This window comes from Physella acuta, unplaced genomic scaffold (assembly GCF_028476545.2).
Source record: "Physella acuta isolate Inbredline_101_S28 unplaced genomic scaffold, ASM2847654v3 ptg001565l, whole genome shotgun sequence".
NCBI classification, from domain to species: Eukaryota; Metazoa; Mollusca; class Gastropoda; family Physidae; genus Physella; species Physella acuta.
In genome coordinates, this window is record NW_026733079.1 from 100,033 (window position 1) to 208,467 (window position 108,435).

The following is a 108,435-nucleotide window of genomic DNA, read 5'->3' on the forward strand; positions in this document are numbered from 1 at the left end:
AGTTGAGACTTAAATTATACTTAATGTTACTTTTTCACAGGGCTAAAGATAAAAAAAAAATAACGTGTCCTGTGGGCAGAGGTAGCCGGGACGTAAATATTGCCCCGACGCGCGCGTGTGTGCTCACACGTGACTTTGAGTTACCCGAGATAATGATTAACGACTCACCACCGCGCCTAGTTGATGCTCTGAGACAGAAGATAAAAAAAACGGCTTCTGGAAATTAGTTTACTTACAAGAAGAGAGGGAGGGGGGAGGGGGACGACCAAATGTGTCGTATGATGTTTGGCTTAGAACTTTTTCGTGCATTCACCGCGGGTCAGAGCAGGTTCGGGCTGAATAAAAAAAAAAGAAGGGGAGAGCATCGAGCGAGCAGCGAGGTGAACACAGGACATTGAGAGTTGCGGTATGTCAAGACACACCAAGGGCCGATAACTGATGAGGCCAAGTGACTACACTGATAACAGAATAGATCGGCCGAAGGGAGACAATGTTGAAAGTAGCGAAGAGGGGGAAGGGGAGGGAATCAACTGATAGGCATGAGCACGAGCAAAGCCATTGAAGAGCAGACGTTAGGTGACGGCTAAGAATAACATACGCCATTTTTTTTGTGTTTCACTTTGTGGTTTTCTTATATAAAATGGCGAACATCTGTTTTGGTTTGTCGAATGCCATTACCTTCATTTACCCCTCCCCTTCCCACACCCACCCTTTCTCACTCACACACACACACACCACCCCCACGCACTTGTGACAATACCAGCCCTAAGGTGTTATCGTAGGAGTAGTCAGGGAGGATTAGGTGGGGGAGGGGGGTGAAGGAAGGGTCAGAACCAAATTTACTTTAATAAACAGCTATGGACATACTATGCTTGTGTCTTCAAATGCTCACAGTTTCAAAATTGTAAGTTAAATTTAAGGGCAATTATTAGTTTTCAAATCATTATAGAATTTGTATAAACCTGTATGAATATCAGCACAAACAGATATTCAAAAGCATCACATACAGATGTAAAAAATATATCACACACAATCTGATATATAATTATTGCACAAATCAGGTATATAACTATCACATAAATATGTATACAAATATCACACACAAATTAGGTATACAATTATCACAAACAGGTATACAAATATCACACACAAATTAGGTATATAATTATCACAAAAAGGTATACAAATATCACAAACAGGTATACAAATATCACACACAAATTAGGTATACAATTATCACACACAAATTAGGTATACAAATATCACACACAAATTAGGTATACAATTATCACAAACAGGTATAAACATATCACATATACAAACATCCAACAAAAAAGAATACAAATTATCCTAAACAGGTACGTATTTATCTTACACACAAACTAGAATCCAAACATCTCCCAAACAGGTATACAAATGTCCCACACAGAACTATACAATGTCATTCTTCAAACACAAAGTAATGACGACTTGAGACCCAACTACTGCAATAGTTAACAATACTTTAATTCATCAATCATAAGTATAAACAAGAAGATCAATACAAGCCAGATTTCAGCCACACACGATTCCAAACTGATACAAACTGAAACATCCTTCTTGGCATGCTGCGCCAACTCAAAGAATAAACAACATCATTTTTTAGCTTTTTACACAGTAAATAACAACATAATAGCATTTTAGTTAGCAAATTGTAGTGCATACAAAACAGTTTAGCATTAAAAATTAAATTTATATAGAAAATAAGCATTTCTTAATGTTAATTTATGATAATTAATGACAAACCTGTACAGACTTTATATTTCTGCTAAATTAAAATGTGAATAATTTTAATTCAAAGTTGGACTAAATTTTAATTTTTTATCAACAACAAAAAGAATAGTATTACATTTTTTCTTTAATACAAGTTATTGTAACATACAAAAGTCTATTTAGCAGAAAATAAAATGTTGGCCAGCAAAGAACAAGAAATCCTGTGTAACCAAGGTGAAGGGAAGTAATACAAATTCAAGGGAGGTAAATAAATATACCACAAGTAAAATGGCTTAGCATCCAGGAAATTATTTTTAAACAGCTATAGACTGTTCAATATGTATTTTATCTAAAAAAGAATTTATAAATAGCTGATACTTTAGCTAGTTTTAACAATTAATATTTACAGAGAAACTCAAAACTAGGCCAGGCACATTGACAAAAAAAAAAATTGTTAAATTTAAAAATGTTATAAAAACTGAACAATAAAATTGATGAAACAAAACTAAATGAATACCATTGTTAACCTTTGAACTTTGTACACTATAATACAGTCTAGAACAAGATTTGGTCACTATGACTCTGTTTACTTCTCACTGATTGGATGTGACCACTAGCCATAGAAAATAAATAACCAATCAATAAGCTGAGGCCCTGTAGTGAAACATAGAAGCAGGTTTTAACAATAACTGACTCAAGTTAATAAATATTTTTTTTAAGTAGCTCGTTAATATAATTACACATTTTAAAATAATAAGGGCATACATTTTTTTTACACCTTGTTTTCATAATCCTTAATCTCAAAAAACAACTTTCTGAAAGTTCAAACATAAAAAATGTAAACATAATAGTTACAAACGGATGAAAAAAAAAAAAGAACGGTGTAGCTATTAATAGTAAAACACTGTAAGCCAAAAACTATAAACATGACCATTTTATGAATTACAATAATATAGAAATGCAAACTATATTAATGACCATTTTATGAATTACAATAATATAGAAATGCAAACTATATTAATGACCATTTTATGAATTACAATAATATAGAAATGCAAACTATATTAATGACCATTTTATGAATTACAATAATATAGAAATGCAAACTATATTAATGACCATTTTATGAATTACAATAATATAGAAATGCAAACTATATTAATGACCATTTTATGAATTACAATAATATAGAAATGCAAACTATATTAATGACCATTTTATGAATTACAATAATATAGAAATGCAAACTAAATAAATGACCATTTAATTAATTAAAAAAACATAACATTGCAAATTATAAATAGGATGAAAGGAAGCTGACACCAGACACAAACTGGCCAGATTTTAATGCCACTAAAAATAATCAGAACATATTGGTATTTATTGGATGACTAGTAAACAATATTCTTTAATTAAGCAGAAAATAATCAGACACTGCCGTATAAATTTCATTTCTTAAGCAAATAATAATCAGATACTGAAAGTTTAAAAGAATATCATTTTTTAAGCAGAAAATAATTAGACCCTATACATATTTCCAAAGCTCGATATCCAACAATTCTTTCAACATGAAAAAGTTGTATTCACAGATACCATCAACAATGTGATTAGTATCACCATTTAAAGGGTGATGAGTCACCATCAAAAGGGTGACAAGTCACCAATGTAACCAGCAATCAAAAGGGTGACCAGTCACCGCCAACGGTGTGACCCATGTCACCATCAAAAGGGTGACAAGTCACCAATGTGACCAGCCATCAAAAAGGTGACCATCACCATCAACAGTGTGACTGGCTCAGCAGGGTACACTAAAACTGCCCACTGACTAATTAATTAATTGTAATTAATTGTAATGTGTATTGCTTTTGTTGCATAATATCTCAATAAATTATGATCAGATAACCACCATAACACTTCTAACAAGGGAGGCCACTAGCAGCTGTCAACATTTGCTTGAAACAACAACAAAAATACACCACTGCTAAGTCAGGGAACAGGTGGGGATAGAAGAAATAATAATAAATTAAAAGGAATTTTTCAATGTGGCATAAATAAGTTATTGTTATGAAAAAAGACTTCGAGTGTTAAAGCAGTTTCCTTTACATAAGAGTTTGGAATTTAATTCCTATTCACACATTTAAACATCACAAGAACGCATTTAAAAATAAATATGAAAAGAGCAGTATTGATCCTAAACAATTTAACAGAGTTAAATAAAAACATGAATTAAACAAATAGAAAATATTGGTTACATAAAATTGACATCAAAACTTAAAGCCTGAAAACAAAAATTGACATTGAACGCACAAATTACAAAAAAAAATTTTATGCCGCACTTGACAACTTCAAATGCTGCATGAACTATGTTAATTTTCTATTTCAGAAACGCACAATGTCTTGTCCTGCTGGGGAAAAAAAACTAATACTGAAGTGGTATGGGGCTTGCCTCCTCACCCCTAAGTTTGTAAGAGCTTATCCAGCTAGTATCCACACACATCCAGTCCCACCGTACTAAACTAAACATCCACAGTCATTCACTAAATTCCTGCAACTACAATACAGCAATAAATTAGAAGCCACAAGCTGAACATCCCACGTAAAATAAATGTCAACACATGATTTAGAGAGCCGATGACATCACAGACCTAAAATTTAGCAAACAACATTCAGTTTTTTCTGTAAATTAGATCAACATAAACCTCAAAAATTAGCAAACGACATTCCGTTTTTTTCTGTAAATTAAATCAACAGAGACCTAAAAATTTAGCAAACGACATTCCATTTTTTCTGTAAATTGAATCAACAACTTGGCTAATGACACCAAAATAGATCACAGACACTGTAAATAGTTTTCTCCATTTAAACAGTTCATGCCATATATTTTATACCTCAAGCGTATGTCAATGTATTTTTTTTTTAAACTTTCAAAAATTCTACAAGAATTGTTAAAAACTTGATGTCCTTGAGGGCAGATGCAGCAGTGTTTACTTGATTCAGTAGCCTAGGTTGTAGTTAGTTAGTTAGACTGACATCAGCACACTAGGAGAGCTGATACAATACACAACACTTCATCCCAATCTTGTTTTCAGGTTAGCAAGAACATATTTAGCAGTGGTACAAAGAGAGGAATAGGCATTTCATTCATCTGTGTGTTGAGGGGATGGGATAATCATTTTAATATGAGTTTAATGGTAATAATTTTATAAATGCGTTGTATGAACACTATTTAGCATTTTTTTACTGAACATCAAGCAGGTTAATCTATCAGTCTAAAGTACTATAACTTCCATTTAATTCTATGTCTATCAAAGATGTGGATACTTTCTTTTTTCATTGATTAACTTGTATCTACTGTTTACATTTTAAATTGAACTAAAACAGTACAATAAGGCAGTGTAATCTTAAAATCCAAGAAGTATAAATGATCACTTAACAAAAACAACAGCACTTCACAATGTCAACAACTAAAATGTTCTAAAGTGAAGTCATCATGTAATACAAATACATGAAAAAGGCTATTTTAAAGATAGCCCAAAGAAAAATGGCAAGAAATGCCATTTTGGCTTGAAGATATCTGTCAGAAGTTTGATTGAAAACACACTATAAATTGTCAGAAATGTATAGGGAGTTTTGGGAGAGAAAGTTTAATTTAATGTCGTGATTTGTTTTATTTTGAACCAGCTTAATTTTTTTTTGAGATTGCATTTGGATGTGTTTTATTTGAAGCACTTTTAAACTAAAGTTATCATGTATTTTGATAAACTTTCTTTTTAAGGATCTGTAGTTTTTTTGTTGTTTTTTTTTAAAACTACCTTCCAAACAGTAACACGAGTTTTTTAGTTGAAACATTAAATCCATTATAACAATAACAAAAAGGTCTCAACTTTAGTATAGATTGCAGTCAATACAGGATACATTCGAGGGCTGGTGTTAACAGCTCGATTTATTTCATCTGCAACTAAGCTGGAAAGGTAGAAAACTATACTTTGAAAGGGGAGAAAACTATTAACTTTAAGGGGAGAAAACTACAGGCTAAGTAGGTGTAAAAACACTAAACTTTAAAAGGAGAGAATAATATGAGTTGTGGCTGTAAAAAAAAAAAAACTAATTTGAAACAGGGGAGAAAACTATGAGTAGTAACAAGGGAGAAAACTTCAAGTCACCAGGCTGATCAACACTGAAGGTGGTTAGACCAAAGTATCACAGAAAAAAAGTTATATAAGAAACCCCCTCAGCTTGTACCACAGTCAATAAGAACATCAACATGAAATACATAACACACAGAAGAGCATACAACTTTGGAATGGTTTACTTCCCAGTCTCATGGACTCATGAGCTCCAGGGAGATAAGCAAGAATAAAATATTCTCTCCCTTGAAGGAGATGAACTGACTGAATATACAACTGAATACATGACTATTTTGACATGGCTTTGAATTGGTGCTTTGAAAATAATGAACAAAACCCTTTACAGTAGTATATTTGATCTGTCAAGTAAGTTAAATCTTTTCAAACAAATACAATAGTTGTAATAGGGGATCTGTTTATATTTGTAATGAAAAAAAAAATTAATGAAATTTTAACCCCACGTTAAAATCTAGCTATGATTGGCATTTAATGAGATGGTTAAGCTGTAAGGTGAAAAAGCTACAGCAACACTTTCTAATACTGTGGGTCATGGTACACAAATCAGTGAAGAACCCGTTACATCAATTACATTTACTGCTAGAAAATTACAACAGCTGAGTCAGCTTACTTCAAGCCTTGTTCAATTAAACTATTTTTTTTTAACTGTTGTTGAAGGTATTCAGTTCAATACTTATGTGACCATCAGCAGTGGTAAATTAAGAGTCGGGCTGACTGGGATACAGAGAGCAGACCCCAGTTTTTTACGATCCTCAAATTTTCTGCATATTAAATTATTTAACTTATATTTAATCTTAAAAAAACCAGTATGTATCAGTCCAAGGGCCCCATAGAGAAAAAAAATTCAGCAATGGGCACCTTGATTTCGGCAGAATCTACCTCTGATTGTCTAAATTTTTCCACAGCTCACTACAATATTATAACATCCTGTACTGTTGTAATACGCCTTGTTATTTACCCCGGCAAAACAAAAATATATTTACACTTGTAATCTCATTCAGTTGGACGATGCAGTAACAGTACACTGCGGTAAAGTGTGCAGCTGTAAACAGACTGAGATGACCAGGACAGGATATGAAGAAATTTGTTAACGACGCAGCCTAAGCGAGGGCCTAAGGTCATACCATAATCTCATCATCGTCTGTGCTGTTCAAGCCTGGGACCGTGACGTAGCTTGATTCAACAGTCATTGTGTTTGAATACGGGGAGGATTTGATTCCACCCGTTGGAGGTTTTATACTGATGGTGGGGATGGGTTCGGGCAGGCAGGCCTCGCTGGTGTCCTCAAATATGTCCGAGTGGGACTTGTGGAAGGCCAGCACTTTCTTGGCGTAACGTTTGGGCAGCTTTCTACTATGAGGAACAGGCGTACGATGTTTCGTTATATGAGGAAGCGATGGTCGAACAACTGTAAAAAAAAAAAGAAAAATGGGAATAAAATTTCTTGATAATTAGGATCTCGTATTACAATAAAACAAAGGCAATTAATTAATTCCAAGTCATTGCTTAGTAAGAATAAAGCGATTTAGAACTGATATTTGCAAAAGTATTATTTTTCTGCAAGATATTTTTACATTATATTTAATAAAACAGATGGGTTTTTTTTTTAAGTAAACGGAGATAAAACTATCAAAAAGTACATAAAACACAGAGATAAAGAATTTAAATGATGACTTTTTAAATTAAAAAAAAATTTCTATCGACTTCTGCTTTTAACTTAACGGTAGTCGCTAGCATTTATAATGTACAGCCCAGCATTTATAATGTACAGCCCAGCATTTATAATGTACAGCCCAGCATTTATAATGTACAGCCCAGCATTTATAATGTACAGCCCAGTATTTATAATGTACAGCCCAGCATTTATAATGTACAGCCCAGCATTTATAATGTACAGCCCAGCATTTATAATGTACAGCCCAGCATTTATAATGTACAGCCCAGCATTTATAATGTACAGCCCAGCATTTATAATGTACAGCCCAGCATTTATAATGTACAGCCCAGCATTTATAATGTACAGCCCAGCATTTATAATGTACAGCCCAGCATTTATAATGTACAGCCCAGCATTTATAATTTACAGCCCAGCATTTATAATGTACAGCCCAGCATGTATAATTTACAGCCCAGCATTTATAATTTACAGCCCAGCATTTATAATGTACAGCCCAGCATTTATAATTTACAGCCCAGCATTTATAATTTACAGCCCAGCATTTATAATTTACAGCCCAGCATTTATAATTTACAGCCCAGTATTTATAATTTACAGTCCAGCATTTATAATTTACAGTCCAGCATTTATAATTTACAGCCCAGCATTTATAATGTACAGCCCAGCATTTATAATTTACAGTCCAGCATTTATAATGTACAGCCCAGCATTTATAATGTACAGCCCAGCATTTATAATTTACAGCCCAGCATTTATAATTTACAGCCCAGCATTTATAATTTACAGCCCAGCATTTATAATGTACAGCCCAGCATTTATAATGTACAGCCCAGCATTTATAATGTACAGCCCAGCATTTATAATGTACAGCCCAGCATTTATAATGTACAGCCCAGCATTTATAATTTACAGCCCAGCATTTATAATGTACAGCCCAGCATTTATAATGTACAGCCCAGCATTTATAATGTACAGCCCAGCATTTATAATGTACAGCCCAGCATTTATAATGTACAGCCCAGCATTTATAATGTACAGCCCAGCATTTATAATGTACAGCCCAGCATTTATAATGTACAGCCCAGCATTTATAATGTACAGCCCAGCATTTATAATGTACAGCCCAGCATTTATAATGTACAGCCCAGCATTTATAATGTACAGCCCAGCATTTATAATGTACAGCCCAGCATTTATAATGTACAGCCCAGCATTTATAATGTACAGCCCAGCATTTATAATGTACAGCCCAGCATTTATAATTTACAGCCCAGCATTTATAATTTACAGCCCAGCATTTATAATTTACAGCCCAGCATTTATAATGTACAGCCCAGCATTTATAATTTACAGCCCAGCATTTATAATTTACATTTAGCATTTAGCTTCATACAACTGTTTTAGTACAGCAGACTGCACAAAGCGCATTGAAGTGAAAAAAAAGGAGGAAAACATAATTTCCTGCATCTCCCCTACATCTGGATAAAATAAGGACATGGCTAATGCAGGTGTTGGGGGGGGGGGGAGAGGGGAGAATCAAGGCCTGCAGACCCACTAATTACCCACGTTTTGACATTCATTAGCCCATGTTTTCTTCACACCAACCTTGCATGGGCCAACAAGCCTTCCTCTCCTTTAAACAACTCTATCTACCCTATTGAGAACCAGCTATCCTCCCTTCTCTACAACCTGCCCTCTCTTAAGCCAGTTGTGTTTTAAGTAAATAGAACAAATCAGTTAAAAGATTTTAAAACAGTAGGGGGAAAAAAAAGCTATTTTTCTTTGGAAAATAAAAACTACCAGATGCCCTCAATTTATCCCTTATTTCAAAAAGCCTAGAACACAAAATTTCAGACCCTAAAGGATGGTTAAGGTGTAACAAAAACCAATAAGACACCTGTAAGTTTCTAGATATTCACACAAAAATTATTCAATATCTACTTAAGTCAAACTTGTTTCTAAAATGTATTCTCTTATAAAAATATCGACACTGTATGAATAGAAAAAATCAACTGCAAAATGTAGAATTATAAGTCCTCTGCTATGACTTTTAAGATATGGATGGAATACAATTCTATATACAATTCTATATATAGTTTAAAGGACCACAGGCTAAAGCTATTATTACAGATGTAAATTTAAGTTTATTGATCTTCTGATTAATAACCTTTGAGTGTTAAAAAGGGGAAGCAATTTAGATGTTAGTATAGTAATTTAAAAAACGAGCTCAAAAAATAAAAAATAAACTTAGTGTATTTTTTTTTTAATTTGTAATTCTTTAGCCTAGATCTATTCGGTTTTCAAAACCATCAAATTAAAGTTTAATTAAGAAGTAAATGAACAAAATAATATTTCTAGAATATTTTATTACATGCCAACATGTAGAGGGGGTGTAAATGATAATAAATTAAAAAACATTTCAATTCAGTGTTTAAAAAACGCAACAAACATTCTTAAATAGAACTTTGTAATCGTGTAAAACAAAAACTATACAGAAACAGACCATTGGAAACCATCACTATACAAGACGACATAAAGGATGATTAGATGATAAATACATTAAAACTACACAAATATAACTCGTAACCTGACTGGCCATACTCTTGTACAACTGGTATAACAAATAATAATGTCTCCACCCTGGGGAGTTAGGACTAGGATTAGGGCTAGTGTGAATATGAGGGTTAGGCTGGGGGCTACAGATAAGGGTGAAATTTGGGTTAAGGACTAGGGTTAGATTTAGGATCATGGGTTGGGACTAGGGTTGGGTTTTGTGGGTTGAGGTATTGCTACCTTGCTATACCAGCTGTACAAATGTATAGGTATAGCTATTAAATAAGTACCACTGGCTGTCAGTTGATCAACTTCAAGTTATCAACATACATGTTACAACTCTACTAACTGGATAGGTTGGATGGGAAAAAAATAAGAGGCTGAAATAGGTTATTGATCTACGATACCTAGTATACGATATAGTGTACGGATTATTAGACTTCTAATAAAGCATGGTACACATAATAGGTGTTATTGTGTAACTATGAAACATCAGTTCATCACTTCTTACACGACCCTGTTTTAATAGTAACGATCTATCCATATAGCCATATACTGAGCATTAAGTTACAATTAACCTAACGATTCACCAAATTAGCCAAAAAAAATGTGTTACATACACTGTTAAGTTAAGCAGCTACTGATAATGAAACATGTTAAGCTGACTAGAATGGTGGAGGGTAGGGCGGTGGAAGAACTAGATGTTTACCCTAAGCACTACACATCAGACCAGATCCATAATAGTAGATGCCATACCAATAACCACTATCTTCTCCAAATATTCATAACATCTATAAAAAAAATCTTTTCTAAAAAAAAAAAAATTTACTTCCCAAAAAAAAATACAAGTTAGATTTTGAGTTAGTTCTAGGGCTAGGATTAAGCCTGGCTGATGTAAGAGTTAAGGCTACAGTTACTTGCAATGCTAATTCAACATATTGATTTAAATTTAAGCCATTTGATAGGAGTGAAGTATTAAGTGTTAATGTATGTGGTCAGCATCATTACACTTTTCACATGTACTGGCAACAATCTCCACTGACCACCTACGAATTAAAATTACATAAAAACCACTAGCTCTAAAGTTACGTCCCTTTTTCTGAAGCCTTCACTACTCTTGAATGACATGGGAGATAATTTGAATATCGGTGATCTAACCTTCCATCTCTCCACAGCCCTCTCACCATATCTATTACAAGCACCAGCCCATTGGAACATATTAATTAAATATTAATTAGTACACATTCAGTACATCATCTATATGGATAGTCCTTTCCTTGTTACAAATTAATAACTCGAAATTTTAAAAATATTTATAGTCATCTAAAAGGAGTTTATAAATGGAGCTTGAACTTTGTGTTTAGAATTCTAAATTTTGCTTGTTACAAATCACAAATAAAAACTAGTTTACTTAAATATAAACTTTGTTAAGTAGCATTTAGTTAATTAAGAAGAACATGATAGTTCAATATCTAAAATAAACAGCTTCTATTTAAAAAGAAGGGTAAAAAAAAAACATTGGTATCCAGTTAAATTTCAGCATTAAGTAGATAAAAATGTGTCAGTAATTTTTGACCATATGCAACAAACACAAAGCCCTTTCATATAAACATGTATTGAACTTGTAAAAAAAAAAAAAAATAAGCCTTGAGTGTAAATGAGAAACATTTGAGGTTTCAATTACCTTTCCTGTAGATAAGCTAAAGAAAAGGAAAATGATCATTAATGATGAGACCTTCTAGAATAGATCAATGGGATGTCTGGTGATTCAATGCTTTCACATCTTCATGGTGATTTCAGTGAGAGATATCTTAAGTCTTATCATGAGGACACAGATATTCATCATAACTATCAATGGCTTAATATTTAATATCATGGGGGGAAAAATTGATTTTTCTATATATATAGTTTATATAAAAAAATTTAGGTTAATTATAAATAATTTTTTAAAAACAGAAAACTTTATGTAAAAATGAGTTGTTTTTTTTAAATGAGTCAATAAAAAAAGAAGTGACAGTTTGAATGATTATAGTAATATCAACACAAGAAGTCAACAATAAATTAAAAGGAGCGGAGATAATGCAACCATAAAACAAAAACAAAAAATTACAAAAAATTGTTTTATAACCATCAAGCACACACATATGGTTAGCTAATTTTCAAATTTAGGCTTCTAAATAATAATAATAAATTTTAAAAAAAAATAACTGAAATAAAAAGGTTAGCAATAATGTGTGTCAAATTGTAAAGATACAACAAGGCAGTAGCCATAGACACAAGTTACAACCACCCCTGAGATGTAATGGTATTTCATACGTGCCAGTTTGCTTAAACAGCCCTCTCCTAACCCCATACGTACAGGCATAGCAGGCCTAAATGACGTACAATCAGCGACCACCTGTCACAGCTACAAGAACTGGCATAGGAGTTAGCGTCACGCAACAACACAGATGAGGAAAGCGATCGAGCCTTACCAGGGAGGTCAAAGTTGACAGCGTACTCCTCGTTCATCTTGTCGCTGTCGGCGTCCACCTCGTCACCTGACAGGACATCCTCGTCACTGCTGGCCTGTCTGGTCTCCAGCATTGGCAGCTTGTATGTCAGCTTGTCCCTGGGGATGGACATACATCACAATATAGTCAGTCACTTCACAATACAAGCCTTATATTATAGTCTACCTAACTCAACACTGTAGACTTTATTGTAAAGTACATGGTGATGGACATACATCACAATATAGTCGGTTACTTCACAATACAAGCCTTATATTATAGTCTACAATAAAGTCTACAGTGTTGAGTAAGGTTAGTACCTGGTGATGGACATACTTCACAATATAGTCGGTCAATTCACAATACAAGCCTTATATTATAGTCTACCTTACTCAACACTGTAGACTTTATTGTAAAGTACATGGTGATGGACTTACTTCACAATATAGTCAGTTACTTCACAATACAAGCCTTATATTATAGTCTACCTTACTCAATACTGTAGACTTTATTGTTAAGTAGTTCACTTTTTAATTTTTAACATAGAAGAACAGCCCATAGAAGAAAATGGTAAGAGGCTAATCCTCATTGGTAAAATAATAAAAAATAAACTACTTGTGTTTGGATCTGAAAATGAATAGGGCAGATGAAATACAGCTAATCTGTTTAATGGGCTTGATAAATATAAAGGACTGTATTGCTATTCCCAGCTGCCTTTTCTTTGCCTCAACTTAGGTCGGGTACCCAAAATAGCTGGGTGAGCACAGGGAAATCTTATTTTCTAAAGCCAAGAACAGAACTTCAGACTATGGATTAGCTTTCACATTCTACCCCTTGACCACAATATTCCATATCTTGTAGGCAATATTCAAACAATTGTTGACTTTCCTCCCAACGCAAACACTACTAAAGAAGACACACATGTGTACAAACTCACTTCTCCTTGTGAATGGAGGCTAAGTGACGGGATAAAACTCTTTCCTCCTCCTTCAGCTCTAGCTCCTCTTCCTCCTCTTCTTTTTCCTCAATGACTTGATCTATTTCTTCATCCTGGAGTTTGACTGATGGCTGTTTGACTGGGCTGCTCATGGGGGATTTCTGGTCATACACATCATAAAATATCTTTAACTATTCACATGATGTGTAACTATTTAAATAATGTGTAACTATTTACATGATGTGTAACTATTGACATGAGGTGTAACTATTTACATGATGTGTAACTATTTACATGAGGTGTTTTACATGATGTGTAATTATTTATATTTGAATAATGTCCATTTACATGATATTGACTACATGTTGTTAAACTATTTTCATGTTGTTTATCTATTTACATGTTTTACTATTTACAAATGTTTAACTATTTACAAGATGTGTAATGATTTACATGATGCTTAACTATTAACAGATGTTTGACTATTTACATGTTTAACTATTTTGTAATTTATCTGAGGTTTATCTATTTGAATGATTTTGACCATTTAGAAAACAATTTTTCCAAAAAATTCTACTTTTTATTTTCATCAAGTTTTATAACTTGTTTAGCATTTTAAACAACCATTTATTGAGTGGATGTTTAGCATTGCATTTCAATACACTATAATTTTTAATGATAGCATACATTTTTCAAACTATAAACTAAAACAACATTTTTGTTTAATTTAAAAGTGACTTGTCAACAGTCTGACCCCAGCCAAAACACTGATCAGGTAAATTTTAACAATACCTTGGTTGTGCGAAGACTTGCACGAATTGCATTCAACCTCTCTCCAGCTGTTTTCTCTGCACTTTCTAGAGTATCAATATCATCAAGCTTCAGTTGTATGGTTCGCAGTTGTTCTTTCAATACATATTCAATGCACCTGAACAACAAACAAATCATCACCATAACAATTATTTATTTTTATAGACAATAAAATAAGTCAAATTCTAAAGCTAGGTAGCCAATTGACAAGTTAGATAACTTGAATTAAGAGTTAACCCATTTTAAAATTAGGTAACTCAAAATTGAATAAAGAGTTAAATAACCCACTTTAAAGTAAGGTAACTCAAAATCGTAACCTAACAAAAGATTAGGTAGCACATATTGAATAAAATCATGAATGTGCCACCTTAAAATTGAAAGAAAAACATGAAATGCCCTTTAGAAACCCTAATAATTTTCATTATGAACGTCAAATGTTGGGTAACTTACATCATTTGTTGAGGCACTAAGGCTATAGCATCTTGGGCCTGTATTTTTTTGTTGGTTCCCAGCAAGACTGGGGCAAACACAACAGATAAGGCATTGGGAGACATCTTGTTGCTGTCTGAGTGCATGGCCACCCTGTTCACAGGAGACAATAAGATTTAGTTACACTGAATGCTAAAATTTTGGTTTTACACAGGAGACAAACTAATTACGTCACACAGAAGGCTAAAAATGGTTTTACACAGGAGACAAACAAAGTAACTTACATAGAATAAAAAATGTTTGTTTTACACCAGAGACTACTTCTGCTCTATCAACAACCAGGTCTTGTAAGTAAAGTAGTGAATTTCCCCTTCCAAACCTGATGGTCTATGGGGCAAGTGAAGTAGAGTTCACATGTTTTTGTGAACTCCACATATGAAGGTATAGTGTGGTCAGCACTATGCCCAGCTGCCTTTACTTTCTCTAACGTGAGTTAGGTACCTATCAGAGCTGGTTGGACTCAGGGAAAGTCTACTGACTTGAACCTGGATTCGAACTCAAAACTTTCGGGTTAGCAGTCTAGCTCTCTACAGCTATGCCACTCCGTCCTTAAAATAAAACAACGTAATGACAGTGTGTCCTACCGTGCTAAATGAAAGACTAGACGTTCAAACAAATCATAGTTGGCTTTAGGAAGTTTTCTGATGATGTCAAACAGTGACTTGATGAGTTCCCTCTCATCCTTGATCACTGCAATTATAAATTCACCTTTTTACTCTGGGCAATTACTTGTAAATAAAGTTCTAGAGCTGAGCTGAACACAGCTCTAGCCTTCAAAGTAAAGGAGTTTAAGAGAAAACTATCTTTTGAGAAAAATATTTTAACGTGCAGTTTTTTAAAATAAGATTATAATATTAAAATAGTGTTATCCATTAAAAAAATTTTTTAGATAAATTTTGTATTTTTAAGAATACAGTTTGACGAGTTCAAATTTTTTTTTAAAACTAAATTTTAACTGTAAACAAAACAAAGTAGCAGTACTGACCCATGCTGCGAAGGAGCTCATCATACAGATCAAATGTAAGCAGTGGTTCAGGAAGAAGTCTGAGGAAAAGTTTCAGTGTGGCTGCCAGTACATGCACAGCGTAGTCATCCAAGTTGACACTTTCTATATCTGAAATAACAAGAAGCGGGTACATCACAATCATATCAAACTGTTGCACTTTTTTAATGCCAGAACAAGCCATTCCAGATGACACTACCAAACAGAACACCAAATCTGGCTTTTCCTTAAAATCTGCCCATAAATTTTGAAGCACATCAAAAAATTTTCCAGTTCCCATATCTAAACACAAACAGACACTAGATCTTTTTCCTTATGATCTGCCCAAATAATTCATGCATATATTTTTATACCAGTACTACACTGAAGTGGCTTCTTCTAGTTCTTAATTGTAATGATGGAAGAGATTCCCTCCAACTCAAATAAGTCTTACATGTCAACTTGTTATGCGCTATATAGGCAGCTGACTCCAATTTCGTGTCAGCTTTTCTTTTCAATTTTGCTTTCATAGTCTTTGTCCAACAAAGAATAAACTATAAGGCAGCAGTTGTTTGATTATAGAGTTGTCTCTCCTAGATAAGTTGCTGTCCCCAGCTAACTAAAGTAACTTACATTTAAAATTAAGTAAAGAGACATCATTTAATAAAAAATATTTTTTTACCTGATTCTAAAGCAGCCTGTAGTTCTTTGACTTTGGGTGCGGCGCCAGACTTGCGGTATATGCCCTCTGTGTAGAGTCCTGTTTTCTCAATGGTTGACATGAGGCGCTCACAGACCAGTGGGATCTTCTGCTTCTCACTCACTAAAGCTTCCAGCCTCGCACCAAACAGCTGACTGGACTGCTGGTTCTAACAGTACACAGAAATGGTTACATTTTTTAAACATTCAGAAATAAAAACTTTTTAAAATTCCTTCATAATAAAATAACAGTTTAAATTCTTCTTTTTCTTTTTTCTTCTTCGTTCTTAATTTTTAGTGTTGGAAAGGATCGAGCCTTATCTGCCAGAGGGTTCGAACTTGAGCCTTTTTTTAATTTAACAACCATGAGTTTTGCCGACTCGATCACGCCTCCAACACAATTAAGTATACATGTCAACTGGTTATGTGCCATTGAAGCCATTGACTCTGATTTCAGCCTGCTTTTCCTTTTAGATTAAATTTTGTATTTTCATGCAAAATTGTATTAAGCTATTTGCATTGTCAAAAATAGTTCTGTATTTTTGTTAAGTATTTTATACAAATTCCTATGTGTACCTAATTTCCTATTAGGTTCGGTATATTTGTTAAGTAAATATTTCATGAAAATTCCTATTTGTACCTTATTTCCTATTAGGTTCGTATATTTGTTAAGTAAATATTTCATGAAAATTCATATTTGTACCTTATTTCCAGATCCACCTTTACAAGGTGTGTTTTGTTTACTGTGGCACTTCTTGTGGCAGGCAAATTTACATTCTGTAGAACAAATCATGCATTCAAATTTAATATTTGTTAAATATAAAATAAACAACTACAAAAATTAAATATATCCAAACAATAGAACAATAGATTTATTATGACTGGCATTCCTGTTTTAATATCAATTTCATGAAAAGTGTAAATGGTTCTCTGGGTTATTTTGTTTAAGCCTACACAGAAAAGTGAGTAAAATGCTATGATCATAAGAGAGAATATGCATTTATTAATGAAGTCGTCTAGAGTTAGGAAAAGCCAGTACATGTGGAACAACGGGGAAGGTAATCTATCCAGGTGACAACTTGAGAACTTTGTCACTGAATTTTTTTTTTTAACTTTATGTGTTAAAAATAAAACACTGGACAATTATAATGGTTCTAAAATAATTTAAAACAGAATTTCTCTGTAAAAAAAAGGGGTATTAGGCGGTCAGAATGGTTCTAAACAAAACTTAAAGTAAATTTTCCAGAGTAAAAAATGACAATTTAAAAGGAGTTGGAATGCAGTAGTAGAGTGTCTTACCTTGACATACATAACCTTTATCCATAATCCAGATGAGAGAGCTGCACACCTCACAGAAGGTGACAATATTAAACTGCACCTGTTGGTACCTGTGGCCGTTGAATTCCTGCAGGTAAAAAACATCATGCTGTATTACAATCTGTTATCTACTTATCCCGGTGTAAATAACAGCCAAGTTAATGAGTGACCTATCAAAATTGTCATTGTATTGCATCTAAAAATATTTCTACTAGTCAAGTCTCTTCTGTTTGTATAGTTCCACACCTATAAATATGCATTAGTTCATACAACTTACCATTTAAGGGGAAAGAAAACAATTATAAAAGTGAATAGGAGCAAATACTCTGATCTTTAAGCTACATTTGTAGCATAATTTTAACAAGTTTTCACTTACCAGCAACTCCTCATTCTTCTTATGTTTTTCTCTTTTCAACATTTTTTTCTGGTTGCGACTCCCATCTTTTTTACTGTCCTTCTGCCTGGACTCTTCCAACTTTCTAAACTCATCCAGGAAACCTCGGAATGCATTAACAGACATAACCAGGGGCGCGTCCGTCATCTCTTGCTTCATTTCAGCTGTCAGGAGATTCCTGAACTGCTCAAACAGGTCTCTGTACCTCACTTGAACTTTGGCTTTCTAAAAAGCAGGTTAAATAATACAAAAATATTACAAAAAAAAAATAACTGTAAATCCGCTAAAAGGAAAGCAGAGTCACTTAAATAAGTACAATCTTTAACTTATCTAGAAGAAAAATTAAAACAGAAAAGTATAAATGTCTTGATTCTGACTTACCCCAGCTTCAACAGCAATCTGTGATTTCAATTCTTTGCGGAACTTTTCTAAAGCGCCTTTGAATATTTTATCAAAGATAGTGTACCTGCGATTGGCTGAGTCTCCATACAGTTCTGTGTGCTGTTTAACAAGCCAAAGTTTAAACTTTTTAAGATACAAGTTAATTCATTTATAAAAATTAATTTATAAACAACTTTAAGCATTATTTTTAGGAATACATTTTATTATTATTGAAAGAGTTGATTTTTAAATACGTATTAATTAATTTTAAACATAAATTATTTGTTAGCATATTAGTGTATTATTTTTGACTGCAAATCAACTCTTTTTAAGTATACGTTGTTTTTGTCTACTTTAAAAAAGACTAATTTATTAGTTGGAAGAATAATCCTCTTTAAAAGTTATCAATTTATATGAATTTAAAAAATTTTAATTTGGTATATGATAATGCAACTAGGAGAGGATTTAGAAAGTCAATTAACAACTGTAGGGGCTACTTTCATTACATGCAAGTAGATCAATATGTCTATCAACATAAACAGAATTTATCTGAGAACGTATGATGTTACCTTTTGACCTATGAAAACATCCAGATGGCGCAGCTCCTCTAACTCTGTAATGACCATGGTATCTGCGTACTGCCATTCCGTGGCCCTGGCCACATTCATGTTGCTGCGGGTCTGCGGCCTGGCCGGGGAGGAGCTGGAGGGTTTGTTGTTGGGCCTCTTCTTGACCTTCTTCACCCTGGCGCGGGTGGCTGGGGTCTTGGTCACATCCTCCTCCTCTTTGCTGTGGGATGATGGGGAGGACGGCACCATAGCACCTCCGTAATGAGCGGGTAGGACACTTATGCCTTCTGTAATGTAAATTAATGTAACCTTTAAAACTATAGAGGGCTAGAGGCTTCTGTTTGTATAGTCAAGGTAATTTTATTTTAACAGGAACTGATTAATCTACTGAGTGTAAATCAAGTAATTTAAATCACTGGTTGATTTCTGCACATAAATATAGTCTAAGATTGTCTTACTTGGCTTACTTTTTTCTATTGAAGACCGAGACACTGAAGAAACACTACTTTCTTCAGACTCTTCTTCACTGTCATCTTTTTTTGGCTTTTTGGTACCTGAAAAAAAATTAGTTAGTTAATAAAACTGAATTGATTTTTCCATTCAGTATATGCATACAAATGATAATGAACTGATTTGCACCTAATATTCTCAGAAAAGACAAAATAACAATTTCAATTTTTAACCCCCTTTCTATGCTAGAAACAAAATTACAATCATTAATGTAATTTTAAAAATTGTTTTGAAATTCTTTAAAAGCTTGGTCATTAGAAATTTAAATATCTGAAAAAAAACAACTTCTATGTAAGTGAAATGAATTACAGACTGCGTATACTAAAAGAAACCAATGCACTAAATCAATCATCCGATGGTTCGAGGCAACATGGACATGCTCTGCTCTAACACTTGACCACTCAACCACTGACAGTGTGCTGCCGCTAACTAATCAACAGTCAAGAGACATATCAGCTAAAAATTATTGGCTATGTTGTTTCTTCTTCATAAACTGAAAAACTAAAAAGCTAGGTGAAAACATTTACTACAGCTATAGGTACAAAGCGTTATTTAAAAGAAAATGGAATGGCCATTTTACATTGGCTCTGAATCTCAACTATATTTAGTATTCTGTGTGTTTTCCTGTGAAAGAATCGCAGCCAATCAAATGTTTCAATATAACTGAAGATGGGTTACTTCCCCAGAACCATCTGTTTTAACTCCGTTTTTAATTTTTTTTTTTTTAAATACACCGTTGTGTTCTAAATCCACCATGACAAAAAAATTCATGGCCATTCTTCTAAACTGTACAGGTAATGTCCTATCGCTTGGGTCCATTGGCTGTGTGAAGAGAGAGGGCCTGATGCATGGGCAACATCTTGCTCTTCTCAACTTAGGAACCATTCTTTATGCTTGGATTTCCAATGTGCAATCATCCAATTAACTATGGAGCTATATTTTTATAACATAATAATTGTATTTCACCAAGTGCCTCATATAAGAATGTTCCTATCAATAAATCTTTACAGACGTGAACATTTTTTTTAAAATTTGGAGTTAAAACACTCTAGTTCTATGGAAGTTGAGTATTTAAATTTGTGTTGTGCATGATGCAAGCATGCAGTATCAAGCAATGTTTGGTAGCTGGCTGTTGAAAAAAACGAGCACAAATGCACAAGTCAGCATACAGAGCAATACATAGATCAAAGTGCACAGAAGAAAAGAAATGCACATGTTGGCTTGTGCTTTGGCCGTCTGCTGCTCTCTGCCCCATGCAATGAATAGCTGGTGGTGTACTCACTTTTGTTCATAAAGAACTTAAAAGATTTCGCTGGACTTGATGAAATGCATGAGTGAGGTAGTGTGGGATGGCCTGGTGTGAAAACAATTGAAACAAATCTCTTTATACATTCATTTATTGTTTATGCCCCCTTCTCCACTCATCACTTCAGTTTAAGCCAACTACTAGCTAATGAATGCGTGGCTCAAAATTGTAAAGTCCTCCGTGTTATTTCAAACAAAAAATCAACTACCTTCTCAAAAGTTTAGGCCTAACAACTAACTAAATACGAGACTGAACATAGCAATGTCAGCTGTTTTGTCAAACAAATATCCTACTACCTACTAAAAAACTCAACTATGCTTGACATTTAAAAAATAATTCCTAAATGCAAACTGGCAACTATGAAAAAAAATGTTTGCAAATATTTTGAAATAGTCTACACATCAGTTTCAAAACACAACTAGGGCTTAAATCATATTTGGGTTTTCTAAGATTGTATTCATAATTAAAAAAAAAAATTCAATATCAAGAAGCCTTATGATTTAATTATTTTTATGTGAAAAATAATAAAGTATCAACACAAACAAAATTGAATAGAAGTGATCAAATACAAGGTGTGAAACACATACATCAACACAATACTGAAATAGAATGCAGTTAGTTTCTCTATGCAGTTTTTTTCATTTTTAAAAATTAAATAACATTAAGTATCATTGACTTGTTTAAGTAAACTTTACATAGAGAACCTATTCCTGTGTATTTAGCCTACATCTAGATAAAGCTAATTGTTTCTATGGTGTTTTTTTTAAATGTACAATTAAGATAGAATTATACCACTCACCCACCCACATTTCTATGGCTAAAAATAAGAAGATTTTTTTTTTATCACAAACAGCGCCAGTGAAAAACCTGTTAAACAAAGCCAAATATCAAAGCAAACAAAGAAAGAAAACAAAGGGAGAAAAAAAAACCACAAAGTATACACTGAAGTAAGGTTGACAACTAACAATGTAGGTGGCTCCAGAGTTCCCAGGGGTTACTGCCATCTGAAACCAGGACAGCAACATGTGAAGACTTGAGGGGGTGGCAACATTGTGAACATTTACAACTGGGGGAGGGAGTAGGGAGGGTGGGTCTTATACATTATATTGCTATTGTCTTATTCATTATATTGCAGGGGCTTTATACATTATATAGTGGGGGGTGGGTGGGAGTGGGGGTCTTATACTTAATATTGGGGGGGGGGGGAGGTTATACATTATGTTGCCAGGGGGGGGGGTCTTATATTGTGGTGAGTGTTGAATTGCATCTCTTTAATGAATTAATGTGGCTCTTTATTATAATATATCATACCTTAATGCAAGTACTTTTTTTTAAAATGTAAAACAATAGACGTACTAGTCATGATGTAATCTACAATATAATGTATGAGAAGTGGCATATAGCTTTAAAGAGCACTTCTAATGTTTTTAACACACATAAAAAGTCTCTGTATGAAAAAAATGTTGCTAATCCTAATCTGTATCTACATAACTGCCAGTTTCACTTAATATGAATGACTGCTTCAATATCAATCAAATTCAAATCTCAGATATTATTAATTACATTTGGGGAAATACTGAAAGGGGAGCTGCACTTAAAAAGTTATATTTTAGTTCTAGTTCTTTAAAAAATATTTTTAATATTAAATTTTTAAAATTAGTCATTTTTTTCCAACTATTTTCTAATGAAAAGAGCAGCACATATTCATACAAAGAGCAGAATATACCTAAGCGTATGCAAGTTGCCAAATGCACTGATCAATAGCAACACCAGTGCCATATTTTTTATGCCAAAGTATTTTTAAAAAAAAACAGGAATGAACAGAATAGAAATGAATCAAATGATGGACTGAAGCAGTAGTTGTTGCTGATATGTCTATGCATACAATGTGATGAACAACTGGCAACTTTCTAACTCAGGTCCTTCTACCTGTGGCTGAGGCACAACGTTAATGCCAGAACAAAATCTCTGCAAGGACTTGCACATAAGGCAAACTTGCTATTTTTTTAATTTTCTGGCATATTTTTAAAAATTTAATTAGACTTTTTTTATTTTAAATTTTTATATGACTTGCTATTGTTGTTGTTTTTTCCCACTTAACTACACTTTTGTGTTAGAATGAACTTTGAATGTACAAGTAAATGAACAAGAACATGGAAAGGGAGATAACTAGAGAAATTTTGAAATTTAATGTAAATAAATCTGATTAGTTTCCCTACATTCATAAAAATAGGTTTCTAAAACATTGTAAATGCTGCCAAAGTTGATGTTAATTGTTTAATGTGTTCATAGCTAAGAAAATGTTACTATAGAAATGCAGGACTTTTACACAGCCAAAAAAATAAATAGAAAAGACAACATATTTTTCATACAATGCAATGTGAAGGACAAAAAAATGGAGCACATGAGATCAATTAAAGGTGTTCAATGTTCAACCCTAAACCATAACCCACCTGTGAATATTTTCCAGTGTTTCTTTGCCTTGTTGATAGGACTGAGATGCCCGCTGAATTGATCATGGTCTGTCTCATTTTGTTCCTTCTTTTGCAGCTCGTCCTTGTAATGGCCAACCACGTTGTCCAGCTTCTTGAGCTCATTCTCAGACAGTTGCGTCCTCTCAGGGATCTGGATGGGCTTTGGTCTGTGATGCTCGTGGGACTCAGAAAATGAGAACTCCTAAAGACGAGTCAACAAGGAAAAGGTTTTATTGATCTGAAACTAAGTAACAAACACCAGTCAGCCAGCCAGCACTGTAACTATTGCTCACTCCGAAGTAGCTATAACGTTAGTTATGAATTTTAAAATGTGAAGAAGGGTAATTTAATTATTTCATTTGAACTCAAGAACAGTATTAAATAGAATTGTATTATGTAAGTACTTTATAACAATACACATCACTAAAATCATTTTTAACTTTAGAAATGTAGTTATTTTTTTTTCATTAATTTCATTGGCTTCATATGGTAAATAAATAAGTTATGAAAACTCTAATAATTCTAATAAGTATTTTCTACTTTAAGTGAGTAACATAGCACTCTACAATGGTTTTAATGTTATGAAAATACAAACTAATGATTCATGCACAGCACAACAGTAGAAATGTATCAATCATCATTTGAAATAAGGATAGAGTAACGCCCACCCTCCCCAAATCTACAGTAGAACTGTTCAGTTTACATTATTTGTAACTAAATATTTGGACTTCAAATAACCAGTTCTATAAAGTGATGTCCAGACACTTATTTTCAAATGGTTGATGCCAAGTCTTCATCAGCTGTTTCAGTGACCCCTATCATGTAGATAGGTGTAAAATCATTTTGTCAAACCCCATTTAAAACTTAGCGCAGCACATGAATACATCATTTTTAAACAGTTAAAAATAAATGCCTACACAAAAATGTACATGTGAAATAATTCAATGGCAAGGATGTAAGTACAAAGAAAAACATAGAAAGTATTAGAAGAAATCTGGCCAATGAAGCAAATAAGATAGTAGCAGGTTATAGATTTCTAACAGGCTAAATATAGTCTTGTTCTCATATTCAAGGCAATGATGCATGCTTGTCTGTCACAGTATATTCTGTATGCTTATAGTACACTGCTAAATTATTGTACACAAATAACTATTTAGCCTGCAATCATCTATAAGAAAAAGTTATTATTCTAGCAGTATAAAACACTCATAGAAAAAAAAATGTTAAGAAAAAAAAATGCAATGTTTGTTATGTTAAATTTCAATGGATTAAAAATTAAAAATAAAACAAGAGAAATCTCATCAAAGACAAAAAGATCAGGGTTTTCAATAATTATAGTGGAGATAAAATGTGTTACAAGCATCAATCAAGAGCAACTAAAAAGTTATAAAGTTAATTACTAAGTGCACAATGACAGTAAACCACAACCTCCAAAACCTACATGCCAACCTGTAAAACATCCATTACACCCATCAGTAGAATTGTTTTTAAATTTTTTAAACATTTACTTAATGATTTTTCATCTAATTAATGTTTTTGTTCCATTACAATATTAGTAATATTTTTTGCTTTTCCACACATTTTTATGCCAGTAAAAATACTTTGAACTTTGATTGAGAAAGTAGAGTAAAATTAAATATTATGTATATCATTCAACAGTTTGATAAGTAAATGTTCAACAATATATAATACATTTCATAAATTGAGTCAATACATTACTACTTCCTACATATATTATGTTACAGCAATTCTTATTACAAATTAGCAGTGCATGAGAACTTTTGAAAGACCCTAAAAAAGCTACTAAAAAATGTGTAGTTTAGAACTGGTTAGCATTTATTTTAACAGTGATATTTAGAATTGGTTAGCACTCATTTGAACAGTGATATAGAGAAAGTAACGGGGTGAAAGGTCAACTACAGCAGTTACTTTAGCAGTGGAGCAAAGAAAAGTTGTAGGGTGAGAGATGTAAGGAACCATGTTCTAGAACAACGGAGAACACCAAGTCTAAGGTGGTTATTGTCAAGCTGTACAGCTAAGAGAAAAGCACTTCAAAACCAAGGATAAATAGGTGTGCTATGTGATCAACAGTCTTCAAAACTTATCAGAATTTCAGTCCAGATTTATAATTTTATATTAGCATTTCACTATTATGTGATTTATATTAAAATGCTTTTTTTTTTAGAATTAAATGGTAAGATTTCAGTTAAACTAATTATAAAAATCATTTTAATTGCTTTAAACTAACATTCTTCAAACACCACTTTGTTAGTAAGATGCAATGAATGAACTGATACACACTAACGAAGGTGATCGAGCAGTATGGTGCATTTAAAAGGGAAATAATCTAACACAAACTAATCTGATTATATGAAGAAAAAAAAATTAAAAACATCTTCCGGCTAGCAAGACACGAAACAAATAAAAACTGCTAGTAAAACTGAAGAGTGGGGGGTACCACAGCACACCAACATTCTCCTATGCTGAGCAGCTGGGGGATGGGCGGTATGCACAAGGGGGCCTCACCCTATCTGAAAAGGACTCCTGTCTAGCCAGCGGAGCGGCAGCCTTCTGGCGTGGTTGCTGTGAGCTTCTATAGAGAAGGTAACTTTTTCTTCCATCCACCTGCGGCAGGGGGAGTAACTCCATCAAAAGTGCATGATCACCAAAAGCAACAATTTATTGACAGAGCAATTGTAAAAAAAAATCTATCCTATTATAAAAAGTTTAAGTGGAACTTTCAAAGATCTGTAGATTTGGTTCAACTATGACAACATATGATTTAAAAAAATCTTCAGTATGCAAATAAAATAAATTTCAGTACACACAGTTAAAAATAAATGTGAGGTACAGTTTCTAGCTAAGATCAAAGCAAGTAGTTTATAAGGAAAACTACAAAGCTGGTAAGACAAGGCACTAAACAGATTAAACCTAGTAAAAATCAATGTCCATATTTATATCAGCACAAATCTGTTTTCCATTATTAAGTGCTGTAATGTTTAATACTTTAAGAGCTGTTGTATTTGTAGCTATTCCTGCCTTTAATAGCTGTTGTGTATGTAACTATTCCCCACTTTTAAGAGCTGTTATGTATGTAGCTAATCCCTACTTAAATAGCTGTTGTGTATGTAGCTAATAACCACTTTAATAGCTCTTGTGTATGTAGCTGCTCCCCACTTTTAAAAGCATGTGTGTATCATCCACACTTTGCTGTCAATTTTTTTTTATATTTTTCATTTTAAAAAAAAAAGCTTCAGTGTTTTAAACTGTCAAACAATGCCTACCATTTTATCCAAAATGCATTGTTTCTTAAAATTTAGCTCTAAAAAACTTTAGATTAATTGAATTTAATTTACAAACTTAAATGCAACCTAACTAGTTTTAAAAGATAATGTTAATTTTTACTTCGTACTGATAAGAAAATAAACATGGGATCTTCAGGTTTCAGTATTTCAAATGTTTTTAATTTCAGGGTGGAGTAGCTTTAGTCTTATAAACCATGCTGCACATATAATTGTTATAAATTGTTATGAGAATAATGGGAAGAAAGTAATAATTTAGCCATGATTTAGCAGACTAATATGAAGAGCAAAGGATGATTTTATAGGACAAAAGAGAGTTCTACAAATGAACTATTTTTTTTTTATAATAAGTCACAGAACTAGCAAACAAAAAACTGGATTATAATTTCGAAGGTTAAAATAAATTACTAGCAAGAAAATAATGGATTTTTTTTTTAAAGTCATGCTTAAATTGTGTACAAATCAGAATTAGAAATAAAATAAAATAAAATTGGGTTGGGTTAAATTCATCTGTGTATCAAGCACATGCTTCAGTGTTAGATTTTTTTTTTACCCTTAAAAAAGTTTTAAATACATCATAAACTGGTTGGGTGTAAGAAAAAAATACAAAGTGACCACTTACACTCTCTTGTGTCGAGTAGGGTTTGGTGGTGTCTGAAAGTGTCTGGAATGTCTTGGCAAGGTCAGAAATTCTGAAAGCATCAAAACATACAAATTGATTCAGAGCAGCAGTTTCCTCACTGTGACTTTATTGTTTGATAAATTTGTCAATATCCTATTGTTTACAATTGAAAATTAATGAGTTTTAGTTACTTCCCATTTATATATTCTAAGTAACAAAGAGAGACAACTTATAATTAAGTCCCTATAATTATTGAAAAGACAAATTCCATACTAAAAAATTATGATGGGAATATATGCATACTATTTAAACTGAAAATAATTACTAAAAAATTATTATGATTGTTTGTTTAACTCTTTATACATCATATATTTTAGAAGTATTTTTAAACACTAGTTTCAAATTAGAAAACTATTAGCTTTATTACATACTTAACATGCAGAAATGTGAAAGATGTTCATAATTAACACTTTAGAGTTTGCAAAACCAGTATCACAGTATCAAGAACCCCTTGTTTTTTGTTTTAAAACAACCAAGTAGCCCAATGTTTAAAAAATGTTTTGATACTAAATGTCGAGATATAACAAAGCACATCCCACACTCAACAGCAAAGCCCTACATATTTATTTGGAAAGATTTGGTAAGGGGAAGTGGAGGTGCAAAGATTTCTGGGTTTTTAAAGTGAGTTGCAATAAGAAAACATTTGGAAATCACATTATAGAAATAAATATAACAATAATTATAAAACCTACTTTTGCCTTTATTTTAAGTTAAACAGCATAACTGTTGTGAGTAAAATACCAGTATCTTTTTAAAAAAATAAAATTGAGCAAACTGTATAGAAGAATCTACCTATCATTTAATGCTTTTAATTAGTAATGAGAAATCGGAATAGCTATAATACTAATTTTCCCAATAAATTTGTATTGGGAAATTGCTTTATCTATAATAAACAACCACTTTTTAATCCTGTAAAGTTTTTCTGCCTGAATAACTTTGAAAATCTAATTCCTACAGTGATACACACCTTCCCTGTGATTTGCGAGACTTGGCTTTGTCCTCGTTGGCTATGGGTGTTGTTACAATGGGCTTTCTTTTCTCTGATGGAGGAGTAGGCGGTGGTGTGTCTATGACAGGTTTCTCAGCTGGTTTAGTGTACCCACACTCCGGTTCAGAATCCTCCATTATACCACTGCTCCTACAACAATTATTTTTTTTAAACTAGTTAATTATCTTTGATAACAAACAGTATGGGACAGCATACTTTTAACTCGAAAGTCTTGCGTTCAGATACAGGTTCGAGCTGTAGCATGTCACTGAGTCCACCCAGCTCTGATGGGTACCTGACTCAAGTAAGGGAAATTAAGCCGACTGGGCAAAGTGCTGACCACACCAACCCTTCATATGCTGAGGTCAAGAAACAAGAAATCAGGGATATTCTACTGATTTGAACCCAGATTCAAACTCCAGACTTTCAGGTTAGCAATCTACCTCTCTACCGCTCATGTTAAAAAATGATTTCTAAAAATCCACCAAACTCTAGTAAATGTCCACCTACTCTTCAGAGTCCCTCCTAGGCAAGAATATCGGATCTTTCTCTTCTAACTCCTCTGTGCTTGATGCCTTCATCAGCACACCTTCATCGCTGGCTGTTGATTGGAGCTCTTCTTTCCTCTCACGTCCCCTCTCAGAATCCAGGCGTTCAATAACCGACAACTGGTCTTTCCTAAGGCAGAAACATATTTCTTATTGCATTGAAAAGTAATTACTTGACATAACAAAAATGGTTTGATACATTCAAACCAACTTTTTTTTTTTTTACATCAAAGCAATAATAAGCTTTTGACAATTAGTTGCAGTTGACATGTTTTTAAATTAAACAACTATGTAGCTTCCATTATTTAAATTAAACCAAGTAAAATTAAAAAACATTACTTTTTAAGTGTTATACTAAAGTATTTAGTTTTTATTATTTTGAGTGATGTGTGGGAGCACATTTATTTGTATGTGGGTGGAGCTGGACGTTAACCCCTCCTCACTCACAGCCTTTAAAAGAAAGATTCAGATACAGGTTGGTTAAGGATAAGTTAGGGATGGGGTTAGGAATATGGCTAGGGATAGGGATCTGATGTGGGGATAGGGATCTGATTTGGGGATAGGGATCTGATTTGGGGATAGGGATCTGATTTGGGGATAGGGATCTGATTTGGGGATAGGGATCAGGGTAGGATTGGGTTAGGATTATGGTTTGGGCAAGGATACAATTTTGGATATGAATACGGATTGGATTAGGGATAGAGTTAAGCGTATTTGGAATAGAGCTGTATAAATAGATGGATATATATAAATTCTACATGGTTGGGGGGGGGGGGGGGGGGGGGAAATTACCCAGGGTGATAACTGACATGAGTGTGTGCATGAATGTGTGTGCCTGTATGCATGTGTACATTTACGTGTGTGCAAATTACCAGGCAAACTGTGTACATATAAATAGCGTTAAAATTTACTTTGCTTTTTCAGCTTCTTCTTTCTCCATTTCCTCCTTTGCTTGTTTTTCTATCCTCTCAACCTCCAAACGAAGTTTCTCTACCTCTTCCTGTCTCTCTTTATCCATCCTCTCTCTCTCTCTCTTCTCTGCCTCTAACTTCAACATATTATTCCTCATTTTTCTTAAATTCAGCAACCTTTAAGATGAAAATTATCTTTTTTTAATAAAAATTCTTTCAGAAAAGTTGTTTTAAGTAAAAATAAAATTTACTTTCAGATCTAACAGGACATTATTTGTAAAGGACAGAGTTATGTCTTGCTACTCCTATAAGGGATTTCTGTGGTCAGTTCTATGGTCAGTTCTATGCAAAGTTAACTTTATATTGAAGGATTTTTGTGGTAGGCACTATTCACAACCACCTTTACATAACGGGATTGTGTGGTCAGTTGTGTGCAAAGTTAACGTCACAGCCACCAAGTAAAAAAGGCATGCAGCCAATAGCAATACCCTGGTCTACACATTTCCCAGTAAGCAATCAAGGGCTCACCTTCTCCGCATCAAAACGGCCCTGATGTAAGACTGCATATAGACAATGGCGCCGCACTGGGCCATGAAGTCCCTGCGAGCCAGGTAACCTCTGAACAAACACTGTATCCTGGTGGCGGCATCTGCTTGATGCTGCTGGTAGATGTGGAAATCTCTCTCGGCCAAGTATCGACGAATGTGTTTCTGGAAGGAAAACATTTTCTTATAAATATTATATAAACAATATTGTATTTTATAATGGGATGGCGTGGCCTAGCGGTAGAGCGCTAGACCACTAACCTAAAAGTCTCAAGTTCGAATCTGGGTTTAAATCAGTATAACAACCCTGAGTCCACCCAACTCTGATGGGTACCCAACTCTGATGGGTACCCAACTCGTGTTAGGGAAAGTAATAGCAACTGAGCATAGTGCTGACCACACTATCCTTTCATATGCCAAGGTCAAGAAACAAATGAACTCTACTTCATTTGCCCAACAGATCACTAGGTCTAAAGAGGAATCTTTACTTCTTTTTAATGTATAATATATAACAAATAATATAATCTGATCCTGAAAATTATCTTAGACAAAATATACTGTGATTTGCAGTTCAAGTCATAACACAGAAAAAAACTAATTAAAGTAATATGTTCTTAGCGGTATATAAATTGCAGTTGTAATACTTTACTCGTCATTTAAAAAAACATTTTGACAAATAAAATATATTTATTAAATAATAATTTTTAACTACGGGTAAGCAGATAGGCTACCTGCATAAGAATTGTGGCTTCCTTGAGTTGTAGGAACTCCCTACGTGCCAAACAGGTCTTGACCCATCTCTGTATTGTTATGACCCGCTTCATGATAGCAGAATGTAGGGCCTCGTCCAGTTTCAGTTTTTCTGTTTCCCTCAAAAAGATCTAGACAAAATGTTTAAAACTATTAGCAACCACCATCTTCAACATTATATTTTTATTATTTTCCTCAAGAATACCTAGTTAAAATGTCTAAAACCATTAGCAATGACCGTCTTCAACATTATATTTTCCCATTCCCTCAAGAATAACAAAACGGAACATTTTTAACAATAAAAGCTTTCAATTTTGAAGAACAAAAAAAAATTAGTGAATAGTAGTGAAGTTGATTAATCCAATGAATAGTATTTGCCAAACCTTTGTCATGCCGATCTGATAGTTTTCTTCCTGGAGTCCCATGGCGGTGAGAAAATCTTTGATGTCCCCTTTTGTGTGTTCAGGCTTACAAGGCAACAAGATTTTATACAGCTGAATGAATTCCTGAAAACATTAGGGAAACAAGTGGAAATATTGCTAATGCAGAAATAATCACACGACAAAGCAGACATTAAAAAAGTTTAGTTTATCTTGAGTTTAATATACAAATTAAAGCACCATTTTTATATTTGGAAATTTTTAAATCACACATTATTGTAATCATACAACAAAAAAAAAACTGAAAAAGAAATCAACCAAGCTATCTTTATTAAAACCAAAATTTAATATTGAATCACCAATTAGATTTGGAGATTTTCTTCTGCATATAACAATTGTTTATTAAAAAAAAACTAGAGGAGGGTGGAAGAAAAACATACCTGAATCAACAACCTGTAATTGTAGCCAGATTGCCTGATTTTGACAGTGGCTAACATCCCTGTGTAACGTAGCTGCCTCATTACAAGCTCCTCGTCAAACACACAAGGCGCCTAAAGGGGTGCACAATCACATATTCATTTATATTTCATGTACAGGATTAATTAATGTGTTTATCAAACTTAATGCAAAAATTTAAACTGCTAGTTTGTATGAACAAGAAATGATTTACCAGGAATTTCAAGCTTAAATTAAATTTTTATTTTAAATTATACAAATATACTTCAATGTAAGTAACAATTAACATTTAACAAAATAATTTGTTGTTAATGCTACATGAATATTTTACAATTGTGGAAGATTTTTTAAAATTTTTACTAGATGTATCTTCTAGGTATTTTTTCACCTCTTATAAAACTAAACGAACTCACCTTTTCCTTGTTGGACTTGATACATCTTATAAAGTATGGATTTGCCTGATTTAGGGTAGTCATTAACCGAGACAAGGACCACTAGAAAAATTAATTAGAATAATTATATGTAGAGAAAAAAAGTGTACATCATCACTATAGGACGTACCTGAGTCCACCCAGCTCTTATGGGTACCTGACTTAAGTAGTGGGGAGTTAAGGCAGCTTGACATAGTGTTAAACAAACCATCCCATCATAAGCCAGGGTCAAGAAACATATTAACTCTATTCCATATGCCCAATGGATAACTAGGTTTAAAAAGAAATCTTTACTTTTTTTACTTATACCATATTCATAAAATAATAATAAATAGTTAACTCTGACAGCAAAGCTTAAGAAATTGTAAAGCAAAAATATTTTTTTCAAGTAATCAGTGGGTTGAAATATGCAGGAAAAAGGTATTTAAGTTATTACCTGGAACTGTGCCCCAACTGTAGGAGGTTGTTTTTTACTGCCTGTTCCTCTAACACTACCAGGCATGGTACGGCCTGCTATTGCCTTCAGTGCTTTAATATCACGGAAACTCTGTGTAATAGAAGAACAATGTTGCTTTAAACACAGGGTACTCTCATTCATGAGTAGTAAAATATTACTATTTAAAGAAGGGTAGCTCTAAAAATCAAAACGTTTATTCTAGTGCATTAGTTTAAAAAATTATTAGGATTCCTGTTAAAAATTTTCTATGGGTCAACATGACATACCAAAGAAGGCCTCTGTTTTGGTCTGAAAGACTTGTTTTTCCTGTGAACAAAGGCAGAAACATCACATTAAATACTTTAGTATTTAGAATTTTCATGTTTAACAAATATTTTAAAATTTACGTATCGTATAATTTTTTACTTTTTTTCATTTAATTTTTTTAATAAGTTAAAACAAACAAAAAGTTTATTTACTTACATTTACAAAAATAAAATATCAATAAAACCTTTACCATAAACTAAATTGTTAATTATAAGAAATGTAAATTAGACCTTGAATAAAATGAGACCTGTTTTATTTAAACAAACTTTATAATCCAACTCTTCAAAGCTGTGATTATGTTAACTTAAGTTTAAAATAAAATAATTTAATCCCTTTACTTTATATCCCATTTTGATAATCTTTCAACATTTCAAAGTAACATAAAATTTCTGTCATGCCTAACAAACAAAAATTCTAAATTAGACTCACTCAAGTTACTAACTCAGTGGTTTGCACTAGACAAAATCAATGAGACATGCAACGCTAAGCAAAAAGATTGATAAAACAATAGGCTTCACTCAATGTAAACTCAGCACTTTTTAAAATACATGCATCAAGCAAGAATTTTGTCTGTGGTTTCTAACAAAAGTTTTTAATTACTTTCTCAGCAAAATATAAAAAAAGCTAGAAAGTATGTAAGAAATAGTGTGAATGTAAAAAAATTTCCTCATTCCATTAAATTTTCTGACAATTTTTGTAAGTAAAATTTCAAAGTGAACAAAAACTGTGCGCCGTTGGAGCCAGGAGAAGGGAGGGGGGAGGTATACATGAATTAAATGTCTGTGAAATAAACTACATTACATTAGAAGCTTCTGGGCCTTGCGGATGACCTTGATATCGTTTTCGGAGAAGGTGGACTCTAGCGAGCTGTAGAGAAGTAGTTCTTCATTGACATCTTCTTTGAACTGTTTTTGCTGTAAGATATCTGTCTCTTGCCTGCTGTTGGGTGTGGGGGAGTGGGGGGAGGGATGATGCACACTGATGTTAGAGCTCAACATAACAAATAAGTCTACAACGCTCAACACACATGGCAAGTCTCTTCTTCTTGTTAACTGCTTTCTAGTATGCAGTAGTACAATTAAAGAAAATGTTAGAATGTCATGCATAGAAAATGTATTTGTAAAAAAAAAAAAAATCAAATGTTGAAAATTGTTGAATAGAGAAATAAGCTCCATGTCCCCAGATATTCAGCCAAAAGAAAATGTTTACCTTGTTTGAAAAATAGTAAAAAATGAAAAAAATGAAAAATTCCAAAAAAGCATTAAGCTTATCAAACAGACAACAAATGCTGCCGTTTATTTTATTCAATAAAAAAATTGTGTGTTTTCTTTTATATTCCTCAGCCCAAAACTCACTCACCAACTTAACCATATCATATTTAACCACAAAATTCAAGAATTCATCAGTAAAATTCTCATAACTTCACTCATCAGTTATCCCCACCCTGGCCCACCAACCAGGGATTCATAGCATAGTCTAACTGTACCAAACAACCTCAGCCGTGTACTTCAGGAGGGTCAACACACTGGTAACTACACACATGTGCAGTAAGTATAATCTATCATTAGTAAGGAATCCACAAGAAACAACAGCCATCAAACCTCACTGACTACAAGTACAGCATTAGTTCTTAAACCAGGTGTCTCGTCTAACTCTAGAATCTCGTTGATGTATTCATTAAAGGGAATTTTGTGTTAAAAAAAAAATTAATGCTAGATTTTCAGCCACACAAGCAAACCACAAACTTTTTGAGGTAAAAAAAAAAAATGTTTTTGTTTTAAATTGAGAAAGCTCAGGATCAGGCAATGTGAGCACTCACTGGATCCGTCGTAGCACAGCGGCAGTAGAAGCCACGTGGTAAAATCTAGACACAGATAAATGGGATAGGATCAAAACATCAGTGGGACAAAAACTAGACAAAGGGATAGGATCTAATCATCAGTGGGATGAAATAAAGAAAGAAAAAACAGGCCTAGAAATATTTTTTTTTCAAACGAAACGAGATTTGTTTATAAGTTGTTGCTGAAGACTTACACTACGTTGCTGAATTTTAATGATTAAATTTAAGCCCCTGCTGTAAATGTGTAGGTTAACTGTTTAGGATAATTTTAATGAAGGTTGCTTAAAAAAAAATTAACTTGGAACAAAATTTTAAAAAATAAAAAAATTACAACGAAAGCAACTTAAGATTTCATTCAAAGCAAGATTGGAAGTGTGTACTGAATCAAGGAAGGGGAGGTAACTTAAAAACACAAGGACATTCCAACAAGGAGCAAGGAAAGAATGTATTGCTAAACCATTTGGCTTCTAAACAGTCAAGCTGAATAAATTAAGTTACTTTCATAAATTAAAACATGAGCTGTAACTATTGAAATGAATTATTTTATCCCATCAGAGGGTAAAAATAAAGCTTTAATTTTTTTACCCCCCAATATGCTATAAGCAAGGGAAAGAGTTTAACAATATGTTTACAGGTGAAACATACAGTGATAATGTTAAACTAGGTCTAAACATTTTGAAAGTTAACGAAATTAAAAAAATATTTAAGAACAAATTCCAAAACATCAAGTAAACCCAATGAAAATGAAACGAGAATTGAAAAATGCATGCACGTTGCCTTGAAATGTTTTCTTACTTGAGCAAATTTTCATTGAAAACATCTTGAAGGCTGGGGTCTGAGACTCTCTTTTGTCGCCTGCGACTTTCTTTGCCTGGAGAATTTAGAATTCTATTGTAGAATTTCTTACAGAAAAATGGTCAGACAAGAATCCAATAATTTACGTACAGAGTAAAAAGCTTAAAATACATTCATTTTTTTCTGTAATGTTAAACAGCTTTTTAAAAACTCAAAAATTGGCTGGACTAATATCAGAATAAAGTAATTTTGTTTTAAGTTTTATATTTGTGGTAAGATGTCTTCATGCAATTTGGGTATGGATTCTGAAGTTAAAATTTCTGTAATGTTCACCAGTTTTTAAAAAACCGCATAAAGCTATTGTACAGATTCTTATGAAGAAATTGTTAAACTAATGCAAGAAAGCAATAATTAAGTAAAGAGTGGCAGCTTAAAACATACCCCCATTTTTCCTGTAATGTTCCCCAGCTTTTTTAAAAGCAAAGAAACATCTGAAGAAAGCTCGAACTACGGACCAGCGTAGAACAGCTACAGGATCTATACCTAAACAAACAAGTTACACAGTTACTTTTAACACAATCCATTTCTACTGATAAATGTCATTTTATAGATATTTTTTATACAACTTGTTAGATATATTTCTGGTAAAAAAAAATTACATAAAATTATTTTTACAAGCAGATATATTTTTTTAAAGAAAATTCAGGATTGGCTGTGGAATTTCATGATGCTGTTTTGAACATTAATATTAATTTTAATGACTACAAAAGCTATTAAGTGCATAGTGTTTTTTCTCTGTATGTGTGGCCAACTTACCCATTAATTCCCTTACAAAAGCTAAACTACTTTTCTTTAATGTGTCAACAATCTCAGAGCGGACCAGGTCTAAATTCTTTTCTCTAAAATCCTGAAAACAGGTGAATATAAAACATTGGTTGAAATGGTGTTACAAAAAACATGGGAATAGTCGGAAATATTATTGAAACAAATTTAAGAAGAAAAAAAATTTGTTAAACTATGTACCTAGACTAATACTTCTCTGTTAGCTTTGTAGAACCTAACACTACCTTAGTTTCTGATTTCATTAAATAGGTTCAATTGAAATCATATTAATAAACAAAATGGCATTGACTTAGTGTTATTTGACAGAATCATAACTAGAAGGAAACTAATGTGCATAAATACTTCTAATAATTAAGTTCAGTGACCTAAACAGTAGCAAAATTTTAAGGTTATATAGTGTAAAATAACATGGTTAAATTGATTGTTTTAAAAAAAAAATTATTTAAAAAATAGCAACAATTCTCATTAATCAATAGATATTTAAAGACAATGAAAATAAAAAACATTTTTAGAGACGAGTTTATTCAGATAGTAACGATAAATAAATGTAAATTGAATAGCAATACCTTAATTAAGTATTTGACCCTTCCAGCATAGTGCATGATGCTGAATGCCCCTTCCTTGAGTTGTGGAACCTGATAATGTGGATTGTTCTTGTGATGGTGTGTACACTTGTTGAGTAATGTTTCATTGGTTGCACCTGGGAAACTGTGTACACAAAATTTTGGTTAACTTGTAGCAAAATGTACACAGTTTGGATAATATCTGCAAAGTTCTGATATTTATTAGTAAAAATAATAAAAGTAAACCTTATTTTATAACAATGACAATAGTAGGCACAATGGCCTTCGTTCACTTGGCCATTTTTTAGAATTATACTGGTATATGTTGATAAACCATTATGCAATGGTGTTTTTTAGAATTCAAGCATAAGTAAGACCGTAAATATAACATATATAACCCTTGAGAGTTGTACACTAGAAAACGATGCAAACTTCTCACCTGCACTCTTCATCAAGAAGATAGAAAAGCCCACTTGGACGTTTGGAAAAAATCTCTAGACTCCCTGTGTTGTCGATAAATTCAATATTTTTCCACTGGATCCCCTCTCTCTGATACTCCTCCTGCAACACAGTGTGAATAGAATCTCAATTGGAGGATAGGTACAAACTCTTGTTTGTTCAGATCATTGGTGCTATGGGGTCTTCTCTAGCTTCATTTATTTCATTTGTTCTCTTTCAGGTTTTTTTAATTATAAGGATCGCTTTCTCTCTTATTTGTCATTTTTTATTTAATTTTAAGGTTTTGTTTTTCTCTGACATGTATCTTTTCATTTTAGGGTTTACTTCCACAGTCCTCAATATAATATAATTTTTTTTTCATTTCAGGGTAAACTATCTTATCTATATACTTTTTTCAATTACAAAGTTTTCGAGCATTGAAAATGTAAATAAATTCATGAACTTTTACTAACAGGGAAATGATATCCTAAAACTTAATAAAAACATAAAGATTTGTATTTTGTTTTGGGAAAAAATTATTACCTGTTCAAATTTAAATATATGCTGGTTGAAGTAATATTGCAGATGCTCATTAGCATAATTAATACAAAACTGCTCAAAACTATTGTTGCCAAAGTCCTCAAATCCAAAAATATCAAGGACGCCTATAGAATCCCCTTCATGCTCTGAATCGTGTTTCTTTGCCAGGAGAGCTTGGTTGACTTTAAGAACAATCCAGTCAAAAAGAGTTCCATAGATACATTTAGCCATGGCATCCCGGGTAGCTATTGCCTGAAAGGATCAGAATTTTTTTTTTAATTTATTGCTACTTATTAAGAAATAGAAAACACTTTGCCAATTTGGCCCATTATAGAAAATAATAATTTCCAAAAAATATTTTCTGTGAGATATTTTACTTATGTCAATAATGCACTTTCTACAGTATAAATCGTTGATAATATAATTGAGATAATTGTTTAAATTATTATTACTTGTTAAGAAATAGAAAAAACTTTGTGCCAATTATAGAAAATAATCTTATGTCAATAATGCACTTACTACTGTATAAATTGTTAATAATATAATTGAGAATTGACAATTTTTACCAATTAATCTCTAACAGTAATTAACTACCCCTCCAGACCAGACAGGTTACAGGACAGATGAAGTAGAGTTTAAAGCAAACTAGACTAGTGTGGTCAACACTATAAATAAGACCTGTATGCTCCCAGACTCTGGTCAGATACCCAAAAAGGGTCTAGGAATTAATAGGGTAATTGACAGGTGGGTAATTACTCCAGTGTGGGTAATGTTGGGGGTAGGGGTAATTGAAATGGGGGGGGGGGGGGGTTAATGTCCTGCACAGCACAGATAATCTGAACCAGACATTCAACAATGTAATCATGCACTCTTTCCACCCGACCACACCACACCACTCATACAGCAACACTAATCAACAACTGTCTTAATTGGACTCACATCTTCCATTTTATAATTTATGACAAACGTTTCATCGCCAGCTGTAGTTTTTTTCTGAGTCATAGCTTCCAGTACGTAGCGTTCTTTCACCTGCAAGCATCGGAAATTTTAAAAAAAAACAGGTTTTGTTTTCCCTTCCTGCCTCAAACAAATTTAATCCTCTGTTTTACATGTGTCTTTAATTACGCTCCCGTAGGAAAGCCTTAAAGCTCGGGCTAAAGATAAAAACTACAAAGCAAAATTTTATTTTTTTTAATTTCTGAAAGATTTTGTTGGTTCGTCTTTTTTACACAATGGCAGGTAGCTAATTATTTTGTTTTAAATCAAACTTTTTTTTTTAAATTTAAATACAAGTTGTCATTAACAACAGTTGTAAGGAAATAAAACTTCTATTAAACAAACAAAGTTAGAGATTTTTTACAAGGCTGTACACTGTCTATCATCAACTGTTCTGATTTTTAAAATTCAAAAACAGTTCACATAATACAAACTTTAAATGAGCTAAAATGTTTTACAGTAAAACCTCCATGAGTTACAAACCCTGAGTTAGAGGTAAAATTTTGACAAGTGACAAACCTTGAGTAAGTTTGAGATGGTTTTGATAGCATCTCCAGTTTTGACCATCACAGATTCATCATGGTGTTTATCTCCTTTCTAAAAAAAAAATTGATATAATTTATGTATGAGTGAGTAAATTAATTCTTACATAAACATTAAGCATCACAAACATCTTTACTTTTTTATGTAATGCTCCCTTTTCAAAGTAGAGTTCACCTGTTTCTGTGACTTCGGCATAAAAGGGATAGTGTGGTCAGCTCTATGCCCAGCGGTCTTAACTTGCCCTAAAGTGAGTTTAATACCCATCAGAGCTGGGTGGGCTTAGGGATGCTTTACTGACTTTGAGTTAGCAGTCTAACACTCTACCACTAGGCCACGCCGTCCCATTTTAAAATGAAGGTATTTTAATCTGAACAAGCACAGGACACAGGATTAACATGACACATGATTAGCATGTAGGTGTTTTAATTTCACCAATCACATGACAGGAATTAACATGTCCCCTATTGTTGGTGTCTTAATCACAACCTCAATCTCAACATGGCACACACTTACCATGTGCCCTACTGTTTACCCCACACTATCAACCAATATGCCTACAGACACTACTATTCTTCATTCAATGAAACAGATTACAATAACAAGAAGCTGTGGTGGAGCTTACCTTCTTGAATTCAATATTCCCCAGCTGTAGAACAGCTGACAGCACACTGAAGATCCTACAAATTAAAGTAAACATGTTTTAATTAGAGGGGGGAAAAAACATTCGAATTAATAGGCTGTTAAAATTCAACACGGCAAATATTTCTAACAACATGATTAGTTCTTGGTGTATTCTGGTTTTAAAGAGAAAAATGTTGAAACAGAATTAGAATTAAAATAGACAGCAACATCATTACACTGCTGGAGAATACAATCATCATATGATTAGCATGGTAAGTAGAAGTTGTATTGGATGGTGTGGTGCAGTAGGAGAGCACATGATTGCTAACTTGAAAGCCTTAAGTTTGGTTCTTTGGTAAGGGTACTGAATAAGTTCATCAGCTGTAGACTGTACACCAATAGAGTCAGGGTTACTAAGGGTGGCTGGACATAGTACTGACCAGGCCAGTGTGTACACCATTAGTGTCAGGGTTAGTTAGGGTGGCTGGACATAGTGCTGACCAGGCCAGTGTGTACACCATTAGTGTCAGGGTTAGTTAAGGTGGCTGGACATAGTGCTGACCAGGCCAGTGTGTACACCATTAGAGTCAGGGTTACTAAGGGTGGCTGGACATAGTACTGACCAGGCCAGTGTGTACACCATTAGTGTCAGGGTTAGTTAAGGTGGACGGACATAGTACTGACCAGGCCAGTGTGTACACCATTAGTGTCAGGGTTAGTTAAGGTGGCTGGACATAGTGCTGACCAGGCCAGTGTGTACACCATTAGTGTCAGGGTTAGTAAGGGTGGCTGGACATAGTGCTGACCAGGCCAGTGTGTACACCATTAGTGTCAGGGTTAGTTAAGGTGGCTGGACATAATGCTAACCAGGCCAGTGTGTACACCATTAGTGTCAGGGTTAGTTAGGGTGGCTGGACATAGTACTGATCAGGCCAGTGTGTACACCAATAGAGTCAGGGTTAGTAAGGGTGGATGGACATAGTGCTGACCAGGCCAGTGTGTACACCAATAGAGTCAGGGTTAGTAAGGGTGGATGGACATAGTACTGACCAGGCCAGTGTGTACAACATTAGAGGCAGAGATACTTAGGGTGGCTGGACATAATGCTGACCAGGCCAGTGTGTACACCAATAGAGTCAGGGTTAGTAAGGGTGGCTGGACATAGTGCTGACCAGGCCAGTGTGTACAACATTAGAGGCAGAGATACTTAGGGTGGCTGGACATAATGCTGACCAGGCCAGTGTGTACACCAATAGAGTCAGGGTTAGTAAGGGTGGCTGGACATAGTACTGACCAGGCTAGTGTGTACACCAATAGAGTCAGGGTTAGTTAAGGTGGATGGACATAGTGCTGACCACATAGTCCATTCAAACATTCATATTAGCCAATGAATCACATGCACTCTTTAATAACAAAAACTACCACTAATAAACTTAATTTACTTAAGCATGTCTTGATTTAGCAGATCCTTAATGTTCTATATATTTCACTTATTAAATTTATATATAAAAGTTGTTACTTGAAATGTAGTGTCTTCAAGCTCTATTATGGAACAAAGAAAACTGAAGAGCTAATTAGAAAATATTTGTTATATATCAAACATCACACAGGTTCAGTTGTTCTTTTAAGCATTTTTTTCAAAACCCTTTTTAAAGAAGACAGGAGTAGTTGATGGGCTTGCTTTGACTTAGGAATAGTTTGTCCTAAAGGTATCAGTCAACAATATGGAAGAATACACTCAACAGAAATCATCATCCCAGCATCCCCAGTGTGTTACATTATAAACTTTACCAAAGGTGCAAACAGTGGCTGTTTGTAAACCACCACCAACATACCAACATCCCCAGTGTGTTACATTAAAAACTTTACCAAAGGTGCAAACAGTGGCTGTTTGTAGACCACCACCAATATACACAGTGTGTTACATTATAAACTTTACCAAAGATGCAAACAGTCTGCTGTTTGTAGACCACCAACATCCCCAGTGTGTTACATTATAAACTTTACCAAAGGTGCAAACAGTGGCTGTTTGTAGACCACCACCAATATACACAGTGTGTTACATTATAAACTTTACCAAAGATGCAAACAGTGGCTGTTTGTAGACCACCACCAATATACACAGTGTGTTACATTATAAACTTTACCAAAGGTGCAAACAGTCTGCTGTTTGTAGACCACCAACATCCCCAGTGTGTTACATTATAAACTTTACCAAAGGTGCAAACAGTGGCTGTTTGTAGACCACCACCAACATCCCCAGTGTGTTACATTATAAACTTTACCAAAGGTGCAAACAGTGGCTGTTTGTAGACCACCACCAACATACCAACATCCCCAGTGTGTTACATTATAAACTTTACCAAAGGTGCAAACAGTGGCTGTTTGTAGACCACCACCAACATACCAACATCCCCAGTGTGTTACATTATAAACTTTACCAAAGGTGCAAACAGTGGCTGTTTGTAGACCACCACCAACATACCAACATCCCCAGTGTGTTACATTATAAACTTTACCAAAGGTGCAAACAGTGGCTGTTTGTAGACCACCACCAATATACACAGTGTGTTACATTATAAACTTTACCAAAGGTGCAAACAGTCTGCTGTTTGTAGACCACCACCAACATCCCCAATGTGTTACATTATAAACTTTACCAAAGGTGCAAATAGTCTGCTGTTTGTAGGCCACCATGATGAACTTTCCAAGGGGGGGGGGGGGTCATCAGGTTAAAAGGTAAGCTTTTTAAATGACCAGGTTTAGTCAGTACAGTTCATCTACAAGGCAAATAACTCATTCTCTCTACTCAGGTAGATATCACGCTAATTGGGAGGGGGTGGAGATGTAAAGGAAAACTAATCATAAGGACAGCAAGGGCAGCTAAAATTAGATCAAATCCCCCCCTCTAGTACTTCGTTTTTTTTTCTTTCAATTTATAATTACCTCCCTTAGCAGATAGCTGTGTTGGGAAAAGTAAAAAAAAAAGTGTGATGCTAAGTTTATTTTTTGTTTTTTTAAAGCCACATGAGGAGTTAATACCAGAAGTGGGACAACTTCATATGGTGGTACAAGTACCTGGGTGGCTGATGTGTATCATACCACATGTGGCTATAGGTGTGATAGCACTCCCACTGTTGGTACAAGTACCTGTGTGGCTGATGTGTATCATACCACATGTGGCTACAGGTGTGATAGCACTCACACTGGAGGTACAAATACCTGTGTGGTTGATGTGTATTACACCACACGTGGCTACAGGTGTGATACCTTCAGCACTCCCACTGGTGGTACAAATACCTGTGTGGTTGGTGTTTTGTCACCACATGTGGCTACAGGTGTAACAGCAATCCCACTGGTGTTACAAATACCTGTGTGGTTGATGTGTATCACACCACATGTGGCTACAGGTGTGAAACCTTCAGCACTCCCACTGGTGGTACAAGTACCGATGTGGCTGATGAGTATCACCACATGTGGCTACAGGTGTAACATCACTCCCACTGGTGGTACAAGTACCGGTGTGGCTGATGTGTATCACACCACATGTGGCTACAGGTGTGATAGCACTCCCACTGGTGGTACAAATACCTGTGTGGCTGATGTGTATCACACCACATGTGGCTAAAGGTGTGACCATACTCCCACTGGTGGTACAAGTGCCTGTATGGTTGGTGTGTTGTCACACCACATGTGGCTACACTGGTGTGGCTGATGTGTATCACAGCACACGTTGATGCAGGTGAGACGGCACTACATCAAAGAGAGCAGCCTTGTTTACACCTAGGTAAGCACTTCAAAAGTGACCGATCCCAAACAGTCTACCAGCAAGCTTATTTTATGTGGAGAGTTCATGAGATGTTATGGGAAAAGAGTGGCTATGGTAAGTACATTTCTTTAGCAGGAAAACCTCATTAATTACCAACAGCAATAAGCTTAAGGATCTATAAATGTTTAGCACATGGAACTACAATAATGCTACCATGTGACTCATATTGCCAGTTGTCGGGGGGGGGGGGGGGGCGGGGGGGGGCTATTAAAAGAGTAGGTTGATGCTTCTGTGGTGTGGTTCTCAAATCACAAGGTGAGGCTTGTAGGTACAAGCAATGTTCCCTCTGGGCTGCGCGGTTGCGCGGCCGCGCACTAGTTTTGAACCTGTATCCTTGTATAAGACGTTTAGAACGCCGCGCATTAAAATACACATTGCCCGCCAGCTTATTCCCCTATAGAAGAAATGTTGAGCACAATTATTCTGACCTAGTTCGTAACTTTGGTGTGCTACGAATGTTCGAATCACCCATATGGGTGCAACTGTTGGACGTCTACATTCTTAACTATCATTCAAAAGCACATTTTTAAAGTGCCCCTTGGCGTAGATCGGCCCATCGCAGCCCTCTACACTAGTTTTGATTGGTTCGCAACGAACTTATCGGGGTTACTTCTACCAATGTTATGTTTTGAAGAACACGCTGAACAAATTGGTGACACGCTACTAGCACTCAACACATAGAGAACAATGTTTTGAATATTGGAATTACTACGATAAACCCATACATATTTACTTTTTTTTTTTTTAAGTTTTATAAAAAAATATTCTTGTGACTTTAAAATCCCGGGCAATACAAAAAATTATGCTGGGGAAATTAAGAAATTAAAAAGAAAGAAAAAACTTTGATTTTTCTATCGTGTTCTTTTCACAAACAGGGCATTATATTTTTGTGTTGATTTTTTTTCACTCACAGTCCGCTCTCAAATAGATTAGACAAGTACTTTCTCTTCATATGATTATCAAGAAAAAAGGCCAATGCATTGTGTCCTTTGCAATTATTCTTAAAGATATCTTAGAATAAATAGAATATTTATAGTCAAATCACACCCATCACAACTTAAAACAAAGCAGAAAGATATTTTTTTTAAACCAGTTGGCGTAGTAATCGTGAGTGGATTTGAAAACTTGCGACAGGACTACATCGCATAGCCAAACGACTTCCGTTTTCCCTCATGCAGCAAACGTCATAGAATGACGTTCTTTAACTTAAAAAATTCCACGCTTCGTTAAAACATGAAAGTAAACCATCAAAGCTATTTATATAAGCTGTTGCAAAAGTTGGTTTAAAATGTTGAAATGATGGGACAGGTGTTACAGAACTCATCGCAGAAAAATATAAGTACTAGAAGCCTTCACATTAACAGTGGGCTAAAAGCCTAAACGTTAACATAAGCCTCCACGCTAACAGTGAGCTAGAAGCCTCCACGCTAACAATGAGCAAGAAGCTTCAAACCTAAGAGTGAGACAGAAGCCTTCACGCTAAAGATGAGATAGAATCCACCACGCTAAACCTACAAGCTAACTAGAGCTTACACTCAAACGGTGAGCTAGATTAGTAGAAGTTTACACGCAAATGGCAAAAAGCCTATACGCAAACAGTATTTGCCAGCTATTGTATCTGACCGTTCCACCTCCACGCTAAAACAACACAGCTCCTCTACTATCCATCACACTCTCTTATTTCTGGCATACATTGACTATGATGTTTTCTATATCACAAATGCTACAATTACTATTGGTATTTGCACAGCCAATGTAAAAAGTGACAGTAAAATCACTTGCACTTTTATGAATTAATTTGGCAGCTTTAAAAAAAAATCACCAAAACCATCCCTATCCAACACCAACATCTGATCTATCAAACAAAATGTAATTCAAACCTATCCATCAACACCGCTAGTTTTGTCCCTATCCAACAACACCGCTAGTTTTGTCCTTATCCAACTACACCGCTAGTTTTGTCCCTATCCAACTACACCGCTAGTTTTGTCCCTATCCAACAACACCGCTAGTTTTGTCCTTATCCAACTACACCGCTAGTTTTGTCCCTATCCAACTACACCGCTAGTTTTGTCCCTATCCAACTACACCGCTAGTTTTGTACCTATCCAACAACACCGCTAGTTTTGTCCTTATCCAACTACACCGCTAGTTTTGTCCTTATCCAACAACACCGCTAGTTTTGTCCCTATCCAACTACACCGCTAGTTTTGTCCTTATCCAACAACACCGCTAGTTTTGTCCTTATCCAACAACACCGCTAGTTTTGTCCCTATCCAACAACACCGCTAGTTTTGTCCTTATCCAACAACACCGCTAATTTTGTCCTTATCCAACTACACCGCTAGTTTTGTCCCAATTCAACAACACCGCTAGTTTTGTCCCTATCCAACAACACCGCTAGTTTTGTCCCTATCCAACTACACCGCTAGTTTTGTCCCTATCCAACAACACCGCTAGTTTTGTCCTTATCCAACAACACCGCTAGTTTTGTCCTTATCCAACTACACCGCTAGTTTTGTCCTTATCCAACTACACCGCTAGTTTTGTCCCAATTCAACAACACCGCTAGTTTTGTCCCTATCCAACAACACCGCTAGTTTTGTCCCTATCCAACAACACCGCTAGTTTTGTCCCTATCCAACAACACCGCTAGTTTTGTCCCTATCCAAAAACACCGCTAGTTTTGTCCCTATCCAACTACACCGCTAGTTTTGTCCCTATCCAACTACACCGCTAGTTTTGTCCTTATCCAACAACACCGCTAGTTTTGTCCTTATCTAACAACACCGCTAGTTTTGTCCTTATCCAACAACACCGCTAGTTTTGTCCTTATCCAACTACACCGCTAGTTTTGTCCCAATTCAACAACACCGCTAGTTTTGTCCCTATCCAATACACCGCTAGTTTTGTCCTTATCCAACAACACCGCTAGTTTTGTACCTATCCATCACCACTAGATATATCCCTATCCAACAACACCGCTAGTTTTGTCCCTATCCAACAACACCGCTAGTTTTGTACCTATCCAACAACACCGCTAGTCTTGCACTTATCAATCACCACCAGATATATCCCTATCCAACAACACCACCAACACCAGATATATCTCTATCCAACAACACCACCATACACCAGTTCTATCCCTATCCAACAACACCACCAACACCAGCTCTATCCCTATCAAACAACACCAACAACACCAGATATATCCCTATCAAACAACACCACCATACACTAGATCTAGCCCATTCCAACAACAACACCATATAGGCTATATCCCCATCTAACAATGCCAAATGTAAACAACGCATCCCTTTGTCACGCAAACAATTGAACCTCTTGTTCGGGCTACAACAGAGGCTCCCAACTCAACTGAAGTGTTGAATGTCAATGATAATTTTAAACCCCTCCTACACTACACAGAGAGCCGAAATCTGAGAACAGCCTTAACAATTAGTGATGCAACAAACCTGGTGTTTTAACAAGCGATAGACTCACAAAACCCTAAAACCGCAGTGGCTTTTAACTTTTCACAACTGTTTACAAACAAGAAGATAGTGAGGGAGGGGGTATGTTTAATATAGAGCCATTACGGTAAAAAGGTGTTTAAATAAGTAGTACTCACTTTCGCTGTGTCTCGGGCGAGAAGCCAACCATCTCCATGGACTGTTTGAGCCGGGCGAACTCATGTTCCTCGTCCACACCCTCCACGCTGTAGCAAGCACTCTACAACAACACAAAATGAACGTCACACACTGCACTGATATGATGCCTATTGAAGCTGGTGATGACACACCATCACTCTAACGCTAAACGCAGCTTTGATGCTAAACTAGGCCTACCACTAAACCGTAACTCCATCTTCGACCATGAATCTTACCCTATCCTCGACCATAACCCTAACCCTTAACCCTAACCCTATCCTTGACCATAACTCTAACCTTATCCTTGCCCATAACTATGTCCCTAACCGTATCCTTTCCCATAACTATGTCCCTAACCCTATCCTTGACCATAACCCTAACCCTATCCTTGACCATAACCCTAACCCTATCCTCGACCATAACCCTAACCCTATCCTTGCCCATAACTATGTCTCTAACCCTATCCTTGACCATAACCCTAACCCTATCCTTGCCCATAACTATGTCTCTAACCCTATCCTTGACCATAACCCTAACCCTATCCTTGCCCATAACTATGTCTCTAACCCTATCCTTGATCCTAACCCTGACCCTATCCTTGACCACAACTATGAACCTAACCCTATCCTTGCCCATAACTATGTCCCTAACCCTATCCTTGACCCTAACCGTATCCTTTCCCATACCTATGTCCCTAACCCTACCCTTGGCCATAACCTTAAGGGGGTCATCCATAAATGACGTCACGCTTTTTTTTGACGATTTTTACCTCCCCCCCCTCCCCTCCGTCACACGTCGTCACAAAAAGCCAGACCCACCCCCCCTAAAATGACGTCACACCTCACTCAGCCTACTCACCCCCCCCCCCCCTCAAAATTGCAGTTGATTTTTTTTTTAAACATCGGTATTTTTCCAAAATCTTGTCTGAAATTGTGAAATATGTCAAAATAGAGTATTTTAATCAATTACTATTATAATTTATTAAAACTGTTTTCTAAAACTCTAAATAACGTCTAAAATTCGTTTTCTAACATTTCTTATCTATAAAGCAAAAGTGTGACGTCGCACCATCTGAACCCCTACCCCTCATCACACATCGTCACAAAATTACCGACCCCCCCTCCCCCCTACGAGTGTGACGTCATTTATGGGCGACCCCTAAACCTATCCTTGCCCATAACTATGCCCTTGGCCATAACCCTTGACCTCTGTACAGAGCCACTAAATAAATGTAACGATTTCGGCTGCATCGAGGTGAATTGCATGATAAAGTTGTCGACATCAGAAAAACATGGTCTAAGTCTTTCTGCTGCAGTTACATAAGGAATTATTTGATGGGGGGAAAATGCTCGACTCTGTAGTAAACAACAGTAATTTTTTTATTATTTTAAATCAACCCATCCTCTTGATGAATTTGTAACTACTTGAACGTCACTAAACACAATCCATGAAAATGATTTGGAAATCTCGGAACAGTTTTTTTTTTAAAGACCCTAAAGTTATTTTTAGTAGATGGGGAACTACCCGGTCTTTCAATGGGCGTATTTTCTTATATATATTTTTTTAAATTGGAATCAAAAGTCTACACATAAGTCAATTTTGTATTTAAAACTCCTTGAGCATACTTTATTAGTAGCAAAATAATATAGTTCAAACGGCAGACATTTGTTTTTATCCAACCAACGACATAGCAAACATCACATTAAAAAAAAAATTGTATTGCTAAATATTAGCTCAACTATGTAACCTAACGCCTGTGACGGTAAAACCGTTTAGGCCTAGCTCCACGTTATTCTTACACCACCCCTTACCTGCTCTATACTTCCCCCCCCCTCTATACAACTACGTACATTCCTATCTTTCGTCCCCCTCGCAGGCCCCTCTCTAGTTGGCTAGTTTGTCCACGTGACACACCGCCAATGTAAAGGCATATAAGGGGATGCAACAAAGGGATTCTCGCACTCTTCCAGGACTGAGCTCAGCTGGTGGTGTCGCATGTTAACGGTAAAATTGTATATTTGTACCGTGATAGTAGTAAAATCTGTAAATTCAACCGGTAGGAGGATCTGTGCCGCTTCTCTACCGGGAATATAGTACAACAGTTACTGATATTAAAATAATAACGCTAATAACCTAGAAGGTTATTAATAAATTTATTACAAACTTTGTTTTGCGTATGTGATGTCTTAATTATAAACTTTCATTACACATATAGAGTTTACATAACTTAATAACTTGAGACTTCCAACGCGTACACATGCGTTCGCCTTGTCTGTTAAAATAGCAGTTGTGAGTTGAATGATTGGTCCCCGACCTAGAACGCTGTAAATAGAAGGCATGGCCTACTAAATATTGCTAACATAAACAACATAACTAGAGTTACATGTGTAGGATAGAACAATGTTGTGGGATATAGTAATGAGAGGTACTCATTCAATACAACTCAAGTTGAGGGAAAATTACAACAATATAGATAATAGTAAAATTACATCAAATGCAGACAATAAAACTATGACACTTAAGGTCGATATTATAGATTTCTAGTTTTAAAATAATCAAATACCTTCTGTTAAGAAGCGATAATTCCTAATTTCTTGGACGCTTATACCCAGGGTGAGGGTTAGCGTGCAGGTGCGCTGAGCAAGGGCAGTGGTCGGGGTAGAAAGACCGAGTTAATCGGTTACCGGCCCTAATATCGCACCAGCGACGGGCCTGTCCCATAAGCCTTTTCGGCTTGGGATGAGTCACAATGTAGATCTAGCGACTGAACAGTCTAACGGGGGGGGGGAGAAGAGGGAGGAAGAGGTGGAGCACAGGGTGGCGGTAGAATCACATTACCGTCACACCCCCTTTCCGCGCTAAATGTTTTGCTAAAAGTACAACTTTAGCGGACTGAAGTAGCCGTCACAAAAAAATATATTTAGATAAATAAATGGTTAAGGCTATTACATGAAACGTCATAGCATGGTATAATGAGCTATAAGTAGTAACTACAAAGAAGTGTTCAACGGACAAAAAATTGTACATTAATATACGTTGTTGCTTGTATACAAGGTGATTGAATACAATACTGTGTTACCTTTACTATAGGCAAAATATAAGTGTGATAATTGTAGGTTATACATCTGAGTTCAACAGTGTAAAAGTAAGCTTATATACATAATAAGCAAGTGTCTTAATAATATCATCAGTTAACCATTTAGTAAAAGAAACAATGTTAACATACAAAATAAATTTAACAGTAATAATAGTAAAATACTAAACCGTTGGGGTGTACAAAACCAGATGAGTTATGCTATTATGCTGCAGTTATTCTGCTAAGGAACTCTGCCAACACATTTTCAGAGCCAGCAATAGGCTGGATGGTAAAGTGATATTCCTGCAGTGTCATGGCCCATCTAGCTAATCTGCTGTTGACAGGTTTTGAGAACTGAAGGACTGTAAGGGGTTTGTGATCTGTCTGGACAATGAAATGTGTGCCCCACAGATATCTAGAAAATTTTGTAATAGACCACACTAAGCCCAGAGCTTCCTTCTCAATAACACTGTAACGTGTTTCTCGAGGTAACAATTTCCTGCTAGCATAAAGTACAGGGTGTAACAGTCCATTGTGCTCTTGTAATAAACAAGCACCTATGGCATATGAGCTAGCATCAGATCTGAGGATAAAGGGTTTAGACAGATCAGGCAATGAAAGGATAGGTGAAGTAGAGAATGCCCCCTGTATTTCGTTGAGTGCCTCTTCACAAGCCCCAGACCAGACAACCCGGTCAGGTTTTCCCTTCTTAACCAACTCTGAAAATACACTTGTTATGTCAGCAAAATTAGGGATGAACGGAATTACATCACAGGCAGGAATAGTTTAGGTCAGATAAGTATTTAAATGCCCTGTGGGCTAAGGCACGGGCAGTGTAAAGTTAAGTAATTCAGGTAAGTCATCGACTAGCACAATGTAAAGTAACAATGTATAGTGTTTATGAAAAAATACATGACAGCAAGATAATATCTATATATGGTATTTATTAAAACTCCTTGATACACTGTTAATCAATTATGCATATAAAAAGTAAAGTTAAGTAAAAGTAAGAAATAACTAAGTAAAACCAAACCCAGAAAAACACGTGGAGGTCGGGCCGACGGCCCCAACGCCGCGTGCGACACCACCAGCTGAGCTCAGTCCTGGAAGAGTGCGAGAATCCCTTTGTTGCATCCCCTTATATGCCTTTACATTGGCGGTGTGTCACGTGGACAAACTAGCCAACTAGAGAGGGGCCTGCGAGGGGGACGAAAGATAGGAATGTACGTAGTTGTATAGAGGGGGGGGGAAGTATAGAGCAGGTAAGGGGTGGTGTAAGAATAACGTGGAGCTAGGCCTAAACGGTTTTACCGTCACACCCCCTTTCCTCGCTAAAATTTCGTGGTAACGCAATTTTCAGCGGACCAGAAATAAAACAATATCTTTTCATGTGTCTTTCAAAGTATAGTTAAGCACAAAATGTAAATAACAATGTCTTTAGACGAAAATTAATAACATTGAAACATAGGCCATTTACAGGCAAAATGAGTAAACATTGGCCATGATAGGCGAGTACAACATCAATTACAACATTGTGATATGCCATAAAAGGGCATAGTAAACAAACATTTTGTTGTGGATGTAAAGTGTAATAAGACAACAGTGAATAATGACATTTTTTTCAGTATAAGTTTACATTGTATTCAGAAAAATTAACTAACGCTAAGTTCTGTTTTAGAAGTATGACAACCAGGTACGCAGTAATTGACTGTGCTGTTAGTTGGGGACGATAAGTCTGATTCGGTCCGCAAGGGCGAGAACCAGTTTTTGGTGCTAAGGGTGATAATTGTAACTTGCTCTGTTGATTATCTACCCCTTGTATAGCTGCGACAGGTAATTCAGGACCGAGAGCGATCCTCCTCTTGTCGGCGAATTTTTTTCCATTAGCGAGGGGCTGGTGAGGTTTAGTATGTAGACCTATGGTGGGTAGAACCATGGGGCCGATAAGGTTGACAGTGGTTGGTTTGTTGTTTTGTCTCCTGGGCTCTTGACGTGCTGTGTAATTAAGGTCGACTGGAGCATCCGGTGCTGTGTTTATTGATGATTCAGTCGGGGCAGGGGAAGTAATTTTAACGAAGTCGCTTTTATGGCTCAGTGTAGCATCATGAGTGTTATCTTCTGCCTGTGGCAGGGTTGGTGTGTAGGGAGTAGCGGGTGTTGGTTTAGGTCCTAATATGGTCATGTTTTTCAGCTGCTCAAGCATTGCCTGCTCGGCCATCTTTAAGCGTGATTCCGTTTCGGTCCTTCTATTTATACGTCCCTTCCAAATAATAATTCTTTCAGCTATTGACACGCTGGTATTTTCTAAAACTTCGTCTTCTTGTTTTTCGATTGATTTGATACTATCCCATTCCGATCTTTCAAAATTATTGAAATTGATCTCGATAGCCACTTTAATTGCTTGTAATTTAATTTCTTCCTCCCACTGTGGCTCATTTAATCTTTCTTCCTCGTCTAATCTTCTACGTCCGTCTTCTTCCTGCAAGTCCGCTAAGTCCTCTATGTATTTTTGTCTAACAAATGCACTGAGTGCCGCCCCTTCGTGGCCATAGTCAATGGCGTACCTGATAAGGGCGGGGATGCTAGTGGAGCCACTCATTATGCAGCCTGGCTAGGACGTTGACACGAGTAACGTGACACGCGTGTGCTCAAGCCGTGTACCGGGTTACGCCTAACAACAAACTAACTAAAAGAAAAGTATTTGACAGACTAACAGAAGTAAGTCTATTCTACAAATAATAGACTACTAAGCTAACTACAAGAATTAAAGACCAGTTTAAAATTAAAACAAAAGGAATCAACGTAGTAAGTCAGAGTCAAAAGCTAAAACTTGACACTTAGCTACAATTCCAGTGGTCTTGCCCTTCTTGTGCAGCCGTCAGTTGTACAGAATACTTCTTGAGCAGGTAGCAATAACACACAGAAATATTTTTTTCCAAAAATTCAAAGTAAACAATAGCAGTAAAATTCAAATAGATATGTGAAACAGCAGGATTTATTCAAATACGAGTGGCTAACTCGTGTCTAGTATTTAGTTTGACGAGCCCCCATGTTAACGGTAAAATTGTATATTTGTACCGTGATAGTAGTAAAATCTGTAAATTCAACCGGTAGGAGGATCTGTGCCGCTTCTCTACCGGGAATATAGTACAACAGTTACTGATATTAAAATAATAACGCTAATAACCTAGAAGGTTATTAATAAATTTATTACAAACTTTGTTTTGCGTATGTGATGTCTTAATTATAAACTTTCATTACACATATAGAGTTTACATAACTTAATAACTTGAGACTTCCAACGCGTACACATGCGTTCGCCTTGTCTGTTAAAATAGCAGTTGTGAGTTGAATGATTGGTCCCCGACCTAGAACGCTGTAAATAGAAGGCATGGCCTACTAAATATTGCTAACATAAACAACATAACTAGAGTTACATGTGTAGGATAGAACAATGTTGTGGGATATAGTAATGAGAGGTACTCATTCAATACAACTCAAGTTGAGGGAAAATTACAACAATATAGATAATAGTAAAATTACATCAAATGCAGACAATAAAACTATGACACTTAAGGTCGATATTATAGATTTCTAGTTTTAAAATAATCAAATACCTTCTGTTAAGAAGCGATAATTCCTAATTTCTTGGACGCTTATACCCAGGGTGAGGGTTAGCGTGCAGGTGCGCTGAGCAAGGGCAGTGGTCGGGGTAGAAAGACCGAGTTAATCGGTTACCGGCCCTAATATCGCACCAGCGACGGGCCTGTCCCATAAGCCTTTTCGGCTTGGGATGAGTCACAATGTAGATCTAGCGACTGAACAGTCTAACGGGGGGGGGGAGAAGAGGGAGGAAGAGGTGGAGCACAGGGTGGCGGTAGAATCACATTACCGTCACAACGCCACAGCAACCTTAATCTTTAAAGAGAAACATAATCAACTTAGACTCAACATACACACACACAGACGGATAAAATGTATAAAAGCTAGCCTGTCTGGCTGTAAACTCAACAGTTTTCCCCACTGGAACGTAACACTCAGGTAATGACACATGCTTCAACAAAAACAAAAAAACAAAACTGGCCAAATCAGCTGTTTACCTGGGAGAGATAATTATATTGGTCAGCTTTCATAAGATGAAAAGCTTCCCTTTCCCGCTCGTCCGCACCTGCCAACAGGTAGTAAAACACGTGATAGTTCCTGCAGGGGGAAAACAAGCAGCTCATGTAGGTGTATACAGCTTGGTGTGGGAACAACGTGTGTACAACGTGTATATATATATATATATATATATATATATATATATATATATATATATATATATATATATATATATATATATATATATATATATATATATATAAGATTTTAATAAAACAAAGATAAAAATAAAGTAAATTTACAAAATAAAACAAATCTGTATTCTCTGGTAAAAGCATTGGTCGTGTCGTGAGAATGTGTGAGGGGTATAAAAATTGATGGCAGACACGCATTAGGTCTAGTTGGTGGACTATTGACATTCTGTTCATGACCTAAATTCTGGACACACATAACTTTGAAATGAAATTGCTATTGTGTTATTTTATATGTACATTGTATTAAAAACATTTTAGTAAGAGTATTGTTAAATTCATCGAATTCTGCATTTAAATAAGTACATTCATTATTCTTCAACTAGTTTTATTTGTTCATTGTGTAGTATTATAGTAATAGTTTAATCTGTGTTCTTATATTATCCGCTGCATTGTTCATATACTGGTGTGAATTGTTTATACGGTGTATTAAAAACCTCACAAAACTAATTATTAGAATTACTCATGGCACAGCACGATTAACGAGCGAAGGGAAATCACTCTGCCCCGTACACGGAAAAGTTGTCTGTCGCGGCGATGTGAACCAGGTCCCCGGCACGTGAGTGTCGTCATTTAAATGAGGATGCCAAGACATCCTGTATATTTATAGACGCGACTTTTGAGTGAGCGGTCGCCACTGTGTCTGCTCCTCGTTTACCTAACAGCTGAACGTTCAACATGCATGCACATAGTTGCCATAGTTATACCAGGATTTAGGTTGACTCCTACACCCTGTATCTGCTGACGCCTACACCAATACTGCTGACTCCTACACCCAATCTCTGCTGACTCCTACACCCAATCTCTGCTGACTCCTACACCCAATCTCTGCTGACCCATACAATCTTTGATGACTATTACACCCAATATTTGCTATGCCCAATCTCTGCTGATTCTTAATTAAACCCAATCTCTGCTGACTCTTACACTCAACCTCTGTTGACTACTACATCCAATCTCTGCTGACTCTCTGCTGAGCTCCAACATACGAGATTCAGATGGCTCTTAAAGACATATCCCAATAATCAACTTCACTGACGCCCACAAACTCCCAACCACTGACCATTTTGACTCCTAAAAACCATCCCACTGACTCACACTTACGGGGACCACGATAAGAACTAAAGCAAATACTTCGTTAACCGACTAACTTAGGTCCAACCACCACTGACCCTGCTGACTCCTAAAAACCATCTTGCTGTCTCACACTTGCGAGACCATGATAAGAATTAAAGCCAACACTTCGTTAACCGACTAACTTAGGTCCACCCATCTGTAACAACACAAGGCCGGCCAGTCAGCCGTCCTACCAACAACAAGGATCTTTGTTTACCATCCTGTTTCCCATCTACGCCGTGTGTTTTTCCCCCTAAATCCTTGTCATCGGGTCGTTAGGTCGCAGGATCTACCATACATCGGGCCTGACGTCAAGGCTCAGATTAAGGAACACCGGGCAATAAACTTTAAGCAACTTGCTTCCTCTTCCAACGTTCACGCCGTCTATATTATGGGAAGCGGAATATATCAAACTTCTTATGTTTACTAGTTTTTAGATGCTTTGCCGTCTCAGTGGCGAACAGAGTTTCTTCCAGGCATCTCTTCGGGGGGGGGGGGGGGGGGGGGGGGGGCGACGACCACAAAATGGAATTTATATAGAAATATATACTTTTGACAGTGTCCAGTGTCCGCCCCCCCCCCCCCCCCCCCCCCACCCGGAGAAAAAAAGTCTGGAAGAAACACTGGTGGCAAAGCTAGTCACAAGGGGTAAGGCCCAGGGATGTTTCTTTCAGGCATCTCACTCTCAGGGGATTACCGCCCTACTTCCCGGAGCATGCCTACAGCCCCCCCCCCCTCCATCCTCCTCCAAGGAAGAAATGAAAAAAAATATAGCCTAATTAATATATATTTTACACACAATGTCTAATCTCTAATTGTGTTATAGACACAAGATAAAGCCACGCCTCTGGTTTGTTTTCAGATAGTTTTAACATAGCCCCCCCCCCCCCCCCCTCCTAATGTAATCGTCTGCACCGATTTGAATTACCAACTTCCTGTTCCCATTGTACTTCCCTCCAACAATTTTAAAGATGTATCCAGAAACGGAATTCGCCCCTTTCCGGAACTGTACCGTTGTTATCTGCTTGAGTTTACATCCGTCTGGTATGGGTGGGTAGGTTGTTTTTTTTACACTACACCGGCGGGTTTTTCTCGCTGTTGACTGGCGACGTTTTCCTTAAGTAAACACCGTGTGATGCAATTATAGCCCTGGTGTTTGTGGTGCCCGTACCACGGGTTTATGCTGATGTTTTAGCGTGGATGTGTGTTGACACGGCAGCATCTGTGTGTGTGCAGACACAATAGGTTTGGGGTGTGTGCTGTTGTTACACAATGGATGTATTGTCCGTGATAGCATTATTATAATGCTGTAGCTATTGTATGCTGCCGATATTGAAGGGATGAGTATTGCAGTAAATACCACTAATGTATTATGCCGCTATACCAAATCAGCATTAGTAAATGTTGGGACTATTGTAGTAATGCATGTTGTAGATGGAGCAAGGATGCTTATAAATACCACTAATGTATTATGCCGCTATACCAAATCAGCATTAGTAAATGTTGGGACTATTGTAGTAATGCATGTTGTAGATGGAGCAAGGATGCTTATAAATACCGCTGATGTATTATGCCGCTATACCAAATCAGCATTAGTAAATGTTGAGACTATTGTAGTAATGCATGTTGTAGATGGAGCAAGGATGCTTATAAATACCGCTGATGTATTATGCCACTATAGCTTTAGTATATGCTGGGACTAATGTAATAGTAGTGAATGTTGCCGATACAGCATGAATGCTACCGTAAATACCACTAATGTATTATGCCGCAATAACATTAGTATATGTTGGGACTATTGTAACAATAATGCATGTTGCAGATAGAGTAAGGTTGCATATAAAAACCAATGGTGTATTATGCCGCCATGGCATTCTTATATGCTGTAGCTATTGTTGCAGTGATGTATGCTGCCGATATAGCAGGGATGAGTATTGCCGTAAATACTACAAATGTATCATGCCGCTATAGCTTAGTTTATGCTGGGACTATTGTAGCAGTCGGTGAGGTATGCTGCCGATATAGCAGGGATGAGTAGCCTACTGCCGTAAATACCACTAATGTATTATGCCGCTATAGCAAATTAGCATTAGTATTAGCTGAGACTATTGTAGTAATAATGCATGTTGTAGATGGAGCAAGGATGCATATAAATACCACTCATGTATTACGCCGCTATAGCGTTACTATACGCTGTAGCTATTGTGGCAGTAATACATCTAGCCGAAGTAGCAGTAATGAATGTTGCAGATAGAGCAAGGATGCATAAAAATACCACAAATGTATTATGCCACTATAGCGTTACTATATGCTGTAGCTATTGTAACAATAATACATGTTGCCGATGTAGCAGATGGAGTATGGCTGCGTGTTGCCGTAAATACCATCGACGCCTACTGCAACACCACGTACACCAAGGGTAGCGACACGTACGGGGGGTAATGTCTTCCAAAATGTCACACTCGTCGCCAACATTAACCCGACACAATGCGAGCCTAACTCGGATGGTTTTATCTCAAATGTCAAACGTTGAGTGCCGGTAAACAGTATCCACCCACAGTTTAATGAATGCACGGGGTGGTGGGGGAGGGTGGGGTAGATAAGGCAGGGAGGGGGACAATGAAAAGAGATCAAATAGAATATTTTCTAAGTAACGAAGCCAGGGTTTAGAGATGATGATGGGGATATACAATGGATGAGAATGTCGCTTTGTTAAAAAGTGTGATGAGGGGAAGGAACGTGGTAACTATAGAGGAGGGGGGGGGGGCAGCTAAAAAACGATAAGAGAATGGAACTTGATAACTATGATTGAGGGAATTTGATAACGTAAAGGGGAGGGAATTTGATAGCAATGCTCATTTGGATTAGGGGAGAAAAATAATCTTTAAGTGGGGTTCTTTACTTGAGTGGACGGCGAAAACGAGATAACTGTCTTAGATTTTTCTTAATACTATTGAGAGACTTTATATTCACACTTGCAATACTTTCGTTAAAGAAAAAAACGTCCGGTTACATTTAAACCTGTTATCTACTGTGCAGGGAAATGAAAATGTAAAAATTACAAATAAATTAAGTTCACGTTAAAATAGAGTTTATAACGCTAAAGCTGCAGTCAGTAAAATGCTTACCTTTCATTCTTTGCTTGAAACACAATTCTAGATTTCTCCAAGAGGTATTTCTCCACGATAGCACTGGAAAAAGAAATGAGACGTTTAGAACGGGAAATTGTAATGCGACGTACAGAAATATGAATAACAACAGGTAGTACATAAAATAATATATCGTACATATTTTAAGAATATATCTTATGAGATCATCCAGCTCTGTAGGAACCTAGTTAAAGTCAAAGTCAAAAGCTTTCTAATGAGATGTAAATTACAATGTGTTAAGCAAATGCTATTGTGGTGTATGCAAACCTAATATATCTAGAGAGTCAAAGTTTATTCTTTAAGGTATATCGCCATCTATATAAATTTCCGTACATAAAAATGAAAGCGGACAGGGAAATGAGAAAATTATGTTAGGTGCAATTTTAAGACGTTACGGACAGGTACACTGATTATGGGAATTTGGTATTTAAATTGGTGGTGTGATCAACGCTATGCGTAAATTTTCACACTCTGGTCAGGCACCCATAGGCCAAAGGAACTGGCTACAGGCAAGAAATTATAGAAAAAAAACTCATTTCGTGGGAACCGAACACAAGCTTTTATGGATAACAATCGTGCGCTCTATCCCTCCACCACGATCTCCCTATCTGACAATAAGTTCAACATTGTTTACATTTAAATAACTTCATGCTAGACGAAAAGATCACACGTCGAAAATACCAATGGGTAACGAGCTCATGTAACCCTCACTTTGGTGTGTGGTAGCGACAAGATCGCAGCAACGCGCGACGGGTACGCTGGTATATAAATAAAACCCAGATTTACAAATCGTTATTTAATTGCTTGTTCACAAACCACCTTTTTTATTTAATTCACCTACCCAGCTAAGACAAAATTTATGAAACATAAACATTGATTCGATCATCAGCTGTATCTATGTCATAAAACATGTCTTTACAGCCATGCTGGCCCATTTTATTCCCACAGCCGCGGTAGTTGTGTGAATAGTTCATTTGCCGGATTGTGTTCCCGCTGAGCAATTTCTCAACTCATCACTTTCACAGGGTGTGGTCCATTTGAATTTGAACCGTGCCTGCACTTGAGCGTGCTGCATGCTTGACGGGGATATGTGCTACGGGTAGGGGCAGGCTCTGGTTGTTGTGTGGGTTTATGTGAGGGATCATGTGAGGGGGGGGGGGGTATATGGGAGGGAGAATGTGTGGTGGAGAAAATGTGGGGTGGATGTGTGGAAGAGCATATTAGGGAAATTGTGGGGAAATATGTGGAGGGGGGAGGTTGTGCGGGGGAGCATGTGGGGGGGAGCATGTGGGGAAGTATGAGAGGGGTGGGGAAGTATGTGGGGGAGGATGTGCGGGGGAGAATTTGTAGAGGGGAGCATGTGTGACTAGGTGTGTGTTGGGAGCGTGTGGGGGGAGAAAGTGTGGGGCAGCATGTGGGGGAGCATGTGTGGTTTGAGTGTGTGTAGAGCGTGTGTGGGGAGAGCATGTGTGGGGGAGTATGTGTGGGGGAATATGTGGGGGAGTATGTGTGGGGGAGTATGTGTGGGGGAATATGTGTGGGAAGAGCAAGTGTAATGACGAGCTATGAATTAGTGATATACTACATTAACAGCAGTAACGACATGTAGGCCTATAGTGCATGGTGTAAGTTGATGTTTTGATGCAGCGGTATGGAGCAGAGATTTATGGCGTGATGTTTCGTGAGATGAGTTAGTTTTATATACTGAGATGACATTAGGTGTATGATATACAGTGGTGGTCAAACACTTCAAGATATAACCTCAAGATATCATTGATTATGCAGCTTTCTTCAATGTCCTGAATCAGGTAAACAGAATCAAGCGTGCGCTTAATCAGATAATTATAACAGCTTAATGAGATAGTTATAACGGAATCAAGAACGCACTGAATCAGATAAACATAATAAAGCGTATAACAGAGTCAAAAATGAAGAGTGCACTGAATTAGATAAACAGACCATAATGGTGAGCGCCCTGCATTTGATCAACGATTCGACCAAATCCAAATGCGGAAACAGTTTGTCAGCAACGGAGAATGTGTATAAATCTCCGGGACTATGTGAAGAGGGGGTCTCGCCCTCGCAATGTTTACATGCATGCTGAGATTACGCGTATCTACACCCCTAGCACCCCACCCCCACCCCTTCTGTCTCAGGGGAGCAACGGCAACTGCATGTACCGCCCATCCCCCGGCATGACAAACCCATGTCTGGTCGTACGTGCGGTGTGTGAAACGTCTCCATCATAAGGTAAATAAACATGGACAGGTTCTACGCGTAAAGAATCGGGTATATTTCACAACTGGGGTACAACTTTGATAAGGAGTTTCTAGCGTAAAGAATCGGGTATATTTCACAACTGGGGTACAGCCGTGATAAGGGGTTCTACTAATTCTAGCGTAAAAAAGGTTTATACTAATTTAAACTTTTTTTTTACAATAAAGCGAAACAAAATTTGTAATTAAAAGAAAGCGAGGCGTGATCCATTTCTTTAGGAATATATTTTTTGTTCTTATTAAAGCGACAATGCAACAGTCTTGCTAAATTATGGTCTGACATTCAGGAACCTTTCACTGAAATGAAAGCTATTAGTTGTTAGCAGCGAACCGGGTACAGCCTGGATCTCGTGCATCAAGAAGAGAAAAAAAAAAAAAAAGATATTTCGTTATACACGTGGGTCTCTGAAAGGTCATCGCAATGCATGAATAAGCAGGGTCGAGCAGGACTTGGGAGTAGGGGGGGGGGGGGGGGGGTTGACCTCGCGTTTGACTGCTCGCTCTTTTGTTTCAAATCTGTGTACAAAGCTGCAACACAAGAAATAAACAAAGCCCCTCCCTTACGGCTCTGTCAACACAAAGATTTCGGCCGTGCAGGGACAACAGCGCGTACTTTTTTTAACATCCCAAATGAGATAACGTCATGAATAAAACAAACAAAAGGAAACACGGATATTCAGTAAGTGGCTTATTTCATCCACTTTAACCCCTCCTGATATGTAGAGCAATGATGTGTAATTTTAATGTGGAGTAAAACAAAATTGTTTGATATGCCGACTACCCTTAAGTTCCTGACGGTCAATATGGATGATGAAGTAGAGCTCATGTGTCTGTGACTACGGCACAAGACATGGCCGGCTTTACTTTTGTCTAACATGAATCTGGGTACCCACCAGGGCTGGGTGGAATCTTGGACGTCCAACATCCGAGCTCGTGAGTTTTACGAGCTCGTAAAATTTTAAAGCAGTCGACGCAAGCGCAGTGAAGCATAGTCGCAACAATCAAGTGTGACGTATCCCACAGGAACACGTCCATGTTTGTATTACGTCATCTCATAGTCACAAAAATCAAGTCTGACGTATCCTACAGTGTATTACGTCATCTCATAGTCGCAACAATCAAGTGTGACGTATCCCACAGGAGAACACGTCCATGTTTGTATTACGCCAGTTTTGTGCAACCATGCGGACACGCCTAACTTGTATTGCTAATGTAACAATCTGCTCATAAAAACATTCATAAAAACATCACACAAAACCCACGCGCCCACACTCAAATCGGGTATTCTTTTTTTTTTCGCCTTGCTGTTTTGTTTTGCTGTTGTTTTTTTTTTTTTTTTTTTTTTTGTTTTTTTTTTTTTTTTACTGAGCGTATTTTAATTAACATTAATGAAAATTTAAATGTAAAACAATGTATTCCAAGTAGCAACTGTATTTAAAGCGCTATTTATTTTTTACATGTTATCATACAATCCAGTATGGCAATCGGAAGAGTTTTATCTGGCACGTACGCTAACGGCGGTATGTATGCACGTGGGCGAACAATCGTACACGCACTCCAAGCAAATTAAGAGTACTTGATTACACCGTCTGTGGCCTAATTGAGCAACAAAAACATAAACAACATGTATTCAAATAGCTAGACAATGTTGTACGATCCAGAAATTCCTGTACCGATTCGCTAAATTACAGTACAGTGTAGGCTTATAGGAAAAGAAACGTTAGTTGATTTTTTACTAAGTTAAAAGGAGGTTAAAATAGGTGTATAGAATACAGCTTTTATGTATATTAATCTACCCCAAACAAAAATTTCAAGACGAGTATAATGAGATTTCGTATCCCCCTTGCCATCACCCCCTCCCCACTTTGCTTACACCTAGGATAAAGACAAACAGCATACCGGTCTAGTACACATAAGGTGCGCATTTCAAACGCTTTTCACCACCCCCTCCCCTTACAAACACATCATTCTCCTCCCTAATGTCTCAAACTGCATTAAAAAAATCCAACCTAGTCCTGATATCAGGCGGCGCTGAGAGATAACATGACACATACAACATGGCCGATATGATAACAAGCTCCAATCTCTCCACCATCCATTATGGGAACTCTTGTTTTTACCGGCGACACTGACGCGTGCCTACAAACACGGACAAGATACCCACCATCGCCATCTCTACCCCAGGCTCGCTCCCTAACCCATCGTCATACGCCTCCCCCCCCCCCCCACATTACACGTCCCTGCCCGTTCGTCATGCGCCCCACCCCACCCACCCCCACCATTACACGCCTCAACCTTCCACACACACACACATTACATGACCCAACCCCTCATCACACACCCCCCAACCCCCTACACACCCCACCCCCTAACGCCTCATCACACGCCCCCCCAACGCCTCATCACACCCCACTTTAAACTCCCACTCCATGTTCAGCTATATTTAACGCAATTAAGACGTTTTCAAAACGCTATCAGAATGCCGGGGGGTAGAGAGAGAGAGAGAGAGAAGGGGAATTTAAAAGAGAGCCAGGTATTCTCTGGAAACCGTGGGATACAGTTCCCATCCACACCTGACAGGTATCAGCGGCTCTGTGATTCATGTTAAGAGCCTGTGTGGTTGGCGCTCCGGGCTGTATACACCGGGGGAAGGGTGATAGTCTACAGGGTGCACGTTCAAACAAAACAACACCAGACGCTTCTCTATGGCCAATTGGCGGGGTTTTTTTTTACGTGTTAGAGATATAGTACGGGCAATTGTTGATTTTTGCGTGATAGTCATGTATGCGTATTATAGTAGAGTCAATAGCAAGTTTTGTAAAGTCAATTGATGATTACTTAACTTACAATATAGTAAAGTCTATTGATGAATCTTTAACTTAATAAATTATAGTACAGTTAATTGTTGATTATTTAACTTTGAATTATAGTTAAGTCAATAGCTAATTCATTAACTTAACCCTATTATAGTACAGTGACTTGATGATTATCTAACATACATTATAGTAGTCTACTGATGAATCTTTAACTTAAATTACACTACAGTCGATGAGAAGAGACAGACCAAGAAAGACCTGGAGACGTGACCTGGAAGAAGACACCAAAAAGATTGGATACACCTGGGGACAGTTGGAGAGACTAGCCCAGGACATAAATGCCTGGAAAGCTCTTGTCAGCGGCCTATGTCCCAGGAGGGACGACAGGCAAACCTAACCTAACAGTACAGTCAATAGTTGATTCTTTAACTCGCCAAATTATAGTAGAGTGAATTGTCGAATTCATTAACTTAACAAATTATAGTACAGTCAATTGTTGATTATTTAACTTAACAAATTGTGGTACAGTCAATTGTTGAATTCATTAACTTAAATTACAGTACAGTCAATTAATACTTTAAACAATAAAACCAGCAGAAAACACCGTCTAGTTTACCCATGTGAGTTAACACTGTTTACTTAAGTATCTAATGTAATCCCAACAACGCGGAAAACACGATCTATCACCGTGAAGTGCCGCCACTAACAGTCTACATCAGAGAAGTAAGACAAAAAAAAACATCTTTATTTGAAGAAAACGATGAGTATTTTTTTTAAGAAGGTGAGAGGGGAAAACATATTTCACTATGTCTGCCGCCAACACTACAAAGAAGTTCTTCCCGTCAAAATTGTAGTTGGGGATTGTTGGCGTCTTTTTCCACACCCCTACCTCAGCTAATCAGTACAATTTAGGCTAGTCGCGTTGGAATTCTAGAGGTGCCAAACATGAAGTGTAATCGTAAAACTTGGGTTAACTTGTTATACTCAACAGATGTATGTGTATGTATTCCATTAAAACAAAAGTATTAATTCTTTTAATTGGTATAATTATTTACCAAGGCGTCACAAAGGTTAACAAGTGCACTGTCAAAAACGTATAACTCCGTAGAACACGCTTGTTTTTAAAGTTCCATTAGGGCAAGTGAAGTAGAGTTTACCGGTTTCTGTGACCTCGGCATTATGAAGGGTGGATGGGGTCAGCACTATGCTCAGCCGCCTTTACTTTCACTAACGTGAGTTTGGTGCCAATCAGAGCTAAGTGGACTCAGGGGTGTTCTACTGACTTGAACCTAAATTCGAACTCGAGACTTTCGCGTCAGCAGTCTAACGCTCTACCCCTATGCCACGCCGTCCCACCTAAACTTATTACAAATGCATTATTGAGAATAAAACAAATACAACTTAAATGCACCAAATAAATTCTGCCTAACACAGTTGATTTTTAATGCGCATTCCGAAATGTGACCAATTCGTGACAACTCTCAATAATATATATATATATATATATATATATATATATATATATATATATATATATATATATATATATATATATATATATATATATATATATATATATATAGTGTGTGTGGGTGTGTGTGAGTGTGCTACACATGGTTTTCCACTACACATAAACTCAATTTTATTTTCAGACATCAACGTTATTCTTTTTTATAAAACGGTGTTTTATGTTCACGTACGTCAAAACATGTTCAAAGTGTAGCCCACAATTTCACACTCCAATTTTATTAATATTATATCCTATCCCCGTTTCCACCTGCATCAAAAGAAATTACTTTTTTTAAAAAAAGAGAGAATAACAACCTTTAAGTCGATTAAATTTCCCTTCCCTGACTGGGCTAATGTGTATGCGACGGTGTCAGCGTGACCGTAACGGTTGTATTGATTGGTGGGTCGTGTTTGAATACATGCAGTAGCACGGCGATTCGTGCCCTATTCAAACTACAGGTGATGTGGGGGAGAGGGGTGGGTGTTTCCACGTAAACAGCTTCATACCAGATCGAGAAGTTGGGTGATGGGGCTGGGTGGGTAGTTTTTGTAACCACTGGTTACTATTGGAATCGAGTAGTCAAAAGTTTGTTTTTGTTTCTTTTTTTTTTGTCAATTATTTAGAGCTACATGACCCTCTGACGTAAATAATTGAAAGCTGATAACGTGCGGGATGATAATGGCATCTGACCCCGTCACTATGGTGACATGGACGATAATCGTGTTTTTATTCACTTCCTTTCTGTGTAGCTTTAAAATATTAAAATTTTACCATAAAAATAGAAATTTGAAATGGTATGAAATTATCGAATAAAATGTCAAAATACAGAGAACTTGAAAACGTCTTTCATCATTTGAGGTCACCTTTTTGTTAACAGATAAATATGCGTCAACTTCCGTTGTCAGATAAATTTATAAACACCAAGTTTCGATTGCCCGTGCTAATCAGAACCACTGGCAAAGAAATGTTTATTTTTTTAATCTTGACATTTTCAAAGTAAGTAAATGAAGTATGTAATTTTTAATACAGGTTTAAATTTAAAAAAAAAACTGCGATGGGAATAGGGACAGTGGACCATTGCAGACCTGTAGGTACTTGTGGTATAGGAGAGTATAAAGATAATTATTAATGGGCAAAGTATCACTGGAGAGGGAAATGGCCAATCAATATACAAGCAGGGTGCCAAAACAAGGGTAGTGGACAAAAGGAACTGTGGACACAGAGACCGGTCAATATATACAGCAGAATACCAAACATCGATAGTGGGAAAGGAGCTGTGGACACTTACAAACCGGTCAATATATACAGCAATGTACCAAAACATCGATAGTGGACAAAGAACTGTGGAACATACAAACCGGTCAATATATACATCAATGTACCAAACATCGATAGTGGCAAAGGAACTGTGGACACATACAAACCGGTCAATATATACAGCAATGTACCAAAACATCGATAGTGGGAAAGGAACTGTGGAAACATACAAACCGGTCAATATATACAGCAATGTACCAAAACATCGGTAGTGGCAAAGGAACTGTGGACACATACAAACCAATCAATATATACAGCAATGTACCAAAACATCGGTAATGGGCAAACGTAACAGCCTCGGGCAAATAAAAAAAATCGATCCCTTTCAAAGGGCGGCACATTAGCTCCAATGACCTTGCCACGTACAATTTCCCTGACGATCAGAAGGCTTTGCTCGGGTGAAGAAACCCAGTCCGAATATATGGGACTGGTCTAGCTCGTGTAAACACGAATACATTCATACAATAATAATCGCACCACAAAATGTCCGTGTTTCTACGCCACAAAATGTCCGTGTTTCTAACATTTGTCCGAGTTATATGACAGGTCTAGACATTCACACAACAGTGCATTATATATATGTGTGTATATATATGTGTGTATATATATGTGTGTATATATATGTGTGTATATATATGTGTGTATATATATATGTGTGTGTGTATATATATATATATATATATATATATATATATATATATATATATATATATTGAATGCTCATAAATGTGATCTGAAGACCCCCTTTCAGGAAAATAGCTTACGGATATTATTTTCCTTTCGTAGCATCAAGATGAGATGAATTCTAAATACGCATGTCTAATTTTGATTTTAACTTCCAATCATATGAAATTAAACTTTCAATTATCTATGTAGGCCTATAATGAATGTAATGTATGTTAAGTATAAAACTTAACAAACAAGACGTGTAAAATACATAGGCAAACAAAAACAAGTATCGCCTTCATTCCAAATGTAGTCGTTCAGAATTTTATGGAATAAAAAAATAAAAACAGAGCTGGATGCTCCTAGGTACAAACAAAACACAACACTCCATCCCATTGCGATGGAAAAAGAAAAATTATAAAAATAAAAAGAGTGTCGAATTTTTTTTTTTTAACCTAGCCACAGCCCGCCCATCATTTGTGCTGTGTCGTCAACTCAATTCGCTGATATGGCACTGGACGCGATGAGCCTTCATTGATCAGTCAACTCCTTGCACTCAGACCAAAGCACAGACCCGCTTGTAGGCATTTCTTTACATAAATATACTGCGCTAAAAATAGCGCTCGTGTCACACTGCTCCTGCGGTTCGACCGATTAAATTACTAATTAATTATCTTTGAAAACCACGTGGTGTTACAAAAATTATATTGTTAAAAAGTATACAGCGATTATCTTCGAAAACTAAGCCAAATAAGTTCTGTTATTAGCCACAAGCCCACAACTAGGCTTGCATAGAAGAGCTTATCTTTCACTATAGGCAATATCTGCTATAGAATTGTATGGCAATCCTTATCATTAAGCACCACACACAAAATAAAAAACGGTTTCAATGGAAGTAATTAATATCGTGAATCCGGTGGTGAAGTAAATCTATTAGGTCTAAGTTAAACAAGATTTCGTAACTTTAATAAGGGACAGTGTGAAGGCAGCGGGAAAAAAAATAACCTTTAATCATCGTAAAGAAAAAAGCTGTCTAATTGATCTCTCATTCACAAACACATCAGCATAAGCTTTATTAAAACCATTACTCTAACCCCCCCCCCCCCCCCCAACCCACACACACCCTCCCATCACACACTCTCGTTACTCACACCATTTAAAAATGTGAATCTTAACTTTATCAACACCATAACTTCCTCCTCAACCCTAACCATCAACACACCATCACCACCCCACATCCACCAACGATAACTCCATCAACTCTATTACCCCCCCCCCCCCCCTCCCCAACCCACCTTAAACTCGACGTTATCAACATTGTGACTAACACTCCAGGATTAGACACACTGACATACTGTATCTTGAAGTTATATCGTGTTGAGCCCATCTCTCACCAACACACACACACACACTGTATCATGAAGTTGTATCGTGTTGAGCCCATCTCTCACCAACACACAAACACTGTATCTTGAAGTTATATCGTGTTGAGCCCATCTCTCACCAACACACACACACACACTGTATCATGAAGTTGTATCGTGTCGAGCCCAGCTCTCACCAACACACACACACAACGTTTGTATCCCTCTTGGGCGTCAGTCCCATCCACTTCCCGTTCGACTTCTACGCCGGCCTATACGGTCATGACGATGATTCAAAGCAAACAGAGCAGGTTGTTTTTAATTAGTTTAATTAGTCACAACAGTTCTAAACCAATCAAAAGAGTTGAGCTTGATCAAGCTTGTCTATTAACACCGTGTTACTTTTGCTCGTGTGTCCTGTACGTTAAGTAAACAACCAGAAGAAAACGATGTTGAAGTTCCCTTTTCGAACCATGGTGCAAGTGAAGTAAAGCTCACCTGTTTATGTGACCTCGCAAAATGAAGGGATAGTTTGGCCAGAACTATCCCCAGTCGCCTTCATTTTCCCTAACGTGCATTAGGTAGCAATTAGAGCTGGGTGGACTCGGGGATGTTATAATAACAGACTTGAACCCGAATTTGAACTCTATGCTTTTTAGTGAGCAGTCTAGCGTTCTACCTCTAGTTAGATTTATTTTTATTCTTTTCAGTAACTACAATTGTCTAAATTCACCAATCCCGTGCCCATTTACAATTTTAAAATTGCAACAACAACAAAATTATGTTATTCAGAATACTTCTGATGAAGACCTTAGGTCAAATATATTAAATGTGTGCCTGTGATTTTTTTTTTAAACTGAAAGAGAATAACGAAAATTTGAAGAAAGTACGCTAGGGAAAAAATGTGTATACTCTTTTAAAGTTAACATTATTTCAAACGAATGATATCTCCTAGTTTTCAAACTTCATAATTCCTATACATTATTCAACTATTGAAAAAAAACTTGTGTATAAAATAACTATAAATGTAGATCTAGTTGAATCCTTTACAACAAAGTCATTACGTCAATAAATTTCCAGGTAGTATTGTTTTAAATCTCCAAATTCAAAAAAGCTCTGCCATTATTCTTTATGTAGGGACCGGCATTTAGTGTAATAATAAAGATTATCTCGTGTAATTATTTTTTAACTCGCCACACTATCTGATACGATGTTTCGGTTTAGACAACCTGGCGGATTAAAAGGGTTACAGTTTAGACAACCTGGCGGATTAAAAGGGTTAACGGTAAAGACAAAATGGCAGATTAAAAGGGTTAACCAAACAAAAGCAATCTGTCACGAGGGATTGTTGCTAAAGCTTATTACATGCGACTATCTATATCAGAACAACGGGTGAAGGGGGTCCATGGGTCAGGTAGTAGACTTGAGCCAGATAGGGGGAGACCAAATGTGCTGACTTGTGTTGCTAACGGGGGGGGGGGGGGGGATTATTAGTTCCATTATAGCAGCCAATCAGTTAGTAGATCGTTCAAGCCTCTCCCCCCCCCCCCCCCTCCCCCCACACCTCCTTTAAATAGCCTTATATCTAGCGTAAATGAAAAAAAAATGTCTTTTATTTAAGCATGGACGTTAAGAAATACAAAAATAGATTCCAGGTCACGGTGACACAGTGCTTATGGGTCGGTGAGTCGGGCCAGTTAAAACAAGATACAGTGGACCCTGGTCAGTTTGTTGGCGATGCGGACATAGCCCAAAGGGCCGATACGGACAAAAGGCCGACATGGACTAATGGCCGACAAGGACTAATGGCCGAAAAGACAAAAGGCCGACTCCTTTTGGATGTCGGCCTTTTGTCGTGTAACACTTCTCTAGTCTCGCACTGAGCCCACTCACATGAAATCTCAGCTTCAGCCTTCGCGGACAATAAAGAAAATTATCAGTCGAGATTAAAATTTATCTTTAATCACTAGCCCTCCACTTCTCTACCACCCCCCCCCACCCCCCCCCCCCCCCCCCCCACCCCCCCCATCATGCTACTTTATAATATTTATTTTTTTAAAAAAAAACACTTGTGCACCACACTATCTGTTGTATTCACACTTAGGCACGATTCTAACACACACGTGATCCTATTATCTCGCGTGAAAAAGAGATCCAGGGTAGGATAAAAACAATAACGGGCGCACTGAAACAATATAAAACTGTCAAAATGACAAGGATAGTATAGCGGTCTATCTTGTACCAGTAGAGATTTTTTTTTTAAACTTATTAATATTATCTCGTCTTACGTTGCTAATTTCGTCGTTACTTCTTTCACAAGCATTGAAAAGCTAAGAATTAATAGCATTATTTTAAAAGATGGGATTTAAAAGACAGGTAATTGTTTACAAGGTAACACAAAAGAATGTTTAAAAAAACATTTTTTTTTTTAAAACACGAACTAGCCTGGGTCATTCAAACGGAATGGACAATGGCTAGCTCGTTTTTTGTTATGATATCAAGAGAGAGGAAAAAACAGCTGAGCAAACAGTGGAACTGGGGAAAGGGGGAGGATATGGAAGTGTGAACGTCATGGCTATTATTAGTATTAAAATAACGAAACAGGAACTTTCTTTTTAAAACGGAATCTTCGTGTATTGAGGAACTGGAGTGTTTAGTGTGTGTTCATGGTATAAAGAGCGAGCTGGGCAGGGCGATATTACACAGCAGACTTCTATATTTGAGTCATAGCGTCATAACCAAATACGAGGTGGGTTTTTTTTTTAAACCAATATCCCCCCCCCCCTACACACACACACACTGAATGCCTTGTTGAATCGATCAGGTTTTTAAAAAAAGGGGGAGGGGGAGGAAATATGAAGCCATCGGCTGCTAACCAGCGGTAGAGTCGCGGGAAGCCCTGTTTGATCTCATGTTGGAAGTTACACAGCTCACCGGGGGGAGGCAACAGGGAATGTTATCAAACAACGGGGACACACAAACACAGTCACCGGACGCTCCTTCCACTCGGGACAACAACGTCGGTACCATTAGGAGCATTGCGCTGTTGACATTCAGAGGCATGCAGTGGGTACACTATGAGACATATCGTGCATATGCGCATCGGATTTAAACGTCATTGTTTTACAATAATAATGACATGGTAATGTCATGTAAAGCTTGAAACCTACTCCACAACTTAAGGATTATGGTTTGAGTTGGAAGAAGATTAGAGAGTTCGTTTCACGGGAGGTTAAGTGTTAGACATAGGGACCTTTCTATCTTTGGGTTCAATATTTTGGTTTGGGCTGAGAGAAGGTTAGTAGAGAGTTCGTTTAACGGGAGGTTAGGTGTTAGACATGGGGACCTTTCTATCTTTGTGGTAAGTATTTTGGTTAGGGTTCAGAGAAGGTTAAAGAGTTGGATTAACGGGAGGTTAGGTGTTAGACATGGGGACCTTGGTATCTTTGAGTTAAGCATTTTGGTTAGGGTTGAGAGGAGGTAAGTGTTGGAATAAAGGACCTTGGTATCTTTGGGTTAAGTATTTTGGTTTGGGTTGAGAGAAGGTGTTGGAATAAAGGACCTTGGTATCTTTGGGTTAAGGTGAGATGTTAGGTTCCATGCCGATTCTAACTATCGTCTTCTAATGGCCGTTTCTTTTGAGCACGGAAAAGATTGTAAAAAGTACAACAAATAACATGCATCCTTAGTAAACAACACACTGGCCTAATTTATCTGGGTACTATCGATAGTCTTATTTCAACTTACATTCTTACCCTTCAACATCACATACATCGTTTTCAACAATCTATAAGTCTTAATGCGTGACGTAGAAATCTTTTCGTCACGGGCCACAAAACTTTCAACAGGTGTTTTTTTTTTTAACCTATGTAAAAAAAAACTAACGTACCACGACTAACGCAGCGGAAGGCCTGCTCTATCTACTACTATACACTACACTACTATACACTACACTACTATACACTCTAGACATAAATTCAATGCTGCCATTGTACAGATGACACGCTTAACACACATAGGGAAGTTTAATAGACTCGAGTGTATTTTCTGCACTATCTTAAAATCTGTTGAAGACAGCAATTGGAGCGCAGCCCTATCGTTTTAATATCAGGAAGGCGGATAGGAAAAATAAGGGTTTTAAAAAATTCACAACAGACAAACGCGTCTAATAAAAACAGATACAGAGGTCGTTAGTTTAGTTTACAACCTCTGAAACATCTCTAGATGGTAGAGGAAAGATGCCCTTGGCTTTTTGAGCGAACAATTGCAGTTTTTAAGTGACTGAGAAATGAATTACAATAGACTGGAAAAGTCTATATAATCATACTAAATTTTTAAAAAATTATTTTAAAAAACATGGCAAGCGATAAAATTATAGCTACAATTTTAAAAATTAAAGTAGATTAGGAACCATCGATTACACTCATTTTCATATTTTTTTGTTTAACATAAGCCGTTGAAAATGATTTTGAATTATTGTATAAATTTAAATATTTAATAAAACCGCCCTCAACCCCACCTTGAACTGAACTGAACTGGCCAGGGAGAGTAAAACGATGGAAGCCATAACATTTATTTTCCACGATAAATACTGACAAGGTGTTCCAAGAAAACAAAATGGCGAACAAGGGAATATTTTCAGTTCGATTCAGGCTTTTAAAATTCGTTTGTATCCCTTTTCATTATAGTTGGCTTATTTTTTTATGACTGTTATGCTCAGATTACTAATATCTAACATTATTCTTATTAATTGTTACTAATGTTTTTGTAGAATGTTTTTAACACACGTTTCATTATTTTTGTTAGGCCTGTGACTACACACACTCACTACAGTACAGTTCACCACACTGAGTGCTCTACTAGTCTAAGCTGAGATCTAGATCTAGACTAGATTCTAGATCTAGAATCTAGATCTAGATCTCTAGATCTAGATAGAATTATTATTAAGTGTCTATAAGTATCTAGATCTAGAGTCTAGATCTAATAAAATCTAGATCTAGATTATCTAGACTCGATAGATTTAAATTGATTTTAATTTATAATTTTTATATCGAGAATCTAGATCTAGATCTAGATTATCTAGTCTAGACTCTAGCTAGACTAGACTAGATAGTAGGTAGATCTAGAATCTAGATTTATATCGGCGAGAATCTAGATCTAGTACTAGATCTAGATCTAGAGTCTAGATCTAGTACTAGACTAGATCTAGATTTTCTAGATCTAGATCTAATCTAATCTAGATCTAGATCTAGTATAAATAAATAAGTCAAATAAATACTAAAATAGATCTAGATCTAGATTCTAGACTCTATAAATATTTAAATACTACTACTAAACTAGTACTAGATCTAGATCTAGATCTATAATATCTAATACTAACTAGAGATCTAGATCTAGACTAGATCTATAGATCTTATACGACTTATTTATAGTTTGTTAAGTAACTTTATATAATATATAAATATATTGTATGACAGTAGATATATTAGAATTAGTATTAAGTACAAGTCAAGTTGTAGAGATCTACTCTAGTCTAGTCTAGATTCTAGATCTAGAAGTTATATATTTTATAAAAATCTATATTAAATAATTTTAAAAAAATAGTATATTGAAGTATTTTAAGTTAATAGTAATAATAGATAGGGCCTAAGTTAAATAAATTAGGCCCATAGTTTATATTATATTATAAATGTGTAGCTGGTATAGACTAGTTTTAGAGACTAGTCATATATATTATAGTAAATAGTTAATCTTAGTCCTTAGTTACTAGTTAGTAATTAGTTAGTAGGGCACTACATAGTACATACACCTAGTCTAATAAATGATTAGTCTAATTAGTTAGAGCCTACTTGTTAAAATATATTTACTATTGTAGTAGTATTAGTAAGTATAGTTACTCTATACAGTTCCTGGATATATTATAATACACACAACCTCATAATTGCAAAATCATGACATTAGTGAATCAATTATTTAGTCGGCCAATATTTTCTATATTAATTTAATTTTAATATTTAATACTTACTAAATTACTAGATTTAGATCTGTACAAAATACATTTTATTTAAGATAATTTAGGCTATGGTACAGATGACAGTCCTAATACTTCAATTACATTGTTATTATGATTAGGGCCTAGTTAGAGGTAATTACTAATTAGACTTATGATGACTTATATTAGTCTAATAACTAATAGATTCATATTTAATAGCAGTAGGTCTATCTATAGGCTTAAAATAGTATTGTAAAAAAAATAAAGAATTCTTAATTTTTACAGTTGTCATATTACTTTTAGTTTCAGTAGGCCTATCTAGACTGTAGATTTAGATGTAGTAGCTTAGTAGTAGTCTAGTAGGCCTGTGATAGCGTAGGTAGTTAGTATTAGTATGTAAGTTAAACAAATATAACTAGGCTTAATAAGGCTACAATTTTAAATTGTAAAAATTACATGTAGCCTAAATAAAAGGTTACAGACTAGTACATTAAATAATATCCAAAATTTAAATTTAATCTAGATTTGTAGTCTACCAGTAATTTTAGGCCTCTTATAATAATAGTAAAAATTATAAAATAGAAGATTAGGCTTACTAGTACTAGTAAAGAGCTGTCTTATTTTAGTTCTACTTAATCAACTTAATATATGACTTAGTCTTATGTAGTTTTCTTTAGAACTTAAAATGCAGAATAGTTGATAAAGCCAAAAGGTGTCAATTGTCATAGATGGATTAACTTACTAATCAAATTAATATAATTATCCTAATATTTATTCTAGTATGTGCATGAATTAATGATAGTTATAGTAGCCTAGTTTGAATATCAATTTTCAACTAATTCCTTTTTCTTTTTTTTTTAATGATATATACATGACTTTTGGACTCTTTTGGGGGCTATTGTATTTAATGACAAACTCCTTACATTAAAGTATTAAAAGTAAACTATTATACCTATATTTTAATGAATGGTAATGGTTAGATAGCCCATACAATCCAATACATAAATACACATCATTGCTTTAAGATCTTTATAAGACAAATATTTTTATTTATAACATTAAGAGTTGAAAGTATGTAAACATAATGAGTTTAATATAACAGTTTATGAAATTTATTTATGTTTTTTTAGATACTGTGGATCATACAACTGCATACAGAGAAGATAAAAGTCAAGATGAAGTTCAATTTAAAAACTGATCCAAGGATACATGTTGGACCCAAGAAAACTTGTTCATATTGAACAACTATTTTTTTATTTTAGTTCTAAATGAATATGGTAATTAAAAAAAGAAAATTATGAACTTTGTTATGTTTATTTTTTTTTAGCACTGCTTGTGTGTGCTGGTGTATGCGGAAACTAATTATTGCTACCTTAATTCAATAAACTTAAACTGGTGAACTGTAAATAGTTTTTAAAAATATGGTGCTGAAGTAGATTTCACCTAGTTTCTCCATGTTAATAAATTGTATGGTCAGCAAAATGTCAAACAGCTTTTACTGTCCATAACCAGTCCGGTACCAGTTAAAGCTGCTTTCAATTTGAATCAGAGACAACCTAAAGGATTGAAATTTCAACTCAAGAACTTTTGCTTTAGCAAATGTGTTAACAAATATGTAGTCCCAAAGTCTTACATTTGCATATATCTATCATAGATGTTAAACATAATGATAAGGGAAGAATCAATAATATGGGTTTTTGTCAATTCTAGCCATACCAGCATATAAATGTAGACCAGGCTTAGTGAAGCATTGCTGATAACTCACCATCAACCACAAATACTATAATCACTGCCTGTTTCCTGGTAATGTGTTGTTATTGGCCATGCAAGTTTATGAACATGTTGTAATTGTTTATATATAACAAAAGAAAAAGACTGTTGCTGATCAGATGCATTCCAGATATTTGAGGAAAAGATATTTTCTATAAGGATAGGCAGCTATAGCAAATGAGGTTAGGGGAAATATTGAGTTAAAATAAATTATTTAATAATTGTAATGACAGATATCATCACAACAACAAATGTAATTAGGTTTGTATGACTAATTAATGAATATCCTATAAATAATAGCAAAATGCTGTAGTGGTCGTCCATCAGACTTTGAGGTAGGGGAGATTTGGACCTTTGTGTCAAGGGCGGGAGGGGGTTCAGAAAGTAAGATGACACTTTTCAATGTTCAACAAACACTCATTTTAAGAAACTGAATTTAAACCTTTATTTGCATCATTAAAAGTCGTTTTATAAAATGTTATAAAATAATTCATCAAAAGGCGAGGGGGGTGCGGACCGCACCGGGTGACACCATTTAGGGGGGGGGTGACACCAAGGCAAAAAATAGCAAAATATATAGTGAAAAACTCAAGGGGGGGGGGGTGCAAATCGAAAGTTTGAGGGGGGGGGTGCAAATCGAAAACTTGAGGGGGGGGGGGGGGTGCAAATCGAAAGTTTGAGGGGGGGGGGGTGCAAATCGAAAGTTTGAGGGGGGGGGTGCAAATCGAAAATTTGAAAGTTTGTCCCTGGGAAGGTTCTCTATGCCTCTGGGGGGGGGGGGGGGGGTGACACTATTAAGTGCCGCACCGGGTGACACCCGACTTCGCTACGCCACTGAATGTTGGAAAAGCCCATAGGTCGAAATATTTTATGAAAATCGCTGCAATGGGGGGGGGGGGGGGTTGGTTGGCTTAGGTTTACTTTTTTGGGGAAGGGGGAGGTCTGGCATCGTTGTGACATCGTTAAAAGATGACCCCATAGTCAGAGGTCGATCTAGGTTGATTAGGTGTATATTAAAATGTTGATATTAATTACGCTTTACTTATTATAACAATTTAATATAGCCTAGTAGTTTATTTATACTAAATAATAATATCCCCTTGCACCACAACACCCTGACTATACTAATCCAAATTAAAATAAAAATGTTTTGTAAATTACTATTATATTATTAGTAATTTTGTGTTTAAATATTTTTAGCCTTAGTAAAACCGGAAGAGACTTTGTACTTATTTACCAAATGTTATAAAATATTCAATTTTGGTTCAAAAATATGCTTTCTGGCAACACAAAGTGGAACCACTTTTGGAACCACTTTTCCAGTCTATTGATACGTGCCAAAAGTGTTTAATTTGATATTTTAAATTTCGTGTGTAATTTAAAATTTAAGGACTTGTAATGATTGTTGGATATTGAGGGTGGTTTGAGAAGTTTAGACCCACATCACCAACCCCAACTCACACATACAAATATGGTAAACATGTACTTCTATCAATGTTAACATATCTTTGCTTATTAGTGGTAGTTTTTTTTTAAGTACAGGTTATTTTGTTTGTTCTTTATATTTTTTAACTTCTTTAATTATTTGTGTACAGCTATGGATGGATGTTGGGAAGGACATAGCAGCCTAGCACCTCCTCTCACAAATATATCATTAATAGAAAACCAGCAAAAACGTTATACTTTTCTTTAAAGTTTACAAGATAAAAATAGCTAAATAATTTCCCCCACTGCATAGAAAAGGCTCAAGTGACCATAATAAAATTGTATCATGTATTACACATTTACCTACTAAGACAGGAACTAACTTACATGTGTAAGCAAATGTGGATTTAATTTTATTTTCATACTATGACACACCGGTAAAGAAACACTCAATGAAACCCATAGTGTCAGATATTTTTTACAATAAATATTACTAAGTGTATTTTAAAACAATAAAGAGTATCAAGCTTGCAAAAAACAAGAGTATCGAGCTGGCAGCAAGTAAAAACTGTGGGGCAAGATGTAAACACGGAGCAGCAGCTCGGATATTTAGAGAGATAAACAAAAAGCTCACCCATGAACCATGCCATTCTGTTTATAGTTGACTTGGATAAACTTGCCGAATCTGCTAGAGTTGTTGTTGTGGACTGTTTTAGCATTCCCAAAAGCCTGTACAGAAGGGTTGGAAACTTGTGAGGTGGGCCACAGGGGTTATAAACAGGAGGTATGATAAAAAAAAAGCTTAAAATTATAATGGGACAATTTTAAACACAGGGTATAGAATCTTAGAGAATATTTCCTGGTTATCTTTTGTAAAAAAAAAAAAAACCTTGGCCCAACTAAAAATAAGGGTGCTGGGCTGGTCAAAGTAAATATTTTTTGTTTTACATAACATTTTTCCCATAGCTAACCAACATGCAACCAAAATTATCACTATTTTAGAAAATCATGTCACATTGAAACAAACAAATTCTGATTATACATAAAACTAAGTCACAAGTTAGGATATTTGATAAACAGAAAAAAAATTACTTAAACTATCTGATGAATATGTGGTAAAAAAAACATGGTTGAAATTATCCTGCACTCCTGTTTAAGCCCTCACCCACCCCCTGCCCCTAAACAACCTTTCTGATAAACATAACAAACTCAAGTATTTTGTTTTTCTTGCAAGAAGACTCATTCTGGTCTGTTATTTTACTGCTATTATTTTTTACACTTAAATTCATTCCAAAGAACAACACTGACTAGTAATTTACTTCCCTATCTCTAAAATAGAATACTTGGGCTGAGATAACTAGTGATAGTAGTTCAGGAAGCTTTTGTATCAGCTGGTGCTTTGTTTACAAGCAGCCACATATTTTAGAGTGTAAAAACAAAACAAGGTAGTTATCAAGATCTGGCCAATACATAAACAGATTACAGCTTTAATCAATAGAAGAGTCTAATAGATAAAACATCAAAACAAACAAGTATATATTAAACATAAGGTTTGTTTCTTAAGATGTAATGGTAATAATAACACTATTAAATGAAACAAACTTTTTAAACTATCTAAGCCTACAGCACATTGGTGCACCATTTTTCATAACAAAAACTGTATCAGAAAAAAATGGTGGCACCTCAAAATCAAAAACCAATTTTAAATATCTTTTTATGTCTCTTTTACATGTTCTAAAAACACTGATATTAATTTAAAAATTTAAAAAAAACTTGTTTTATGCCTTTTATTTTTCTTTATTTGCTTCTCTACAAAAAAAACTATGCATTTTATTTCCAGTGTTTCTTTCAGACTTTTTCTGTGATGTTGGGGGGGGGGGGGGGGCACGACGACTCAATTTCTAAGGGGACGGACATAAGTAGAAGTATAGATTTTCTTTATAAGGCAGTACATGTGCTTGGGGGGAGGGGGGCATGTCCTCCTAAAGGGATGCCTGAAAGAAACACTGTTTATTTCATGATAGTCAACAAGCCTGTGAACTCATGTATTCAACTTCCTGCTCATTCTTGTCTATACAAATTTTAGACTTACCTCTAAAACAGGACCAGCTCCCAGGATAGTCTGCTCTACTCCACTACCGTGTAATCCTTTGTGTGAAAGAGCAGTCAAATGATGCAGCAACAAGTTAGTACTTTCCGTTTTGCCAGACCCCGACTCCCCCGATATAACTATACACTGGTTCTGTTTCTGCCTCAACATGGAATGATACGCTGCATCAGCCACAGCGAAGATGTGGGGTGGTAGCTCCCCCAAGCGCTTGTTCTGATACATGCTGACGTATTTGGGGTTGTATATAGGGAAAAACTTAAAAGGGTTCACGGCTATGAGAATGGAACCCACGTACGTGTAGATGTTTTTCTGGTTGAACCTGGATTTCAGGTTGTGAAGAAGGGTTTTTTCATTCAGATCAGGCAGGCTGCAGAGGTCGGGAAACTCTTTCCCAGCCAGAGGCTGAGTGAGGAATGCCAGAAGGAATGAATCCACAGCACTTTGATCTCGCACCACCCACCCTCCAGGCGACAATTCCGGATCACGTTTACGGAGATAAAATCTATATCCATCGAATAACTTCACTCCCGTTTCAATATCACTTGATTTCGGCCACAGCAGCTGCAAGGCCACAGGGTTTTCTGTAGAATCAAGGCGCCGCTCCTTACAAAGTTGGCCGCCGGAGGAGAACACCTCGGCCAGCTCAAACTTCTTCTTGGTGTCGCCGCCACCAAAGCGGAGCTTGCGGCATGCGATGGCAACAACATCTTCCGCTGTGGTGCCTTTGTCTGCCTCAACAGAGACATACTCGAATTCCCCACTCAGAGGCCCAGTGTAAACTCTTACCATAAAAGAGTCCATACTGAGGCGTCGTATAAGCTGTACCTGCAACAAAATATATTGAAAAATTTCTTTCTGTTTACTAAGGTACACTTATTCTTATTTTGGCAATTTTAGTTTTAGCCCCCATAGAGATAATTTGCAACTAACTTTCCAAGAAAAGCAACATAAAATCTAAATAAACTCTTAAAATGTTAAAGAAAAGGAACAGTGTTTTTTCTCAATGCTATAGTTAGTATTAAATAGCAAATAATGTCAGCAACCACCCCCTGCTCTATAAATAAATTTCTTGTTTACATTATGGAACTATGTACTATGAAAAAAAGGGGGAACTAAACACACAGCACATTTATTTTAACATGGCTTCTTGAACTATCAGATGAGCTCATATTAAATAGCATACAACACAACTCAACTGTCAGCAACCCCACCCCCACCCCCTGCTCTATAAATAAATCTGCTTTTTACATTATGGAACTTTGTACTATGAAAAAAATGGGGAAAATACAACACAGTGAACATTTGTTTTAAAGGCTTCTTGAAGAATCAATTAAGCTCAACAGAAATAAGTTGCCCCAGATACATTCTAGTTGTGTTTTAGATTTTAAAGATTAGGACAAGCTTCTACCTCAATTATCTAACTACGATTTAAACTCACAGGTTTCGTCCGCTGAAAAGTTTGTTCTTTCAGCATGTTTTAAACAATAGCATGCACGTTAAACCTACATGTGACGGCCTGATGTCATGACAAGCCATTCCGATATTTGCGGAACAACTCAGCAGGCCACGCGTGGACCATGGCAATCATGTCTGATGACTGACCATACTGACGCTGGGGGAATAAGCACTCTGTGATCAGCCACAGCTAGATGCAAGACCATTCTTATCAAGGGAGGTTCATTGTAGTTGTGTCCATACAATTATATTCTGAGGAAAAAAAAAACAGATAGTAATTATTTCAATGTTGGGGGTTACAAAAGATAAAAAAAAAACTAGAGAAAAAAATGTTAAGAATGAAAACAACAGAAGCAAAATATTACTTCTTTACAAAATGCCAGATTCTCCCCCCCCCCCCCCCCCCCACTATTGTAATGGCAAGGTAAACTTCCCCCGCCCCCTCCCCCAATAAAAAGCCATAGCTTCAACAAAAATGTTTTTCATTACATTTTTTTTAAACAAATACAAAATATGTGAAATCACACTTTTTATATTCCCCCAAATAATTCCTAGTCTACCATCTCTCTCCAGGCGTAAAAAAAAGTCACCTATTGAGATCACAAACATGTTTGTTTTTAGTGAAAATAAACATTTTGTTATAAAAAAATTAGATCCTAAAAAAGGTATTTATAACTTCAAAAAGCCAACTTTAATTGCATGCGCACTAGTTTAATGTGCACATGAGAGCTAACTTCAAAGTTTAATGATTCTTGATTATAAACTGGTATGTAGTACTTCCCTGAGGCCTTCAAGCTCTGATAGATACCTGGCAATGCTAGGCTATTACTGGTGTAGGTGAATACACAGTTTATGGACAACAAAATATAAATTTATTCTATAGACAGGGATAATGAAACAAAACAACTCTTTTATGTCTATCAGATAGATCATCAGATGTTACACCGGAGGTTTAATTATAACTTTTCCACTATTAAATCAGCATTATCACACACTTGTTCATTAATTCTAAGCTTATAGCTACATTACAGCAATTATTTTACATCTTTTAAGTGTGTGTTAATGTATGCCTTGCCATCCCATTACTGCCACTTCTGTTTTGAGGGTACTGGTGATAAAACCTTACAACACAGTGGTATCATCATGGTGGTTGGGAGAGCATGATTGATAACACAAAAGTCCCAACATTGGATCATGGGCATATGAGGTTAGCTGGGCCAGGGGACATCCAACCCATCTCTGAGAAAAAACTCCCAAACTAAAAAACTGCAGGTGCTATTGACTATTGGTTCAACTAAGGCAATGGAAGTACTGAAGATAGTCTTGTTAGAGAAAAACCCTCTGATACTACAGCTAAAAATGGAGAAGAAGATCCCAATACTCAGTCCTCAGTTTTAAGGGTACTGGTGATGAAATGAAAGTAAAGATGAACAGCAGCTGGAGGTCATTAGAGACACGTTCAAAGAAGGGTGGGTGGGTTTTTATAAGTTTTTGCAAAAGGAAGATTTTCCTAATATTAAAACTTTTGCATCAAAGTACCTTTCAAATTTTAAAACAAGATACCTGTGTGAACAAATATTTTCAAGATTGAAATACGTGAAGAACAATTTGAGAGCAAACTTGGACCTCGAGTGTGATTTTGGCCACCAACAGTGTTTCTTTCAGACTTTTTCCTCCAGGGGGGAGGGGGGGACACTTGAAATTTGTATATATTTCTATATAAATTATATTTCGTTAGGGGGGGGGAACGGTACACACGTTCTTCGTGGGGGGGGGGGATGCCACCCCGAAGAGATGTCTTGAAGAAACTCTGGCCCCCGAAGTTTGGAGACCCCTGCCATAGAACATCAAAATAAATATTTATAAAATGAGAGTTGTGAAAGTGGAACTAAATAAGTGTCAAATTAGAATTTAATCTAACTGCAATCTTTAGCAATATTTTATATCTAAAATAATTGTTGGGATCAAATGAAATCCTAAAATATTAAAGTAAATGTTGAATGAGAATTGCTATCTAAATACTAAATAACAAAAAATGGATAACTAATGTTTCTTTATTTTCACCAAGTTAAACTGCACAGAACTACTCTACACTCACACTGTCTCACTACCCTATACTGTCTAGGCTAGATGCTTAAAAAAAACTACAGATAGGGACTCCTAATACCTCTTTTTATAGAAAAAGGCCAATATAACTATCCCACACACAAAATTCCAAGAAAATGAAACATTAAAAGTAAAACATCCATCTTTCAAAACTCGATTTAAAAAGAATTCCAAACTCACCGCTCAGCCTAATTTGTGGCTGGCTGCTCAGCAACACCCACGCACAGGTATATTTTAATGTTGGGGGTCAAAGGCACCCCCATTCCTGGTGTAATCAACAGCTAACACCAACCTTAACGTGAATCCACATCCAAAGTTTCGCCTTAAACGTGATTGTAAACAAATGAACTAGTAGTGTGACCCGGAGCACAATTGTAGGTCTAGCAATTACCTATCCTGTTAGGCCTACCTAGTCATTCAGAGTTGTGACCCCTTAGTGAACTTGGCACTTGTTTATGTTAAGCCTTACGCACACGACATAAACAGCTACAGCTGTTAGGTCTATATTTAAGAAATGTCATATAGGCCTGCATATTATATATATATATATATATATATATATATATATATATATATATATATATATATATATATATATATATATATATATATATATATATATATATATATATATATATATGAGCCTCTTGTTTTAACGCACATAGATGAAGATATCAACACAAATGATGTTGCGTAAGCAACAAATTTACGATGTGTCTGAAAACAAAATGGCCCCCGTCTCGTGCTGATCAATGTTTATAAATCAACATCCACATCTACTGCACTAACAAAACAAAAGCAACACGGCAGTGTTTATGAAAGCTGTCCAATCGCTCTATATATACATTCTCGGTATTCCACTTCCCTTTTTTTGTTATTCACTCTTTGCTTTTCTATTCACTCTCCTTTCATTTTTCTCTTCATTATTTTACTATTTAAAAATTTTTTCCACCTCTTTCCCCCTCCCTCCAGTGTCGTTAATTGCAAAAAGTACGAGTATTTGCACTCCAGCGCTAAAATACCTTTACCAATCCCAACAGAGGCTCGATGCAGTTTCGACGTGTCTTCGTGATCCCCCTCTTTCAAGTTAGATTGCGTCTGAGCAAGGGGAGGGGCGGTTGGTAAAAAAAAAAGGCAGGTAGAGGTTGGTGGTTTTTAAAAAAAAACTGGGTCGTTAAAAAAATTTATTAGGACATGCTGGACTTAAAAAAAAAAAAATTAAATTTGTAAATTAATTATTAAATAAAATGGACGGCATAGTGTTTGTTAAGAAACACTACACTAAAATCGCATACGATAATTATTTACAATTTTAATTATCTCGGCTAACAGTTACTATATTAACAGCAGCAGATACGTTTGACCTGAAGGCTAGTTTCATCCTGGTTCATAGTCCACCGTTGAATGGCTGCTTGTGTTTTTACATGGGCCGACACGACTCAAGAGTATGTTGCACACACTGACCCAAATAACCAACACTTACTTTACCGGCATATCCCCCACAACTGTCTTACACTACTTAGTCCTCTTTACTCCTGGTGCAGCATACAGCCCCAACCATTATCTTCCACTTTGTCCAGTCCCCGCCCTTGTATTTTGTCTCACCAAGACATCCCTACAGTCTTTAGTTTTTCGATCATTCTCAGCATCTGGTATCGACAACGCAACAACCCCCCCCCCCCCCCCAATTTAACGAACTCTAGATCACTATGCCTCCGGTATCCCTATCAAATAGTATCGACAACGCCACAATGCGTGATAGTTAAAGCATGGTCGCCATAAAACAAAATTACGCGCGAACGGTGAATTAAGACATGAAAAGTAGAACCGACATTTGTTCTAAATATTGACCATGGAACTCAATCACACAAGTCAATGAATATATCTACAGCTCTAACCAACGCGACAAGAACAGCTCTCTACTGTGTATAACCAATGTCTATATCCACTACAAGTCCGTGTATATAGTTTTAAGCAATCAAATCTCGATAAATAGAACCAACATCTAGCACACCCGCTCTAGATATTGGCCAGCGATGTTATTTACACAAGACATCGAATACATCTATAGCTCTGTACATGCGACAAGAACAGCTCTCTACAGGGTAAAAAAAAAAAACATTGTCTAAATCCATTCTAATTTCAGCTAGGTAAATTTCAGTAGCATTGGGATCTCTCAAAGCCGCCACCTCCAGCGTGTAGTTGCCTTAGTCCACATGCAACAAACCAGTAGCAATATTTACTTACCTGGGTTGTGATGTAGATACGCAACGGTAGTATTAAAACAAGGAAAAAACGGCAGACGGAGAAAGTGTTCTTGGGAAGATTAAAGGGTACTTCAAGAGAAATCAGACTGTGTGATACCACCAACAACTTTGTTTTTAGAACGTGGCCGGGCATTGATACAACGCTCAAAGTTTTTAGATTGGGGCAAGGCATTGATATAACGCTCAAAGTTTTAGATAGGAGCATGGCATTGATACAACGCTCAAAGTTTTTAGATAGGAGCATGGCATTGATACAACACTTAAAGTTTTAGATAGGAGCATCGCATTGATACAACACTTAAAGTTTTTAGATAGTCACATGGCATTGATACAACACTTAAAGTTTTTAGATAGGAGCATGGCATTGATATAACGCTCAAAGTTTTTAAATCAGAGCATGGCATTGATACAACACTTAAAGTTTTTAGATAGGAGCATGGCATTGATACAACGCTCAAAGTTTTTAGATAGGAGCATGGCATTGATATAACACTTAAAGTTTTTAGATAGGAGCATGGCATTGATACAACACTTAAAGTTTTTAGATAGGAGCATGGCATTGATACAACACTTAAAGTTTTTAGATAGGAGCATGGCATTGATATAACACTTAAAGTTTTTAGATAGGAGCATGGCATTGATACAACACTTAAAGTTTTTAGATAGGAGCATGGCATTGATATAACACTTAAAGTTTTTAGATAGGAGCATGGCATTGATACAACGCTCAAAGTTTTTAGATAGGAGCATCGCATTGATATAACACTTAAAGTTTTTAGATAGGAGCATCGCATTGATACAACACTTAAAGTTTTTAGATAGGAGCATGGCATTGATAAAACGCTCAAAGTTTTTAGATATATTGAATCCGGTTTAGCAAAGGGGGATTAAAGCCACGCAATAATAAACAGACACCCCACACCTACACACGTCTTTTTGTTCTAACAATAACCATGCGGATGAGTAAGTGGTGTTCCTTTAACTTCAAGATGCAGACAAGGATGAAGGATATTCTTATTCATCTAAGTTTTTGTTGTTATAGAATTATTTTTAAAGCGCTTCAGTGTTGTCATAATGTAAACAACGTGTCACATACCACTCTTGCCCACCCCGTCCTTACAACACTCGTCTCTAAACTGAAATGGTTAGATATTAATCTTTTTTTTTAAACGCTTTACAATAGTAATATATCGTCAACAATGAGTCACATGATTCCCCCCCACACACACACACACACACAAAACTCTTCACTATACTGCAATGACTAGATATTAGTTAATTCACGTTAAATTGAAACAAAAAACGCTTCACTCAAGTGATATATTGTAAACAATGTACAAGCCAGGCTCGTGTTAACACGTTACTTGGTCAATCGTGTTCTCATTGATGTCCCGTGAATGGGGGAAAATATTTAGTACAGAATTTTACTTCCTACTTGGGCCTCTCTATCTCGCATGTGCTTCTAATCCAGGGGTTCTTAATCTGGGTTCGATCGAACCCCGGGGTTCAGTGAGTCGGTCTTAGGGGTTCATCGGATGTCAAGAAACACACAAGATTCACGATCGGATTTTGTCAGTGCGGATGACAGAACTATTAAGAAGGATTCGGTGAATGCGGATGTGAAACTAATGGGGTTCGGTACTACCAAAAATGTTAAGAACCGCTGTTCTAATCATAAAAACGACACGACACACCTGTCCGTTCTAATCATTTCAACGAGCATGCACAGTACACAAACTCAATGCCCAATTAGGTGACTGCATTAAAAACTATATTTTAACTTGCACGCTCCACAGGCTAATCTAACGAATGGTGGTGTTATTTTTTCAGCTGTAAAGTAAATAAGTTGGGGTTAGAGCTAATACCTATATTTGAAGTCTACTATTAAAAACACACTGCTAATTAAAAAATTCAATAATCTAATCAGGGTTTGGAAAAACATCCCAAAAGCTTATTCAATCACTAATAATTAGCACTTGCTTAGCTTTTAATTAGTATACTGATTACCCAACTGAAAATATAATTATCACAATGTTTAGCAACATTTACACCAGCTTTATACGAGTAATACTAATAAACATTTTTAACGACATGTAAATCCACTGAAAATTACCTAGGAATACCGAAAAACCTGATGTGTACAAACAACGAACCCAACCCAACCATATAAACAGCAAGTTGCTCCATCAACAATGACACAGGCATACCGAAATCCCGACCTGTATGAACTAACCACGAACCCCAACATCTTCCAACCATTTCAACGGCGTGTTTATCGACTGACAATGACCCAGGCATATCGACAACCCGTGTAATCTAACCTAGAACCCTATTCCCAGCAACGTATAAATAGCGCCGTATAATGTTCCCTCACAACAAAAGGCGTATACGCATGAATGAACAGGGTGTCAATCAAACGACTTGAACATGTTTTAACCGTAGCAGGATGAAACAGGAACGCTATATCCCCGTGATCTACGGGCACTGTGCTAATCTTGATCTATAACCCTAACTCAAAACATTCCGTGTGATCGTATTCTTGTCACTAATATCATAAGGAAGAAAGAAATTGGGAATGGGGTCGGAGGAAGCGGAAGAAAAAGTAAAGCAATTTAATATTGTACGTCTCATTTACATCTTTTTCAATTTAGATCAGTTCACAAATAAATGGCGGTAGTGGATGAGTCACTGATAACAGTAAAAAGGTTAAGTCGTAGAGATCCCCGAGAATGGCATTATTAAAAAAAGGTATACATAAGTATTTGAAAATTTCCTTGAAAGATCTCCAACAGTTGGGGAAGTGGGGGGGGGGGGGGGGGAGAGTTTTCAATGCAGACGGTCATTTAACATAGGTGAAGACGAACTCATTGTGTTAAATCGAGATGTATGTTGCCATAATACAGTGTCTAGGAATGTGTTGTCAGCGTATGAGGTTTAAGGTATGTGTAGCTGTCAGGATATGTGAGATGTCTAGGTATGTGAGGTGTCTAGGTATGGGTGTCTAGATGTGAGATGTCAGGATTTCTGAGGTGTCTAGGTATGTGACATGCCAATGGGATGGCTAGATAGTAACCCAGGTACAGCTTTAAGTTTCTAGACATGAGGTGTATGTGAACTGACTAGGTAACTTAACGTTTAGCCCACATACATGCACTGTACAGAACGTGCCTAATCAAAACATTACACATTTCACATTAGAAACGTAGAATATTGATAAACGGTAACATATACAATCACTAACAGTACTACTTAAAACAATACTTTTTAATCAAAAGCAAAGTTCAACATGTTTTATATCAACATTTCTAAAAAAAAAAAACATTTTCCAAAAATAACGAACGTCGATGGGTTAATTAGGTCTGCTCGCGTGTAATCATTCAGATAGTGTAGACCAAAGAACAAAACGGCAAGCCCCATCCGCTAATGAACACATCGATGAATATCGATCCGATCCATTAACAGCAACAACAACGGGAAAAAAAATCCCTGCTGGAAATAGATTAGCAATCCTCGTACGGGAGTTACGGTCTTTTAGGAGGCTTAGGCACACAAGTAATCCACGGACCAAAATACTTTTTAATGGGTTATTTCAAAACGTCCACAGAACGCTATCGTTTCAATGGGATGTTCTTGTTTTTTTTCGCAAGTACCGATGATGGAGTCAAAACATAGGCTAGGGTACGTAAGAGGCCTAGAGTATTGCGTATGGGTTAGGTTGTGGATAAGAGTAAGAGCTAAAGGGATATAATCATGGACAGGACCAGGGTTACGCCACCGTTGCGGTTAGGGCTATGATTTTTTTGAGAAAGCAATACCAACACTATGGGACGGAGTTGTCTAGCGGTAGAGAGCTGGACTGCTAACCCGTAAGTCTCGAGTACGAATCCGGGTTCAAGTCAGTAGACCGTCCCTGAGTCCACCCAACTCTGATGGGTACCTAACTCAAGTTAGGGAAAGTAAAGGCGGCTGGACATAATGCTGACCACACTATCTCTTCATATGCCGAGGTCACAGAAACAAGTGAACTCTACTTCACTTGCCCTATAGACCGTCAGGTTTGAAAGGGGAAACTTTACTTTTTACTTTACTTATACCAACACTAGAAATTAAACCTCGCATACGCCATGCAGACATACCTCATACTTATGTGCAGCACGCCATACAAGATCCGCCCCCCCCCCCCCCCCTTGTCTGCAAACAACATCTCACGAACCTACATTACCCTTAACATAACAATAACCGTTCTGGAAACAACAACTTCGACTCACCCCCACCACTCATACACACACACACCTCCATCACCACCACCACAGGTATGCGTGTATACCAATAAATATTTTAACTTTCACCCCCACCCACACGAGTCCCGAAAAACCTATGGCGCCGCTCGACTTGTTAGTCGGTGAAGGAGCGACGTACAACACCGACACGACCGCCGATGTATTTGAATAGGAGCCAAGCTCGGCTAAAATCCTCGGGAAAACAAGGGAACGTGCCTAAACAGTTTGCTGGAGGGCCGGCGTTGAGGAGCGAGCAGATATTGTTAGCATTGTTGTCCTAATGGCATTAATTATGCCCGGCTGTCGTGCCAGCACAAAGTTATGCTCCAGAGCCGTGGCTGCCCCTAACTAAACATGGTGGTGTCCCTGGGGCGGGCTCTCGGGTTTACACCACCTGTACATACTGTTAAATTTGATAACCATACTCCCATATATATACACACATAGCGAAGAAACCTTATGCAATGTGAGGGGTAGTCCTTAAATGACTATGATATCACACGATGCGTGCCGAGTTTACCCCCCCCCCCCACCTTTGTTGTCACTTATCACAGAAAGTTAGACCATACCACCACCCCTTTTCCCATTCAAATAGCAATATTCACAGTCATATTTTTTTTAAACGACCTCTGTCCTTAACAAAAAGATCAACGCATTTTTCGGGGTTGTTTTTTTTTTCTTCAAAAAAAAAAAAGATAAATATGTTACGTCATTAAAATATGCCACCCACCTCCTTACATCACTGCGGCAACATTAATGGAGCACTAAAAACAATGCAACATGCATGTCTACAGTAAACGGAACAACAGAACATCCAACCTACATTACAATTTAAACTCAGAACCAACTCAAAAAAAAACCTCATTTTTATACCTGCGCGTCGCGAGCAATTGCAAAATGTAATTGGAAATTCGAAAAGGCGTCCACAAAAGTTTACGATGAAATTAATTATTTAAATACTAACTTTTCCAGGCTGTTAGCCATTCAGTGGGGAAATAAACTAACACGTGTTTCCAAAAAAAAATCCCACTAACTACGTGATTTACGGCCAGCTGTCGATTATAAACACGACTCAACCAAGAAATTAATTACACTATACGAGCACGCCAAATGTCTCAGCATTTATGTCAATAATGGATAGATAGGTTTAAAATACTTCTCAAATAAACAACACAAAGTGCTATTTATTTAAAGCGCTTCTTGTTGTATCGACCCCGTATGTCTACGACACTAAGTTAGATACTCAAGCTTCGATGAATTCTATTCAAACAGAATAACCTCAAACAATTTCAACACCATTGAAATATCACTGAACCTGGTTCAAATAATTATGAATGTGAACTACACTTGCATACACCCGAAAAGCTTCAAACTTGGCTTGAAAAAAAAAAAATGAATGCGAACAATTTCTAGACCCACAAGGTGGAATATCGCGTTATCTTCTTAACGGGAAAACTACAACACACGTCCTAGATATGTTGTTTTTATAGATCGAATTTGGCACTTGTGTTCCCATGAGATGGGCATTGTTGCTTCAAAAACATCACAAGCTTCAGGGTATAAAGATCGGGTGGGATCGTTAAATAAACACATTAAGATACACGGGACAGGGGGATAAAATGATAGCCCATCAAGCACAGGCATCCAAGTTTACAGGACAAACGAGTGTGGTAAACATGGGGATATATCGGACACCTGATACAGAGTTGTGGCCATTCATCCGTTAATGGTTGCTTTTGGGAGCTATAATGGATATGTCAATAGAATAAAGTAGTGTTCAAAGAAATTGCTCGCGAATATATGGTATACAAAGGGGTGGGGGGGGGGGGGGGGGGGGGGGGGGCGGGTTTAGAGAGAATAGATTTCTTTTAAAGAAAGGTATGGGGTAAGGGAAGGAGAGGAGAATCACAAAAAAATATCATTTTTCAAAAGCAAGTAACAAAATCGATGCTTGGAGAGTAAACACAAATAATAAATCAATAAATATATTTCTCTTTGGAAACGTTTAAAGGCAAGGTGCCGAAATAGCGTTGAACATCGCCAGACATACCATTGGAACAGTCATACATGCATACCACAGACCCTTAAAATAATACACGGGAATATTTCTGCCCTAATCCAACCCAGCTGGTACTGTCTGAGGTAAAGGTACAACAACAGTAGAAAACATATTTACGTCACCTCGGGACAATCAGCAACGCATGACGTGAGTTAAGGGACGAAGGGGGGCGGGGTGGTTACGCTACTAAAATACCGGAGAAAGTTGAATGGTGGGAATCAGCGGGGCAGCACGTTTGTGCGATAACCCGCGCCATTCAATGATAAAAGGGGGTCGTGATTTATTAATGAGGGGGTGGGGGGTTGGGTTAAGCGTGCGTCTACATAGCGTGGTGGTATTAGTGAGATAGTCTACCATCAAGCAGACAGAGATGCTTTGGTTACATAAAACGACATGACTGAATGGGAACAACGTGCTGTTTACCTGCGATGCTTGAGCTTGGCGCATTACGAATATAACAGCCAAGGAATGTCGCCATACGGTTGTATTTTTTGCAGCACAATAAAAATGCATAGGATGCTTAACAACACTCACACCCAGATATATATACTAATCTACAGTATTAATTGTGAGCTGTATTCCAAAAACAATCTCACACGGAGCTGAGCAATTATAATAACATAAAACCTATACAGTAAGATAGGATGGCCTGCTTACTGGGTAATTTATACAGCACTAAAACAATTGGCACTAAAACAATACTTTCCCGTTATATTACAATCCAGAACCTAGAAACTTTATGTAACTACAATCAAATAGGGATCGTGAGGAGGGGGGGGGGGGGGGGGGTAAAGGAGGGATGCTCAGATATATTCCATGCACTGCAGCTGTCTTCATATTAACATGTCCCAACGTACAAGCAGCCAATGTGTGAGTAAGGCACTAATTATGCCACGCACTTGTCAAGTGGCTATTTCTGTCGGCCACTTGAAATACTTCGACACACATGAAGCCCCCCTTGAAACAAAAAAAAACAAAAACAACATATGTGGACTTAGGCTTTGATGCAATCACTAAGTTAGCTGGAGTCTGTTTATATACTTAAGAAAAAGTGTGTAAATGTAAAAGTATGTGTAAATTGAGCATATTTGAACAGTCCTATCTAGTATTCTAGCTTATGTGATGTGTTCATTTAATATGTTCTAATGTATATTTAAAAGTACTATCATTTTCTAGGGGTGTTTCTTGTGTATGTAATGTGTAATCTTAATAACAACTTTATGTGAATGGGTAATGTTGTACAAGCCTTATTTTCTATGTACAAATTATCTAAGTACAAATTCACAAGTCTTTGTTTATGCAACCCATTTTATGTTAAGGTTTACTAGTGAAGACCTTTGTACCAATGCTATAGTAAACAAATCAATTATATACAGTACTGAATGCACAAGGCTATATTTTTTTTAAGAGCCTAGACAGCCATATCAGGGAAGGCTGAAATATATTTTATGTTTAAAACAAAACTGACCCACCACACAGCATAAGAGGTGGGACGTAAATCCAGGCACTCTCAAGTGTACTCAGTGAAGTGTACCCACTTAGTAAAGATGGGGAAATACAACACCACGTGGCCTATCATTTTAAAATTCTACTAAACTCACAAAATTGCTTTAACTCAGTGATATTTTTTAACAGAATTTGAAGAAACTATCTGTTACAGGTATCACCAACAGGGGGGGGGGGGGGGGGGGGGGGAACGACAGGAATTTGTTAATATGTTCAATGATCATTGAATCCAAAAAATTAACAAAAAAATATTTAAATTTTAAAAGGGGGCAATATATCATTACCAATATATTTAAACTATTTGGGAATGTTCTGGAATCATTATATTAGTATTATCAAACAAAATATAAGTATAATTATAATAAACTGATGTTTCAATGCATGGTACCCTTGATAAAGCAGTTTATAAGTTACACACAGAGGGATTGTAACATGTGGATCGCAGAAGATTTTTTTATTAACATCTAATGTCCACAACCCATTTGTTCAGTGAACCTTGATGCCTAATACAAAAGAATCCATTATTGAATCATGGAACAATTTATAATCTCATTCCTGAAACCACTGTTAATAAGGGTTCTATTGATTTACCCAGCCATACTTAATCACAGACAAATTAAAGTAGGCTTAATACCAAATATTAGAAGGAAACTGATTACTAATGCAGTTTCATTAGAATGTTTACTGGAGTCACTGGAGATCCTGAAAACTATCTGGGACAATTCTTTAAATTACATTGGCATTGCCCTAGGCCTACTCTACTGTAACTATAGTACTTAAATTGTTGTTGTGGACTTTTAACCAGTTCCCCATCCCCTGATGCCTGATTAAGACATTGTCATAGCCACTTACCACTGTGCAACTGGACAATGGATGTATCATACAACAGTAAAGTTTACTTGGCTAAACACTACTTTATTGAAGATTTGGGTTAACAGAGCCTACACAAGCTCATATTCAGACATAATAACACAAAAATTTTGCCAAACTAATAAGCAAGTAGGCTCTATAATTATTAATTAAATCTAGATTCTAGACTAGGCTATAGAAACTCTAGGCCTATAGATTTTGATTTACCTAATTGAATTTTTTGTTTGTAGTGTAGACCTAAATGAAAAATAATCTATTTCTAGATATCTACATCTAAATTCTTATCTAACTACCTAAACTAAATTATCAGATTAATTTAAATTGGCTTTTTCAATTTTGGCTGAAAAAATTTTAGGCCTAAGTAAATTTTTATAAATTTGATTATCAATCAAAATCATGGACTAGAAATTAAAATTAGTTAAGTTAGGCGATCTACTACTAATAATAAAAGATTTTAATTTTAATACTTACAATTTAGATATGCAATCTAATATCCGTTTTCGATTGACAGACAAAATATGAATGATGATTGCCTTTTTTAAAAAATGAAAATTAACACTGGCTGCAAAACAGCCTTATGTTGTTATACTAAATATAATAACTAAGATAGAGTCTCGCAAACGGGACAAGGAAGGAAGCAGGAAGCCACTCTTTCCATTACTCATCAACCCGCAGTTAAGACGGCCGTGTCAGATGATTCGTCTTGTTTATGTACTTTCGATATTGCGAATTAGCATACAGTAGGTCTAGACTGAGACTCCAGTAGACTAGTGCCTAGCTTACTAAGCTTAACAAATTAAAATGTAAACAAAATATATCTCTTGCAAGTTACAATAACATTATAAGCAGACTTCATTATAACTATTTTTAAAAGCCTGCTATTAATTAATAGCGATTGCCATGTGGAGTAAATAGAGATAGTGAAATGCTTTTAAGACATCAGAATCACCCTTGATATAAGTTCAGCATTTACATTTTTGCCCTCGAAGAGGAATATTATTTTATTATGACTAGGCCTACATTTTGTCTCGCTAAATTATAACCCTTAATCTATAGATTGAAATTACCGAACGATTTTTAATTTACCCCACTACTTTCCCATTCTCACACATTGTCAAAAAAATTCTCAACTCAAAGCCCCATCCCCTCTTCGACTTAGGTGTCGTCTATAAATGATGTCAGATTCAATTAGGGGGTGGGGAATTGTGTGACAAGGGGGTGAAAGTTTTAGAAAGTGTGACGAAGCACTGTTGCATTTTTTAAAAGTTATGTTAGAATCTGCATGTTAGCAGCGTTTCTTATCGACTTTTTTCTCCGGGTGGGGGGGGGGGGGGGCACTAGAAATTTCTGGGGGGGGGGGGGGCGGTAGACTTTCTTCGGGGGGGGGGGGGGCGGACACTGTTAAAAGTATATATTTTCTATATAAATTATATAAATTTCATTTTCGTTCGGGGGGGGGGGGGGGGGGGGCGGTAGAAGAGATGCCTGGAAGAAACTCTGCATGTTAGCAGTTTATTCGCGTTTTATAAAACTGTTTTTGTAAATTGTATTCGAACTGTATTGATATACTCTATGATGACCGAGCTCAGTGTATATTTTTTTATAAAGAAACCATTATTTAAAATAAATAAAACAGCTATTTTGAGGAGGGCGGTTGTAGGCTGAGGTGTGACGTCATTTTAAGGTGGAATGTCTGGCTTTTTGTGGATGAGGGAGTGAGTAAAAATCGTCCAAAAAGCGTGACGTCATTAATGGATGACAGCACTCCTCTTCTCTACAGCTCTAAGCCTTAAACTGCATGTTTTTTTAATGCGAACTCAGAAAGCCGCAGGTTGTTTTTTTCCACAGAAGGACGGGGGGAGGGGGTGACACGTCTTACTCAAAGAAATACCTCGAAAACTGTTACTTAATTTTAAACTTTATTTCGTTCATAAAAAGTAGCACAATTTTAACATTTTCATTTTATTTTTTAACAGTCATGATTTAGCCCGAGACTATAACTGAAACCAAAATGGTTCTCGAAAGTACAATTATTTGGTAAATAATTTAGATTTTGGTTTTTCCTCTTCATTATCTTACTTTCATTATTTATTTATTTCGTAAATCGTCTACATATAGATATACTTATGTGTTCTGATGAATATTTTTTTGTTTTTCGTCCTAGAAAGTATTACTAGATCTAGATCAGATTGTAATCTAGAATCAAACTCTTAGGCAAAAAATATATTAAAATAAACTTTAATAAACGGCCCTTCTTTCGGTAAAACTCCATTTCAGCGTATTTTATTCTCCGTTGCTTGTTTACCTCCAGTTGAGCGTATTTTATTATAACAACCGAAACACACAAAAACATTAGAAAAACACGATTTATTTTTTGTATTGTATTTCTGTTTTCACAAATGAATAAAATGAATGTTTAAAAAACACGACTTATTTATTTGTATTGTATTTTTGTTTTAACAAATGAATAAAAAACAACAAAGAGACTGACTGAAGTGCTTTGTTTGTTGGTTACAAAAATAGAGATGTACACTTTGTACAATTAAGTGTTCCAATTTCAACTAAACTGAATAAAAGTATTAAAAGGCACAATGATGCTGCCGAAAGTGGGCCGAGGGGGGGGGTGGAATTTGGTGAGGGATGGCTTGGAGTGTTAGAGAAAGTGTGACAACTCACGTTGTCATTTAAAAAAAAATAATGTTAGAGGTCGTTCATAAATGACGTCACACTCGTAGGGGGAGGGGGGGGGTAATTTTGTGACGGTGTGTGATGAGGGGGGGTTCAGATGGTGCTACGTCATTTGGGGGGGGGGGGGGGGTCTTGCTTTTTGTGACGACACGCTTTTTTTTTACGATTTTTACCTCCCCCTCCCCTCCGTTACACGTCGTCACAAAAAGTCAGACCCCCCCTAAAATGACGTCACACCTCAGCCTACAACCCCCCCCCCTCAAAATTTCTGTTGAATTTTTCTTAAAACATCGATAATTTTTCCAAAATCTTGTCAGAACTCTGTCAACATAGAGTATTTTGGTCAATTCATATTACAATTTATTAAAACCGTTTTCTAAAACGCGAAATAACGGCTAAAACTTGTTTTTCTAACATTGCTTTTTTATAATGCAAAAAAGGGACGTCACACTCACACCATCTGAAACCCCACCCCCTCCCCCTCATCACACACCGTCACAAAATTGCTGACCCCCCCTCTCCCTTACGAGTGTGACGTCATTTATGGCATTTTATGGACGACCCCACATCAATTTTTTTTTAAAGTCAGAAATTTACTCATGCAAAAAAGGGAAGGATGGTAGATTTACTATGAATTTAAATAACATACAACTCTATAGTAAAATATTTTTTTCAGTTTTAGCAAAACTGTCAAATTAAAAAACACAGAGTTTGTACATTTATTGCATAAATACAAAAATATAAAACAGAATGATTAACAGTGTATCAGTTTCACCATGAGACAAATGCCTTTTTTTTTAAAAAATACAATACAAATAAACAAGTCGTGTTTTTTTTAATATTCATTTTTATTCATTTGCTAAAACAAAAATACAATACAAAAAATAAATCGTGTTTTCCTAATGTTTTGGTGTGTTTCGGTTGTTATAATAAAATACGCTCAACTGGAGGTAAACAAGCAACGGAGAATAAAATACGCTGAAATGGAGTTTTACCCTTCTTTCTTTGGCCTTTGAGGCCTTTACTGTTTACTTTACTAGTCTTTACGGTGTAAAATTATCTTTCTGTCTGGAATTCTGTCAACTTCTGTAAACTATATTGTAAAAATAACTGTAAATTAAATAATCTAGATCTAGTCACCTAGTGTAAATGAGCCCAGTAAAGTAAGTTAAAAAGTGAAGAGGCTAAAAAGTGAAGCGGCGTTAAAAAGTAATAAAAAGAAAAGTTAAAAGAAAAAAAAAGTCCAAGTAAAAAGCCCTGCCTTAAGGGAGGCCTGTAAGACCTAAATATTTACTAGATCTAAATAATGTTATATTAATTAAATTATTCTTTTATAGCCATAGCTGCACAATGGGATTGGGATCAGTTTTCCTTTTTTTAGCCTTATTCTTCTGTCACTTCTGACAAAATCAGCTGCACCCTGTGTTCGAGCAGTTGCGTTTTGGGTGGCTCATCATAGGAAGAGGGTTCCTAGTTGTATATCTATTATCTAGTCAAGATTTCTAGTCTATAAGTCAAGTAGGCCTATAATATATTTTTTTTAATCTATTTTAATAGCCTATTTAAATCTACTACTACTATTTAAGTATTTATTGAGGTAATCCCTGTGTCATCAAAACAACACATTGGCCTAAACAACCAATATCTTAGTAGTATTGAAATCTCAACTAGTTTTATGGTTAGAAATTAGCATTAGGTATATGGTAGGGTTGGAGTTAGGGATTTGGGATAGGGTTAGCATTGACATTAGTAAGCCATGTGTGTATTTTAGGTATCTACCAGTAACATAACACCCCTTTTTTAAATTATTCTGTTATCTAACACAGGATTCGTGCGGCCTCCTGAAATTCCAGGAGGTCCTGGAAAACTCCTGGAATCTTAAAAAACGTAAAAACCTCCTGGAATTCTCCTGGAATTTAAAAAAATATAAAATCCTCCTGGAATTCTCCTGAAATTTTAAAAATTCTCATGAAATCTCATGAAATTTAATTAACCCGCGGCGCAAAACCCGACCGAAATTATTTGATTTTGTTCCGCCAATAATTGAATAGTAGTTTTTAAATGGGACGAAAATAAAAATTGACGCATCGGCCCTCGTCCGACTGAATCGCACTGCCGTGATCTACACATCGTGTGGCACAGCCTAGTGTGTGGTCACGTGGCGCTAGGCAATAGACTGGATTGGATGATACTATAAACAATTTCTAAAGATAGGCCTACATGTGTTCCCGTGTTTGACTTGTCGGCTATTGGATTTTTAAAGTAGACAGGCATGTTTCATAACTTTGTCTTAAACTATTGAAACGGCAAAAAAAAAGTTGTAGTAGTATTTACGGCTCAGGACTAATCGTCAAATTTAATCTTCTTTAGAAATTAACGCGGATAGCTGCGACCCGATTAAACAATGCTGATTCGCGTAACGTTTCATTTTATTGTATACATTAATTTTTCGTAAAAATGGCTATAGAAAATAAATTAATTTTTCCAGTGGCTCTTTTTTTTCGGTTGACTAAAAATTGTTAATACACTTAATACTAGCTTGCCAAATCGACCAAAATGGGCTGGGGTGGGTGGGGGAAGACACTGACCATCCTACACGGTATGTAACACCCAACGTAACATCCATAGCCTCACCCCGCCCCCACTACTCTGTGACGCGACAAGCCGACGATTGTCGCCTTTGATGTTGTGTAACACCCGTATGGTACCCGAGCAGCTCGTGGTGGTTTCATACCCACCTCTCTTCCCCCTTCACTCTGTGGAGTTGATGTTACTAATCATTGGGCATAGATCAAGAAATTTTGCCAGACTTTTGTCTCTGAAATTACATAATATTCGTCCGACACATTCATCGGGTTGGCCGACTAGCCTAGCATCATTGGATTTGGCATCCAAAAATCAATAAAATATCACGAAATGATATTAATTGGTGAAGTCTGCTTGCATTTATACCTCTTTTATAGTGAAAACTCTTTAAAATTTGGTCCATACCCTCCCAGTATTTATCCTCTTTCAGGGTCATTCCCAGTTCTCTAAAAAACTGCTGTTTTTTAATGACAAAAAAAAACATCATAACTTTTTTATGGTCAGATTTTGAAAATTCAAACTGGTCTGTAGTCAGATTGATAGCCTCTATCCTAATATGTAACTATTATATTGTTTTACTTTTACTGAAATTAAATTTTTGCATTGGCTTAGCTAATTAAATGTATTATTAAGTACGCTTTTTTTAAATGTACAAATTGGGTTTCTTTTTTGTTTTTAAAATCTCCTTGAATTTTTTTTAAAGTCCTGGAAAACTCCTGGAATTTTATTTGAACTTTTGAGCATGAACCCTGCTAACACTGGTTAAAATAAAAATCCACATTTGTATAATAAAATGTTTTTCATTTTTAGTGTTGACAACAGTGATTATATGCGAAATGGAGATTTTGTACCTACTCGTATGCAAGCTCAACAAGATGCAGTTAACCTTGTTTGCATGTCCAAAACACGATCAAATCCAGAGAATAATGTTGGCCTTTTGAAAATGGCACAGTAAGTATAATTTTACATTTATGTTGTGCTTTATTATTTTGTTATGATATAAAGATTTTAATTATGCTCAAAACAGATATTGGTTCAGGTAAAGATTAAATGACAGTTAGTTACAAACAATATTTTTTACATTAACTGATCGATAGATCTATTTATTTTAAGTAGGAAAAAACATCGATAAATTTTGAATTGGTTTTATACTTTCAGAGCAGAGGTACTTGTGACTTTAACCTCAGACGTTGGCAGAATTTTAGCAAAGCTGCATCAGGTTCAACCATGTGGAGAAATCAATTTTATGACAGCAGTTAGAGTTGCACATGTAAGAACACACTTTTTTTAAAATAATTTTCTTATAGAAAAATATTAAAAATCAATTTGTCATTTCTGTTTTTAGCACAAAAATAGGTTTGTATAAAGACTTTAAATCAGGCAATTAAAATGACTTTTTCAGTTGGCTTTAAAGCATAGACAGGGAAGAAATCACAAGCTTAGAATTGTTGTATTTGTGGGAAGTCCTATTGATTTGGATGAAAAAGAGGTAATCTCATAATTTAGCTTGTAACTTTGTAATGTAATTGATAAAACTATGTTTAAATCATTTAGCTTCCTGTATTATTATTTATCAATGTTATTTGTAATTAACACCTGTTTTTTTATATTTTTAAATGACTTGTATTAATTAATATAGGCCTACACTATTTATTATTTTATTTAAAAAAAATTCTTTTTAAGATTGTTAAAGTAGCCAAGCGATTAAAGAAAGAGAAAGTCAATGTTGATGTTGTCAACTTCGGAGAAGAGGTCAATATTTTTCCATTTATTGTTGACAAAATCATTGTTCACTATATTTTACTACATTTTATTATTAATGCTAAAAAGAATCCCAGCTATTACATAGATTCACTTTTAAATACATTACTATTTGCTTTTTTGTTAAAAAGGTTTTTAGCTCATAAATGCTATTTTTCAGGGACTGAACACAGATAAACTCACTGCTTTTGTTAATGCTATAAATGGAAAAGATGGAACTAGGTATATCTTGTCTATATTAATTAAATTTTCAGAAAAAAAAACACTACACTACAACTTTACTAATTTGAAAGATTTAAGTTAAAAATCACATGTTAATGCTTTTCTTTAGCTTACTTTAATAAATTATTTTTATTTCATGCCAATTACACAACTAAAGTTTTGAATATTATTCTGCTGTGAAACAAATGGTCAGTTGGAGTTTCATATTACTTATTAAAATTAAAATGTCTACAGCTCTCATCTCGTGACTGTTCCTCCTGGACCCATGCTCTCTGATGCCCTTCTGAGTTCACCTGTCATAGTTGGAGAAGATGGTGCTGGCGCTAACATGACCGGGGCTGGTTTTGAATTTGGAGTTGATCCTAATGAAGACCCAGAGCTTGCATTGGTTTGTATTAAATTTATTGGGATGACTTGGTTGGGCACGCCATTGGTTTGCTCTGTTTTTTAGTCAATCCCCGTTTGAGTCAAATCTATGTAGCTGAGTATAAAGTAAAGCGCAGCGGAACATTGTATTGATTATATGAACAGTTTATATCAGAGTAATCTGCTAATCTTTACTGATCTGTAAGCTGTCAATTCACAAAAGAAGAGTTTACTTTGATTTCCACTGAGAGTGCTAATTAGAATCTTAGAGCTGCATCTTTCTTTTTTAACTTAGGCACTTCGTGTATCGATGGAGGAACAACGGGCTCGCCAGGAAAGGGAAATAAGACAAAATACTGCCGCAACTACTGGAGAGTTAGGAGTTATTTCAGCAGGTCAGATAACTGAACTATTGCTTGCTGCTGTAACTTAAAGTTTAGTCATTTAATCATTTTTTTTTTTAATCATTACATCGAAGTAAGTATCTGTGTTCTGTTTTTATAATTATCACACAATGTCATTACTATTCAGCTTCTGTGGAAGAAGAAATGTTGGAGAAGGCATTAGGTGCATCATTGAATCCAGATGACTCTGTGCCACAGTCCAGTAACCCCACCCCTGTAGAGATGGATTTCGCATCAATGTCTGAGGATGAACAAGTAGCTTATGCAGTCAGACTCTCAATGCAAAACTCAGGTTTGCTTGTTGTTGTTTTTTTTTTAATTTACCTAATAATTCTATACTGTTTTTTCTTTGTTTTAAATAACTGACAAATTAAACCATGGAAACTGTTCTATTGAATGTCAGCTAAAATTTATATGATAATAATTTTTAGGAAAATTTGGAGGAATTAGGCTGTTTTGTTTTACTTCAAACTGTTTGTTCTTGGTTTAAGATGTGGGGCATTGCCTCCAACGTAATTAATATGTTATGCATCACATAGCCAGTTGACTTAGATTACAGTCTTCTTTTCTATCTGGGTGTGTTTCAATAGCCTTTATCCATCCAAAAACAATCCACACCATAGCAGTTGTTGGTTTTGAAGTTTTCTCTCCTAGACAGGCTGCTGTTCCCAGTTAATGAGCCTTACCTCTATGGATTATTTCCAACAGTTTAGTTAGCATGTTATATTTTTTTAACCACGATTTTAAAATCTTAAATGCCATGTGGAAAAGTTAAATTGAGCATTATATTACACTTTGTTTAAAAAATTTCAACTTTCTCCCAAAGCAGCACCAAATAGATTTTATTTCAAATAATGCAAGGGAAATAACAAATACAGTTTTAATTCATGGAATATCAATTTCAATTTATATGGCCAACTGATATTGTTTTTAATTTTTTAATTTAATTTTAATTTTCAAGTTTAATTTCTGGTTTTGTAGAAACACAAGTAATTTCTAAATGGTCCCAAAAATTTGTTTTTAAATACAGGACCTTCCAATGTTTTGGTAACTAAAAATAAATAAAAAATATGGATTTAATTTTCTCTTTTTTTTTATAAACTTTGGTAACTAAAAATAAATAAAAAATATGGATTTAATTTTCTCTTTCTTATAAACTTTGGTAATGTTCCGTATTTTATTAAACTCTGAATTGCCATTCCCCAGGGATGGGAGCTTTTGATGGTGGTGCTGCACCAATGGAGACAGATACTATAGGTGGGGCCCCTGCCAGACCTGACAAAAAGGTGAGTCATGTTGTAGAACAATCTTCAACTAGCTAAAAGTTCATGCAGACAAACCATTTTAGTTTAATGTGGATTGATTAAATAATATTAAAAAATTCGGTTTGTTCCTTTTTACCAAATTGTAAAAATCTTTTTTTTTTTAATCTTAAAATTGTATACTTATGCTACTCTATGTAATCTACTTCAATTTTTTTTCTATTAACTTATATATTTGACATCTGTCATCTTTTTTTCATCATCAGGAGGAGGAAGAGGACTACTCAGAGGTGATGAATGATCCTGACTTTCTTCAAAATGTTTTCCAAAATCTTCCTGGAGTTGACCCCAACAGTGATGTTATTCAAAGTGCAATGAGTAGTCTAATCAAGAAAGATGATAAAAAAGATGATAAGAAAAAGGATGACAAAAAATAACTAAACCGGCTAAGATTTTTGTACGGACAAAGTGTTAAAGATGGATTTATTTCTTTGAATTTGAATTTTTTTCTGTGTCTATGGTCTAATTTAAAAATCTGCCTACAAAGTATTTTCAGTTGCATTTTAGCTTATATTTTGTCTCACTGTAAGGTACTGAATCATAGGTCCAAACTGTGTATCCTTCTTGAGCTAAGTTGAATAAATTAATTCTGGAAGTTAACAATAATTTATGTTTTGTGAAAGTTTGAAGGAGGCTAAATAAAGTCTTAACGTTATAATATGTTTTTTCATTGAGTTGTGTTGTGTTTTCATAGCTTTTAGTCTGTAGGTCAATTTAGATATTTATTTATCTGAATACTAATGCTAGATATAATTTATTGCAACACTAATGATAACAAAATTTAAAACAAATGCAGTGTCTTTGAGAAGATTTAAATTGTTATCATTAAAAAAAATTATTGAAAAGCTTATCCATGAAACAGAATAGTTTCATTGACAGGATTTTCCATAATAATGAATGTTAGTTTAAAGCTACCAGGCACAGAGCATGTAGGACATTATTGGAGAAAAGTAGGTGACAACTTAGGACTCAAAAAAAATCATTGTTGGTCTAATAAAAAGTAAATAGTGAGTCATCAACCAGTATGAGTTTCTTATGGTATTTTAGAGCGTACCAGTGGTTTGACTTTATGATACACTAAAGCTGTTTATAGGCTGTTCAAATGTACCAGCACTTCAGCTATTTCACCTTCAAGGTGGCTCCCTTCATCAAAAAGACAGGTGGTGTCTGTTGAAAAGGTTCTGGGTTATTTATAGGGTTAAACTATAGCTTGACTTACAGTAACACTATCCTAGGTCATTAATGCTATTTTTAGTGCAGAAGGGCCTCCACCTATAACAAGTCTTAAATCACTATACTAAAAGTTGAACACCAGTTGGTTTTGGTTGCTGCTTATTTTTTCTCTGCACAGAAAACGAGTCTGCCCTAACTATGCTGCATGTGGATTGATTCCATTTAGCTAAAATAAAACCAGTGGTGTAGCGAGGTTGGGGTGCGGCACTTAATGGTGTCACCCTCACAGAGGCGTAACGTCCGGGGACAAACTTTCGATTTGCACTCCACCCTTGTCGGGGTTTGTCAACTTTGCTCTTAAAAGAACTATTTTAACACTTGAATTAATCACTTAATTAGGTGGAATTATCATTTTTCTCTATATATTTTGCTATTTTTTGCCTAAATGGTGTCATCCCCCCCCTCGCTACGCCACTGAATAAAACCAATCTTCTTTTTCAAAAAAAAAAAGAAAAGGCAGGGGAGGCCTAGCTTACTATGAAAAAAAAAAAAACACGTATTTTTTAAAAGACATTCTTTGTTGGTTTCCAGTAAGTGGACTTGCCTCAATCGGCGAATAGCAGGTTTATTGTGAGATTTCCCAGCGTCCTGTAGCTAGACTACAAGTCGTACGCACGGCAACGGCTCATTTCCGGGTAATACAAGGAGGCTCCGCGGAGTAGAGACTTCCTTATTGAATTATAGACCGGCCACTGCCGGACCAAAAGTAATGACCGTGCATTCTTAATGCAGCTACAGTACATCGCCTCTTGTCCTCACTATGCCACTACTTTCGTAGTCAAACCCCGCGTTATACCAATTAGCATACATGATATAGGGCCTACACTACTCGATTTACTTATAAAAATGAAGCAAAAGGCCTAGGCATTAACAGTAGCGTAGCGGGGGGGGGGGGACATATGTCCCCGGGCGCCAACCTTAGGGGGCGCCAAAATGGGTTGGAAAGTTTGAGGGGGGGGGTGCAAATCGAAAGTTTGAGGGGGGGTGCAAATCGAAAAGTTTGTCCCCGGGCGCCGGGAAGGGTCGCTACGCCTCTGGGCATTAAGAATCATCACAACAGACAGCCTATCATGCAGAGGCATCCATCTTCATAAGTATCGTTGGAACCAGAGGCGTAGCGAGGGCGGGGCGGGGGGTGCGGACCGCACCGGGTGACACCATTTAGGGGGGTGACACCAAGGCAAAAAATAGCAGAAAAAAAAATGCTTTTTTTGCCAGTTCCATTAATGATTAATTAAAATCAAATAGTCTTTTATGTATAAATCCTCAATTATTACAAAGGAGTAGGGGTAAACGCGCTAACTATAGAGAAAACAATGCTACATCCAACTGTATTATTAACAGACTATAGATAAACATCGTTACTATTAAGTCTGCAGTGATTAAAGCTTATACACATACATGTACGCGTATGTGGCATATTTTAAAATTATAGACCCATGAAGGCCGACACACATATACTCTATATATAAATCATATAAATCATATTTCGTTAGGAGGGTGGATGGACAATAGCGAAGAGATGCCTGAAAGAAACTGCATCCACACAGTGTACGAACAAATGCGTGGTGACCTGTTTGATTATATAGGTCTATATGAAGTTAAATCATGCTAAATCAGTTACCAATATTGGAAGTCAAGTCTTCCTGTGCGCTGTTATTGAACAACAGAGTAGGACAGGCGCGGCAGTTAAGGTACTACGGTGAGGATCGGGGTTTCTTTCTGATATATTTCTCCACGGCAGGTTCAAAACTAGTGCGCGGCCGCGCAGCTTAGAGGGAACATTGGCCACAACGTATATTAGTGATCGCGGTGTTCTAATGAGCTTAGAGGGAACATTGGACATGAGATTATGTGGTTTACAGTCTGTCCAGAAATGACAAGTAGCCCAGTCGGCCTAAATAATAAAAATGCTAGGGGTCAAGGTTAATGGAAACAATGACAAAAAAGGCGCGGTGATGCTGTTGCTTGGTGTTTTAGCAGGCGCCGAAAATATGAAGAAGAAATAGCGTGATTAAAGAGTTAATATAACTATAACCAGAGGCGTAGCGACCCTTCCCGGCGCCCGGGGACAACTTTAGATTTGCACCCCCCCCCCCTCGAACTTTTCATTTGCACCCCCCTCGAACTTTTCATTTGCACCCCCCCCCCCCTCAAACTTTCGATTTGCACCCCCTCGAACTTTCAATTTGCACCCCCCCTCAAACTTTCAATTTGGCGCCCCCCCCCCTAAGGTCGGCGCCCGGGGACATATGTCCCCCCGCCCCCCCCCCCCCTCGCTACGCCTCTGAATATAATGTATGTGTATAAGCTTTAATCACTACAGATATAAAAGAGTAACGGTGTTTATCTATTGTCTGTTTATAATAAGCTGGGTGTAGCATAGTTTTCTCTATAGTTAGAACGTTTACGTCATGGTGTCACCCCCCCCCCTCCCCTTGTGATAATTTTCGATTTCTACTTAAGACAGTT

The 108,435-nt window shown here is 36.3% G+C and overlaps 2 protein-coding genes and 1 long non-coding RNA gene across 3 annotated transcripts; 2 read left to right on the forward strand and 1 right to left on the reverse strand.

The window, feature by feature from the left end:
• Positions 1-5,849: 5,849 nt before the first annotated feature.
• Positions 5,850-96,032, reverse strand: LOC131928911 (unconventional myosin-IXa). The gene is made up of 47 exons (XM_059285078.1): positions 95,853-96,032; positions 82,277-82,545; positions 80,821-81,663; positions 79,363-79,457; positions 59,572-59,634; positions 55,076-55,175; positions 47,881-47,981; positions 40,425-40,479; positions 39,779-39,856; positions 39,203-39,292; positions 38,267-38,515; positions 37,725-37,846; positions 37,289-37,430; positions 36,696-36,786; positions 36,321-36,422; positions 35,880-35,955; positions 35,064-35,108; positions 34,046-34,180; positions 33,205-33,244; positions 32,918-33,028; positions 32,464-32,544; positions 32,035-32,145; positions 31,598-31,720; positions 31,196-31,345; positions 30,448-30,629; positions 29,920-30,096; positions 28,971-29,138; positions 28,440-28,610; positions 27,413-27,482; positions 26,015-26,113; positions 23,468-23,690; positions 21,980-22,018; positions 20,991-21,062; positions 19,657-19,752; positions 19,199-19,485; positions 18,630-18,749; positions 18,231-18,473; positions 17,837-17,942; positions 17,241-17,314; positions 16,521-16,707; positions 15,842-15,970; positions 15,441-15,546; positions 14,818-14,949; positions 14,350-14,485; positions 13,558-13,718; positions 12,603-12,739; positions 5,850-7,305 (listed from the first exon to the last, which is right to left on the reverse strand). Exons 2-47 carry the CDS (start codon positions 82,310-82,312, stop codon positions 7,016-7,018), a joined length of 6,444 nt encoding a protein of 2,147 aa, XP_059141061.1. The 5' UTR covers positions 82,313-82,545; positions 95,853-96,032; the 3' UTR covers positions 5,850-7,015.
• On the forward strand, positions 73,854-76,835 carry LOC131928912 (uncharacterized). Its single transcript, XR_009383858.1, has 2 exons — positions 73,854-74,206; positions 76,664-76,835. It is a non-coding gene; the product is annotated as an uncharacterized LOC131928912 (long non-coding RNA).
• Positions 96,033-97,357: 1,325 nt separating the features above from the next.
• On the forward strand, positions 97,358-105,395 carry LOC131928909 (26S proteasome non-ATPase regulatory subunit 4). Its single transcript, XM_059285077.1, has 11 exons — positions 97,358-97,418; positions 101,466-101,606; positions 101,814-101,925; positions 102,058-102,144; positions 102,339-102,407; positions 102,577-102,638; positions 102,873-103,026; positions 103,300-103,399; positions 103,536-103,700; positions 104,615-104,694; positions 104,937-105,395. Exons 1-11 carry the CDS (start codon positions 97,393-97,395, stop codon positions 105,105-105,107), a joined length of 1,167 nt encoding a protein of 388 aa, XP_059141060.1. The 5' UTR covers positions 97,358-97,392; the 3' UTR covers positions 105,108-105,395.
• Positions 105,396-108,435: the final 3,040 nt, after the last annotated feature.

What these genes read in the sequence shown, in the direction of transcription:
- LOC131928911 (XM_059285078.1), bottom strand. Translation starts at nt 82,312, where the DNA reads ATGCTGAAAGAACAAACTTTTCAGCGGACGAAACCT. An exon ending in AAGGTGGATCTGGAAATAAG is followed by an intron (nt 16,708 to 17,240) that starts GTACAAATATGA and finishes GTGTACTGTTAG; the next exon opens with AACCAGCAGTCCAGTCAGCT. An exon ending in CTAGTCTTTCATTTAGCACG is followed by an intron (nt 14,950 to 15,440) that starts GTAGGACACACT and finishes TCCTGTGAACAG; the next exon opens with GGTGGCCATGCACTCAGACA.
- LOC131928909 (XM_059285077.1), top strand. Translation starts at nt 97,393, where the DNA reads ATGGTTCTCGAAAGTACAATTATTTG. An exon ending in TTGATTTGGATGAAAAAGAG is followed by an intron (nt 102,145 to 102,338) that starts GTAATCTCATAA and finishes ATTCTTTTTAAG; the next exon opens with ATTGTTAAAGTAGCCAAGCG. An exon ending in TTGTCAACTTCGGAGAAGAG is followed by an intron (nt 102,408 to 102,576) that starts GTCAATATTTTT and finishes GCTATTTTTCAG; the next exon opens with GGACTGAACACAGATAAACT.